Source organism: Pogoniulus pusillus, chromosome 19 (genome assembly GCF_015220805.1).
Source record: "Pogoniulus pusillus isolate bPogPus1 chromosome 19, bPogPus1.pri, whole genome shotgun sequence".
In the NCBI taxonomy this organism is placed as follows: Eukaryota; Metazoa; Chordata; class Aves; order Piciformes; family Lybiidae; genus Pogoniulus; species Pogoniulus pusillus.
The window spans coordinates 14,364,268-14,505,102 of NC_087282.1; the positions used below are offsets into that span (position 1 = coordinate 14,364,268).

The 140,835-nt window shown below is 45.6% G+C and overlaps 5 protein-coding genes and 3 long non-coding RNA genes across 14 annotated transcripts in view; 1 reads left to right on the forward strand and 7 right to left on the reverse strand.

Annotated features, from left to right (window-relative positions):
• The first annotated feature begins 415 nt into the window (after positions 1–415).
• On the forward strand, positions 416–68,262 carry CAPN6 (calpain 6). Of its 4 annotated transcripts, none has more exons than XM_064159411.1 (15): positions 416–524; positions 11,031–11,205; positions 37,126–37,257; positions 38,129–38,337; positions 38,676–38,868; positions 43,366–43,559; positions 45,716–45,793; positions 47,026–47,221; positions 47,561–47,683; positions 49,136–49,338; positions 49,993–50,114; positions 56,945–57,081; positions 57,611–57,743; positions 58,735–58,914; positions 67,295–68,262. In XM_064159411.1, exons 2-15 carry the CDS (start codon positions 11,041–11,043, stop codon positions 67,435–67,437), a joined length of 2,208 nt encoding a protein of 735 aa, XP_064015481.1. In that variant the 5' UTR covers positions 416–524; positions 11,031–11,040; the 3' UTR covers positions 67,438–68,262. The 4 variants fall into 4 exon arrangements, with proteins under 4 accessions (XP_064015481.1, XP_064015483.1, XP_064015484.1 ...); XM_064159413.1 differs by lacking the exon at positions 67,295–68,262 and adding an exon at positions 65,321–65,352 and having other exon boundaries at positions 417–524; XM_064159412.1 differs by lacking the exon at positions 416–524 and adding an exon at positions 2,549–2,596.
• Positions 62,540–64,525, reverse strand: LOC135183692 (uncharacterized). 2 transcript variants are annotated; one of them, XR_010305657.1, is made up of 3 exons: positions 64,059–64,525; positions 63,235–63,387; positions 62,540–62,747 (listed from the first exon to the last, which is right to left on the reverse strand). It is a non-coding gene; the product is annotated as an uncharacterized LOC135183692 (long non-coding RNA). The 2 variants fall into 2 exon arrangements; XR_010305658.1 differs by lacking the exon at positions 64,059–64,525 and adding an exon at positions 63,529–63,547.
• Positions 68,263–74,263: 6,001 nt separating the features above from the next.
• LOC135184148 (uncharacterized) lies at positions 74,264–76,216 on the reverse strand. The gene is made up of 2 exons (XM_064159740.1): positions 75,801–76,216; positions 74,264–75,584 (listed from the first exon to the last, which is right to left on the reverse strand). The coding sequence occupies exons 1-2, from the start codon at positions 76,214–76,216 to the stop codon at positions 74,264–74,266; spliced, it is 1,737 nt and encodes a 578-aa protein (XP_064015810.1).
• A 4,057-nt stretch (positions 76,217–80,273) lies between these two features.
• Positions 80,274–81,986, reverse strand: LOC135183693 (uncharacterized). 2 transcript variants are annotated; one of them, XR_010305659.1, is made up of 3 exons: positions 81,790–81,986; positions 80,964–81,116; positions 80,274–80,476 (listed from the first exon to the last, which is right to left on the reverse strand). It is a non-coding gene; the product is annotated as an uncharacterized LOC135183693 (long non-coding RNA). The 2 variants fall into 2 exon arrangements; XR_010305660.1 differs by lacking the exon at positions 81,790–81,986 and adding an exon at positions 81,259–81,570.
• A 1,034-nt stretch (positions 81,987–83,020) lies between these two features.
• LOC135184149 (serine/threonine-protein kinase PAK 3-like) lies at positions 83,021–87,970 on the reverse strand. The gene is made up of 10 exons (XM_064159741.1): positions 87,842–87,970; positions 87,024–87,180; positions 86,662–86,725; positions 86,202–86,250; positions 85,567–85,676; positions 85,354–85,471; positions 85,157–85,256; positions 84,539–84,735; positions 83,618–83,755; positions 83,021–83,116 (listed from the first exon to the last, which is right to left on the reverse strand). Exons 1-10 carry the CDS (start codon positions 87,968–87,970, stop codon positions 83,021–83,023), a joined length of 1,158 nt encoding a protein of 385 aa, XP_064015811.1.
• An 11,594-nt stretch (positions 87,971–99,564) lies between these two features.
• LOC135184150 (serine/threonine-protein kinase PAK 3-like) lies at positions 99,565–104,340 on the reverse strand. Its single transcript, XM_064159742.1, is given in 8 exon segments — positions 99,565–99,687; positions 102,283–102,312; positions 102,314–102,480; positions 102,903–103,002; positions 103,099–103,219; positions 103,316–103,359; positions 103,361–103,423; positions 104,329–104,340. Coding segments are annotated over 8 exon segments (660 nt in total).
• A 29,374-nt stretch (positions 104,341–133,714) lies between these two features.
• Positions 133,715–134,419, reverse strand: LOC135183694 (uncharacterized). Of its 2 annotated transcripts, none has more exons than XR_010305662.1 (2): positions 134,405–134,419; positions 133,715–133,917 (listed from the first exon to the last, which is right to left on the reverse strand). It is a non-coding gene; the product is annotated as an uncharacterized LOC135183694 (long non-coding RNA). The 2 variants fall into 2 exon arrangements; XR_010305661.1 differs by lacking the exon at positions 134,405–134,419 and adding an exon at positions 134,114–134,373.
• An 860-nt stretch (positions 134,420–135,279) lies between these two features.
• Positions 135,280–140,835, reverse strand: part of LOC135184151 (serine/threonine-protein kinase PAK 1-like) — a 52,241-nt gene continuing 46,685 nt past the window's right edge. Inside the window, exons 4-10 of the mRNA XM_064159744.1 lie at positions 139,646–139,694; positions 139,011–139,120; positions 138,798–138,915; positions 138,601–138,700; positions 137,983–138,179; positions 137,062–137,199; positions 135,280–135,402 (exon numbers count right to left, since the gene is read on the reverse strand). Coding sequence (XP_064015814.1) covers positions 135,280–135,402; positions 137,062–137,199; positions 137,983–138,179; positions 138,601–138,700; positions 138,798–138,915; positions 139,011–139,120; positions 139,646–139,694 — 835 coding nt within the window. The remainder of the gene's footprint in view (positions 135,403–137,061; positions 137,200–137,982; positions 138,180–138,600; positions 138,701–138,797; positions 138,916–139,010; positions 139,121–139,645; positions 139,695–140,835) is intronic.

A 140,835-nucleotide genomic window follows, 5' to 3' on the forward strand; every position in this document is an offset into this window, starting at 1 on the left:
CCTCCGCAGGTGCAGGCGATCCCGTGTTAGGCACAGCTGACAGCACCCAGCGGCACCACGTGCGGCAGGAACGTGAGGGCTGCTTTCTGGGGGGCGCGCAGAGTCGCAGAAGCGCAGAGTCGTTAAGGTTGGAAAAGGCAAGGTGTCCCCTTGCGTGGGGAGGGCATGTGTTTATGGAGATATGGATGTGTTCTGAGGATAGGTGCAAGTTTTGTTGTTTATTTGTGCCGTGTCTTTATGCAAAGGGCCATCTCTGGGCTTCCATTTGCCTGCTGTGGGTGCAGGCACAAGTCAGGTTTGGAAAACAGCAAGTCTAGAGCAGAGGAGAATGTGGTGGGTGGGGCATGCTCTGGGCGTGTTAGCAGGTTGTGCAGCAGTGAGAAAATTGGAGACACCTGGATAAAATTTGAGACACCCGGAGGTGCAACGCAGTAATGGACGTACGCCAGCCTGAAGGAGTGTGTGCTGCTGCTCCTGCTGAGGACAACAGGACGGGTAAAGGCTACTGGATCTATGGATGTCAGGTATGATGTTGGAAAGTTAACTATCCGTTGTAAGTGAGGCCTCTTTCCAGGCCACAGCGATGTATGTGAGCATGTCTCTTTGAATGCTTTGGCGTTTCCCAGTGAGTTACAAGCTTTTTCTGTCGTGGCTCTGCAGAGGGACTAGAGCTGACTGATTGTCCTTGGTTGCTGCTAATGTGGCTCATTTTGCCTGTCTAAAGGAATTCCTGTTTGCTTCTAGCAAGAGCTTTTCCTCAGCTGAGATAAATCACATGAAATTTTGGGATTATGCTGTCAGATTTAATATTTGTATGAAAAGTTGTCAAGGTTTTGAAAAGTTGTCGAGGTTTTGTTCCATGCTGGATCAAAGGCAGCTACTGTGAGTAGATGTCTATATAAGCTGTGAATATTTATTATCAGCTCACATAAAGTAGAATTTTGTTGTTCTCCCGTGGATTTTTCATGTTCTTTCCTCAGCTATGCAAATGAATCACAGTGTGTGTATATAGGCAAGTTTTGGATTGTTATTATGATTTAAACTCTGGTTTGCTTTCTCAGTCATGAATTGAAAACACATGGCTTTAGTATGCAGGGCTCCTTTACTCATTAAATGTTAAAACTTCCAGGGACTTTCTGTCCAAATTTCAGCATGCATTCAAAAGGAAGTTGGGTAAATGCTTTATAAGAGAGCAAATATTCCTGCAGCAAACCTTGCAGTACAAAAAAATTATGAGACTACTTAACATTTAATCTTCAAAGTATTTTCTGCGTGTAACTCCTTCCCCGAGATCTAAATTCCTTTAGGCAAGTAGGAGAGTTGCTGTATAGCAAAGTTGCAGACAAGGAATGTGTAAACTTAGACCAGTTATGGTAAAATAAAGAGTCCACTTAAAACTACTGGTACAAATGAGATTTTGTAACTTGTTCTGAAATTGTGCTTGTTCAAAAATTGGGCTGTGTTTAATACATAAAAGTTGTAGAATGGTAAAACAAAAGTATTATAGTCTTCAAAAGAGAAAGAATTCATGTCAAATGAATCCAAATGCTTAGGATTTATGCATAATGAGTCTGGGGCTGAGCAGAGCATGGTTTGGTTTTACCAAAACCATTTCTTAGTGGGAGTTTCTTTTTGTCCTGCTCTTCATTTCACTGTAGACAGACAAATGCATTACTTTCAGAGTTCTAAATTCCATTGTTATCCTCATGAAGTGATATATTCTCCTTTACTATCAAGGGAGAAAGGAGCAAGGTGGGATGAGTGCTTGCATGAGGATGGGCATGTTCATGAAGGCTCAGAGATGAGGACAGATGAATTGCAGTGGTGCAGAGCCCATGAGCAGTTCAGCTTCCTTGGGGCTGAGCCTCTTGTGTGGCTTTCCCATACAGGGTTTCTTCCTCATTCAGGTTGTTTCCCTGCCCACAAGTGAAATGGGAATAGTGCAATTAGGCAGTTCTAGACCACGAACAGTCCATGCAGGAGAAAGACCCCAGCAGCAAATGTGAGCTGTTCCTGAGGCTGCTCTAAGCTCACCATGGTGCTCAGAGTAAAGGGCACAAAGCCAGCCACTGGGTTTGGCTGCCTCCGCTAACCTCACCCACCTGCGAGTCTCACAGAAGCTGTCTGTGGCTCTCTGCAGCCTCAACAGGCTGTTACTGGAAGGTGCATGCAGGGACATTGATGATGGCTTTATGCAAGTGAGGGAGAGCGTGCAGACTAATAAGGAGCGTGATTTTTCATGATGCACATCAATCTGCCCTGTTTTCCACACACAAAAATTGCCAGCAACTCTTGCCAAACAGCCTCGCCTCATCTCCGTCTTTAAGAGTTCACTTACAGTTGCTGCCCCAGTCGCTGCTAATGAACAGCTTAGTTTACCGGGAGTAAACAAGGCTCTGCATTTTGGGTCGGCTCAGAAAGTTTCCCGATGTCCTTGTGACTCATCACTGGAAGGGTCATTCCAAAACACACCCCTCTGGTGATGTGATCTTGGTACAGTCCAAAGAGTTCCAGGTTAAGAAGCCGAAGGGATCTTTGTGTGCAGGAATCATTTTGGAGTTTGATGTGCCTAAGAGCAGGGACAGACCGCAGCCAGGTAAGTACCAGAGGTAGCCTGTAAACCGGTGTTTGCATGGTCTGCCCCTTTATCACCTGGGTGAAAACTCTGTTACTCATAATCAGCAGTTCAGCCAGCACAGTGAGAAAGTGCTTCTGTCTACTGCAGTAGTGTCCATTTCTTTCAGAAAGTCACATCTCAACTGTGTGCTAACCCTGAGCCATGCATTCGTGGTGGTTTATTGCAGGGCATGGGTGCTCTCATTTCTTCTGCAATAGCCAGTCTAAAGCTAGTCTTCTCTAGGCAGGCATTGTTAACATTTTTACTTAGTAAGGGGACTGGGCTGATTAAGTGTGATTTGATCTTGGTGCTCATATAATTCCATTCTCCATTCTGTCTCTGAGCTTCCAAAACACTGTCAGCTCTCTGTGGATTCTTTCATTGTGAAATTCAAGTGGATATTTCTTGTAAAGAAGAGAGTTTATACTGTATCTAAAGAAATAGATAAGTGGATATATAAAATAATGGAGTGGCCTGGTGGGGAGTTACCCATTAGTCTGCAATCATGGTCTTATTTTAAACTGACTCCTATGAAAAGGCAGAATGGAGAAATGCTGGAATTCTGATGAAAGTTGTGTCCTGTGGTTCTGGCAGAAAAGTTGGGCTTAAATCAACAGACGTTGCTCTTATGGTTTTCTTCACAGCTTGTTATTGATCTCTTGATTTAGATTAACGATTTGCATCTGCTGTACTCACAGGCACTCTCTTGTTAGCTGCCAGTCTGTCTGGTTTTGAAGCTGTAGTGGAAGCTGCTGGAGGTGAAGTTTTTTGAAGTGTGCAGGCACCTGTGCACTTGGGAAACTCCTGCAGACCCTTGTAAATGTCTTCCATAGCCACTCTGTGGCCTCGCTAAAGAAAGAGATGCATTTTCTTAGCTAAAAGATGACGTTGCAATATACATAGCCCAAGCCAGTGCTCCTTTCAGTGAGGAAACAAAGCAGCAGTATAAAATGAGCAAGTAGTAATTGCTATCCTGAAATACAACTGTCCACCCTAAGTACTTGCTTCAGAGACCTACTGAAAGGTAGCACATGCTCACAGGGCTGTTTAGGAGAGCATTTTGATCTTGAATGTCAACTGCAGACAAATATGAATATGTTGATCTGTTCCATATATTCATCCTTGCACTGTAACCCGAGGTGCTCCTGGAGTCAGAGACCCTCAGGATCCTGATATGTGGAGAGTTTTGGATTTCTGAAATTGAGCAAGGAACTTGAGCATCTGCAGTGGGGACAAACAAAACTTTGGGGCATTAGGGCTAAGATGTAGTCTAAAATAAACTGATTCAAGCTACTGTGTAATGCCTAAACTGTTAAGTGCCAAATATGCCTATAGCTTGTGGACTTTGTGTGCCTTTAACTTAGCACAGGCTCAGTACCACAGAGCTGCTTAATACACCATAGAGTCCCAGGTGTGCTGTCAAACAAATTGTTCCTCTGGCTGAGCCCCTTGGATTCTTGGTGCAGGAGGCCTTACAGCAGTTTGTTTGTTGTGTGTGAACAGGACCAAAAGCCACACAATGCCTGTTTATCTAGTCTGGTTGGAGGCAGTAGGGCAGCATGTGCTGCCTTGTGGTAGCAGTAGCCTCTGCCTTCTCTCTGAGAAGTGCTTCTCTGTTGGGAGTGAGCAGCCAGGCTGTTGGACTCCCCTTGAGGGACCCACCTTGGCACCCTTCCTGCTGCAGCTGTGCATGCCATCTCAGGGAGTTTGGGCCCTGGCAGCCTGGTCCTTGCAATATTTAGTGGAATTGAGGGAAAGGAGCCCTGGCGTTGTGTTTGTGTACACAATGCCCTTTAAGCATTTTAGCCATTGAAGGTTTCACCTGGAAACTGATCAGGTGGAGGCAAAAGTCTGCTCTGCTGCTGACTCTTTTCCTTTTTAAAAAGGGAAGACAAAAGGAGAGACAAAAATGGTTAAAAGCTATTTCACTGACAACTACTGTAGGATTAAACTCTCAGAAAAGGTGAGGAGAGAGGAAGTAAAGCCAGTGTTTACCTTCTCTGAGTGTGTTCTGCCAGGATTTTGAGTAGGTTTGACAATGAAATCAGCATTGTACTGGTGAGTAACCTCATGAAGGCATACAGGCTGCCTTTACTTTTCAAGCTGAGAAGATCATGCACACTTCTCGCCAGCAGCACTACACATTTAGCTACTTTGCTCATGCTGGATGAACTCCTTCCCCCTTGGCCATAGGCAATTTTAAGTGTAGGTTTTTTTCATCTTCACCCTCAGTTTGTGCTCCTGAACTCTGGAGCAGCTGTGGAATGGGGCTGCAGCATGCATTAGCCAGCACCTTGCTTTCCAAAGGGCTGCAGAGTGTTCACAGGCTGTGAGCCCTGGCTGCAGCAGTCCCTTCCTGAAGGGTCAGAACAGGCTTGCCTTTATCTCACCAGGAATTGACTAGAAAATGAGATAGGAGAGAGAACAAACTGTGAAAATCAATATCAGGGTACCTGGCAGAGCTCCTGCTCAGCTCCTGACTGTATGGGAGCAGGAGACTTGGTCCTGACTCCGTACCCACCTTCTTGAGCTGTCTTGCTTGGACACAGGCTTTGCAGTACAAGCTGCATTCTGGCTCACAGATAAAGTGCTATAGAAAGTCTCTCTGTCCCAGTGAGACCAGAAAGAAAAGCCTGCTTAAGCACTATGATGTTGCAGTGCAACTGTTGTGATTAGTTTTAGTAGTTGTAGTAAAGCTTTGGTTTGTAGCCAGATGTCTCTGCCAGTCCTTGATGCTGGCCATGAAAGCAAACAGGTTGTAGCCAATCCTGTTGTGGTGTCTAACAAGTCTCCTCTGCATTTCTGCTCAGAGGTGATAAGATATGGCAGATATTGTAAGACAAAAATACATGTTTTCCTCTCGCAGTTTTAATGCTGTGTGGCACAATGTTGGCACCTTCCCACTTCTCTGAGAAGACAAATGCTTGTGTCCCCTCTCAGCCGATTGTTGAACTGAAGCAGACAGAGAAACCTTTATATGCCTATACAAAGGCCATAAATAGTAAAATTAACTCTATTTCATTGAAAAATCCAAAAAGTCAGTGAAAGGAGGGCTAGGGTCACAATCATGGTATCTCCAGAGCATGCAATAAAACTTGGCATTCCATGCAGGCAGGGAGTGCCTTGCCATTCAAAATGACTGAGACTAAAAGCACTGAGGCCACAGTCATTCATACTGGACTAGGTGCTATTAAATTATCTTATGCTGCAAATCTCATCCAAATTGAATATGCTCTTACTAATGAAATAGCACAACCTCACCGTATGGATTTAGTGACTTGATACTTTTATATTGGCTTATGTGTAAGAGAAGTTGCCCAATCCAGCATAAAGGCTCCCAAGGCAGTCAATGTGGTTTAACTTTTTAAAGACTTTGAAAGAGTAAATCGTACCAGTAAAGATACTCTGTGTTATGGGCAGTGGTGCTTTTAATCCACCAGTGCAGTGGAACAGCCAAGATCATAAAACTGCAGCATATGTAAAGTGGAAGCTTGTCAGCAGCTTTAAGTTCTCCTGCCTCTGAATACAAATTTGTGAAGTTACTGCTTCATAAGGACCTGTGATTCTTCTGTCCAGGAAGAGAAGGCAATAACTTTTTCCAGCTGGAGCCCTGGAAATGCCTTTAGTTTAAAACAAAACAGGAATTTGAAGCTTTTGGCTGCAGGGCTCCTTTTTTGGGAAGCACTTGGTGATCTAATTGCTCTGAGTTTGGAAAAAGATGTTTGGGAACACTCTAAGCAATGTTTGCAAATAGTGACATACCTGAGTCCCTGTTTTGCTGTCGAGGTTTGGTGCTAAGTGACTATTGAAACAACATCGTTGGGAGGGGTTTTTTTTTGTACATTGTCAAGACAGGAGTCCAACTGCAGCTGTGAAGGAGCAACCCAAGAACCAGATGTTGTCTCTTAGTGCTAAGGCTGCTGTTTCCATGAACCAAAAGCAAGCCTGGTACCTGCAAGTGGATGACAATCTCAAAACCACAGCACAGCATATGCTGTGTGTATTCTTTCTGGCATCCCTCTGTGATCTTCCTAGACCTCCTGGAACAGCAGGCATGTGGTTCTGAGGCTGGGGTGTGAGTGAGCTTGGGCAGTTTCATCTCAGGATCTACTTGCTGGAAGGAGCAGCTTCATGTTGTAAGCTGTTTAACTGTGGTGTTAAATGCCGTCTGGAAATGCACTTTGCTCTTTTAGTCTTGGTGCTCTGCAGGGAAATTCCTTTGAGTCCTGCAACTGGAACAGCAAAGCAGGGTGACTGATAAAATGTCTGTGTTACAATACACCAAGTCTTTTCCTGAAAGGGGAGTTTCATCGAGGGTGGAGGTACACTGCAGCTGCTTGGCGGTGTTTGCCTCGGGAGTTCTGCTGTCTCTGTGTCCTTGCAACTCCTCCTGCAGGGATGGGAGTGGGAGGGATGCTTCCACATGCGATCCAGCTTCCTGCTCAGGGGTGCAGTTGGCCTAGCAGCTGCAGTAACTTCTCTGACATTATAGCCTGTGTACTGCCTAGTTACTCCGTGTAACTCTGTGTTAGTCCATGTAACTAAGCTCAGACATGAGCTGAGATTACGTCTGTTAGTTTTTGTGTGCTCATTGCATTAATTTAATGGTAGCAAGGGTGTAATTTTCTCTCCCGCGCCCATCTGGAGAGTTAGTCAGTCTTGTTTGTTGGGGATATTCTGTAGCAGCTGGGGGGGGAAGTTTAAATCAGGACAATGTGGGTGTAAACAAATACTAACAGATAGTGGAAATACTACTTGAACTCCATCTTAATACTCCTGTGAAGAACTGGATTTCAAGTGAATGCCAGGAGTTAGTATTTGCCACTATGCTGAATGTGATTTAGCTCTACTCTTGCTGGCTCTGAGAGTGGGAACCATCTCTGAGATTATGTAAAATTGAAATGCTCAGGCTGAGGAGAGGACTCTACACGCAGAGCTCAGTTTCAAAGGGGACCTGCACTTGCTCATCTTCACTGTTCTGCTTAAAATCCTTTTTCCAATCAAAATAGGGATCTTGCCAGAAGAAGAGTCTGAGGAAGACTTGAAAGCTCAGCGGTTGAAAGCTGTGAGATGTGGGACCTCCTGTACTCCTGTTATCAAGGGGGATTATTCCCATGGTTCTATAGAACCCTTGGGGTCAGCTGTGGGGCTGTTCACAACAGAAGGATGAAGTGCTGGGGATCTCAGAGGGTGGAAAAGACACAAAGTTTTGTTTTTTTTATTTTTCTGTGGTTAAATGAATAAAACCACAAGAATGACTGACCTGTAGAGCTGGTTGGGATTTTTTATTCCCTCCTTTTCTCTCTCTTCTATTGCTTTTTAGAGTGCTCCTTGCTCTCTACAGCACAAAAGTGGGTCTGTGAACCATGGCATGGTATTTTTAGGACCATGCTTCTTAGCCCCTGTTGTGCTGTGCACAGCATCACATGACAGTGCAGGGAGTCCAGGAAAGAGCAGCTGCCAAGCCCTGCTTGCTGTTTGCTCAGCCCAGCTGGACTTTACAAGTGTCAGCCAAACCAGAGGGGAATCTGTCGGGTACAGAGTAGGGGAGGCTCTGCTACAGTGTGTTGTGACCCGAAGAAAAGAAGAGGGAGTGAGAGTCTTAGTTTATAAGGTCCACTGTTCAACTGAGGGTCAAAAAGTGGGAGCTGTTTAAACCTTGGAGTGGGAGCCAGCTGCCTGCTGTCTCAGCCAGGTTAGGCCATGTCCAGGTAGGTGAACACCCCAGAAGAGAAGAGGCTCAGCTGTGGGCCTCCATCCTCAATGCTCCAAACACTAGGCTGTTGTATAGAAGCTACATTTGCATTCTTTGTTGTGGACTTTGCAACGTGAAAAAGAGGCTTCTGTTGTGTTTCAGAAGGGTGGTTTGGGTTCCTACCACTTCACCAGATGGTGGTGGGACTTCAGCTCAGCTCCAGAGCTCAGCATGCCCTGAGCAGACAGGAAGCAGCTAGCAGCCAGGTTGGAGCAGCCCTGGGAGTCTGAGGCTCTAAGCCATGGAGTTGGTTGTTGGACGGCAGAGAGAGATGGAGATGGGCAGGTCAGCGTCTTAGCAGAAGAGGCCTGTGCCTGTGTAGTGTTCCCCTTGGCGAGTGCTGCCCCGTGGAGCCCAGGGTGAGGCAGGCAGCAGCTTGATTTCATGTGCTGTGCTCTGGCCGCATTCTGTGCATTGCTACGAGACTGGCTGTTGTGCAACGGGGTGTTAATCCTGGAAGGACTCAAGCCTGTCTGGCAGATAGAAGGGGAGAAAGGGTGGGGGGATGAAGTCATTAAAGCCCTATCTTGATGAATTGGGCAGTGACAGCTGAAAACCTTATCTCCCAGGGGCTGTCTTGAAAACAAGCAGATCTTGTGAACAGGCTCAGGTTAGAATGTTAGTGAGCTTGTGGGGAATTTTTAAACAAGCAAGACTGGCACTTTTCATGGTATCATCTATATCCCACACACCTTAGCCAAACTTCTTTTTTCTATTGTCCCTGAGCTGTATAAATGACAAATTGTTCTGCACTTGCATTTGAGGAGCTGTTGTATGGGAGGAAGCAAGTGTATTTGCCTTGCCCAGTGAGATGCTTTGTGGCTTTTTCTTCTTTCAAGGGAGACAGTTAACAAGAAATTAGCCCTTTAGAAAAAGGGAGCTGCCAAAACGGACACGGTATCAGTGAGCCATTTTGGTTTGGAGCAGTTAATTTCAGCATAGTTTGGTTTATTGAAGCTGGATGACACAGTCACTAAGGGACTCCAGATCCCAGTTCTGGAAGTGGGGAGAGCTTTGGTGGGGCTGAAGGCCCGGGAATTTTTCTGTGCCTACCTGCAGCATTAGGATTTGACACAAAGTTGCTGCAGTCCAGATGTATGCAGAATTTATTGCTGGAATTTTGCTCTGGGGAAAAGTGAAGAATGAGCTGACATTTGAAGATTTGTCTGGTCAAAATAACAAGGATAAAATGGTTCTGTGTCTTCTTGCTTTGTCATGTGAAATTTTGATGGTAAAAATCAGGTGATACTTCCACTTACTGGTAGATTACTGAGTATAGATAAGAGGCCTTGAATGGATACAAAATGGCAAGAAGAGAGGAGAGCACTCCTGAATACTCTCCTCACTCCCATGAGCAGAGGCATTAGAGGAGCATTTCTCATCCTTGAAGGGCCATCTAATTTATTTTGAGATGTGGAGGAGTGAGAGGAGGGACAGACATAAAAGAATCTTAAAACTAGCATTAGATTATTGCGGCCACAGAAGGTTTCACTGACAAGAAAAATGACGCAGATGAATTTGCCATTTCCACATGTTGTTCATTACTCTGCAGCATTTCTCCCGTTGTGCTCACTTGCATGCCTTGTATGGCTTGTGCCCAGCTTGGTTTAGTTTTCTCCAAACTCCTGGAATCTTATCCAGCTTGTTCTGCAAGTGGCTCGTGCACTGAAATCACTGCGAGAGGACACAATAAGAAGGGTGCTAGGACAATGTGAGTGCATGCATGTTGTTTAATTCTTATGCTCTGACATCAGGACAGCCTGCATGTGTCTTTATTGCTGTAGGTCATTCGAGGAAGGGGAGATGCATCTCTAACCTGTGGGGAGAGAGGAGAGGTCTCTAACTTGTGGGGAGAAAGGAGAGGGATTGATGCACAAGAGCTTTCCAAATAGGAAGTTCGGATCCCCTCTTCACAGACTCTCCTTAAACAGAGGCAGGATTCCTCATGTCTCTCAGACTTCAGACTATCCTGAATGATTTCTGTAGTTGATTTATAGACTTTTAGAAGCAATTGATTTGAGCTGTGGCTGTGACCGCAGACTTGCCAAGTTAGTCACAGTTCTGGGAACTAAAGCCTGAGAGCAAGTTGCTTGGGTTTGGAGTTTTCTTGTTGTGAGATTTTATTTTTATGTTTAAGTTCTCATCAGTTATTGCAAATCTTTGCCACTCTAGAGATTCAGTTCCTGGAAATGTAATCGAAAGTTCAAAGATAGTAGTACCAGCCAAAGTATTGTCACTTAATTTAAGATGGAGAACTGTAGAAATCTGGTTTTGATTTTCTTTAGGCGTTAAGTGGAACGAAGGATGATCCATCCCTTCAGACAGGGTACAGACTGAGAGCCAAGCCCTCTCTGTTACCTTTCCAATCAGTTAGACAAAGCAAAATGCTGGGTTTGTGCCTGATCTGGACTCATCTAATGTTTCACCTGGTTTAAGAATTCTCTTCAGCTAAAATTACCATCCTAATATATAAGGTCTTCTTAGTGTTTTCTGGGTTTGTAGCCTGCTAATCTAACTTGTGTTTTTTACCAGAAATAAGTAATTAGTCTTGTTTAGAACAAGTTATAATGCTCTGTTGTAAAAGACCAGTCAGTGGAATCATCTGTGGACTTTAAAGGGCCTTCATAACTTATACGTGCCAATGTTCTCCTTATCTAGATAGGAAGAGATGTCTTCATCAGTGCAGCTCTTCAGAGATCAGAAGTACCATGAGCTGAAAGAGCAGTGCATCCAGCAGAAACAGCTCTTTGAAGATCCTGAGTTCCCAGCCTCAGATGAGTCCCTTTTCTACCAGTCTGCACCACCAAGGAAAGTTGAATGGAAGCGCCCAAAGGTAATTGCTGTTTTCCTTGAGTAGAGGTGGTGTTCTTATTGTTCCACTTCTGTTACCTTCCCTGTGCTAAAACAGAGCTATTTGAGTATATTCTCCTTTCCTTTCCCCATTTGATTCCTGTCACTGTGTGATTCAGACAGCAGCCCCTCTGTATCACACTGCTGTCCAAAATCAAAACCATACCTTACCATAAAGTCCAAAATGAAGCCTTTTGTGTAGCATAATCATGCTTTTTGCAGTGCATGGCTAATAATAAGCAACAGTGTGATGTGACTTTGGCCACAGTGATCAGCTTTCTATTTAATTAAGAACACCAGTAATTAAGAATATCAGTAACAGAGTGGTTACTTGGTTTCCTGCATCAGTCTGTGGATATGTGCCTGTCAAAATTGCGGTGTTGACAAAAGTGTTTTTTAAGGTAAATGAAATTTCTCTTCAGCTTCTGGTCACTTCTGAGGGCCTGGTGTGTACACATAGTAATTGTAAAAAAAATAAAAATCTGAGCTTTATTTGATCTACTGTCCCCTTGAGCTGTCTCTTGTGCTTAGTTTTTAAAGTTAGATATAAACTTTGCGAGAAAAAAAAAATCAAAAATATAGAAAATTAGGTTTTATTTGCTGAATAGACAATATCTTCCTGTCTGGTGCAACCCAGTTCCCTGTCTGCCACCATCTACATAGGTGGTGGATAGCATCTCCAGATGCTGGCACTCGTGCACACAGAGCTGGGAGTGCTGCTGCAGTTGCTGTTGGTGGTGTCTGAACAAGTACCTTTGGAATCTCAAGCTTTTCTAAGGAGAGGTGAAAGCTGATATTTTAGTTTCATTGCACAAATACGTTCCTGCTTGGTTCACTTATCCTAGATGCTTGGTGGTGGTCAGACACAGTAAATGCTTAGGAAGAGTATTTGTATGGCCCAAAGGGTTTTTATTCTGCTGTAATGGGAAAAAGGGCTGTGAGAAAGAAAAGAGAAGGAGGGGTGAAGGGGTTGTCTTACTTGTTTTTTGTCCTTAGATCTGCACCTGCAATGGTAAATATGTTCTCTTTGCCCATTCCAGTCAGGCTCACAGTGATAGATCATTAACAATCTGACATTAATTACTTGGTTTGTGCCTTTAAAGTCTCTGTGGGAAAGAGAACAAAGACAGGGTAGTGTTACTTCTGTGGCACCCCAGTATTAAGAAACTGGTGAACACAAAAGGCCCTGTGTCATTCCTGGGCAGTCTCCCTAGGACACTGTGACTTCTCAAGGAGAAATCTTGTTACAGAAAGATCATCCAACAAATAAGAGCACTGTGCACTGCTTATGTGAAGTACTGGGTCTTGATTTCTCTGGGTGCAGTGTGGCACAGTGTGCAGTTGGCAGTCCACAGGCTAGAAGGTTTTGGCTGTACACAGGAGCTGATAACACTGTACTTCAGTACCGGGTAGTAAATGTACTCAGAAGGACTGACACCGCCTGAAATGAGCTGGCTGAAATATGGAATTGGCGAGTTGTATCACTCTGAATTCTGTATTTTATTCTAAGCAGGAAAGAAGTCTGAGTGTGTCAGAAGATTTGTCTAAAAATGAGCTTGGGTCTTGCTTTGCTTTGCTTCCCTATTGCATTTGTTTGTGACGTTCCACACCAGTGATGGATTATGAGAAGTAAAAACAGTGTAAAAATGCCAAAATGTTTTTCACGTCTGGAAGTGCCAAACTTGATTTCACAGACAAAATCACCTTTGTCAGACAGACATTTTCTGACAAAATTATTGACAGATGACCCTCTTGTCAGGCTGCTGGCTGTGATTTCCCTGACAGTCAATGTCTTGTCCCCTCCTCTTCTGGCCTGCTGAAGCCCAGGGGAGGACTTGTTCCTGCCAGCCCTTTGGTTGCTCAGCCCAAGGCAGTTTATGGGCCTGCCTTGCCCAGGATTAGATATTCATAATGTCTGATGGATGCAGGCAGTCATTACCAGCTCCCAGTACCAGGCAGTGGAGAGGAATTAATGTATTTAGGGTGTGATTTAAGTGATAGACCTGAGATGTTTGCTTCAGGCTAAGATGACTCGTACCCCGCAAGTGCCTGGTCTCTGCCAACCAGAAGTTCAGAGGGTGAATTCAGGTGTTGATGCGAACATTTGCTAGCTGTAGCAATCCTTTGCTGCTGATTCAAGACATTGGGTTCTGTTAATATCTCACCTCTTCTGTAAAATAATGACTGAGCTGAGAAAGATAATTTCAAAGGCTCAGCATCTTCCAGAGCCCCTCAGTGTGCAGGAAGCCTCCTTGCTGTAACATATATTTATACAGCTTACTCCCCTCCTTTGTTCCTGACACCCAGGGAGGTGTTCCCACTGTTTCTGGCCTTTTCTGAGCTGCCACTCGGGGAGAGTGGGGTCAGTATATCTCCGCCTTCCTGTTGCAGCACCTGCACTTGACCCACCCTCTTGCATCACATCAGAATGGAGTATATCCTTCCCTCTCCCTTCTGTTTGCTCTGCACCATTACAGAGGGACAATCTGTCTGCCTCTGGTGGTGGAAGTCACACAGGGGCTGCTCAGACAGAAGGGATTAGCCTGTGAATGAGGATTTATAAATTGGATTTTCAAGAATGCAGAGATGAGGACTCTCCCTTTTTAGACCCACCCAGCATTTAGAGCAAAAGAATAATGTAAGACCTAAAACGCCTGACATTTTCTGTGGGGAAGACCTGCTGTTTTCTTAAAAGAAGAAAGACTCCTCCCCACTGATGGGCATGTTTTCTGCCCATTGATATTAGCATCAAAGCCCATCCTGCTCTTTTCCTGTCATTTTCCTGGAGTATTCATTCCCTCTGCCAGGCTGAAGTGGGTCTAGGGGCAGCTGTGTCCTGCCAAGAGGTAGGAGAATCCTCTCTACCCCCTGCTATCTCTACTGGCCTTGGGATGTCCTCTGCCACCTGTCCTAGTTAACACCTCACTGAGGACAAACACTGCCTCTGTGTGGTAGTCTTGGCCAGCATTAGCTTTTAGAATCACAATCATATTTTATTGGCAAGCAGCACTAGTGAATATACCCAGGAACAACAGTCATGGTGCTGAAAGGATATTTTGTCTATCTTATTTTTAACTCGACATTGAGTTTCTCTCAGTTTTATCACTGAGAGCTGACTTTACAAGACGTATCAAATCCCAAGGACAACTTTGTCAGTGCTGAGCAAACAGCAGAGATTCCCCAACCAGGGCAGGCATCTGTGTGGTGAAAGAGTGGATAAGCTTTCTTCAAAGATAAGGCATGTTCTTTAGTTATTCACAAAAGCAAATCACAGTCTGATTCTACAGAGTGAGAGTAGTACCTCAGGTTTCCCTGCTTGACCCTCTGTTTTATAAGCTCTGTTCTTTTGCTGTCATCTGCATCTTCCTTTTATGAAAGGACTGTGATTGTACCTTTATGTTCTGGAAAGACCAAGCTGGTTCTTATTCAGTAAGGCAGCAGACAAAGACACTGACAGTACTGCTGAACTGCTTCTCAAGAAACTCCTGTTGTGTCCCAGGCCACAGGAAGGACTGCTGCTGTGTTTGCTGAAGTGGCCAGTGCCAAAGGTCAGGCATTTGACTGGAAGTGGAGAATTGCATGCTTACGTTTCTAGAAACACTGCATGCCAGCAGCCTTATTGTCCACTCTGCACTAGTTTTCTATTGCTTTCAGGTGTGGTTATCACCATGCAAGTGAAGCAGCTCAGGAAATAAGGCACTTTGTTCTGGAATGATGTGCTGATGGGAGCAAACAGAACAAATGTCACTTCCAAATGGGAGAGTGTGAGAGAAGGAGGTTGGTGACTTAGCAGCATGAGGGACTGAGGTGCCAAAATAGTCAGCAACTCCAGTTTCTGGTGGCACTGGCTGTTGTTTGCTTCTAACTGATGGAAAATGATAAATTGTCTCGGGAACTAAAACACCTTTGTATTTGCAAATGCTAATTGAAGCTGGAAAGCTTTCTCACCTCTATACCAATCTTAGAAGATTTTGTTCTCCTTTGGAAGGCAGAGGAGGCTCATGGCCTGCCTGCCTGGACACTTCAGCTGCATTAGTTTTGCCTATTGTGCATGAATGTTCCTTATTCTGTGTATGTTCTCAGTGACAGGAGTTGTGGTCACAGTAGACAGTCCTCCAGAGTGTTTAGCAGGATCCCAGTGCTCATAAATGTTGGCTGTCAGGTGCAGGCACGCCTGGGTTAGATGCCCCACAAAGGCAGTATATGACTGCACCACTTGATTCTTTTTTCCTATTCTGGGACTGCAAGGCTGGAATCTAACCTTGTTGTTCCATTTTCACTGTGAACAAGACCAGAGACATCTGCTTATGTTTCAGACTAGATGTTAAGACTCCAGTAATGTCTGCAAGAGAGGCACTGGAGAGGGAGGTGTCCTTATGCTGTGTCCAGATTTGAGTAGTTGCCCAACAGCAAGAAGAGTTTCAGGGCATGTAGTGAAGTGACTGCTCAGGCACTCTGGGTCATGTGCCAAATTGAGGCCTGGGGGCAATCCAAAGGAGGAGGTCAGTGGAGTTTAAAGGAGAGTATCATAAACTGTCATGGCACAGTGATGCGAACACTTAGTGGCACAGAGTAATTACATTGCTGCCTTCTGCGTGACAAACTGGTTTGATTGCAACAGCCTCTGTGAATAGTGACACTTTCAGCTTTGCCAGGTTCCCTCCCTGTGTCCCCAGCTCCCTTCTGGAGTATATTTCTTGACGATAATTTTTTTCAGAGCTGAATGTGACTTATCTTAGTTCATCCTCCTCTTTCCAGTTTAAAATGTGAGGCAACACTATTGCTCTTAGTCAGAATAGAGGTCCCTCGCCCCCACCGCCCTTCTCTTTCCTTGCCCCTAAAGCTTTGTGAAAACATGGCTTGTTCTGCAAAAGCTGCTGACATCCTGAAGCAGTCAAAGTTTGGGGGTTTGGCTTTCCCTGTCTACACAGAGAAGTGTCCAGGTCTGTTGTGGTGGCTGACTCTTTCTAAAGTACAGATGAACGCAAGTTGCAAAGCCCTGCGTGCTGGGACATCTGTGTTTGTACTTGAAATACTGCCGTTTGTGCCAAGTGCCTGAATCTGAGAGGGCAGGAAATGTGTTTCAAAGCATGATGGTGAGCCTCTGCTGAGCTTTGAGGGACCTCATGAACCCTTTAATACGCCTCAAACGTATGTAGGCATTAATGGGAATACAAAGGTGGTTTCAGGTTGCAGGATATGTGAGCCACACACCAGTGTCTTGTAGCTTGTTTATTTGTTGTGTTTCTCTCCAGTATCTTTGTAGGAGAAAAGGACTCTGAAAAGCTCAACTTTGCACTAACATGAAATAAACATTAGCTGGCTTTTCCTTTTGCATCTGTCACATCCTAGGTGGTAACACCACGGATGTTGTTCTCCGCTGACAGACCAAGTGAGTCTGAGTTGCCTACTATGACCTTCAGTGGGTGACTTTCAGGCACAGCTCCATGTAGGGCTTCCCAAGGAACACAGGGCTTCCTAGATTACACTACAGTTTCAGCAGGACATCTGTAAGCTGTAATTAGCTGTGATTATGCCAGTGAGTAGCAGGGAGGCCTTTTGCCATTGTTGCAAATAGCTTTACTTGCTGTTAAAAGCAGAATTGGCATGGGATCTGGAGCACCAGCTTGCTTGGCTGTGGAAGAGATTAAGGTAGTTGTTTCTTTGCTAAACATACATATGTGCATATGTAAAAGGGCAGGTTGGAGTGCACCTTAATCTTGCAGAAGAGCATAAGCCTTGCAGGATCAAATTAGGTGTAAAAGGTCATAGGCAAACCTGAGTTTAAACCCATTCTGTAGGATGAAGAGCTATATTCTGGGAAGCAGTCTGCCCTGAAAAAATCAGAGAGGTTGATGTGCAGAGGTTTCTGTACACAGTCATTGTGTTTTCTGGGTTAAAATGGTGGAGGTAGAAAGAAGACTCTATAGTCCTCTAGATATGATGCAACCTTCTGTTAGTACTGAGTGGATGGGTAAGGGGGCAGCAACAGGTAGTCAGGAAACCAGCAGAAAATTGTTTTTAAATAATGGTAAACTATCTCTTTCCTCATTAGCTCTGTACATGATGAACTGTGTACTCCATAACCTCCTGCAAATGGAGCCTAGCACTGCTGAATATTTGATTTGATAAAGCATTACAGCATCCTTGGTGCTTGATTATGCTGAGCTTGGCTGCAGCTATCTGTTATTCTGAGGCAGGTGTCAATCTGCAGAGAAGTAGCTGCTCACCAAAGCTTGGCTGCTGTAGCCCCACCCTTGAGGCAACGGCAGGCTGCTTCTGGGGAGGAAGATGTTAAATCCATTCCAGCTGTGCGAGCTCAGATGCTGGCACAGCTCCTGGAGATGCATGTGGCAACACAAAAGAGTGCCCTTCATACCCGTTGCCTTAGCAACTGCACATTCAGATGGCAATTGGATCCTGCAGAAGATGATGCAGTTGCAATTAAGTCAAACTGTCTTCAGGTTGTTAATTTTGAGCTAGAGAAGATGGGGTGGGGAGATGTGTGATACAAAAAATGAAGCGCCACCCATCTGAGATCCTGGTGTAGAGAGGACTCCATCATGCTGTGCACTTTAAGGGCAAAATGAGTACTGGCACTTCTGAACCTTGTTCTTTTGTTGGAGAGATTGCAAAATCTGCTTAAGGAGCTTTCTTAGATTAGCGAGGATGGATTTAGCAGAGTTAGCAGTCTTCTGTACATCTCAACTACTTCTGTTCTTGCATCCTGGTCATCCACAGACTGGAACTGCAGGGCTTATAAAGGTGCTGTGGAATTAGACTACTAGAAGGTGGTGTCCAAAAGTGGAGGGAAAGGTCTTTGAAATCTAGGCCAATTCCTTACTGTATGGCTGTAATTTTAGACCAGCTGGATTCAGAATCTGTTTTCTTCTTGCCTTATTTAGTGAAATTGGTTCATTTGGATCCTTTTCACCAGCAGTGGGAAATGTAATGTTGTAATGCTCAAGTGGAGTGCTTGTCACTTTGTTTTGCCCTGGAGTGCTGAGACAGGGGTGGTCAGCTATGAATTGATGTGAGAGGTACATGTGAATCCACTGAAAATCAAGCCATAAAGCACTTAGCAGCACCCAGGCATGTCTTCAGTCCACTGAGACTAATGTTTCTAAAGCCCAGCAACACTTAATCAAATGCAAGAACACGTAAACAACCATTGCTTAAAATGGTTCATGTAACTGGCTTTATTCACTGTCAGTTGTAAGGTCCTGATCTGGTCTCTAGTTACACTTCAGAAATAGTTTTCAGGCCATCTGGCTGTTCATAACCAGTCTAGGCAGTAAAGCATTCTATTTGTGGAATTGATGTGAACAACCAGGTAAATGTGGGGTGCCAAACATGTCAGAGAAATGGCATCAGGAGTTACTGTCTTGGGTGTTTTTTCTGCTCCTGGAAAACAAGCATAAATACCAAACCACATACCTGTGTTTTGAATGGGATAGTGAAATCTAAATGTTACAGAAAAAAATAAGTATGAAGGTCCAGCCTTTAGCATCTGATTCAGGTATTAACAATTTCATTTGCTGCTTTGTCCATTAAAGGAATTTCAGTTTATGCATGTGAGAATAATATTTGTCTGCTAAAGTACAGGTACCTTGTGAGCACAAGACAGACTCAGTGAAATGCACATTGGTGTGCTTCTGTGTATATTCTCCTCCTTAAGTGAGCATAAGTGCTCCTGTGGAGGATAATCACAGAAGAACATTGTCATTACTATTGCTACCCTAGCAATAGTTGAAATCATTGTAAATTTGCTAATAGTCCTGACTGTCCCATGGAATAGGTCTGTTTGAGCAGCAAGCTCCTTTTGAGAAAAAAAAGGGGAGGAATGGGTTTTATTTGGGGGAACACTCAGTTGTAATAATATTTTTTTTAATGTTGCAACTTAATCCCCCCCCCCCAAAAAAAAAAAAAACAAAACAACCCAACCAACAGCAACAAAAGTCCACTAATGAAAGTAAAGTAAATATTTATTGATTTGCCCCCCCACCTTGGAGGCAAGGAAAATTTTTACAGCTGTGAAGGGGCATCCCCTGCTGCTCTAAGGTACGTGGAACAGCATGTTTTGGTGGTATCTAGCCAAGTACTTCCCTGAAAACATCACAGGCTTCATTTTGTTTGTTTCTTTCTCCCATTATTATTTTACTCTGGGTTTTTGAGGTGTTTTTTTGCTCTCTGAACCTGTTCTGGAAAGAAAATTACTTTTCCCTTTGCAAGAAACGCACTTTCACATGTTCTTCCTCTCCCTGTGTGCTCTTTATCACTGCTCTTCTGTCCTCCTCCTAGTATGATATTTCTTTGGTTATGTTATTTGTAGAAATAAGAGAAGTAAACTGTCCAGGCTAGTCACCCAAACTGCTGCTATTTGTTGTGATGATCTGGACACTCTGAGGAGAGTCATGCTGGGATCTTCCAGCCTTTTTCTTCTAGTCTGCTTCAGGAACCATTTTTTGGACTTGATCAGCATAATTGCCTTGCACAGTAAACAGGTCTGATGTGGTGAGGGTACCAGAGCGTGCACTGTTTGTGTTTCTAGCTCTGATTATGGTGATTTGCTTTGAGTTTGAGGAAGAGGGAAAGGAGGAGGAAGGAGGTAAAAGATCAAATAGGGGTCACCCTTTTCAGGCAGAAGAATATTTATGACTTGCATCAAGATGCAGTTGCTTGTGTATCTGGGATAAGAGCTGTGTCCTGCTGCCTCAGAGCTCAGGCAGGTGGAGCTGGTAGCCCAAAAGAGAAAAGAGCAGGAGAGACCAGAACCAGTGTGATGCCTGTTAGCAGTGTCCTGGCAAAGGAAGGTAGTGAGCTCCAGGCAGTTGTTTCACACAGTCCATTGCCTTCACTTGGCTGAGAAAGAGCAAAGGTGGGACTTTTGTGGGATGTGCTTGTGTTTCACAACTGGGAGGAGCTGGCTAGAAAAAAGAAACAAATACGACCAAGTTTCTTGCATGAGACACATAAAACATGGTCGACAGCTTAGAATATCTGAAAGCAGCCTGGGGAAACAGGGAGACTGCAGAAGACATGCTGAGACGCTCACAGTTTAGTCTCCTGTTTAACGTTATTGTTCATCTGTTCTTGTTAGCCTATCTCTCAGAGAGTCAGGTCCTGTAGAGTGAAGGGCCTTTGTTGCCAGAGCAGAAGAGACAGCTGCCACGAGATATCCCTTCTCACATACTTGAGGTCTCATTATGTTGATCACAGTAAAAGGGAAGTACCCTGGCTGGGAAACTGTCCTGGATCGAAGTGTGCAAGCCGTGGCTGCTGTGCTAGTTTGTGTTCAGCATGGCACTGCTCCTTTCACAGTGGCTGTGACATGCTCTGCTGCAAGTCCTGTCTCATCTTCCAGCAGGCAGTCTAATTAGAGATTGTTGTCAGAGATTTGGGCTGGAAAACGTATGTTGACTTTGCAGATTTGGCCTGTTATTTTAAAATAACACCAAAATGTCAAATTAATAATTAATAGGTTTGTCTCTGGAGGTTTGCTGTGCATTGAACTCTGCAGGAATTCTGTTAACAGCAAATATTTTGTATTCAGTTGCCTTTTGCTAGAGAGAGAATGTTAAAGCTGAAACAGTATAATGTCACAGTTATACATTTTTCATCAATATAAGCCCCCAACAACCTGAAATCTTGGTTCACTCACAATAGCATTTCCATCTGTGGTGTAAATATGAAGCCTGTATGAAGGGCTGTGGGTCTCAAAGTCACACTGCATTAAGAATTTTTGTATCTGGTCCCCGCAACTGCTAATAACTGCAAACACTTCACACTCATAGGTCCCTACCCAGAGCAGGCAGGCATGGATGTACAGATGTGGATATCTGACAGCAGCTTGGGAAGCAGAATGGTGCAGTGGGACAAAGGATGAAGCAGTGCTTTGGATTTGCATTAACACCCCGGGGCAAATCTGTGGCATTTTGAAGGCAGACAGAGACAGAAGCAGTACTATTGTATCTGAGTGGTGTTAGGGGCATTTAAAAATGTTTTCTTCTCACTGAGGTGAGTCAATGTTTGTATGAGCTAAGAGTAGTAATGGGAAAACATTAATATTCCAGATGGACAGTGCAGCCATCTGCTTGCCTAGAAGATGGGTCCAAGAAGTATGGCGAAGCTATTGGCCAGAGCAGTCACCAGAAGCAATGGGCTATTGCAGATGTGTTGTTAAATGTTCTCTTTCCCAATTGTTTTGTTCCAGTAGTGAGGAGACAGCAGAGCTGTGTGTGGTGCCCTGAGGACTCCTCTCACACAGCCAAACAAACAAGGAGGGATCTCTTAACTGCCTTAATCCATCCCAGCAGTTATTGCTGGCAGTGGCCACTATTCAAGTCTTGGAGGGCGTACGTGCAGCTGTGTGACCCCTGTCCATGTCCCATTTTCCTAGACCAGAAGCTGTAGTTCAAATCAAGGCTGAGGTGTCTGGGGAAGTTGAGAGTGCTCTAAATAAGAACCCCAAAAACTTCATGGAATGTCATTTGAATGAGTTCCATTTCTGTGTTTGAGAAGGTTCACCAAAAATCATAGAATCATTTAGGTGGGACAAGATCTTTGAAATCAAGTCCGAACACTAACCTAACACTGCTAAGATCACTGCTAAACTATGTACCTCAGCAGCATGTTTACATCATCTAAATGCTTCTAAGGAATGATGGCTTGACCACTGGCCTGGGCAGCCTGTTCCAGGGCCTGATAACCCTTTCAGTGAAGAAATTTTCCCTAGTGTCCAAGGAACTCTGTATTGTTCTATGTTTTTGTGTTTCTCCTTGCCTTTCTGTAGCAGCCTAGTGATGCCCAACTCTGGCAGGATGCTTAGCCCTGGAGAGACCTTGCTTGTGCTTCTGGGTGTTAATCAATTTGAAGAAATAAAATGTGGGAGAACTTCGTGCTCCAGAACATGGGAGGGGAGGTCCTCACTTTTTTTTGAGGCATTTAACTTAAGAAGTGCTCTTGGAATTGAAACAGATACTGATGTATTTTCCTAAGGATGCTGTTTTAGAAAGCAGCTTTTTCTAAATAACAGGAATTTATGAACTTAACTGGCTCTTATTCTCAACAATGCTATAAGGTGCTGCACCTCAATATCAAAACGTGTTTCAGAGAGGTGAAACCTTGGCCATTTTGAAATCCTTGAAGTGTTTCCTTTTTCCCTATGTGCTGAGTATTGGAGGCATCATGAAGACATTGTCGCATTTCCTTCTTGGTTTCTGACTGAATAAACTGTTCCTCCCAGAATGTTTTGTCCTTAATGTTTTCATCTGGGGAAGTTGTGACGTGTTTCTGCTGGAATTGCCAGAATTATCCCAGAATGGAGCTGTGGCTCACTCTTATTTTTATTTTAAGAAGAGATGAGCAAGGAACTGTAAAGCTATCAGCAAATAGCCTATGCCTAAGCTCTCTGTTGCAGTCTGAGTGGACTCTCTCTGACACGAACCTGATGGCCCAATCCTATTTCTGGTGTCACTTCAGAAGACCCATTGTTCTTAGTTGTGCCATTCTGTTGGCTGTGACAGCAACCTACCCTCCCTCCTCCATAAAGCTTGCCACAGAGGTGGGAGTTCAGTGGATGTCCTACTACACAGCTATATCCTTCATGCCCCACGTCTCACTGGCCCCAGGGCAGTGTGAGGCGTGGGTTATATCCTTAGATGCAGCCACCCATAAGTGGTGACTTTATGGTGTAGAGACAGCATTATTAAAGAGGCATATTTCTCAGCAGTCTTATCCACTCCAGTCTTCCAGGGATATAATTATGAGGAAACATTTACAAATGGCATACATGCTTGCCAAGCAGACAGCTCTCCAGATGCCAGTATTTTGTTACATTCTCTCTTGGCAGTTTTTCCAGTTTACATTTCCCTCCTTCAGATTGGATGGAGGCTTTCTTATGTTGCTGTGGTTGTTTTCCTCTAAAGAAAAAAATACTAAATGACCTTAGGGTCACGTCTACAACATAAACAGCACAATTCCAAGAGTCTGGATGTTTCCTTACAGATTAAGATGTCAGGTTTTGTTTAGTTGGTTCAGCTGTCATTAGATGGAAATTGGTTTCTCAGAGTCAGCTTCTGTTTGTCCTGAGGCAATGCAATGATGTTAGAAGTGACACAGTAAAAATTATTTTGAGCTCATAGAACAAAAAGCCAAGGATCAAGTCTTCTTACAGTAATTGTTAGTTCATTGATTTGGGCATCCTAAAGAGGTAATGTCTGGCTTCTCTGAAGGAAAAATTACAGCCTAAACATGCTGGTTACAAAGGAAATTAAGGCACTGTTCTGTCAACACTCTTCTACAAGAGTGCAAAGCATCTACATCCAAAAGGTGCTTTGTATGTTAAGAGCTTTATGCTTCTCTTATTGTATTTCCATATTTAAAGGCATATTTGGGATGAGTAAAGTCCTAGAATTTTGCAAATATTATCTTAATTTTGTGAAAGAATTCGTTTGAATTTGCTTCTCCCCTCTGATTTTTCTTCAAGATTAATTCTGTTTAAAAGTTAAAGATGTGTGTTTTCCTGGCTGAAAAGAAGCTTTAAAAAAATCTTTCAGAGCTGAAATTGTTTCTAACTTAGACTTTATGATTAGTTAGAAATAATGTTAAAACATTTTGATTTTGCATCTTTTCAGGTTTGCAGGAAATAAAATGCTCTGTCTCAGGAAAATACAGTCTTTGTTAAGAGCAAATGTTACTGTTTTCTATACTGTAGACCTTAGCCAGAAGCCATCTTGACCTACTCATGTGCATCAAGAAGTGGAATCTCTGTCCTTGGAGATACTCAGAAGCCATCTGGGCATTGTCCTGTGCAACCTGCTCTAGGTGACCCCTCCTGAGCAGTGACTTCCAGAGGTCCCAGAAAACCCCAAATCCTCTCTAGTGAACATAGTGGCTGCATTTTAATTCAGCTGTATGGCAAGAAAAAGCAACATTTGCAGACCACTATTAGAAACAGGCCCTACTCCTTGTCTTAGAGTTATGCTTCCTTAGGTTTTCCACTAACTTTACTTTGACCATTAGAGCCTGACTGAATAAAATAATGTGATTGATAGTGTGAAGTTGAGGTTAGGAGGTGACTCATGATTTTTCTCTTGGAAGTGGTCTGTATGTAGAGCTTGAGCAGAGAGGTTACTGGAGACACAAATGATCCAGAAAGATTTCAGTGTCCCTAATGGGACTTAGAGTTCCAGCTGGCTGAAATTAAACCTGGCAGGAGAAGAGCAGTGCTGAAACTGGAGGGGTTCTGCAGCACTGGAGGTGGAGCACTGTGCTTTAAGACTAGCTGGAATTTGATGTCTAGTCAAGTTCATGTTTGAGTTATCAACATCTCTCAAAGTTCTTTTCTTGGAAGACAAGCAGACGGTTTAACATAACAGAAGACTTTGGGATGTTTCTGTCTTCCCAGGTGATGGGAAGCAAGAAGTTCTGACAGTGATTCCTAAATATTCACTGAAAATCTCCATCTTTAAAGGAAATTTTATGGTGGTTTGAACACACTGTAAAAGGAACCATAGGCCCAGATTCCTTCTGTTTTATCCAGAATGTAACTTCAAATCCATAACTGCAAAACAAACAGTTTGTGTTCTCTGGGAAAGTGCTGGTTTAGGGGATGCTCTGTGATCTGCAAGGCTGATTTAGTATTGATGGAGAACACAGAGGCTCTTGTTCCTCTTGGCCTTTTTGTGAGGAAGCACAATTATAGTTAATGTTGTCTGCTACTGTGTGTCTGTCTGTTCCCCTCTTCCCCCAGCCCTGCCTGGAAAATAAGTAGATGTCTTGGAGAAACTCCCCATGCCATGAAAACAGGCAGTTGAGTGGGAGCAGGGTGCTCTGGGAAAGTGCTTTGCCTTTATTAGGTATCAGAGTCCACAAGAGAAGTGCATACTGGAACGCAAGTTTCCTAAAGGGATCTGTGAGACATGAATGTAGTTTTCTTACTGATTTCTATTGAAATAGGATGAGTTTGTAACAGAATGTGGAGAAGAAAAGCAAGCGTGAGAACACAAAGAAAGTCAGAACTAGAAAGGAGGTTGCCTGGTTAACTGTGAATGAAAGTGAATTGGTGGATGTAGAAGCAGTTGGTCATCGTTTGGTGTAATCAGCTGCCGAACAGCATCTTAGTCACACAGTTATTCTTAACAACTTTTCAGCTCTTATTATGGTTCCTTAAATTTCAAAATCTTCCCAAAGTTTTGATGTAATTAGAAGGAAAGTGGCTTATAAAAAAAAGTTTTATTCATTTCAGTCCTCTAACCATGATCTGTCCTAGATAAAATAAGAGCTAATCTACATGGAGGGAAAAGCATGTGCCAGACTGCCACCAGATATGACAACTGTGACTTCTTTTAGGCATCTGACTTTGGAAATCCTTGTTGCAAGTTTTTATCTTTTTCATCATTCAAAACTGAAGAAACTTAGCTCATGTGCTGATAACTTTATTGCTAAATGAAAGCATTTCTAAGATAGGACTGTAAAAGGTGACACGGAAACGGAAGCTGCTGTCTGTTTTCAAGATGTGCATATAAAATCCTTTCTGGTAGTTTCCATAAAGTAGGAGAGATGATCTGCTGATTTGTCTGAGTCATGAAAGTGCTTTCAGTGTTCAAAGTAAAAGTTGTATTTTTGCTGCAACTTTTTTTATAGCTCAGAATTTGAACTCTTAGGCAAGCAGAGAAATTCCTTAAAACGAGAAGGTGGCTGATTATTCAGGCTGTCAAGCAGGCATCACATATTCTGGGTTCTCTCTCCCCACTGATCTGTTGTTTTGTTCCTTAGCAACATTTTCTGTGTTACTCTTTCAGCTGTAATTGGCAACTCCTTTGACCTTTCTGACCGCTCTGATGGGTGCTGTGTTTATCTTTGTTTGGTAACACTTTGCTGCCCTGACATTTGCTAGCACCTGGTCAGCACTAGATGCTGGTGCCAGTCTCCTGGTTGCAGCTGCCCAGTCTAGGCAGTGAAGGGAAGGAGTGAGCTGTACAAGTGATCTGATAAAGTCCTTGTGGTGTGAAAGCACCAATGTATTGGACATGTATATCTGTGTTAGGAAAAAGCAAATGCTCTCTGTTTTACATGATGAAGGCTAACCTTTGCCAGAAAAGATGTCCAGACTCATAGATTGATCTATGTCTTGTTGTAACTGAGGGGCACCATTATTTCTGACTTACACAGGCTCAGAAAAGTTAAGTTGTGCTTTCTAGTACAAAATTTCTATTTAAAAAGCCTAGTTAATGCAAAATTTTACATATTTCAAGTAATCTTGAAGCTTCTGTTGTATGATTAGGAGTTTATATACGAGCTTACAGTTCCTCTTTTTATGTTACGAAGCAAACATCTAATCTGGAATGGTGTGGCATATATCATAGCCCCAGAAGTGTACCTGGGAGGCTACACTGACTACACCACACACTGTTATCCCAGGCATTATTTGCTTTTTTTTTTTTTTCCTCTAAGCAACTAAGTGGAGGAGAACACCTTAAGATGCTGTCTGAAAAAGATGATGAGACTGGGAGAAGAATATATAGTGTTTTTTATCTTCAAGAAAGTGTCTGAGATAAATACCACTATTAGTAGACAGTGAAATCTAAGCTGAAACCAAACCTTGCTGGAAAAGGGATGGGGAAAGGTACAACTTCTTGCTTAAAAAGGTTTCTGCTTTTTAATCATAGAATCAACCAGGTTAGAAGAGACCTCCAAGATCATCCAGTCCAACCTAGCACCCAGCCCTATCCAGTCAACCAGACCATGGCACTAAATGCCTCATCCAGGCTTTTCTTGAACACCTTCAGGGACGGTGCCTCCACCACCTCCCTGGGCTGCCCATTCCAATGCCAATCACTCTCTCTGTGAAGAACTTCCTCCTAACATCCAGCCTATACTTCCCTCAGCACAACTTGAGACTGTGTCCCCTTGTTCTGTTGCTGGTTGTCTGGGAGAAGAGACCAACCCCGACCTGGCTACAACCTCCCTTCAGGTAGTTGTAGACAGCAATGAGGTCACCCCTGAGCCTCCTCCCGGCTAATGGTGTAGTTTAGATTTATGCTTTTTAACCCTTTTAAAGTCTGTATTGCTATTGGTCAAGGAAGAAACATCTCCTTTCAAATGAAATAAATCATCTCTACCTTAATGTGTATTTTCACTCCAGACAGTGTTTCTTAGATGACCTGGTTTTGACACACAGTTCTAGATGTGATAAACCCAAAACATCCACAATGTAACAACAACAAGAAAAGACTGACTTTGTGGAAATCTACCTAATACTTTTTTGTAAACAGCATATTCCCTTCCTCTTAAAAGGCAGGGGTGAAGAATTCAGTCTACATCATTTACCAGCCCCTTGAGTCACAGCATAAGGTCAGACTGGACAAGTCTAGAAAGGTCATAGCCACTGAGCCAAAATGATGCTAATGATCAGGCAAAGCAAACAGCTGCATCCCCAGTTAGGGATGAGCAGGCAGGCATGCAGACCTGGGAACTGTTTGTTCCGCGCTGGCCCAGAGCTGCGTAGTTCAGTGTTGTGAGAAATTGTGTGTGACGTTTTTCAACCTCTTTTGCTTATTGTTTTTATTTCCCATCTTAGAAAACCAGCTCAAGAACTTGATTGAAAAATATGTTTTGAGTAAACTGTAAAAAAATGTAGCTAAATGGTGGGTGGCTTTCAGTCTGATGAACTGCGAGTGGACTTATGGCCCACGTCTGACCTCTGCTACATTAGTGTGTGCCTGGAAGTGATGTTGGTGAGCTGCTCTAAACTGTCTTGTCTTTGAACTTGGCCACCCCTCTGTTACTTGCAGTTAATTCAGAGATATTTCCACTGCTTTGGTAGATTGCTCTTTGCAGAAATAGATTCACAGAGTGGTCTGGGCTGGAAGGGACCTCCAGAAGTCATTTAGTCCAACCCCCTCTCCAGTAAGCAGGGGTATTCTCAACTAAATAGGATTAGGTTAAGCTGGCTTATTCCACCTATTTCTCAAAAAAATTGTACATTCCTTGAGCAGTTTTTTTCTTGAAAATTCCCTCAATTACTTTCCTTTCCACTGGAGAAAAAGGGTCAGTCAGTCTGAGGTCCCTGGTCTGTTGGCAGCCCCTTTGGAGCGGTTACAAATTGCTGAGTAGCCTTCCCAAATCAATGGTTACAGCATCCATATGGACTAACTGTATCTCATGTGCTGTGACTTGTCTGGGGTCCTTCCCCATATGCTATGTATCCCCTTGCTGTAATACACATTGTAATCTATAATTTTTTGGAGCTCATTTGTTAAGTACTAAGGACCAGATTTATAATGTCCTTGTTTCTGATGGTGGGCAACTCATCCAAAAAAAGATCTCTTGATGTCTCTGCTCACAGCAGTAAGTGCTGAATATTGTCAGGCCTTAAGTAATATATCCACTATGTAGACCTGTTTCCCATGGAACATCACTGTCACAAAATCACAGTAAATTTCTGTGAAAGCATTTTGCAAGAAAACATTGGGTTAATGGCCCAGATATTGTCTTTCTGATAGAAAACAATTGCCTTTTTCTCCCCAGAATTGAAGTATGTAATACTTTAGCCAAGTGAAATTGTGTTCTGGGCACTGGGGAGTTTAGATACCTGGCTAAGAGAAGGTGACTGTTTCCTGGAGTGAATCTAGTCCTAGGGATAGCATCTCTGATTGTTGCTCATGAAGAAATATAGCACAAACTCTAGTACTGAGTTTCGAGAAGGAGCTAGGTCCTAGGGAAAGGAGGCGAAAGGGAAAGGCTGTTGGTTGGCAAGTTCATGTCTGCAAGTTCAGTGAAAAAAAACTACTATCTTTAAACAAGGCAATTTTTCTCTAAAAATAAAGTATTATAAATGTACTGCACTTCTGTGAAATATTGATATGGAGCAGCACAGAGTAAGTGCTGCAAGAGGTGGCCTGATATACCTCTAATAGGGTCCTGGGAGAACAGTAAGTCTTTCATCATTGCCTTGAGTGATTTCTGGTATGAAATGGCAGAGGATTGTTAAGAGCTGCAGTGAACACTTTGTTACTGAGGTTGAGGAAGAGGTCAGCCCTAGGGCACATCATCTGTACCCTTTCCAGCAACTGTCAGCATGCTGGATGGGAGCAGCTCTAGCTCTCCAAGGGTCAGGTGAAATCTAGAGCCAGCCAAGATACACACCATGTTGCCCAATGTTTGGGTTTTTTTCCTTCCAAAATGTTGATTTAGATCCTCCCCAAATACCACCTCCCATAGGCAGGGTAAGGCTGAACCCTCCGGCCTTCAATGACCATTAGTCACCACTAGTACCAAACTGGAAATGGAACAAAAGAATGCTATAAACATGTCTGTGATGCATTTGGTTTTGCAACAGGATTTATTAGAGAGGGAGGAGAAAAAGAAGCATTTCTCAGTCTCTAAATGAGTTGCCTTTTACACGAGGCTGGGGCAAACTGGCACACTCTTCCCCTTGCATATGTATGGTTTCTTTTTGCATATAGGTTTCTTTTCAAAGCAGTATTGATCATTGTCTTGCTCTCAGGAACTAATGTTGCTGGACAATGGGCATGAAGTTTACAGAGGAATTACATATCCTGATCTCAGAGCCTACAGACAGAAACTTGAGGGCTAAATCTTTCTTTTGTTGATTACATGGCATAGAAGCACTGATGATAAAAACACTTCATGATCTCAGCAAGGGCTGTTTTAGTCAGGGTCGTATTTGATCCTGGTTTTCTTTTGATGGAGATTTCTCTGCAAACTGTCCTCGTGAGGAGTTAGAGCCATGCTACAGAGCATGGCTGTAACTTAGAACTTTTTCACTCCATAGGCAGAGTTTTTCCAGGCACAACAGGGTTGCAAAAGGCATTTTACATGCCTGGAAGTATCTAGCACAACTGGACTCAGTTAATTTTCTTTTTGAAGCTTACTGCAGTCACCTGGGTAAACAGCCTGATCTGGAGAGGGTTTATACAAGCATATCAGCACAGCTGGGATTTATTACAGGATAAACAATCTATTCTACCTCTTCAGCTACGCAACCTTGAAATAAGTGCTGCCTTCCTTTAGAGGAGCTTGGGTTGTAGTTAGCTGTAGCCACAGCCAAATGCCTGCATCTGTATTCAGCAAGAATTGCTTTACCCCTTGCTTCCCCACACTGACCTCCATCTCTACAGGAACTTAGTATTCATCTAAGGATAGGAGAAGAGGAAAAAAAATGAAAGAATACTCGTCTTTGATATAATTCACACTGCTTCAAAATGTTAAGGGAATGGTGTGCTGGGCTTAAGACCAGTCTCACAGAATCAAGCCTGTTTCCATAGGTCTTGAATGCAAGGAAAGGTAGATTGATTTTTTTTTTAATAGCTGAACTGTTTCTTTAAAAACTGTTGAAGAAAGTAAGCTCTAAATGCTGCTGAATCATTAAAATATCTTAGTTGCAAGCATCATTATTGTGTGCTTTTCATTCTTCCCTTTCCCCAGGTCTCATTTTTCTGTCTGAGCCAATTGACAGACACTAAACCAGTGGAAAATAATCCTTCCCTTTTCTCAGACTTCAGAGTTCTCTTATGGTGTTTTACAGTGGAGATTCGGTTAATGTCTGTGAAGACACGTAACAAGTCAACCCTTTGAATGTCTTTCCCTCTGTTTAGAACCACTATTGCTTATTTTTTAGTTAATGATATTGGTAAAATTTGTGCTGAGAAATGTACCTTTAGAGCTAAAGGAAAAAGTTGCCTTTATCTGTTTGACTCTAAGATTCAAAGTAGCCACATCAACTTGATGTATGCAGTTATCTCCTCTACTTTTTTTGTGGGGCTTCTGGTCTAAAGTAAAATCCATTCTTTTTGTTTCTTTGCTTTTAGGGAACTGTTACAGAGCAATGTACAAACTGTTTCATAGCTCCAGTGAAATCGATGTCTGTTGTCTCTCATGGTTCGTGTTGCTTTGAAATTTCCTAAGGAAGATATGTCCTAGTAAAGAGAAGTTACATGGCTTCCTTTCATAATTGTCCTACAGTCCAAACATTTTTGTATCTCAGTGGAATTCCTAGCTGCAGTTTCAGATCGAGGTAGATAACTGTGAGTCTGGTATAGATTGTATTACAAAAGAGTGTTGTGTCAGATACAGTAAGATGTACCAGCTTGATTTCCTTCCAGCATATGGTGGGACAGCTCTTGTGACTAAGAATTTGCTATAGTTTGACTTTCACAAGACTTTTGAAATATGTGATATATCTCTCCAAAGTAGGAAAATGTGGATTCATTCAAGCTTCTATAATGAGGGTGTGGAGTTGAATGAAATATGACTTGGGGAACTCTCACCTGGCATTATATCAATGGAGTCCTTCAGAAATCTCCCTTAGTCTGTTACTATTCAGAATTTTCATTATTTCTTGGATGAAAGGCTAGAAAGGCACATATGACAATGTTGTAGGATGCACTGGATAGAATTGCAGGGCAGTTGACAGGGTTGAAAAGTCAAACGTGGGAAAATAGTATGGAACAAATAGGATGGAACTCGGCATCACTTCATCAAGACGATCAAGTACACTGCTTCGTTATTAAGTGACTATAGCTCAGTTAGGAAGAATGGTGAGGCAGCAAGTCCACAGAATTGGATTAGAGGGTGGATCACAATCTGAACACAAGTTAAATATGTGAAAGTCAAGTCGAAAAGAGAAAAATGGCATCTCGGGCTCAGTAAGCAAGAGCACTGAGCATTGGTCAGCACTGCTGAAGTCTCAGTTGGAGCACAGTACCTGGATTTGGGCACCACACTTCACCAAGTGATATAAAATAATGAAGAAGAGAGACTTGTTAGGGGTTATGTGAGGGACTGCTGTACAAAAGGAAAGGTACTGACTGTTTTCAAAGAATTTTTGGGCTTGTAGAGCAGCTCAGCATTGTGCTTCTTTGCTGACCAGTGGAAGAAGCGTATGGACTTAAATGCTGATTAGGGAAGCTTCAGTCACAAGTAGGTCAGGGATAGCCAATTTGGACACTAGGTAAGTATTGGTATTTACTAACCTGTCAAAGTTAAATAACAATCTCACACTGTTATATTCTGTGATCCCAAACTAAGTTCCTTATCTCCAGACTGCTCATTATTCTCCCGGTCTGCTCATTAAACAGTTCATTTACTTGCTCTATTAGAAAGAGATGAAGCAATTAAAACCAGAAGAGGTGTTTGTGAGCCACTTTATTTCTCACACCATCAGTAGCTGAGTTACACTAAATGTTAGATATTTTGAGCCTAAAGAGTTCAGCAAGGATAGGAGATGACACAAATAGATTTCTGTCATGCAAATGATAAATCTGGTATGAAAATAAGAGCTTTGGGGGTTTTCAGCAGAACCATAGGCCCCTGTAACCTCTTAGCTCACTCTCAGACTCTGCACAGCCTAATTATAGTCCTGCAGATGGTGTTTATTTTACTATGCATGTGTGTAAGGGGAGAGCTCTGTCTTGGCTGGTAGAATGCTCCCTGTGGGCATAAACAATGATAGAACTGCTTTTATTAGCTGTGTTGTGTCAGAAATAGTGTGACTATTATATGTCAATGATAGCCAGTAACATCCTTTAAACTTTCTTGCAAAGATCTTTCCCCATTTTACAATACAGATGATGCAGGCTGACCCTGAGAAAAGGGACTGGGGTTAAACCACTTTGTTTGCAAAGAAGATACTTCTGGAGGCACACAGAGCCTAAGTACTTAGGTTCTTTAACTGCAAGGGAGAAGGCATCAGATCTCCTAAAAGCCTTGGCCATACATCAGTTTGTCCTGTAATTTCTCTGCTAGTGGTAGGCTTGGTCCTCAACTGTCCTAAGTTATCACTGCATTATTGGAAAAGTAATTGGGTTTTTCAGCTTTAATTTTTTTAAACCTGTTTGAGACAACAAAAATGCCTAAATATCCTCCCGAGGACTGCAGAATCGTGTATTTAGCACGTTTCTAACAGTGTTGGTAGAATTGTGGCTTAAGTAGATTCCTTGGAATTTGCTATGCTGCATAAGTGGTGAAAAGCAGAATGCTCAGAAGAGAGCATATGGCTGCAATTAGCTATAGCCTACTCCTGAGTATTACTGTGCAGCGCCTCTGAGCTGTGCCGTGACAGTCATCCTAGAAACTATTGTAATGGCTATAATTAGTGACAAGAGAAAGAGAGCTAATGTCATTTTCTTGAGTTATTCTTTTGTCTCACAAGTCCAGGGCTCCTACCAGGCAGTCCAGGGCAGTTTAATATAAAGGGTTTATCAAGCAGGATCCTGAAGAATTTCACAACTGTGGTCCAAACAGGGAGGTGCTCGCATGTTCTGCTGTTCCACGTTTGCTTTGGACCCCAGTGGTCAGCAAATGCTAGTCTGTATGTCTGGCTGTTGACACATGCTGCTCTCTGGTTTTCCTCTGGTGAGTGTGTGAGATACGAGACACACTTCACTTGAAAAGGATAGGTTAATGTGGCTATTTTTTTTATCAAAGCAAAACAAATAGGAGATGATATTTGTAATACGTGGTAGTGCTTAATTTATTCCAAAACCAGTGACAGTTTTGGCTTCCTCTAATGACAGAAAGGTTGGACAGTTTCAACCTGGAAGGTTTATCTTATCTGTTGTTGATTAACAAAATAACATTTTGAAAGGAAAAACAGACTAGTAATTATTACTTCCAGAGATGCCTGGAAGCATGATATGAAACTTGAGTCCATCAAAGCTGGGTTTGGAATGTGTACTACTATTAAGGCCAAGTAGTCACCAGATGTCAACCCCTGAAACAAGTAACTGGGTTGATTGACACCAGCTGAAGTTCCTGCTGCCGTTCTGTACCAGACCATCCCAGCAGATTGAGTGACCATATCCCTGATGCAGATGAGTATCCTGTATGTGGTCAGTTTTCCTTGTAGGCACCATTTTGTTATTCAGAATGTTATTAAGATCTGTAAAGAAGCTTTGAAATTTCATTAAATGAAGACACATGTAAGAAATACTGATACAGTGTCATGCAATGATCAGATACTCGTTTCCCAAGAGGCACTTAAAACTTCTACCAGTTATTATTTAATGAGAAAAGCCTCATGCCAAAAATATTATTTTCCTAAAGAAAACACCACGAGCAGCTCCATGCATTCCATACTGTGAGCTGACTTCAGGCTCCTGTCTGCTAAACCAGTCCAGGAAAACAGGCTTTCAGCCCAGCACTGAGGTGGTTCTTTTCTCTGAAAGTATGATCAGCTGGCACTGATTTGTTACAGTCTCATCAAAGGGAAGATTGAGAGGTTTTGTGGTGTGTAGCCAGGCTTGGATTGCAGTCTTGGTGTTTTGGGACCATTATCTATAATTATCAAAAGGCAGTGAGAATCAAAGAGGTGAGGAGCACGGCTCCTTATGCTTCTGCTGATAGCAAACTGTAAAGACTGCAGTAAACCTGCAGTCTCCTGCCACTTTGAGGTGAGAGGGAGTTAGTTATTCTGCATTTCAAATGTGTGGATAGAAGATAATTTTCCTCCCACGGTGTTGAAAATTGGGATTATTCTTATCCTGTGAAAGAGCATAATCTATTACCACTATCTGCTCCTCTGTCCTCTCAATCAGTCGGGAAAGGCAACAAGTCATATGAAAGTCTCATGAGCAGTCACTGGGTCAAAGCCAACAGGTTCCATGTCGGTTACAGGGCAGACTATTTCCTGCAGTGTTGCTTGAAAGGTTCTCTCTGGGATTGAGAGTCCATTCAGCACAACACTGTGCTGCGGATTTCTTGGTAACAAATGCAATACTGCTGCAAAGTGTACCCCTGTGGCTTTCTTATGCTCAGTGATACTTAGAGGTGCTTGTTTATAGCCTTCAGCCCCAAGCTGAAGGCTAAAAAGACACAGCATGGAGCAATCTAGTGGAGAAGAGCAGGACACATCACAGGAAGAGCCAAGTATTCTTTGGTGGTAATCTGCATGTAAATAGAGTTGGAGCCAGGAAAGCAATGGGAGAGGAGGAATGAGTGGTTCTAAAAAGAAACAATAAATGAGAAAGACAAGACCTAGAGATTGAGAGGCATATATCACAGACCTGTGTTTTTTTGCCTTCCTTGCTGCTGGGTAGCAGGGTCATTGCAATAACTGATGGTGTTGATGGAGGAGGCTTTACACCACATCAGTGAAAGGAGTGGTGATGATGGAAGAAAAGCATAGAGATCTGGTGTCAACAACATAATTTCCCAATGCTTTTCTTAATGGTTTGAGATTTGGTTTATTGTGGGGTTGTAATACTTCCTTCTCCTTTCACTTGTTTCAGTTCATTAACTGCCACAATGCCACATAAGTCTTCTAAATATTGAATTCAATTCTACACTTCCATGAACACTTTCAGCTGAAGGCAGAACTAGGAACTCTGGCAAAAAATAGGTAAATCACAGGATGTCAGGATTGGAGGAGACACTGTCGAGTCCAAATCCCTTGCCACAGCAGGACCATACAATCTAGCTCAGGTCACAGAGGAACACATCCAGACAGGCCTTGAAAGTCTCCAGAGAAGGAAACTCCACAGCATCTCTGGGGAGCCTGTTCCAGTGCTCTGGGACCCTTACAGTAAAGAAGTTCACCCTTGTGGTGAGGTGGAACCTCCTGTGCTGCAACTTATGTCCATTGCTCCTTGTCCTATCACAGGGAGCAAGTGAGCAGAGCCTGTCCCCCGCTTCTGACCCCCAGCCCTCAGATATTTATAGACATTTATTAAACCCCATCTCAGTCTTCTCTTCTCCAGACTAAACAGCCCCAGGTCCCTCAGCCTCTCCTCATGATGCAGTGCTTCAGTCCCCTAATCATCCTTTAGCCCTACACTGGACCCTCTCCAGCAGGTCCCTGTCCCAGTTAAACTGGGGAGCCCAAAACTGAACACAGCATTCAAGTTGAGGTCTCATCAGGGCAGAGTAGAGGGGGAGGAGAACCTCCCTTGATCTGCTGGACACACTCTTCCTAACACATCCCAGGATCCCATTGGCCTTCCTGGCCACAAGGGCACATTGCTGTGCTGTGGTTAACTTGTTATCCACCAGGACCCCTAGGTCTCTGTCCACAGGACTGCTTTCCAGCAGATCCCCTCACAGCCTGGACTCCTCAGGTGCAGGACTCTGCACTTGTCCTTGTTGAACTTCATCTGGTTCCTCTGTGCCCAGCTCTCCAGTCTGTCCAGGTCTCTCTGGGTGGCCACACAGCCTTCAGCTGTATCAGCCAAGCCTTCGAGCTTGGTGTCATCAGCAAACTTGCTGAGCAGACTCTGTGCCCTTATCAGTGTCATTGAAGATGTTGAACAGTGCCAGACCCAGCACTGATCCCTGGGGGACTCTGCTAGTTACAGCTCTCCAGCTGGACCTGGCACCATTGATCACCACTCTATGAACTCTGTCTTGTGACCAGTTCCTAATCCACCTCACTGCCTGCTCTTCCATGCCACATTTCCTGAGCTTCCTCACTAGGATGTCATGAGAGATGGTGTCAAAGGCCTTGCCAAGGTCACAATAGACTACATCCTCTGGTCTCCTTGAATCTACTCTTTCAGTTATGTCATCACAGAATGCTATCAGGTTAGTCAAGCATGATTTCCCCTTGGTAAATCCATGCTGACTATTCCTGATAACCTACTTCCCTTCCAAGTGCTTTGAGGTGCCCTCCAGAAGGAGCTGCTCCATCATTTTTCCAGGGATGGAGGTGAGGCTGACCTGGTGTTTAGCTAAGGTGATGCAATCTACTTGTACGAATTTAATCCTGTATACCTGGGCTTTCAAATGTGCTCAGTGTCAGAGGGCTTTTGAAATTCTTGGTACAGAAGCTCCATGCTTCAATGGAACATGATGCAGAACAGGTGTGAAGAAGAGGAATATCTGGAAGGATGCTGTGATCATTTCTGGAGTGTAGTCTCTAATAATCTCTGGTTGGCTTTGTTAGGACCTCTGTGAAGACCCCCACCTGTTTGTGAATGGAATCAGCTCCCACGACTTACATCAAGGCACCCTGGGGAACTGCTGGTTTGTGGCTGCATGCTCTTGCTTGGCTCTGAGGAAAACCCTCTGGCAGCAGGTAAGGTGATCAATGTGTTTGGTGCATGAAATAAAGATAAGAAACATTGTTTTTTTTCCCAACTCATAAAGTTGTTTTAATTGGGAAAAGTTTAGGATCATAGAGTCCAACTGTTAACCTAGCACTGCCAAGTCTATTACTGAACCATGTCCCTCAGCACCACAGATACAGAGCTTTTAAATACTTCCAGGGATGGGGACTCCACCACTTCCTTAGGCAGCCTATTTCAGAGCTTGACAGCCCTTTCAGGGAAGAAATTTTTCCTAATGTTGACTCAAACCTCCCCTGGCACAACTTGAGGCCATTTTATCATGTCTCGTTGCTTGTTACTTGGGAGTGCAGACCAAGACCTACCTCACTTCAGCTGCAGAAAGGAAGTTGGTCTTCCCTGAGCCTCCTTTTGTCCAGGCTAATCAACCCTAGTTCCTTCAGCCATTCCTCACAAGATTTGGCATTCAGACCTGTTACTAGCCAATGGGTTTGTCTCTCTAACTAGTGTGCCTCTTATGGGTGGTGAATTTCGGCAGATTAAATCCTCCCTTTCTTTAGAATTTTTCTTGTTACAAAATCTCCCCACTACACAGTCCCACTAAGCACCAAAGAAGAGATACAGTAAAGCCAGAGAGTGCAATGGGTTCTGTTTGTCTTTGCAGGTGACTCTTAATTTTACTTTCCTAAAGACTCATTGAAGTGGGACTATATTTGACTTTGTATCTAATTCACTCTTCTTTTTTTCCCACTGCTTCATCAGTTTAAGGTCAGCTTCTCATAAGGCTGAACACCTGCATAGTGCATGCTGCAAAATACTCTGCCCTCTGAATAAATCTTAACATCATGTGTTTGGTGAACTTTCCCTTTCATGGTTTCTCAGGTGATTCCAGACTTTAATGAACAAGAATGGGACCCTAAAAAGCCAGAGAAATATGCTGGGATTTTCCGTTTTCGTTTCTGGTGCTTCGGAAAATGGACAGAGGTGGTGGTTGATGATCTGCTGCCAACAATGGATGGGAAGTTGATCTACTGCCATTCCAATATGAAAAATGAATTCTGGAGTGCATTGGTGGAAAAAGCTTATGCAAAGTATGAGCTAGTTCATCGTCCTCTTAGTCTTCAGTGCTGTCCTTTCTGTCCGTCTGTTTGTTTTGTCTTCCGACTCCATTGTACTTTCCATAGCTTTAGGTTTCCTAAACCTAAAAAAGATTGAAAACTCCTCTTTTAATTTGCATGGGGGAGTTGAATCATAAAAGTCTGTGGTGCACTTCAGCAGCCCTTTTCTAGAAACTCAGCAGATTTATCTGCAGTCTTCCATTTTGTTTTTTTTGTCTTGGTGAGACACAAATATTTTACCTTCATTCAAGCCAAATTACAGCACTTCCAACCACCACTTGGTGTCTGAGAACGTTCTGTGTTACCCCCAGGCTGGCTGGATCTTATGAGGCCCTAGATGGAGGCAGTGCTGCAGATGCAATTGTGGATTTCACAGGAGCCGTGGCAGAATCTGTTGACTTGGTACAGGGCAAATATGGCGAGGTAATTTCTGAGCAGATGAAGCTGTTTGAAGACTTGCTGAAAGTACATAAGCGAGGCGGGCTGATCAGCTGCTACATTGCGGTACGTATGGAGAGCTGCATCTCAAGAGTGCACTTCAGTGAAAAACATGGAAAAAAAGTACCATTATGAGTGTATTGAGTACTTCCTTCATTTGTATACTTTGGAATAGCTTTGTGTGTAGAAAGCTAGCAAGTTGGCAGTGCTGTCAGCCAAGTACAACTCCATGAGCTGCTGAATGCAGTCACAAAAACACGAAGCCCTTTAGTGCTGCTCCCTCATTGTGGATCTGACATGGATTCTTTCTGAATGGTCACGGTTCCGTATTGACCCAAGGTTAATCCTCCTGCCCTAATTTACAGGCCAGATGGCAGCTTTCAATTTCTTTGGGAAATTGTTTACAGAAAACAATTCTGGTGGCCTGAGCTGCTTAGATTTCTGGACTTTGGGTTTTGCGATGCAGTCATCTGGTCAGCATAGCATAGAGCTGAGCTGAAAGGCTGAGCTCACTTGGTCATTCAGATGGTGCTGTTTGACAGTAAGACTCTTCATTAAAATTAATCAGCAGAACTTGCCTTTGCTGGCCAGTGTCAGGCATCTAACTCAGAAGCTAACATTAGGAAGCCATCAAGCTCCCTTAGTCAAAAGGGGATGACGTCCCCAGGGGTGGTATAGGATTGCCTTCTGTGGAAGCTTAACCTCTTTCCATTCTCTTGAGGTGCTAGAAGGTGCTAGAAGGTAGATGAGTAGCAGCTCCCAAATGGTGCAGCATACCTCACAAAGCACAGATAGACAAGGGTCTCTCACAGCCCCTTGCTATAGAAGGGGAACCAGTGACAGGTAGGCTTAACTTGCCTTCTGTGGACGTCTGAAATGTCAGGCTGTGGCTGGTAGCAATGACATTCTCACCTTGTCTAAAGCTGTTACAAGATGTGAAGGGCCATGGCACATGAAGATTTCCTAAAAGATCACTTTTAAATGACCTTATAGCAGCCTTCCAGTATTTGAAGGGGGGGCCTACAAGAGAGTGGGAGAGGGACTTTTTACAAAGGCAATGGCTTCAAACTGGAAGAAGGTAGATTTAGAGTAGACATTAGAAATTCACCACTATGAGGCACTGAAACAGCTTGTCCAGAGAAGTTGTGGAGACTCCAGAGCTGAAAGTTTTCAAAGCCAGGTTGGATGGAGCCTTGAGCAAGATGGTCTAATAGGAGGTGTCCCTGCCCATGGAAGGGGTGATTTGAACTAGATGATCTCCAAAGTTCCTTCCAACTTAAGCTTATGATTCTCTGCAAGTTGCTGGGTTGGTATTTAGGTACATTTTTGTATCTAACTGCCATGCCCTCTGCTTCCAGTTTAAGTCTTTAGCTAAGGCTAATCTTACATGAACTTAGTTAACTCACTTAAATGCTTTGTTTTAATTTCCCTGTCTGTGAAATGAAGATCATATTACTATAGCACTTAACTATTTCATGCCTGTAGTGTAAACTGGTATAGCCACAAGTGTTGGTTCATTCACAAATTCTGACAAGTATCATGGTAGTTGTGCAATTGTCTGGAACAATAGAAAGTCAGTTCTGTTGGGAGATGCTGTATAGCTGTCCCTGGATATGCACTGCCCCGTGCCAGTGCCATGGCACCTTCTGGCAGGTAAATTTGAACCTAAGAACTCAGCTGGCATAGCACAGGAGTCCTGACCTATTCCTCCCAGCAACATCAGACAACTCAAAGAAATTCTTCTAGATCTTTGGTGTTTGTTTTAACTTTTTCACAAGATACCATTTAGAAAGCGTTTCATCTGGTTTGCTCAGACCAGGCTGACAGATGAGACTCCCTAGTGGGAGTTGGTGTAAAGACTATTTCTGAGGTGACAGGTAGCTCCCAAATGCCAGTGCAGCTCAGTTTCTTAATGTGGATCTTATGAGGAGATGGAATAGGCACAGGGAGCTACATCTGAAAAGGCAATTAATTAGTTGTAACACCTTAACTTCTTCCACGTCAAAATAAACACAGATTTTTCTAGACACTGGTTACAGGGAGGCCATTCCTCTTGGCTTTGTCTGACTCAGCTGCATTTATCACTTTTTTGTAGGTGTTTTATGCACACAACAAAGTTTGCTAGGTATAGAATATTTAATACTCAAGTGGTTTCACTGCTGACTTACAAACATGTTATCATTTTGCTTGGATTACAAAATAGCCCCAAGCTTTACCATTTAGACATTTGAACAGACAGTAGATGTTAAGTAAATAAATAAATGTCTTCAGAATGAGGTGGGAAAGACAGCCCAGCAGTGAGAAAAGCCTGGGGGATAATAAAAGTAGCAGGAGAGGTTACAGACTCCTTTGCTGTCAAGGGCTCTTGTTCGCTTTGACTTGTGAAAAATAGCAGTGAAAGTGTTACACTGGAGAAAGCCCAGACCCACTGGAAATGTCAGCCACTCCTGGTGTAACACAGGGGCTGATTCTCTAGAAGCCACTGCTGGTAAAATGCAAAGGGGCCTTGGCAAGAGTCTCACAGTTGCCAGCCCATCTGTCAGATCCAATCTGATTCTTAATTTTTTTTTTCAGCTTCTGATTTTTTATCTTTGGGGACTGAACTTTGTTGCATCAGTGCAACAGCTGCCTAAGGAAAAAAACCCTGTCTGTTTAGACCAGAGACATTTTGAAATGGGTAAAAATACCCGAGAAAGTACTACATGAGTTTCATAACTGTAAGAAATCCATCTCTCTCCACCAGAGCAAAGGCTTGTGTGATCATTGAGATCTTAAGTGTTACAAATTTATATGCAGGGATCTGCACTGAGTCAGATCTTCCTTCCTGGCTGTCCAAAGGAGTGAGCGTCTTAAGGCCAAATGAGTTATAGCCCAATACAGGCAAGAGAGACTCTGGATATGGCTCAGTGCAAAGATCTCCACTAGCTACAGTGAGCATGTGATGAATCCAGAGGCACAACCATTTGGCTTGGCTCAGAAAAAGGTTGATAGCACTAGCACAGCTTTGCTTTTTCCACTGTCCTGGTTGGCATGAGCTGCTCAGAAGCAGTGTTGTGCTGACTTTCTAAAGGGCCAATCATCCAAAGCAACTCCAGCACATGACACTGCTTTTCTGTGTTTAGATCTACTTAAGAGATTCTGATCTGGGTGCATTACATGAAACTGTGATGTTTTTTCAGAGCCTGACAGTTTTAACATATTCTTAGGTCAGCATCTGATCAGGCCTAGGTCATCCTGCAGGATAGTTTACTGCCTGATTGCTGCTGGAAGTTTATACGATGTCTGTATGAGGCTTCTTATGTGAGGTCTATGAGGCAAACCCAGTTCCTAAGAAAGCTTGTAGGTCTGCCTGTTGCCATCTAAGAGAGGCAGCTCATGAGTGAGGTACAGGACAAGTTTGACTAATGGCTGCAAAGCTTTCTTGCTTGTGCCTTCTTTTTACCTTGCCACTAGTTCTTCCTGGATATCAAATTTACCCCAATGAAGAAATGGGCATTGGACTAATCAGGTAAATCCTTAGGCCCTGCCAAGTCTCCAGTTGAGGACACCTAGACAATGCTATGTCTGAGCACAGTCTCAGTCTGATGGTTTGGGAGCTACCTGCCTCCCCCCGACAAATTCACCAGACTAGACTTGATTGGCTGAAAGTTAAAGAAGCTATATTTACAGCTTAGCACAATTTACAAGCATATATATATATATATATATAGTATATGCAAATATTTACAGTTATAGACAAGTTAAAAGTAATACAGAAACACAAAATCCCTCCCAAAACAGACTGCCAGGAGGCTCCTGGCCCAAATCTCTTCCCCCTTTCCCCCTCTTTCCCTCCCTTCAGAAATAACCAGATCAATCCCTGTATATCTCACATGATAAATCTGGAGACATCTGAGGAGAGGTGACAAAAAGACAAGAAGGTCAGAGGGGGAAAAATAAAAGGTTAGGTTGGATTGAAGAGTTAAAGCAGATGCAACCACACAGACTGCCAGAGAGAAAGGAGAACAAGTGAGAACTAACTGAGAAGTGTGTGAGAAGTGAGTGTCTTACATTTTGACTACTGGTGTTTCTCAGCAGAAGCATGAGTGATAGAGGTCACTGCTGGTTTTTTTTCCTTTCTTCTCACAGCTAAGGATTTAATTTCTCTCAGTAAAATATTCCTATTAGCATCAAACCAGCACAGCCATCAATATCTGGAAGAGTCATTTTGTAAAGATGACAAGGTTTTGGAAGGGCTGATAAAGGTTGACTATCAGCCCAGTATTTAACTCTGAGGCTGGGAGGAGACAAAATGGCTGTTGCAGGCAGTGTTCTCCTATGTCCTGAGCTTCTGTCTTCTAGGGCTTGTATGACACTGTCGTGCAAAAGACCAGACTGGTGAGCCACTAGTTTTAAGCCCCAGTGCTGTTGTTTTTCTTCATTGTCAAGTCATTTGGGAAAACCTTGTACAACTCTGTGAAAGAAAACAAGCTTTCCCCATCCTGCCCCTTGAAGATGTAGCTGTCTGATCCTTCAGCGATGTAAATATTGTGGGTTTTTTAATTGTTATTCTTGGTGCTAAAGGCTTCCTCTAGCAGTACCAAAGAAGCAGAGACAGAGATGGGTCTTGTCATCGGCCATGCCTACTCGGTGACTGCGATTCGGAAGCTGCGCCTTGGAGAAAGGGCCATATTCTCTTTGAATGCAGAAAAGCTGTTCATGATCAGGCTGAGGAATCCCTGGGGAAAAAGAGAGTGGAATGGTGCCTGGAGTGACAAGTAAGTGCTGAATATCCAGTGTCCAAGGAACAAAACTGTGATTAAGGCCACTGGACACCACATGCATGAGACACATTTGTCAGTGATGGATAAACCTTTGTGCCATCTCTGCCTAAGTAGTGTTCTCTGAGCAAATGAACACATCCTGGAGAAGCCTAGAGGTTATATCTTCCTGGACCTTACTTTACTGTATACATTATTGTTCTGGCACACTGGAGCAGGAAAACAGTCTACAGTTAAGGTGATGAATCAAAAATATGAGGTTTCTTCCCAACTTCACCACTGAATTTTGTCTTGTGGCTCAAATTATTTAGTAAGAGACTTGTGCCATCCCCAGCAGCTAGTAATTGCAGATGAGAAATTGAGTAACTGTTGGAAAATGCTGTAAAATTGCCACATTTGTGATTTCTTGAATTCTTTTCTAATGAATTTTAATGTGGGCCGTGAGCTTAGCAGGCACCCCTAGAGAGACAGAAATGATTGCTGGAGGGGATGTATTCCATCACTGGCAATTTACACATGAAAAACATTTAACTGGAATGCTTCAGTTGAGCACTGTGCTTCTCAGCCACTGTTAGCATTCAATAATGCAGTGTTCTTAACAACAGCACATCAAATTCTTACTTTCCATACTTTAGCTGCCAGAAATCTATTGCTTGCAAAGAGTTTGTTTCAGGTGAAACGCAAAGAATGCTCAGAAAAGCTACCGTGTCTTGGTTCCCCGCTAGCTTTTGTCGTGGCATAGCTGTCACTCGTTCCAGCAGAACTGACAACTCTGAGCATGGCCCCTGGCTTTTGGCCTTACAAATTTAAATTGAGAATTTTCCAAATAGATAACGAAAGTTTGTGGTGGTACAGTTCTCCTCCACTCTCGGGCCACTGCATGGTGCAGCTCTCCCTCCCTGGGTCAGAGCAATCCATTTGAAAGTCAGGTATGGATTATGAAAAGCTGGGGACTAGACTATTGAGACATCTCCTTGACATGCCTGGCATCAACTCTACTCTTTGTTGCCTGAGAACAATAATCATAATCATCCTTTTGACAGCCTCTTCTATCTGCCTCCCTACCTGTGTGTGTGATTATACAAACTCATGAGTGTGGGCACATTAGATACAAATATTTTTTGTCTGTGTGTGCTTGCATGTTTTATGCTTATATATGCACAAGACACACTTTGGATTAGGATTCCCTGTACTAAGGTAGTGTGAATCTTGAATCTGTCATCAAATCAGATGTTGTTTGATTACAACATTTTATTGAATCACTTGTTAATCTTTAAGTTGGTTAGTCAGTTATTGCTGCTATAATTCAACCTTTTGGTTTATCTTATTAGTAAATTTTTATTTGCTGCTAAATTGTAATTGCATCAAATGGATTCATCCATGGCACTGTTATGACAAACAACCTCCTTTTCCTCCTGTAACCACTTTCAACTTTATTCTCCAAGTACTTTTGTAAAGGGAGTGAGGAAGTGTGGCTGTGCTGGCCTGCTGCAACACATTAGGGAAGGGGCTCATGCTTTCTTTGATGATGTTGTCTGGTTTCAGCATCAAACTACTTGCATTCAGGAACATGTGCTCTCCTGCAGACAGTGAACAGAGGCAGGTACCTCCAAGGGACAATATAGAACATTTAAGTGATATGCTACTGCAGGCAATGTTACACTCTAGTGTTACTCTGCAAACTGGATACTAGGCTACAACAGTTTCTTCTCAAGTGCGCTTTGGGGAAATCTCAGACTTCAGGCCTATTTTCTTTAAGGAGATAGAAAGATAAAGGGAATACTGTCATCTAAGTGAAGTGTTCAGTAAGCTCCTGAGGAGGAAAACCAGGCTTCTTTTGAAGGGCCATCAGGGAATGGAGTCCATCTCATATGACATTCCAAGCTATCTGCTGAAGTGTCCTAAGGGAGGGTGCAAAAAAGGAAATCAGTAAGGTTCTGCTCTGTGCCAATCAGTTTCCCATTTTTCCAACTCCTCCTGTAAGCCCCACTCTTTCTTCCTGAATATCACCTGTCTTTTCGCTACTCAGATGTTACCTTTATAACAAGAGACCATGAAAGAATTGTACTTGCAACTTTATTTTTCCCAAGTGAGAGTACTGAAGTTATTAATCATCTTTGTTGTTTTTTTTTTCCATTCTTCTTTCCATGTAGTTCTGAGGAGTGGAAGAAAGTCAGCAATTCGGAACGGAAGAGCCTGGGACTCACTCTTGAAAATGACGGAGAGTTCTGGTGAGTGGGAGTCATGTGAAAGGTTTGGAGATACTGGCTACAATGAGTAATTGCCATTCATTCTGCCACTTAATAGCTTTAAAACCAACTTCCTCAAATACATCAATTACATTTTATATTTAATAAATCCTATATTTCTAAGATTATTCAGTCTAGGTGCAAGGTCTGTTTCTTGTAAACTCTCAGGAGATGACAGGAAATAACAGAAAAAATGGATTAAACAGTAATGAAACAGAATTAGTAGCTCCTAATAAATAAAAGTTTCAACCACCCTCGGTCTTTTATCTATATTTAGGACATTCAGTCAGAATCCAAGACAGTGCATGTTGGTTTATATGACAGAATGACAAATATTGAACACATTGTCAATCCTGTTTACTGACAACTGTGCTTATCTGTAGCATTTCTAGGTCAGCCATGGCTGAATTATCTGTAAATACAATTGTAGCCAACAAAGTTGGATATTTGCTGGCATTTTCCAGCGTAAGAACTGTCCATTCTCTATGGAATCTCTGAAATTCTGATAGTTCTAACTCTGCTTAGAGCTTAGATATGCTGAGGCAGTCCGGCAACTTCAGTAGATCATCAGTATTGCATCAAGTGTAATAGTAGGACTCAGTATGAAATATTTAGTGTGTGTTTGGCTTTGCCAGAAGTAGCAACTGGAAGTCAGATGTAGGGTTTGGTTCTGGGCCATTAATAAGCCAGGACATAATGGCAGTTCAGAGATACTAAGCTGTAAGAGAAGGTGAGTGTGTCTTAACTGCTCTGCAACCCAGTCTGTCACTTTAGCAGATACAGGTTATGGCTAAATGAAAGCTATGCCCAGAGTAGAGAGGTTTGAGTCATGATCAGGACCATAATAATGAGGAGTGGATAGTGCTTTGTTTGCAAATAATTTCTTTTGCTTTTGCAAAATAGAAGTTATCAAATCTAACCTGGTAGAAACAACCTATCCCTTAGGCTTAAGCGCTTCAAAAGAATGAATCCAGAGCTGACCAAATACACTGAGGTGGTATTTCTCTAAATTAAGTTCTAAGACAGGATGGTTGTGGCTTCACAAGTATTTCCATATGGAGAGCTTTCCAGTGAATCAGTTTGTCCCCTGGACAGCTGAGAAATGCCTCTTCGTAAATTACTGGAAGATTTTGCCTGTTAGTTTGTCTGTCTTTGCGTAAGTGCCCCTGTTGCTTTGAAATGAACCATGACTTTGCTGGTGTCCCATGAAATAGGATGACGTTTGAAGACTGGTGTAAGAATTTCACTGATGTGGACATCTGCCGGATTGTCAATACCTCCTACTTCAGCATCCACAAGACCTGGGAGAAGAAAATGATGTGTGGAGCTTGGGCAAAGAGTTCAGAGCCCCTGCTAAATCGCTCTGGTGGATGCTTTGATAATAAAGAGACCTTCCTCCAGAATCCCCAGGTGGGAGTCCCTGTATTTTGTGAGGTTTTGAAGTGTATCCATGTTAGCTAGGGCTTCTGAAGTAATCACCCTATTTAGGCATGAGCAGTGACTACTTAACAGAAATCTTACTGCCAGTGTCTGTTCTCTGGGGCTATGCTGGTTCACAGCATATTTCAGTGTCTCTGATACTTTGGGTTTAAAGATGCTTATTATTCTAAAAGTGTCTGTTATACACAGAACTCTCACCCCGAATGTATTTAATTTGCCTCCTTTGTATGCACATATTTCCTTGGTGATGGCTTTACCCCAGTATCCTAGGGCATTTCTAACAGCTTACTACCTTCTTTCCTCCACCAGTACATCTTTGATGTTAAGAAGACTGAGGACAAAGTGTTGGTCTCATTACAACAGGAGGATCGCCGCAAATACAAGAAAGAAGGGAAAGGAGACAGCATTCCAATTGGCTTTGAAATATTCAAGGTAGGCAGCCATCTGCACTCCTGGTTCACAGTTTGTCCAGCAGTTCTGCTTCAGCCTGGCAATGAAATCTTTGGCATATAGAAGAATGACTATTGTGTCAGGGTCTGGCTTTCCTATCACAAGAGCTTCCTGTGTGTACTGCAGTCAGGCACCAGAGCTGACATTTGACAGACCATTTGAACTAAACTGAATTTAGTTCAGCTGAAACTCTATTTGAACTAAAGGAACACATGTAATTTTTCCCTATTGCAAAAGAATTTTAAGTGCTTTTCCTACCCTAAGCTTTGAAGAGAAAGAAAAAATGTTAGTACTAGAAACATGGAGTGTTTCTTTTCTGCTTCTCACTGGAGGCTCCTGCTTCCATTTAATCAGCAAATACAGCCAAGTCAATGAGTTTGAAAAGTCTGCAGTTTTCCTTTTGCCACTTGGGAAAAAGAGTCAGGAATGGTTTTAAATAGGAAATGAGCATATGTAAAAAGGAAGCAAAGGGATCCCAAACAGTAATTTAATTGCGTTCCGAGGGCAAATTGAAAACATGGGAACTGAAAGAAGGAGAAAAGCAAGAAACAGCTCTGCAGCTCCTTTTTCACTGAGGATTGGGATTATCTCATTATGTGTTGCTATAACCAGTTGGAACTACACTTACACCAGGGCCTTACCCTGAAGAACAGGTAGAGCTGCTGACATTGGTATCACACGTATTTACTGGACAGTCACCTGCTACCATAAATGCTGAAAAGTGGCATTACAGAAAGCAGCATAATTTACCTTGCCTCCTTCTTGCCTGTATATCTAATTTGGAAAGGCTTGGAAAAGCAACTCAACACCTTCAGAAAAGTATCAGTGCTCTATCTTTATTTCCATCAACGTTGTTTTATTTCAGAAGTGTTCTAACCCACCAGACTCGTTATCATGACTAAAGGCCTCTGGAAAACCATGATCTAAATTATCTGAAGATAAAAGAGACCTACTAGAGGAGTGCAGGGCTCTCTGTGCCTCCAGGAACTGCTTAAGAAATACATTTCTTATTTTCTGTGGCAAATATCAGTATGCTCTCTCACCATGCTGAAGGAGGCAGACTAATCTCAGCCTTATGTAAGATGGCAGCCTAGCTCAGCACATCCTTGGAGTGTGTATGTATCTCTCAAAGTGTTCAAACCTTTGCAGCAGCATTATGTCTCTGTTAGGGGATGCATGTCTTTGCTGGTCCCAGCCTTTCACCTTCACTTAGGGGTATACATATGTATACTGACACAGTGAATCACAGAACAGCACTGCCTGGAAGCCCATCAGGACTATCTTTGCCACAGCTCCAGTGGGGCAAAAAACATTTGCCTTTATTGCCCTTTGTCTTTTCTGCTCGTGAAAGGCAGTGTGATGTGCAGGGATACTCGTGCCTGTTAGCTCTGATATCCACCTCTGCATTAATCCCATATTGCTCCGTGGCTGCAGGTGGAGGATAACAGAAGCTATCGACTGCACAAGCTCACTGTACAGGAGAGAACAGCCACGTCTCCCTACATCAACACACGCACTGTGTTCTTGAGGAGGGTCCTTAAGCAAGGCCGCTACGTCCTCATCCCAACTACCTATCATCCTGGCATCGTTACAAAGTTTATCCTGAGACTCTTCACAGATGTGCCATCAAAACTCAGGTACGTTGCACTTAGAGCTATGTGAGATTCTCTGTTGGCCCACACTGGCTGCACCTCCTTGGAAATAGTTGTCTGGTTGCCTTCAAACATGACTAGCTCCAGATCTAGGCCCTTGAGATGATCAAAGTCACCTCCAAAAATTTTCAGATGGCTCCCTGGGACTTGGTCAGGACATTTTTACTTAGAAATCTTTTGGGCAAATACAGTTCTGGTCATTTGACCACTTAGTTTGGCTTCTGTAGATGCTTTCAGTTCTAGGTCAGAAACCTGAGCACTGGTGCTTGTAGCTGCAGTTGATACTGTTTACCTCTTTGGCTGCCTCCCTTGAAACCAGTGGTTATTTGCAAAGGGGCAGAACTAGTAGTAAGTGAAATCAGACCCACTGAATTTTTGTCTTTGCTTTGGTATTACTTTGCAGGATTTGAAGTGGGCTATTTTCACCACTTTTGCTGCCATGTCAAAGATGTCACAGATTTGGGTTGCAGATGTGGGTTGCCTTGCTCTGTTTATTTCTTAAGTCTGTTATTTCCCAACTTCCAAACTGATAGATGAAGAAAGAGTATAAATCTCATGTTCTGAAAATGCCAAATTTCCACAGCCATTGACTGCTTCTTGACATTTGTTGCTTCCATTGCTTTTCCCACGATCTTTCAGAGAGCTGAAGGCAGATAAACCTAAAATTACATGTTGGAGTCTTCTTTGTGGCTACCCACGCAGAGTCACCCAAGTCAAAATTCACTCTGCAGAGGGCTTACAGAAGCAAGACAGATCAGGTGGTAAGTATAAAGTGAGCTTGAAAGAGTGGAAGGGGTGTCTTCAGTCTTCTAAAAATGATCTGAGGTGACAGATAAGCAGTGGCAAGTTACCCTAAAAACTGATTTGGTTTTTTTAGCAGTAGATTCTGCTCAACAGAAGACATCAGATGAGTAAGATGATGCAAAACAGCAAGAGCTTTGTGTCATCTATGCTGGTCCAGATGGGCAGTAGTAGCCGGATCCTCTTGAGAAGCCTTTTGTTTGGTTTCAGAGTTATGTGTTTCCTAAACGGAAAACACCCAGGGAGACAGCTGAATCACAGACTTGTGTAATGTATTGCACTTACCTCCGCAGTGACATTCAGGGCCTTCAAAGCACTTTGTTATTCATTACCACAAGCTTAATAGCACTTCAGGGAGGAACTTACGGTTTTCAAACAACTATTTTCAGCTGGTTTAAACTAGCACAGAGAAGGGTGAAAAGACTTCTACAGGGCTGGATATCTACCTGTCAAAGAGAGTGTCCTGAGGGACACAAAAATGCCTTCTGGTACCTGATGTTGGCAGCTAATTAAGAGACTTGTCCAGTTGTCATTTGCTTTCTTACTTTATACTCTCACTCTCCATTTGTTGGCCTTCATAGTGGAAAAGAAAAAGGTAGATACACTGAGTGGTTGGTAATGAGAAAGCAAAGGAGATACCATGGTGAACATGAAATGGGAAATTAAAGAGGTTCCTAAAACATGTGTTCTGTTTGCTCCAGGTAACTCTCCATCTTCGCTTTAAGATGTGGAGCTTAGCTGCACTAACTCCTTGTGGCAGAGAAGACAGTAGACTAAGACCTGTAGTACAGCTTCTCTACAGTCTTACTAAGTAGCTGCGAATTTATCCCACCAGCTGGCTACAATTTTATTCCAGACCCCTCTTTATAGTTATTCCTGGCACCCACAGAGTCGTGAGTGAATGTGCTTTGCACTGTGAAAGCTGCTTTCTGTTAAGTCTGGCTGTCTCTTCAGCAGACAGGAATGCTGCAGGGAAGAGATACAGAAAATGGATTCAGTTAATTTTTCTTGGTGCTTTTCTTGAAAAACAGGAGGCGCAAACACCTCAGTCAGCCAAGTAGTATGGCTTCATGTTCTCAGCAAGGCAGGGCAGGTGGGTCAGACTGAAGGGGCTGTATGTGGCAAGAACAGCAAAGCAGTGCATTGAAAAGAGGCAGCATGTACTGGTTCTTGGTCCGTGAAGGACATTTTCATTTAAGAGTGTGTTGGAGTGTTTTTTTGCTTTTAAAAGTCCTTAAATATTTTTCTCTGAACATTCCTTGCGAGTAAAGCCAATTCTCCACCCCTAACATGTTGAAATCCTTAGGACAATTAGAGTCTTGACAAGATCATTAAAAACAGTTGCCTGCAGCTGTCAAAGACCAGGGTTGAGCTCACAGAGCATTGTGGGATTTGATGCATTTTGACACAGGCTCTCAGGAATATACAAACAGGACTTAGAACCAATGTGTAATGAATACTCTAAGTACAGCAAAACCTTTAGGACCCAGTACTACTACCACACATGGTCAGGTTGAGTTGAAGCATTTTCTTCTATTTTGATTTCAGCATCCAGTGTTGGGCCAATGATCACCCTGACAGAACTGAAAACTACTGTAGGAAGTATTGTGGGTAGAAGTGTCTGTAGGAAATGGACTCACTGATTTTCTGTTTAAACCTAAGCCAAACTTCTACTTCTTTATCTGCTGAAAATAATGTATAATTGGGTCAGATGATGCTATTTGTGAATTAGTACTAAATTAATCAAGGGGCTGAAAAAAAATCCATCATTGTCATTTTTTTTCTGAAGTGTTGTTTTCCCCACTTGAAAGAGGATACCATTTGTGAATTCATCAAAATCACAGGGGGTTTTGAACAGAAAACCCAATATACTGCTTGTCTTTGAATAAATCTTCACTGATAAAATGTTAAAATATCTTCCTTTTGTATCAACACAAAGCTTTCAGGAAAGAGCCTTTGTCTCTTTTCAGCCTCTAGTTCCTCGTGTTATCCATTCAGGGAGCACTGATAGAGAGACCTGAGTTACTTTCACTTCACTAGCTTCCCCAGGAAGCTGCTGTGAAATCCCTGTTTGTATTTTTCTTCCCCCCTCCTCCTTCTAAGTACCTGCAGCTGACAGAGTTCTCATTCATAGATAGCATTCTTCAAGATAATATCTTATAGCAGCTTCAGATGAACGAAGCAGAGAGTGTGTATAAATGAAACCACCATGAAGCCAACCATACAGTGCTGACATTTGTGCTGCACAATAAAATCAAGCTGGGTAACATGCATTGACCAGGATAACACCCAGAACTGCCATCTGTCTGCCTTCTAAAGGCACCTTCCTGGGAAATATGGCAAAGCTCCTGCTTGACACTAGAGTCCACTTTTGGTAACATAACAACCTGCATGTTGTACATGTTTCTACATTTGGAGGTTTGGGATATTTTGTAGTTTAGAAGAGTGGATGTAAAAGTTCCTTGAAGTATACTGTCTGGTTGGATTGTAAAGTTGCACTAGAAAGTGAAGTGTCCAAGGACATTAAATAACCCATGTTCTACTATCACTTCCTAATACTGCCACAAAATAATGCAACTCCTTATTTCTGGTGTCCTCTCTGGCTTCTCTGGATCCACATCTGTACTTTCTCCTATGCCACTCTCAAGAAAAAATAGCAGCCAGGCACTAGAAAAAGGTCAGCGTTCTCAGAAGTGAGCTCAGACCTCGAAGTCACACAGGCAGTCACTGGAATAGCAGTTTTACCTGATGCTCCTGGAGCATTTCCTGACGTGACCTAGATTTAAAAGCCGACAGCAGCCTCCTGTCTAATCAATACTGTGAGATGAGAGAAGAGGCCATGCAGCAACTGTTATTGGGACTGACAAGTAAGAGTTTCCTTTTGGAGTAGGCACAGCAAATATGTTTATTCATGCAGAAAATAGGTAGATTAAGTGGTTGTGTTTGCCTGCTGCTAAGTGGACCTCACACAAAGGTTATTCATATTCTGGTGAGAAGGTTGTTGGCATCTTGTTTCTGTGTGAGCTGCTGTGTCTACTTAGGAAACCTCTGTGAAGTGTAGCAGGGCTGACTACTTCACATTCTCATCTGCAGCATCTCAGCTCTCAAGATGCTGCTTTTCTTATGCTCAGTCTGTCGTCCATCAGCTGTATTCTTCCTTGTCCAGTCACTTGCCTGGTTTGTCACAATCATCCCTTAACATACAGAAAAGAAAGAAATTGGTAAAGGAGATTATGATTCATTCCAAAGTGTCTGAGAAATGCAAACCTGGCCTGGCTAGCAAGCAGGTTGTTGTCAGAATCCTGCCAGAGGAAGGTTAAGTGTTTATTGGAATGTTCCCCACTGATGCTGTTTGATCCATTTTCCTGTCTGGAAAAAAATAATGGATGTTTTGCTATTGTCAAGAACAGTGAATGAATCTAGCTGCCCATACTCAATCCTGAATTCATATAGGCTGCTCTTGGAAGTACCTCTGTCCAAGTTAGCTTGTTCTGAAGTTGCTCCAACTATCTGAGTCAAGCACAGTGGCAGGTTTGCAAGAAGATGAGGGATCACTGTGTGCTTGGAAATTTTGTTTCTTGTTCCCAAGTTTGTTTTTTCAAAATTGCTCTCACTACTGTCTGCTACACTCTCAAGAGCTTATCTCTGAGAACAAACCACCTTCTGTGGTTTTAAGTCACTGCATTTCCATGTTGAGTCTGCAGGCTTAATTGCCTTTCACCATGTCTGTTCTAAACTAAGTATTGTGATCCCAGGTATGTGGCATAGCTGGTAAGCAGAGTACCTGCTGCCTTTAATGGCAGCTGCCCTGGGAGCAGGCTGAGAAACAGAAGGAAGAAGGCAGCAAAAAAGCAGCTGGTAAATATCCAGTCACAGCGTGAGAAGGGGAGCAGAGGTCAGGGGAGGATTTACTGATGCCAGTGGAAAGACTCACTTTAATTGTCTGTATTGCAGAAGAAATTAAGAAGTATCAACTGCAAAAGGCAAAACAACCTGGTTTAGTTCCTGAGGAAGTTCTTGTGTCTCAGAACTGCTCGCTCTGTTTGGCCCATGCCTTTTTCCAGCGAATGGGTTTGTTTTAAGAGTGGTTGAGCTGGAGAAGAGTGGCAAGGTCCCTGAGAATGTTTTCTGAAGACCATTTTCTAGGAAGTCTTTTGTGTTTGGTACAGTGCTGAATGCTGTATACGCAGTCCAGCGTTCGGGACATAGCCTGAGTCATGTGTGTGCTTGAGAACTGAGCTCAGTCCTCCTGCAACTACCAGAACAGCAGCTCCAGTTGTTTCAGATCTCAGCTCATGATGCTGCTGCTTTCCCACGTTCATAGCCCTTTCTGCATTGCCTTTGTACTGGAAATAAACCAGGCTCAGAGCTGCAAAGAACTGGGGCAGCTGTAGCTGAGGTGATCCCTTGTCTCATCCATGCCGTGTGTGCAACTCTGATTTCTTTCCTTACTTCTGAACTGGATCGGGTTCTCCTGTCATAACTGACCACTCACTGCCATCGTGAGGTCGTGCTGTGCAGGTGCCTTTCGTGTTTTCTTCTCCCTCCCTCTTTTTTCTTGGCTCTTTCTGAGAATCTGAATTTGTTTCTTTTAAGTTTCCTTTTCACTCAGCAAGTCCCTTCATTAACAGTCTCCTCACCCAGTAGACAGGCCTGTCACCTCTTAAGTTCTGTGTCCTTTTCTTACCTCCTCTTATGTCCTTTATCACTTAATTGCTGTTAACGATGAGATGTCCCTTTGCTCTTTCCCTTTAGCCAAAGTAGTTGACACCGTAGGATACATGTCCTGTTTTATTCAGATCCATTTTCCAAAGCTCTTTGAAGGAGGGGGAGGGGGGCTTTTCCATCAGCGACCACACAGCCCCATGTCCCAGAGCTAAATGCACACGCTCAGTGACACAAAGGAATCCTCCCTCAGAAAAGAGGATAGGTCTCTACCTGCTCCGGGAAGTAGCAGGGTAACAGGCCTGTCACATCTCTGGGCAGGTGTGCTTGGAGTGCAGCACATGGGAAACTCTGTCTCTTTCTCAGAAGTGGAATTACCTCCTGTTTTACACATTTTATTTACATGAGATTTTGGTATCCAGTCCTGCAAATGAGCAATGCGTTTGAGAAAAATCATCCATCCTGGGTATGAATTGGTAAAAAAACTACAGCTGCCTTAAAATTACCTTATGGCTGTCATTACAGTGATGCCATTTTCAAGTAGATGGTGACAAGAAGTGTGTAAGGAACAGTCGCGAGTCTGGCTTAGCTACACACATCTGGGGGGTTCATTAAAAACCTGTATCTAAAATGTAGCAAAGTTTGGCAAAACAGTTATGCTATCACTGACTGCAGGAATGGAAAGAAATAGTTGTGCTGAAATAGAAAAGAAAAAAAGATAGTGTCTGTGGTTTTAATTAAAAGTTAATGAGGAAGTGGAATGGTCTGTTCTCTTTGAGGATAAAGAAAGGTGTTTCCAAATGGGTTCTTGCACCCTACTGGAATGGGAAAAATACCAATGTTAATGATAAAGTAAAATGTTCAGTGTAAAAACAGCAAAGCATTTTGAGAATGGTGATAATCTCAGTGGGTTATGTATGGTTAAAGTGCAATTTAAAACATAACTAGGACACAAGCACAGACATTGTCTCAGGTTCATGTGAATGAAATGAGGAACTGGGGAGGATTTCTCTTGACACTTTCCCACAGAAAACTTTGTTGAAGCCTGCACACCCCTTCAAAATATTTTTTTACATGTTGACAATATTTTACTTTCTGGAAGAAAAAGTGCTTCATGAAAACCACCTTCTAACACTGTTGAGTTGGCCTCTCTTCTAGGCCGTGCGGGCGAGGGAGAGACACCAGGCTTACACCAATGTGCTGCATAACAGTCAATCTGTTTATTGAAGCTAAGCATGATACCTATCTAGTGGAGTTCTGTACAGGGGCGTGTACTTTGATAGACTTACGTAGGCAGAAATGGGCTGTCCACACGCACAGAGGCAGACCTGAACAACTACCCCCCCTTAATCCCCTTTTGCAGCAGCTTAGCCACAACACTGCTTGTTCCCAGGGCTGACCGGCCTGCCCTCCTCACACAGCTCAGCTACAGATAGCAGCTTCTCTGCTAGCCTCCCAAGGCCACTTTCCTGCAGCTGTGCCTCCTTATCAGTTCAGTTACTCAATCCTGCTTACTCTCCTTATTTTCTCAGACTATTCAGTTCTGGCCAACTCTGCTCAATCCTGTTCAAGCACTAATATCTGTATCAGAATACAGCAGACAGCACTTTCAAGCTAGGTGGTTCAAAGGTGGGCACTAAGATTGCATTCAGTGATGTAAAAGCAGTTCTGTGCAGTTCCTGTCTTTACTTTTCCTCCACAGGAACTGTGGACAGACAACAGTTCTTTACTCTACCTTTTGGGCCAGGGGCCCAGAACTACTTGTCAGATGCACAGATGTGTTTTGGCTCTCACAGTCAAAGTCAGGAAGTCTACAGAGTTTCACTTTGAAGACTTTCTGCTAGATGAACCAGGAGGATGTGCAGCAAAGGAATGGGAACGATCACAATCCCAGTCCAGGATTAAGCTGGTTTCACAGCAAAGAGTGCTTGGTTTCCAGCTCTGAGCATCCAGTTGTTATAAGATTGAGCTCTTTCACCTCTGCTGGTGTTGGGCAGCTAGCAGTGGATGTGATGTGCATTGGTGCCCTGTGTATGTGCTCAGTAGCAGTGGTGCTGCCAGACATGCAAGATAATTGCTTCTGATGGGTTTCTAGGTGTCAGTTGCCATTGTGATTGTCTTTCAGGAGCAGATCCTTATGTTCTTATCAAGTGTGAGAACCAAACCATGCGCTCCCCTGTGCAACGTGATACAACCAGTGCCGTCTTCAACACACAAGTGGTTTTCTACAGAAAGAACACCGACAGTCCTATCATCATCCAGGTGAGATAAGCTATGCAGGATGAGCTGCTAAGGTAGGGGAGCACAACAGCACCACTGGGCTTGGTGTGTGCTGATTCTTCCTTCGTACATCTGATACCCAAGGCATATGAAGGAGGAATGAGAACCTCTGCTCCCCTTACTGGAGAGGTGCTAACAGAGTCAGGGGAAAAGCACATGAAGACCCTGCAGAGTTCAGCCCAAGGAGGCAGTGGGGCACAGACAGGCTGACTATATATATAGATGATAAGCTCAAACAGGTGATTTTTATTAATTTTCTAGACAAGATGTGACCTAGAAAGCAGAAAGCTGCATTTAGATTCTTACTTGCATAGTGTATGTAAATGAGCATGCAAATCTAGAATCTCCCACATGCTCTCTAGACAATTAGCTAAATTCAGATGTAGGCCTCTTCTTCACTGTGTTTTTAAGGGGTTAATGGGGATGACCTTTCTCCAGCACAACCCTTTCATGTGGGGTGTGAAAGGAGCAATGCTTTAGCTGGTTTTATTTATATTTTCTCATCTCTTAGGTCTGGAACAGCAATGTCTTGTGTGACCAGTTCCTTGGGCAGGCAGTGCTGGCAGCTTCACCCAGTGACCCCAGAGAACAACAGACTCTGCAACTCCGAGGGAGAGGCAGCCGAGAAGCTGCCGAGATGCCAGGTCACATCACCATCAAGGTTTTTTCCAGTGATGACCTCGTGGAGCTATGAATGCCAAAGCCCCACAGAGCCAGACAGAGCTGTCACCTCGCAGCAAGGGGGCTTGTCTGTGTTCTCTGTGTGAATGACTCGGGAGCAAAGGTTGCACATCATCATAATGGCTTTAGACAGAAAAAGCCCTCTGACTCTCCCCATTATCACAGCTAATGGGAAGAGAGGCTTTTAAAGAGGGAGAAAAACCCCCGCATTTATACATATATATATTCATGATACAATAAATACAGAAGAGGGGTCAAACTGACATTGACAGACAAGCTCACTGATATGACCATCTTCCCCAGCAGCACCTTTCAGGAGCTCTTGGCACATATCTGGAAGCACACAGTGACTGTTCTCACACATTCCCAGCACACGGTCATCTGTTCTCAGCAGCAGGAGGGGATGCAGGCAGCAATGGCTGCATCCCCATGGTCACATACCAGCATGCTGGGGGCAGGGTGGGGGGTGGCAAGTACATAGTGGATTCACATGGTTTAGTCCTTGCTCAGTGCCACAGTATATTTGGGAGGGTTTTTTTAAAAAGCTTTTATTGGAATTCTTTCCACATATAGGCATATGTAGTTATTGATGAATCTCATTCCTATTGCTACAGGTCACACGTTTCAGTTCTTTGGCAAAAATTCAGTGTAGCCTTGAGACCAGGCGTGCCGGGGCAATGCTATAATAGAATGACAGGTCTTGCAATGCCTATTAGAACATCACAGCAAATAAGATCTTTGCCTGCATAAAGGCTCTCATACTGGCTTTTGTATTCTTTTTTTTCCACCTCAAGCAGATAACTCACAAGTTGCTATCTCTGGGCAAGAGAAGAGCACCATATGATTCACAGAATCATTTTGGTTAGAAAAGACCTTTAAGATCATTGAGTCCAGCCATTTACCAAGCCTGGTGCTAAACCACAGGCCTCAGCAACAAATCTCTGCATCTTTTAGATACTTCCAGGGATGGGGATTCAACCACCTCCCCGAGGAGCCTGTTCCTGTGTTTGAGAACCCTTTCACCGAAGAAGTTTCTTCTAATACTCCTCGTAAGACCTGTTCTCCAGACACTTCACCAGTCTTGTTGCCTTTCTTGGGACCTGCTCCAGCACCTCAACATCTGCGGAATGCAAGGTAGAGGCTTTGTTTAATCTACATGATGCTAAAAATGGAAACATATTCCTTTTGCTTTATTAGAAGTGGTGAGTAGCACCACAGTGAAAGAGAACAAAATTTGCTCATGACAAGAATGAGTTTTTAAACAAAGATGCTGTGCTCTGGCAGGTATCAAGTTTCACTCAAAATTCTGCATTGGTTTATTGCTGACAGAGCTGATGTCTTTCAAATTTAACTTGGGTATAGGGGAGGAAAATATTGTTTCGTGTTTCCTTCAAGGCAGGGTGTGACATTAAGGTTTCCTCACAGCAGACATATCTGTATTGTCCAGCTATGTGTCCAGAGGCTCACTGTTAGGCTCCTTTGGTATGAGAAAAATCAAGTAGTGCTGGTAGAGGGTGTTACAGAACAGATGCACATTTTCAGAGTGTGCAGAAATGTTTGTTTATAGTAATCAGTTGATATTATGCAAACCTGAACAGTGGCTACCATAGAAGTGTCTGCAGTTACTTGTTGGAGATCTGTGATATGTAATCTAGTAAAGGTCCGGGCCTGCAGTGACTAAGGAAAGCAGGAAGGAGATAAAGGAGAAGCAGAAATATCCTGACATCAGTCATAAAGAAGGGTCTGCTGACCACAGATGAAAAGACCCTGTGAGGAAGACTGTGTTGGTGCTTATCTCAGATACCCACCCCAGTGGTCTTGAATGGTTTGGAACTGGGGTGGAGAATGGAAAAAATACCTATGCTAATGAACACCAAGAAATAATTGTAATAACCCTACCTCTTGCTATGAATATGTATGCTCTCATAACATAAACTGTGGCTTGGGCCAACACGGGGTGTGCAGGATTGATGGAGCGATTGCCATCCTACCTTTGGTACAGAGAGGAAATTGGGGCTTCTTTGTACCTTGTAACTTTGCTCAAGTTATATGGTCTATAAAATGGCCCCCGGTAACATTTTCACAAAAGCCTCTTCAGGGCTCTAAAGGGATCACCGCTGGGGTAGGAAAATGTTTTCTTTCTCTGGTATATTAGAAATGGAAGGTAAGGCTGCGAATGAGAATTGTACTGCCCTCAGCTTTGTTGTGGATATCAGGTACCTAAATCCAGCTTTTTCAAAAACTTGGGCTGAGGCCCTTTTGCATGCAGACCATTTCTCAGATGTGAACTAGATGCTGCCGACAGCCCCACAGGCAAGTATAGTTCTTCTCTGTAAACCCATCGCTCAGAGTTGCTTGCTCAGGTATGTTTCTACACTGCTATATTTCTAAAACAAGCATAAACTTTGTCATAGAGACCAGAGCTCTGACAAGCTGCACTGGGTACTGCAGCTCAGACTGGGCTGTCCTAGCCCTGCACTATGACCTGGTTGCTTTGCTATTCCTCGCAGCTTATCACAGAATCATAGGATATTAGAGGTTGGAAGGGACCTAAGGAGATCATTGAGTCCAACCCCCCTGCCACAGCAGGACAATACTATCTAACACAGATCACAGAGGAATACATCCAGACAGACCTTGAAAGTCTCCAGAGAAGGAGACCCCACAACTTCTCTGGGGAGCCTGTTCCAGTGCTCTGTGACCCCTTACAGTAAAGAAGTTCACCCTTGTGTTGAGGTGGAACCTCCTGTGCTGCAATTTACACCCGTTGCTTCTTGTCCTGTCCCAGGAAGCAAGTGAGCAGAGCCTGTTCCCCCCCCTCATGGCCAGCCTTCAGATACTTCTAAACATTTATCAAATGCCCGCTAAGTCTTCTCTTCTCCAGACTAAACAGCCCCAGGTCCCTCAGCCTCTCCTCATAAGCCATGCCCTCCAGTTCCCTAATCGTCCTCATAGCCCTCCACTGGACCCTCTCCAGCAGGTCCCTGTCCCTCTTAAACTGGGGAGCCCAAACCTGAACACAGCATTCAAGTTGAGGTCTCATCAGGGCAGAGTAGAGGGGGAGGAGAACCTCCCTTGATCTGCTGGACACACTCTTCCTAACACATCCCAGGATCCCATTGGCCTTCCTGGCCACAAGGGCACATTGCTGTGCTGTGGTTAACTTGTTATCCACCAGGACCCCTAGGTCCCTCTCCACAGGGCTGCTCTCCAGCAGATCCCCTCCCAGCCTGGACTGGTGCAGTTTATTATTCCTCTCCAGGTGCAGGACCCTGCACTTGTCCTTGTCGAACTTCATCTGGTTCCTCTGTGCCCAGCTCTCCAGTCAGTCCAGGTCTCTCTGGATAGCTGCACAGCCTTCAGCTGTATTGGCCAAGCCTCCCAGCTTGGTGTCATCAGCAAGCTTGCTGAGCAGACACTCTGTGCCCTCCTGTGCCAGCATGCAAACCTACAGCTGTTGGGCTGCGGGGAGTGCCGGAGGGCAGAAAAAACAATACCTATGTGAGATGTCATCAGGGAAACAGGACCTGCTGAGCCTGGTGGCAGAGCTGAGAGCGGAGCTGGGAAGGCTAAGGAGTGTGTGTGTGGGGGAGCGTGACAGGGAGACAAAGGCAACAGGTGGAAGCTTCAGGAGAAGCAGAGGATCTGCTGCTCTCTTGTCACAGGGCAGAAGTGAGGAGCAGGAATGGAAGCAGGTCCCCACTCAGGGCAGCAGGCGAGTCCCCTCCAGGCCTCCCTCACCTTCCCAGTTGCCTCTACACAACAGATCTGGGGCTCACAAAAAAGGCAAGAGAGGATATAGGTGAAGGTCCACCCAGGGGGTTGCCTAGAGCAAGTCAGTCAGTCTCACACATTACAGCTGCCTCTGCTAAGGAGAAAGAGTACTTGTGGCAGAGAAGAATACTGAAAGGTACAGGGGAACACACCAAATTAACACACGGCTCAGAGGCTGGTGCCATCAGTTGAATTTTGTGGGATTTGATCACAGGGAGGTTTATATGACACCAGGCCTGCTGGTGGCAGATGGAGTCTAGCTCTCTCAAAGGGGAAAACAGATTCTTGCCCATCATCAAGAGGACTTTAACCTAGGGTCAAGAGGGGAAGGATCAGTGGGCTGAGGTCAGTTATACACAGTATAATGAGGCCAGATGCCAGGATTCTACACTTGGATCATAAAAGTGCCATGAATGCTCTAGACCTGGGGGCAGAGTGTCTGGAATCTCTGTTAGGGCTGACTTCTTTCCCATTATCCCATGTCTTCTTCCATGGGACTGCTTGTAAAAAGGGAGCCTCCACCTTTTTGTAGCCTCCCTTTTAACTACTGGAGGTGATCAAAACCTGTTCTTTCAGGGTTTCCTCATACGGCAACTTCCCAGTTCTTGGATCATATTACTGTGCTCCTCTGTGTATCCTCTGCAGGCCAACCACATCTGTTTTGCAGAGCAGTGACTAAAAGTGAACACAGTACTCCAGCTGTGGCCGGGGACAGCTTTGAGTAGAGTGAAGATGGCCCATTACCTGTCTCTCTTAGCCCCTTTTCATGTTAAAGGAACTAGAAAGCAATAGGAATGATAATAGAAATGATTGTATTTTCCCTTTCCATCTGAAAAATAAAGGAAAGCAGTAGGAATGATAACAGAAATGATCATATTTTCCCTTTCCATCTGAAAAAAAGGAACTAGAAAGCAGTAGAATGATAACAGAAATGATCATATTTTCCCTTTTCATCTGAAAAATAAAGGAACTAGAAAGCAGTAGGAATGATAATAGAAATGATTGTATTTTATTAATAGCAAAAATAACAACAACAATAATACTACAGACGCAGGTCGGAGTTGCTCCCCCTCTTAGCCCCCAGGAGTATGACCACTGGTTTCTTTGCCCCTCCATCTGTCCTGCAGCACATGGGTTGAGGGTTTTCTTCTCAGTCCTGCTCTGAGCTGCTGATGTAGTTGGGAGCTAACTGGCTGAGGTAGGAATTATAAAAAGAGAATTATTTTTACTTTCCCCAAAAGCCCCACCCCTGAACAATACACAGAACTAGTTAAGGTTTATTTACAGGTTCTAAGTCAGTCAGGAAATCTTCACAAGGATGCTTTGGGCAAGTTTAGTAATTTAGGAAAGTCAGAAAATGGAAAAGGCTAAGCTACAAGACAGCTTTACCCTGCTTAAAAGTCAGGCTGAGCAGAAAACCTAGGTGTTGTAGTTTCTTGTGCGAGAGCAGGGCAGCCTGAGATTATTTCACGTTACTCTCTTTCTATTGGAGATGAAAATACAGAAAGGTTGTGTTTAAAGATGTGCAGGGTCATGGGAGTGAATAGCATAATAACGATATCTGGAGGGGGCCAGTTTGTCCCCTGGGATGGAACTTGGTCTTTGTAGTTTTCTTAGGGACTCTGGAATAACGCGGAGCCCCTCAAACCATGACGCTAGGGAGCAGCAGATTGTACTCACAGAGGTGAAGCAGGACTTTAGCAGTGATCCCTGCTGAATTTCTCTGCGGCAGCCTCTGAAACTGCAAGCAATATCCCGTTGTGGATCCACGCGGCATTAAGTCAGACGCGAACGAAACCCGCCGAAGTCCAAAGTGCCTGTAGACACAGCTGCCTGTGAGGCAAAGATCATGGAGAGGCACTGTTTTAGCAGCGCAGGCAAAAAATCAAACTGCTGGCAGCTCTCTCTCTAGTAGACCTTAAGGACTTGGGAAACTTGCAGACATGCCGGGGAGCGAGCGGTACTAGAGCGGACCTGCACAGAACGGTGCGAGCGCAGGAACCGCGTGCTTTTTTCCTCACTCTCTTTATAAGCTTCCTAGGCTTTGTGTCTGCTGCCATATGTACAATGGGCCTGCAGAATCCAGCCAATCGCCAGCCGATCCCAGCGTGGGCTTTCCCACGAGTCAGTACCCATGCGGAAAAGGGCACCTTTTGCTGTTCTCCCTTCAAGTCTGCAAGGCAGGGGAAGCAGTTTTGCACCTTCTTCTTCTCCCATTCACACCTCCCGAGACGGAGGGTGGGGAAGAAGGCATTTGGAGTGCCCCACAACAGTCCACCCCGGTAGCAATAGACAGATGTGTCTAGGAATTCAGAGGGATGGGTGATAAGTCCTTGCAGCTCAGTGAGGGCTGTGTGCTGTCTATAGGTTAGCCCTCCTGCATGCAATACCAACAGTATTTAACAATAGCCCAAACACTGGTTAACAGCAGTGCACAGTTAAATAAGCAATTGATTGCTCTGTCCCTGGCAGAGCAATAGTAAAGTTCACAGTAGAGACTTAGCTGCTTTGAGTCCATGGCTGGAGGTCATGCTTTCCAAGTCCTGACACCATCATCCACTGGCCACATCGGTGTGATGTGCCTCCATCTCCTGTGTAGATGGTCCTTCCTCCCCCAGGTGCTGGTCAGGTACTGGTCCATGTCCCGGAATCTGGTCCTCGGCCTGGCCTCTGTCCTGCAAAGAGAGAAACTTGCCTCGGCACGTAGTAGCCGGGCTTAGCAATTAATAGCTGGGGACAACTCACCGCACACTGATGCAGTGGGTCCTCCCATTAGCATCCAGGGCTTCCCAGGCATATAAGCCCCTGGGCTTAGCCAGTATCATGAGCACAACCCCACTAGAGAGCAGATTAACCAGCACAGGTTGGCCCACTTGAATTTGGGACAAGGAATTATCCTTGGTCCCTCCTGGCACGTGCTCAGTGACCACTGTTGGCTCAGCTAGGCAGAAGGTCTCAATTCTGGGGCTGCTGTAGCTCCCCCAATGATTGTTGACCGTAAGAACTGCCTGAGCCACTGCTGCCACAACTTAGTGTTTTGCCTCCTGCCTAGGAGGCGAGAAAAGGTTAACTCCCTGTATAGGGTTAACACTCCAGGGGTAGTAACCCTGAACCTGACCCTAGGGGTCTTGGCCCCTCCCCAGGGGTGGGCCACACTCCAGGTGATGGTTAGCCCACTCCCCCCCCACTTCCTGACCTACAAAGGAGACGGGCTTCCTGCTCTCTCTCTCTCTGCTCTTGGCTTCTTTGCTCCCTCTCGCCACACACACACTACACCCAGCTCTGCCTGCATACCAGCACACCACGTATTTTGCTGTTTTCCCTTCCCTATCCTTTGTAAACTTCCCTACCTCAAATACCTTTCTAAGTGATTGCTAAACTTTTCCTTTTAACTTCCAAATCAAGTGAGATTGATTTATTTGGGTGTGCTTACCTCTCTCTCTCCCTATATCTATTCCCTACCTTTGGGAAAGGAGGGGGAAGAGGGGAGGGCACTCTATATATTGTTACTGGGTCTATCAAATTTGTTAGAGTCTCTGGGAACTTGCACTAGAATCCAAGACACTCCCCTTCCTGGACAAGCAGAAGCCTCTCCGGGAGGTGGGAAGTGCTGGGGAAAACAGCTTCCTGCCTTCTTCTTCCCCCATTCATACTTCCAGGGACAGAGCCGGGGGGAGCACTCCAAATCCCTTCTTCCCCCACAGCAGGTGCCACAGCAGAACGTTGGCCACAAGCGCTAGTGTCTCCTCCTCCTCTTCTCATTCAGTTGCTTTGCCGCCATGATGAGAGGAGTCAGACTGGAGAGCGGCTTGGCTGATTGTAAAAATGGATGCTGTTGGAGGAAGAAAAAGAGAGGAACCATAGCTTCCCAAAGCCAGCTACTCACAGGCTCATGCAGTAGTGTTCCTCGGGTTACCAGGAAATGCACAAACAGCACTGTGGGGACCACCTGCACCTTCATGCCCAGCACCTTGCTACCACAGGCAGACACAGCTCATCATCACATTAATCCCTGAGGGGCATAAGCCATTGCGCTGGGAAGCCCAGTACGTCTAGGAAGTGTTATCCCAGTAGCGTCTAGGCCCACATGCTCCTCTGAAGACCACTGCAGGACTGCTCTGGTTGAAGAGGTGCCTGCTTTCTGCAAGGGAGGGTGGACTAGATGTCCTTCAAAGGTGCCTTCCAACCCAAACCAGTCTGTGATTCTTGTCATTTGAAAAGCACTGTGACTAGAGAGCACTAAGTGGGGGGTCCGTAGATGCCTTCAGGCCGTAGCTGATGAGAAGGCCATCCATAGTGCAGCTGTTTCGCTTGCAGCTGCTTTGGGCTTTACCTCCAGAAGCTGCTCAGCTGACCATCGCCTGTTCTCATCCACCTCCAGGCAGCAGTTCAGAAAGTCACACAACAGCAGGGAATGTTGCCCGGGGTTCTTCAGCTGTGGTGTTCCGTTCTGGGCTATCAGTTTTATCGCCTACAGAGAAAGGGAACGTGACACTCCACCTGCTTGTTTCATATCCACAAGTGCTTACACTAGACCCCAATCTGATTCTCAAGGTCCAGTCTCCAGCAGCAGTTTCTTCCCTGGCAGAGGGTTAGAGGTGATGTTTCTATTCCAACAAATAAGTCTCCCAATTGTTTCGGGAGGCCACAGCTCTTCCAACATCTAAAAGACCTTGCCTTGGACAGGCGAATGCACTGGCTCGCCCAGTTAGCTTGAAACTACACCACCAAAAGCAGATTTACTTTCATAGGGGTAGTCCAAATTCTTTTGCTCTGTTCTGCATAGAAAATGGTAACCAACCGCATAAACTAATCTGGTTATCTTTCTCCAAAGACTAAGATATAGAACCACTGCAGACTGCACAGGAAACAGGGGAATCTCATGTTCTCTGACCGCCCAGAAAAAGGAGGAGACCTATGAGATGGGGGGAAATGGAAGCTGCCCACTCCCCAGAGAGGCAAGCAAGTGCCCTTGCAATTTCCTTCCTCTTTCCAGCTCTAGCAGCGGAGGACTGTGTGAACGAGGATGGAGATGGAAGTCCATCCACACAGTTGCCCAGAGTGTATCTGCCAGTCCCACGGCTTAGGACTAGGGCTAGCCAGAAAAAAGAAAGGTGATACTAGTAGGGGACTCCCTTCTCAAGGGAGGCCTTGAGAGAACTAGTTCACACTGATGTGACTTGAGATTCTGGCTCGTGGGAGCCAAACCATGGTACAGATTGGAAAGACAGTGGTATCTATTTATCTGCCCCTTACCTCGTAAGGACGTTGGTCAAAGTAAGGAGGTTCTCCTTCCACCATTTCTATTGCCGTGATGCCAAGTGACCAGATGTCCACTTTAGGGCCGTATGGTTCTTCTCTTGCCACTTCCGGTGCTATCCAGTGAGGAGTCCCGACCATTGATCTCCTCCTACTCTTCTTAGGGGTGGTGTGAGTAGACAAGCCAAAATCAGCTGAGAAGAAAAACAAGTATTGTTAAAGCCAGCTAGAGGGATGAAACCGAGCAGAAGCAATGCCCACTACGGTTGATTCTATCTGGAACAGCAGCCATGAGCTGGTTACTTAGTGCTGTAGCCAGTGAAATACTGGACTGGTCCCTTAAAGAACATCCCTCAAGTTGCATGCAGTGCCTTTTACGCACTTGGAGCTTTAGAATGTCACTGCCTCACGCTGGAAGGCACCTACCCAAACCAAAGCCACTCTTTATGCCTTTCCACTTCCTGTCCTTCTCTGCACACAGGATCTGCTCTCAGCCTGCACCAGTGGCCAGTGCACGACCACGGGCATCACCTTGGGGTAACTGGCAGTCACTCATCCAAATTGGTAGCCCCACACCCCATCCTGGGAATGCTGGTCCTGACCAAGAGTACCTACCCAGCTTGACAGATCCATCCATTCCAAGGAGGATATTGTCACTTTTGATGTCTCTGTGGATCACTTGGTTTGAGTGAAGGAAAGCCAGGCCTTGCAGGCACTGACAAGACAAAAGAGAAACGAGAGGGTAAAATTTACCACTTGTTGAGAAGTCCCACCCTGTCCAGGTAATCAGAAGCACACAGAGGATCCCTTACCTCCCTGCAGACAGCTGCTATCTGTCTTTCATGCATACGCATATTGCGAACGAGGCCAGCCAGAGAGCCTCCAGACATGTATTCCATCACCACCCAGAGGTGAGAATTGACTCTGTAGCTGAAAAGACAACGATGTCAAAGAGATCAGTTTTCTGCTAGTGAATCTTTGGCTTGCAGTATGAACACAGGCGTGATACGAACATAAGTACGTACCTCTCTAAATAGTTCACAATGTTGGGATGCTTATTCTCCTTCGGGATCAGGATTTCTCTTAGTAAACGTTTTACTGGCGTGGTTAGGAATTTCAATTGCTTTATGGCCACCTGAAATGACATTGAAAACCATACACTTGAGCAGTCTGTTGCACGAGGCCTGAGTGAGCACGCCGTGAGTGTCTGTGGATGTCGCTGCCGAGCTGTGCCAAAGTGTCTTGTTAGGCACAGGAGCTCAGCGCCTTGCGTTACAACAGCCTCTTTCCCTGCCGCCTTGCGTGCTAGCTACAGGACAGGTGGAGATGTGCTCGCTGGTATTTAAAGTCTGCCTTTTGGCCCTCCCTACACATTTGGCCAGTCGCCTCTCGCCTCCCCTGTCTAGTCTTGCTCTTGACGTGGCAAGAAGAGACAGGGACGCCCCTTTGCTCTCTCTCAATTCTGTTTTTCTATGGTGAGATTTTGGGGCAGGGCTTGCATAGATTCAAAACTTCTGTCTTGAGAAAGGAAGTGAATGTTAAGGTGCAGAGGGGAAGCCTTTGCAGTAAAAGTCTACTGCTGACTGCAAGCTCCATCCCCAGTTCACACCCAAGGGGAAAGACAAAGACCTGCAGAATCTGCTGGACTGATGGCACTGACCTCTCGTCCTGTGTAAGATTCACGTGCACGATAAACTCTTCCAGATGCCCTAGAAATGAAACAGCAGCAAAGGAATGAGAAGATGTTTAGTCCCGATGAAAGATGTTTAGTCCCAATGAATGAAAGCAAGCCCAGGCGGGAGACAGCTCTCTGCTGCTTGTAGTGGTTCTAAGCCACCTTTGTGCAGCCACTCCTTCAGCCAGCAGCACACAGTGCAGGAGCCCACCAGCCCCGTATCCAAGATAAAACCTAATTCCAACATGAAGGGCTGGTGCAGCAGTCCAGTTCCTCCTGATCATCCTCTTTGATTGCCTTTGTGGCTGGTTGATTCTATGATCTTTCTGGAGGATCTTTCCCCATTACTCTAAACTGACCTGCTGCAGCATCACAGTCACGAGCTGGCTATGGCAGCATGCTCGCTCTTGTGCGTTTCTGTGTTAGTAACTGTGCCTGGACTTACCCTTGACCAATTTCTGCCAACAGCATGTATTTCTGCTTAGGATCTCCCACGCTCAAAAGGCTGCCTAAAAGAAACAAAAGCAAAGATGCTTGCTTCAGAGGGGAGCAGATCCGGTCACAGTCTTCTGCACTGTCTTTGCCTTTGGTGTAGGAGGAAGCTCAGGCAAACCCCAGCCCACTCACAGCTGCCCTCACAGGCAGAAGGGCTATCCAGAGTGCCCTTTACTTCCTCCAAGCACAAGCACAACTTGTGCAAGGGAATTGTTAAGTGCCTCTTGACACTCAACTGAGGATGAACATTTGCATGTCCCAAGACACGCAGACCATGCACTGGTTGGGCAGACCCCATACACAGAATACGTACGCAGTTTCTCTAGGAGGAGCTCTGTTTTTGTCTCCTTGGGTTTCTTCCTCTGCCCGTCTGACTTGCTGCATGAAGTCTTTTTCTTTGCGGCTTCAGGCTGAGGAGTGGCTGCTGGTGCTGATGCAGTGTTAGGTTTGATTGCAGAGCCTGGGCAGATCTGTGACAAGGAATGGTTCTGGGTCAGAAAGGTGGCTTGTAGAGATGCCCCAGAGGTGACATTTCAAATGCAAGCCCTTAGGAAGGCGCCGTTTGCCACATCCAGGGCTCTTAAAACGCTTGCGTTTGGTGTTCTCGTCTCAAACTGAAGAGGCAAAGCTGAAAGGCTAGTTTTACACAGGGCCATGGCTGGCTTCACGTTCAGTTTGCACTCGTTTTCTGAGAGATGATGGAAACCAGGAGCGTGCCTTGAGGCAAGGATACAGATACAGATCTCTCCTGGGACCCACAGCCTTGCTGCTACGTAAGTGAGCAGAAGCAGGGAGCATCCCTCCTTTCTGATCAGAACTGTTGAACTGACTTCTCACCAGCACTGCAAGCTCTAGGGAGTGGTCATCAGGACTGCACTCCAGTCCTTCAGAGACCTTCCTTCTCTCTACAATGCAGAGCTCTGTAGGATTCTTCTCACCAAACTTCACTCATGGAAGAGTTAGGGCTGTGGTCTCAGCTGTTCATTTAGCTACTTAGGCTGTGAAGAGGGACAGGCACCTCCAGGGGGCAGTTTCTTCCACGGGTCCTGCAACTTTGTGATCTACACCTGACAACTGCTCTTTCCACTGATGGCAAAGAGCCTACACAGATAACTCTGGACTGGGACTTACCCCTTTTCCATTTTTGGGACATGCTGCCCTAACAGATGGAGAATCATTATTATCTTTCTCGTTGTTATCTTCATTCTCCTTCTCATCATACTCTTCACTTTTTTCACGGGAACAGTCTGCTGCTGCCATGTTTGGATTCCAACGCAGCAGTCAAGGAAAAGAGCCTAAACCGGCGCGCTCTTCCTGGAAAGAGCTGGTGTCCGAGGCTGCTGCACACACGCAGAGTGCTCTGAACACTACTGGAGACTGCTGGGAACGGACGCCTTATGTAGTGGTACCCCATTGTTACATCACAAATAGTTGCTCGACCAAGCCCCTGATGTGGGGACTCGGCCTGTCCCTGGCTGCACAACAGCAGCGTCTCAGATTCTACAGTGCAGTTCAGACCCACTCACCAACCTTCAAATAACAGTGCTATTTGTGTTCCTTACTGAGAATGTTATGTTAGTGAAGGCAGGTTTTTGACCTCATTGCTGTGTTCCCATTGCCTTTCCCTCTTCCCACTAGGACAAGCTATCTTTAAAAATCACCACACAGTAACTGGCGGCCCGTACGGGGAACGAGATGGTTGCTGGTTTGCATAGTTTGAATTGGAAAAAATACAGCATTAAAGCTTAGGGAAAATGGTGCCTCTTAGTGAAGCTGGCATGGAGAATTGAAAGCTTGCAGAGGTGAGCGGCGGACGGGCGAGAAGGGAGCTGCAGGAAGCGCCTTGAGGCGTTAGAGGCGGTTGAAGGTGAAGCGGCCGAGCCCCGCGGCTGACCGACAGCACGGAGCCGAGCGGCCAGCACGGGGCGAGCTGGAGGCGTGGGGTAGAGCGGAGCAGGCAGACCCGGGCGTGTTTTCCCCTCCGGATCGGAATCCGCGGGCTGCGGAAACGCAGGCGGCTCCGGCCGTGCCGGCAGCCTTCCCTGGACTCGTAGGCGCAGGCAATGCTTCAAAGACGGCGGCCGTCGGAAGCAGCGCCGTCCTGTTTGGCGAGCTGACTGCCGTTGGCGCCATCTTCTTGCTGGGCGCAGCCGCTCCCAGTTCACGGGCTGAGCTGGTGACTCCAGAATAAACCGCCCGGCCCTGCACTATCACCTGGTTCTCAGGATCACAGGATGTGAAGGGGTTGGAAGGTGTTAAAATTGAGCCACCAAAAACTTAGAGATAAGTTTAAGGAGTTTGGCTTTTGGTAACAGAAAGAAGGCTGGTTGTATTATTCCAATAGTACAAACCCCCCTCCATTTTCTTGGCAATTCTGTATAGGCCCTTTTTCCACAAATCCAGAATAACCCATCTGGTGCTTGCCATGCAGAATCACTTTTTTGGGGATTTTCCCAAAAATCTTTTAATCCATCTATCTCCATAAAAGGGTTACTGTTATTTTGCAAATGATAACACACAGTTTCATTAGTGCAATTCTTACTCCAATATCCTTCAGGGCTTTGTGGCCACCAGTGTGAGGCAGAACTGCCATTAGTAGTTAACAGGTTCCTACAACCCAATTCTCCTACTCTTTTTTGGAATTCCTCTCCTTTCCGCTTAATACAGTAATGCCCAATTACCTCATTGTGTAAAATCCACCCCTCGGGTCGTATTATTCGCGTGACCTCGGTCCGGTTCCACTCGAGCAGCTGGGCTGGGGTTAACGATTCTCCTTTCCATGGCCATTGCTCCGTCATTTGGGTTCCCCCGCAGATCCAGCACAAGGTTACATTTAATCCTTTTGCTATTTCTTCCATTAAATTTATAAACAGACTAGCCCTGCCAGAATGGTCCTTGACCTCTCCTAAAATTTTCTTTACACTTTCATAGAGCCTATTTTGACCTGTTCTAGGGTTCGGTAGTTTCTTCAAAGTTTTTGTCCTATTTCTAACTAATTCTTCTTTGTAGTGATCCTGGACTCCTCCTCCATCACTAAGACCCCACATCCCTTCCTTAGTAAAGCATAGTATTTTCTCCCCCCTGGGACAAGTCTGACCATTACGTATGCCCCCTATTGCTAGGTTATGACCTACCCAAAAGCTGCGTCCTCCTATAGTGCAAGTTTCTAATTGTTGCTTGTTATAACAAGCTGCATTAATATGGGTGTGGGAGGTAAAAGCTACAAGAGTTTGTCTTCCATGTTTCACCGTTTGGTGACATTTTAAGCAGGGATCTGTAATCCCAAACTTGAGGAGGCCAAACATTAGTCCAACCATTCCCCACACTTTTACCCCTCTGTCTCCTCCGTCTACTCGGTTGCTTCGAGCAACGGGGTATATCATCTTCTCGACAGCAAGGGTATTCTACAGGGGATTTAGAGGCTCTCCTCTCCGTGTGTATTCTTCACTCTTAGCTTGCACAATACCTCCACACTCTTGCTCTTCTATCTGTAATTCTTCACTACCCTAGGTATCTAGATGATATTATTCTTATCTCTTCAAATTGTCCAGTGTGCTATCAGTTAATTCCTCTTTTAATTTTACTTAAACTTCAGTACCCTTGTGGGAGGCGGTTATGCCTACAGTGGTGCCACCAATTTTCATTACAACTTACACATATATAGAGATCTTACATGTTTGGCATACAAAAAAAAAAACCCCAAACCACTAATTGCACCCCTTTTTCTGTGGGATCAGTGAGTTGGGGATGTCTTTTTCCTCAGGAGGTTTGTGTCCACCTTTTCTCAGCCGTCCAGATGATGATTTCTGTGATAGGTGAAACAAGAAATGGCTTCCCCAACATGGAGTTAAAGAAATTTTCAGGTTATTTTAAAGTTTCTCCTCTGCTCTTAAATTTCTCTAACTGCTTTTTATGCTTGCAAACTCCTCCCTTCCTTCAGGAGTTTATCTTTAGGTTCCCATCAGTGTCTTACACGCAATCTATACCATATATATCGCTATTCAATCTAGTGTTCACAATGCTTACATAGTTTTTGTTCTATTTCAGATTAAAATTTGGTTTTAGGTTTTCTCCCCTCCTTAACCATCTTTGTGGATTTCGATAAAGATCTTCAAGATCTTCCACACCCATGAATCCTTAATATTTTCCTCAGGAGGGGTTGAAGTTTTCTTGGCAGTCTTTCATAACTTATTCAGTCTTCCTCTTTAATTTAATGGTTGTCTCCCCCGGTGTCGAAGTTACCTGCCACCCATAACTAGATTTACTCTTTTTGACCCGGGAGATATGTGTCCATCCCTTTTCTGCAGTTCTTACTGCTGTGTCAGTGGTTAGCAAGACTTCAAAAGGTCCTTCCCATTGTGGGACTAGTGGTTCAGTTTTCCAAGTTTTTATCAGCCCCTTTTCTCCCGGTTTAATGTCGTGCACTGGGAAACCTAAGGGTGGTGTTTGATTTAAAACACCAATATCTCTGAGCTCCTTTATTCTTTCTGCCAAGGCTTTGACATATTTAGAGATATTAAAGTCTCCAACTAGCTTTTCATTCATAGGCATCCCTTGAGTATATGGCATTCCAAACATCATCTCATATGCTGACAATCCCGTCTCACTTTGGGGCTGTGTTTGTACATTTAGTAATGCTAAGGGAAGGCACTTGACCCAAGAAAGCTGAGTTTCTATCATCAGTTTGGTTAACTGCTGTTTCAGAGTTTGATTCATTCTTTCAACTTTGCCTGAACTCTGAGGATGCCAAGGTGTATGGTATTCCCATTGGATCCCCAGCGCGTCACTTAGAAGTCTAATTACTCTGGAAGTAAAATGTGAACCTTGGTCTGAATCTATTACTTGTATTACTCCATATCTGGGAATCACTTGTTCCAGCAGGAACTTTGCTACCACTGCTGCAGTTGCCCGTGCTGATGGGAAGGCTTCTACCCATCCTGTCAGCTGGTCTACTATGACCAACAGATATTTGATTCTTCCTACCTTTGGTAATTCAGTAAAATCAACTTGAACCTTCTCGAAGGGTTGATATGCGATCGTCCTTCCCTCTCGTGCCACCTGCCTAGAATGTTTATGATTGATTTTCCTGCAGATTAGGCACCTGTCTGTGACTTGTCTTGCTATTTCAAAAATCCACACACACCCATATCGTTTAAGTATGTGGTCTCCCAAGGCCTTTGCACCCCAATGTGTTTTTTCATGAATTCTCTCTAAAATCTGCCGGGCTAAGGCCTTTGGAATCACTTCTCGTCCATCTGGTATCTTCCATCTTCCTCCTTCTCAAGTGCCAATAGTTTCTATCTTCTTTAATTCTTCCTTAGTAAATTTTAATTCTTCCGTGTTTTCTACCTCTGTTTCCAATAGACTGATCATAGTGTGTGATTCTCCTAAGGAGGCCTGTTTTGCTGCCTCATCAGCTAAATTATTTCCTCGAATTTGGTAACTAGTTCCTTTTTGGTGTCCCTTAACACGGACCACAGCAATCTCTAAGGGCTTCCTTAAGGCTTTCAACACCCTCGTTACCAGTTCTTGATGGATTAGCCCTTTTCCTTGTGTGTTAACCAGTCCCCTTTCTTCCCAGATTTTTCCAAAGGTATGTACTACTCCAAAGGCATATTTGGAGTCTGTGTATATTGTTCCCACTTTTCCTTCTAGAAGTTCCAATGCTCTACATAAAGCATATAATTCACAAGCCTGAGCTGACCACCCAGGGCTCAGGGGTCCTGATTCCTTAACCTCTAAGTCTGTTCCCACAATCGCATACCCTGACTTTCGTTGTCCTCCTATCACTCTTGAAGATCCATCTATAAATAATTTCTCCCCTTCTCTGAGCTCATAATCCTTTAAATCAGACCTCACCTTCACCTCCAGTTCTATCACTTTAAGACAATCATGCTCTAACTTTGAGCTGGGTTCCCCGAATAAAAACTGAGCTGGGTTTTGGGCCCCCGTAACTCCTAATTCTAATTGAGGGGAATCTATGAGTATTGCCTCATATTTAAGCATCCTGCTATCTGTTAACCACTTTTCCGCTTTTTGTTGTAGAATTCCCCTTACATTATGTGGGGTAAATACCTTGAGAGGAGAATTAAAAGTTATCTTTCTAGCCTCTTCTACTAATAAAGCTGTGGCCACTATGGATTGTACACAAGCAGGCCATCCTCTGCTGACAGGGTCTAATAATTTGGAACAGTATGCCACAGGTTTCTTCATTCCAGCCCAGTCCTGGACTAACACTCCATATGCTGTTTGTTCACTTACATTTACAAATAGGAGGAAAGGTTTCTCCAGATCTGGTAAACTAAGCACTGGTGCCTGGATTAGCAAAGTCTTCATTTTCTCTAGCCTTTGTTCATCTTCTTTCTTCCAAGTTACTTTTTCTCCCAGTAGCTTTTCATAGAGAAATTTAACTTTCTCCGAGTATCCTTCAATCCATTGTCTGCAATAACCCAACAAGCCTAGCAGTTGTCTTACTTCCTTCTTGGATCGAGGACGTTTAAGACCCAGGATCCCTGCCACTCTTTCTGAGTCTAACCTCTTTTCTCCTTTCGTCAGCCAGTGTCCCAAGTATTTCACTTCCTGTTCTGCATACTGGAGTTTTCTTTTAGATACTTTGAGTCCATTTTGGGCCAAGAAGTTCAACAGTTTAATTGTGTTTTCTTTTACTATTGATTCATATTTTCCAGCAAGCAACAAGTCATCCACATATTGCAATAATTTTACCTCTGGATGTAAATCTACCTTTTCTAATATCTTTTCCAGAGCTTGTCCAAGTAAGTTAGGTGACTCTGTGAACCCTTGGGGTGGCACAGTCTACCTCAGCTGCTGCTTCCTCCCAGTCTCTGGATCCTCCCATTCAAAAGCAAAATAATCTCGGGATGCTTCATCTAATGGGCAGGCCCAAAAAGCATCCTTCAAATCTATGACACTATACCACTGGTATTCCGGAGATAAGCGGCTCACCAGGGTATATGGATTAGGGACTACAGGGAACTTCGTCTGTGTTCTCTGGTTCACTGCTCTCAGATCCTGTACAAGCCTGTATGTTCCATCTGACTTTTTTACAGGTAAAATGGGGGTATTATGGGGAGACATACAGGGTTCCAGTAAGCCCTGTTTCAGGAGCCTGTCTATCACTGGCTTTAATCCCTTCCTGCCTTCTAAAGATATGGGATACTGCTTCACACGAACCGGGTTTTGGGGGGCTGATAACTCCACCCGGATAGGCTCCATATCTATTCGACCTGCCTCCTCTCCTTTATGCCATACTAGTAGGTTTATCATTTCCTTGTCCTCCCTTGTGAGCACATAAATCTTAATGTCCCATTCCCCTTTCTTGGTTTTTATTTCTAACCCTAGTTTTGACAGTAAGTCCCTTCCCAAAAGGTTATATTCTATTTCAGGCAACCATAGCAGGTCACTGAATTCTATTCTTTTATCAGTTTCAATTACTACATTTTCTAATATGGGGACCTTAAAGGGTTCTCCTTTTGCCCCTGTTACTGTTAAAGTTTCCTTTCCTTTCTCTATTCCCTTAGGAATGCTCTTTACAGTTGTTCTTTCTGCTCCAGTGTCAATTAAAAATTCCACTTCTTCTCTCTGGGGACCTACTAATAATTTTATCAAGGGCTCTCCATGTTCTGGGGTCCCCAGGAGGTAGAGCCCCTGACGCCCCTATTCCTGGAACATCTCCTCATCCTGTTTCTTTTTTCTGCAATTCCTTTGGATGTGTCCCTTCTTGTTGCAGTGGTAGCACACAGGAGGTTTCTGCTTTCTTGTGTCTGTCCCACCGTCTTGTTGATGGCTTCTTAGGGGTTTCTCTTGTGTCCTTACATCTTTTCCTTGTCTGCTTTCTTTCACAGCAGCTACAAAAATGTTTGCCTTCGCCTTTTGTTTTTCTTCATCTCTTCTCACGTATACCTTCTGTGCTTCTCTCAAAAGATCTTCCAGACCCCTATCTTGCCAATCTTCTAGTTTCTCTAATTTCCTCCTAATACCTCCCCAGGATTTGGCCACAAATTGTGTTCTTAAAAGGGCCACTCCAGCAGGTGAATTTGGATCTATGCCAGAGTACATCTGTAAACTTTTTCTCAATCTTTCTAGCCACTCTGCAGGGGATTCCTCTTTGCCTTGTTGTTCACTAAAGGCCTTATTTATATTCTGCCCCCTAGGTACTGCCTCTTTTATTCCCTGGATTAATAAGGTTCGTAAGTCTCTCATATTCTGCTGTGCCTGTTGATGGTCCCAGTGTGGATCAACATTTGGCCATTTTTGATCACCTGGGGGGCCTGCCTGGTTTTGTCTTTCCCATATTCGCATACCCGCTTGCCTAATCATTTGTCTCTCCTCTGTAGTAAAGAGGATCCCTAAGATTGACCGTATCTCTTCCCAGGTATAAGTATTGGGTCCCAAAAACTGATCTAACCTTTCAGCCACCCCCAGGGGATCCTCCAAGAGATTCCCCATTTCTCTTTTAAATCCTATGACATCCGAGGAGTTCAATGGAACTGCTACAAAGCCTATTCCCCCTTGGTTCCCTCCTAGGGGTACTTCTCGTAGGGGATACATCCCTGCTTCGATTTCTTCTTGAATCCGTGTTTGGGTCCGGTTTGCTATTGGCTGATCTTCTCCCGATCCTGGGGGTATCTGTGGTATCGGCGGTGCACTGGGGTTTGGTAGCCGTTGTTGGTTGTGTTGCGGTCTGTATGGTGGGGGCAGATTGTCTAATGGGTCCCACTCTTCTTTCTTTTGTTTCTCTTCTCCTTTCCCCTGTTCTTTCGAGGCATAAACTTCTGTTGTTTCCTCTTTATTTTCTAGTAACCATAGGGCTGCATAACCACTTTCCTCCTGATTGAAAGGTTTCTTGAAGTTTACATGTAGCATTAGAGCTTCACAAATCCAGTCCTCAGAGGAACCGAAGATTGGCCAGTATATGTTTGGCCTTAGGGGTTCTTTTGGCCACACTTCCATACAATAGTAGACTAACTTTTCCTTTGTTTTATCTTTTTGGGACCCTTTTTTATCCCAGTTTACAGTCTTTGTCCCTAACGGACTCTCTGGGGGAATGTCTGGTAATCTCTTCTTTGAACTTATGGGTCCCTTCCTATCCTCCCGCCCCTTGGAAGCGGTTTGTCCCATGGCTGTCCAATCGCGTTTACACTCGCTTTGGTGTTTCACTGGCCAAGGCTCTCGCGAGGGATTGGAACCGCAGTATTGAAAAACCTCCGCACTCGCTTCGGAACTGCGTTCCGTCTCACTCACGCACTTTCAGACAGCCGAATCCCACCCAACCAAACAGAATACGCTTTTATACTCACACTCCAAGGCTTCTTCGTTCGGATCCACGCGCAGAATTATGGGTCTTGATGTGTCTTCTTGCCGGCGAATTCCCAATGTGGTAAATTTTTTTTTTTTTTCCTTGCTTGCCTTTCCGGGTCTAAAAGGTCACTGTCAGTTCACAGCCTAAGTGCGGTAGGAGGGTCTGCAAAAAAAAGGCAGAGGTGCACCTTTCCGTCCTAGGTACTTAGTCTGCGGAGTTCTCGTGCTCCCGGACGAGCCCCCAAATTGTTAAAATTGAGCCACCAAAAACTTAGAGATAAGGAGTTTTATTTTGGCAAGCAGGGAGCAGCGCTGGGCGCAGGGGAGTTTATCTCCACAGCTGCACACGGTACACACGCGGTTGCAGGGTTTTTATTTCCCGCTCAGATACATATTCATAAAGCAGTTTAATACATATTTTATCATTTCCCGAAACGGTTGCAGTTTTTCCTGGAACTTTTACGCATGCGTGTTAATCCTCCTGGGGGTCTCTCTGGTGGTCGTGGGGCAGAAGTTAACGAGTCTTCCTCAGGTGTCCTTCTGACTCAGCTCTTTGTGCCTTCGTGTTCGTGCGCTTTTTAGTTTCATATCTACCATGCTCATAGTGCTTTTCTGTTACCATTCGTCCCTGGCTTTGCTGCAGTTAGCCCTGGCACACCCCTGTTTTGTTTACGTCCCCCATTGACAGGTCGCTATCTCCTCACAGCGCTTTGTGTTATCACCCGAAGGTTCCAACGTCTCCAGCTTCCTTAGCTCTGATACATCCCTGTTCCCGTTTTACTCACGTCCCATATTGAAAGGGGGCTATCTTTCCGCAGTGTTTTGCGTTGTCGCTCATAGCTTTCAATATCTCCACCTTAGTTAGCTCCGACACACCCTGCTTTGCCATTCTCATGTTGTCATATTTTTATTTTCTCTTTTTTTTATATTCTGTTCTGCCTTGTCTCATATTGACACGGGTACTATTTTTCACAAAGGGACCTAAGGAGATCATAGAGTGCAAACACCATCCCCCCCTCCCCACCACCACTGGCCCCGGCCAGAGCAGGACAACACTACCTAACCCAGATCACAGAGGAACACATCCAGACAGACCTTGGAAGTCTCCAGAGAAGCCAGCCCTCTCCACAGGGCTGCTCTCCAGCAGATCCCCTCCCAGCCTGGACTGGTGCAGTTTATTATTCCTCCCCAGGTGCAGGACCCTGCACTTGCCCTTGTTGAACTTCATCTGGTTCCTCTGTGCCCAGCTCTCCAGTCAGTCCAGGTCTCTCTGGATAGCTGCACAGCCTTCAGCTGTACCGGCCAAGCCGATAAAAATGCCATGAATGCTCTAGGCCTGGGGCAGAGTGTCTGGAATCTCCGTAGGGCTGACTTCTTCCCATTATCCCATGTCTTCTTCCATGGGACTGCTTGTAAAAAGGGAGCCTCCACCTTTTTGTAGCCTCCTTTTAACTACTGGAGGTGATCAAAACCTGTTCTTTCAGGGTTTCCTCATACGGCAACTTCCCAGTTCTTGGATCATATTACTGTGCTCCTCTGTGTATCCTCTGCAGGCCAACCACATCTGTTTTGCAGAGCAGTGACTAAAAGTGAACACAGTACTCCAGCTGTGGCCGGGACAGCTTTGAGTAGAGTGAAGATGGCCATTACCTGTCTCTCTTAGCCCCTTTTCATCTTAAAGAAACTAGAAAGCAATAGGAATGATAATAGAAATGATTGTATTTTCCCTTTCCATCTGAAAAATAAAGGAACTAGAAAGCAGTAGGAATGATAATAGAAATGATCATATTTTCCCTTTCCATCTGAAAAATAAAGGAACTAGAAAGCAGTAGGAATGATAATAGAAATGATCATATTTTCCCTTTTCATCTGAAAAATAAAGGAACTAGAAAGCAGTAGGAATGACAATAGAAATGATCATATTTTCCCTTTCCATCTGAAAAATAAAGGAACTAGAAAGCAGTAGAAATGATAACAGAAATGATCGTATTTTATTAATAGCAAAAATAACAACAACAATAATACTACAGACGCAGGTCGGAGTTGCTCCCCCTCTTAGCCCCCAGGAGTATGACCACTGGTTTCTTTGCCCCTCCATCTGTCCTGCAGCACATGGGTTGAGGGTTTTCTTCTCAGTCCTGCTCTGAGCTGCTGATGTAGTTGGGAGCTAACTGGCTGAGGTAGGAATTATAAAAAGAGAATTATTTTTACTTTCCCCAAAAGCCCCACCCCTGAACAATACACAGAACTAGTTAAGGTTTATTTACAGGTTCTAAGTCAGTCAGGAAATCTTCACAAGGATGCTTTGGGCAAGTTTAGTAATTTAGGAAAGTCAGAAAATGGAAAAGGCTAAGCTACAAGACAGCTTTACCCTGCTTAAAAGTCAGGCTGAGCAGAAAACCTAGGTGTTGTAGTTTCTTGTGCGAGAGCAGGGCAGCCTGAGATTATTTCACGTTACTCTCTTTCTATTGGAGATGAAAATACAGAAAGGTTGTGTTTAAAGATGTGCAGGGTCATGGGAGTGAATAGCATAATAACGATATCTGGAGGGGGCCAGTTTGTCCCCTGGGATGGAACTTGGTCTTTGTAGTTTTCTTAGGGACTCTGGAATAACGCGGAGCCCCTCAAACCATGACGCTAGGGAGCAGCAGATTGTACTCACAGAGGTGAAGCAGGACTTTAGCAGTGATCCCTGCTGAATTTCTCTGCGGCAGCCTCTGAAACTGCAAGCAATATCCCATTGTGGATCCACGCGGCATTAAGTCAGACGCGAATGAAACCCGCCGAAGTCCAAAGTGCCTGTAGACACAGCTGCCTGTGAGGCAAAGATCATGGAGAGGCACTGTTTTAGCAGCGCAGGCAAAAAATCACACTGCTGGCAGCTCTCTCTCTAGTAGACCTTAAGGACTTGGGAAACTTGCAGACATGCCGGGGAGCGAGCGGGTACTAGAGCGGACCTGCACAGAACGGTGCGAGCGCAGGAACCGCGTGCTTTTTTCCTCACTCTGTTTATAAGCTTCCTAGGCTTTGTGTCTGCTGCCATATGTACAATGGGCCTGCAGAATCCAGCCAATCGCCAGCCGATCCCAGCGTGGGCTTTCCCACGAGTCAGTACCCATGCGGAAAAGGGCACCTTTTGCTGTTCTCCCTTCAAGTCTGCAAGGCAGGGGGAAGCAGTTTTGCACCTTCTTCTTCTCCCATTCACACCTCCCGAGACGGAGGGTGGGGAAGAAGGCATTTGGAGTGCCCCACAACAGTCCACCCCGGTAGCAATAGACAGATGTGTCTAGGAATTCAGAGGGATGGGTGATAAGTCCTTGCAGCTCAGTGAGGGCTGTGTGCTGTCTATAGGTTAGCCCTCCTGCATGCAATACCAACAGTATTTAACAATAGCCCAAACACTGGTTAACAGCAGTGCACAGTTAAATAAGCAATTGATTGCTCTGTCCCTGGCAGAGCAATAGTAAAGTTCACAGTAGAGACTTAGCTGCTTTGAGTCCATGGCTGGAGGTCATGCTTTCCAAGTCCTGACACCATCATCCACTGGCCACATCGGTGTGATGTGCCTCCATCTCCTGTGTAGATGGTCCTTCCTCCCCCAGGTGCTGGTCAGGTACTGGTCCATGTCCCGGAATCTGGTCCTCGGCCTGGCCTCTGTCCTGCAAAGAGAGAAACTTGCCTCGGCACGTAGTAGCCGGGCTTAGCGATTAATAGCTGGGGACAACTCACCGCACACTGATGCAGTGGGTCCTCCCATTAGCATCCAGGGCTTCCCAGGCATATAAGCCCCTGGGCTTAGCCAGTATCATGAGCACAACCCCACTAGAGAGCAGATTAACCAGCACAGGTTGGCCCACTTGAATTTGGGACAAGGAATTATCCTTGGTCCCTCCTGGCACGTGCTCAGTGACCACTGTTGGCTCAGCTAGGCAGAAGGTCTCAATTCTGGGGCTGCTGTAGCTCCCCCAATGATTGTTGACCGTAAGAACTGCCTGAGCCACTGCTGCCACAACTTAGTGTTTTGCCTCCTGCCTAGGAGGCGAGAAAAGGTTAACTCCCTGTATAGGGTTAACACTCCAGGGGTAGTAACCCTGAACCTGACCCTAGGGGTCTTGGCCCCTCCCCAGGGGTGGGCCACACTCCAGGTGATGGTTAGCCCACTCCCCCCCACTTCCTGACCTACAAAGGAGACGGGCTTCCTGCTCTCTCTCTCTCTGCTCTTGGCTTCTTTGCTCCCTCTCGCCACACACACACTACACCCAGCTCTGCCTGCATACCAGCACACCACGTATTTTGCTGTTTTCCCTTCCCTATCCTTTGTAAACTTCCCTACCTCAAATACCTTTCTAAGTGATTGCTAAACTTTTCCTTTTAACTTCCAAATCAAGTGAGATTGATTTATTTGGGTGTGCTTACCTCTCTCTCTCCCTATATCTATTCCCTACCTTTGGGAAAGGAGGGGGAAGAGGGGAGGGCACTCTATATATTGTTACTGGGTCTATCAAATTTGTTAGAGTCTCTGGGAACTTGCACTAGAATCCAAGACACTCCCCTTCCTGGACAAGCAGAAGCCTCTCCGGGAGGTGGGAAGTGCTGGGAAAACAGCTTCCTGCCTTCTTCTTCCCCCATTCATACTTCCAGGGACAGAGCCGGGGGGAGCACTCCAAATCCCTTCTTCCCCCCACAGCAGGTGCCACAGCAGAACGTTGGCCACAAGCGCTAGTGTCTCCTCCTCCTCTTCTCATTCAGTTGCTTTGCCGCCATGATGAGAGGAGTCAGACTGGAGAGCGGCTTGGCTGATTGTAAAAATGGATGCTGTTGGAGGAAGAAAAAGAGAGGAACCATAGCTTCCCAAAGCCAGCTACTCACAGGCTCATGCAGTAGTGTTCCTCGGGTTACCAGGAAATGCACAAACAGCACTGTGGGGACCACCTGCACCTTCATGCCCAGCACCTTGCTACCACAGGCAGACACAGCTCATCATCACATTAATCCCTGAGGGGCATAAGCCATTGCGCTGGGAAGCCCAGTACGTCTAGGAAGTGTTATCCCAGTAGCGTCTAGGCCCACATGCTCCTCTGAAGACCACTGCAGGACTGCTCTGGTTGAAGAGGTGCCTGCTTTCTGCAAGGGAGGGTGGACTAGATGTCCTTCAAAGGTGCCTTCCAACCCAAACCAGTCTGTGATTCTTGTCATTTGAAAAGCACTGTGACTAGAGAGCACTAAGTGGGGGGTCCGTAGATGCCTTCAGGCCGTAGCTGATGAGAAGGCCATCCATAGTGCAGCTGTTTCGCTTGCAGCTGCTTTGGGCTTTACCTCCAGAAGCTGCTCAGCTGACCATCGCCTGTTCTCATCCACCTCCAGGCAGCAGTTCAGAAAGTCACACAACAGCAGGGAATGTTGCCCGGGGTTCTTCAGCTGTGGTGTTCCGTTCTGGGCTATCAGTTTTATCGCCTACAGAGAAAGGGAACGTGACACTCCACCTGCTTGTTTCATATCCACAAGTGCTTATACTAGACCCCAATCTGATTCTCAAGGTCCAGTCTCCAGCAGCAGTTTCTTCCCTGGCAGAGGGTTAGAGGTGATGTTTCTATTCCAACAAATAAGTCTCCCAATTGTTTCGGGAGGCCACAGCTCTTCCAACATCTAAAAGACCTTGCCTTGACAGGCGAATGCACTGGCTCGCCCAGTTAGCTTGAACTACACCACCAAAAGCAGATTTACTTTCATAGGGGTAGTCCAAATTCTTTTGCTCTGTTCTGCATAGAAAATGGTAACCAACCGCATAAACTAATCTGGTTATCTTTCTCCAAAGACTAAGATATAGAACCACTGCAGACTGCACAGGAAACAGGGGAATCTCATGTTCTCTGACCGCCCAGAAAAAGGAGGAGACCTATGAGATGGGGGGAAATGGAAGCTGCCCACTCCCCAGAGAGGCAAGCAAGTGCCCTTGCAATTTCCTTCCTCTTTCCAGCTCTAGCAGCGGAGGACTGTGTGAACGAGGATGGAGATGGAAGTCCATCCACACAGTTGCCCAGAGTGTATCTGCCAGTCCCACGGCTTAGGACTAGGGCTAGCCAGAAAAAAGAAAGGTGATACTAGTAGGGGACTCCCTTCTCAAGGGAGGCCTTGAGAGAACTAGTTCACACTGATGTGACTTGAGATTCTGGCTCGTGGGAGCCAAACCATGGTACAGATTGGAAAGACAGTGGTATCTATTTATCTGCCCCTTACCTCGTAAGGACGTTGGTCAAAGTAAGGAGGTTCTCCTTCCACCATTTCTATTGCCGTGATGCCAAGTGACCAGATGTCCACTTTAGGGCCGTATGGTTCTTCTCTTGCCACTTCCGGTGCTATCCAGTGAGGAGTCCCGACCATTGATCTCCTCCTACTCTTCTTAGGGGTGGTGTGAGTAGACAAGCCAAAATCAGCTGAGAAGAAAAACAAGTATTGTTAAAGCCAGCTAGAGGGATGAAACCGAGCAGAAGCAATGCCCACTACGGTTGATTCTATCTGGAACAGCAGCCATGAGCTGGTTACTTAGTGCTGTAGCCAGTGAAATACTGGACTGGTCCCTTAAAGAACATCCCTCAAGTTGCATGCAGTGCCTTTTACGCACTTGGAGCTTTAGAATGTCACTGCCTCACGCTGGAAGGCACCTACCCAAACCAAAGCCACTCTTTATGCCTTTCCACTTCCTGTCCTTCTCTGCACACAGGATCTGCTCTCAGCCTGCACCAGTGGCCAGTGCACGACCACGGGCATCACCTTGGGGTAACTGGCAGTCACTCATCCAAATTGGTAGCCCCACACCCCATCCTGGGAATGCTGGTCCTGACCAAGAGTACCTACCCAGCTTGACAGATCCATCCATTCCAAGGAGGATATTGTCACTTTTGATGTCTCTGTGGATCACTTGGTTTGAGTGAAGGAAAGCCAGGCCTTGCAGGCACTGACAAGACAAAAGAGAAACGAGAGGGTAAAATTTACCACTTGTTGAGAAGTCCCACCCTGTCCAGGTAATCAGAAGCACACAGAGGATCCCTTACCTCCCTGCAGACAGCTGCTATCTGTCTTTCATGCATACGCATATTGCGAACGAGGCCAGCCAGAGAGCCTCCAGACATGTATTCCATCACCACCCAGAGGTGAGAATTGACTCTGTAGCTGAAAAGACAACGATGTCAAAGAGATCAGTTTTCTGCTAGTGAATCTTTGGCTTGCAGTATGAACACAGGCGTGATACGAACATAAGTACGTACCTCTCTAAATAGTTCACAATGTTGGGATGCTTATTCTCCTTCGGGATCAGGATTTCTCTTAGTAAACGTTTTACTGGCGTGGTTAGGAATTTCAATTGCTTTATGGCCACCTGAAATGACATTGAAAACCATACACTTGAGCAGTCTGTTGCACGAGGCCTGAGTGAGCACGCCGTGAGTGTCTGTGGATGTCGCTGCCGAGCTGTGCCAAAGTGTCTTGTTAGGCACAGGAGCTCAGCGCCTTGCGTTACAACAGCCTCTTTCCCTGCCGCCTTGCGTGCTAGCTACAGGACAGGTGGAGATGTGCTCGCTGGTATTTAAAGTCTGCCTTTTGGCCCTCCCTACACATTTGGCCAGTCGCCTCTCGCCTCCCCTGTCTAGTCTTGCTCTTGACGTGGCAAGAAGAGACAGGGACGCCCCTTTGCTCTCTCTCAATTCTGTTTTTCTATGGTGAGATTTTGGGGCAGGGCTTGCATAGATTCAAAACTTCTGTCTTGAGAAAGGAAGTGAATGTTAAGGTGCAGAGGGGAAGCCTTTGCAGTAAAAGTCTACTGCTGACTGCAAGCTCCATCCCCAGTTCACACCCAAGGGGAAAGACAAAGACCTGCAGAATCTGCTGGACTGATGGCACTGACCTCTCGTCCTGTGTAAGATTCACGTGCACGATAAACTCTTCCAGATGCCCTAGAAATGAAACAGCAGCAAAGGAATGAGAAGATGTTTAGTCCCGATGAAAGATGTTTAGTCCCAGTGAATGAAAGCAAGCCCAGGCGGGAGACAGCTCTCTGCTGCTTGTAGTGGTTCTAAGCCACCTTTGTGCAGCCACTCCTTCAGCCAGCAGCACACAGTGCAGGAGCCCACCAGCCCCGTATCCAAGATAAAACCTAATTCCAACATGAAGGGCTGGTGCAGCAGTCCAGTTCCTCCTGATCATCCTCTTTGATTGCCTTTGTGGCTGGTTGATTCTATGATCTTTCTGGAGGATCTTTCCCCATTACTCTAAACTGACCTGCTGCAGCATCACAGTCACGAGCTGGCTATGGCAGCATGCTCGCTCTTGTGCGTTTCTGTGTTAGTAACTGTGCCTGGACTTACCCTTGACCAATTTCTGCCAACAGCATGTATTTCTGCTTAGGATCTCCCACGCTCAAAAGGCTGCCTAAAAGAAACAAAAGCAAAGATGCTTGCTTCAGAGGGGAGCAGATCCGGTCACAGTCTTCTGCACTGTCTTTGCCTTTGGTGTAGGAGGAAGCTCAGGCAAACCCAGCCCACTCACAGCTGCCCTCACAGGCAGAAGGGCTATCCAGAGTGCCCTTTACTTCCTCCAAGCACAAGCACAACTTGTGCAAGGGAATTGTTAAGTGCCTCTTGACACTCAACTGAGGATGAACATTTGCATGTCCCAAGACACGCAGACCATGCACTGGTTGGGCAGACCCCATACACAGAATACGTACGCAGTTTCTCTAGGAGGAGCTCTGTTTTTGTCTCCTTGGGTTTCTTCCTCTGCCCGTCTGACTTGCTGCATGAAGTCTTTTTCTTTGCGGCTTCAGGCTGAGGAGTGGCTGCTGGTGCTGATGCAGTGTTAGGTTTGATTGCAGAGCCTGGGCAGATCTGTGACAAGGAATGGTTCTGGGTCAGAAAGGTGGCTTGTAGAGATGCCCCAGAGGTGACATTTCAAATGCAAGCCCTTAGGAAGGCGCCGTTTGCCACATCCAGGGCTCTTAAAACGCTTGCGTTTGGTGTTCTCGTCTCAAACTGAAGAGGCAAAGCTGAAAGGCTAGTTTTACACAGGGCCATGGCTGGCTTCACGTTCAGTTTGCACTCGTTTTCTGAGAGATGATGGAAACCAGGAGCGTGCCTTGAGGCAAGGATACAGATACAGATCTCTCCTGGGACCCACAGCCTTGCTGCTACGTAAGTGAGCAGAAGCAGGGAGCATCCCTCCTTTCTGATCAGAACTGTTGAACTGACTTCTCACCAGCACTGCAAGCTCTAGGGAGTGGTCATCAGGACTGCACTCCAGTCCTTCAGAGACCTTCCTTCTCTCTACAATGCAGAGCTCTGTAGGATTCTTCTCACCAAACTTCACTCATGGAAGAGTTAGGGCTGTGGTCTCAGCTGTTCATTTAGCTACTTAGGCTGTGAAGAGGGACAGGCACCTCCAGGGGGCAGTTTCTTCCACGGGTCCTGCAACTTTGTGATCTACACCTGACAACTGCTCTTTCCACTGATGGCAAAGAGCCTACACAGATAACTCTGGACTGGGACTTACCCCTTTTCCATTTTTGGGACATGCTGCCCTAACAGATGGAGAATCATTATTATCTTTCTCGTTGTTATCTTCATTCTCCTTCTCATCATACTCTTCACTTTTTTCACGGGAACAGTCTGCTGCTGCCATGTTTGGATTCCAACGCAGCAGTCAAGGAAAAGAGCCTAAACCGGCGCGCTCTTCCTGGAAAGAGCTGGTGTCCGAGGCTGCTGCACACACGCAGAGTGCTCTGAACACTACTGGAGACTGCTGGGAACGGACGCCTTATGTAGTGGTACCCCATTGTTACATCACAAATAGTTGCTCGACCAAGCCCCTGATGTGGGGACTCGGCCTGTCCCTGGCTGCACAACAGCAGCGTCTCAGATTCTACAGTGCAGTTCAGACCCACTCACCAACCTTCAAATAACAGTGCTATTTGTGTTCCTTACTGAGAATGTTATGTTAGTGAAGGCAGGTTTTTGACCTCATTGCTGTGTTCCCATTGCCTTTCCCTCTTCCCACTAGGACAAGCTATCTTTAAAAATCACCACACAGTAACTGGCGGCCCGTACGGGGAACGAGATGGTTGCTGGTTTGCATAGTTTGAATTGGAAAAAATACAGCATTAAAGCTTAGGGAAAATGGTGCCTCTTAGTGAAGCTGGCATGGAGAATTGAAAGCTTGCAGAGGTGAGCGGCGGACGGGCGAGAAGGGAGCTGCAGGAAGCGCCTTGAGGCGTTAGAGGCGGTTGAAGGTGAAGCGGCCGAGCCCCGCGGCTGACCGACAGCACGGAGCCGAGCGGCCAGCACGGGGCGAGCTGGAGGCGTGGGGTAGAGCGGAGCAGGCAGACCCGGGCGTGTTTTCCCCTCCGGATCGGAATCCGCGGGCTGCGGAAACGCAGGCGGCTCCGGCCGTGCCGGCAGCCTTCCCTGGACTCGTAGGCGCAGGCAATGCTTCAAAGACGGCGGCCGTCGGAAGCAGCGCCGTCCTGTTTGGCGAGCTGACTGCCGTTGGCGCCATCTTCTTGCTGGGCGCAGCCGCTCCCAGTTCACGGGCTGAGCTGGTGACTCCAGAATAAACCCGCCCGGCCCTGCACTATCACCTGGTTCTCAGGATCACAGGATGTGAAGGGGTTGGAAGGTGTTAAATTGAGCCACCAAAAACTTAGAGATAAGTTTAAGGAGTTTGGCTTTTGGTAACAGAAAGAAGGCTGGTTGTATTATTCCAATAGTACAAACCCCCCTCCATTTTCTTGGCAATTCTGTATAGGCCCTTTTTCCACAAATCCAGAATAACCCATCTGGTGCTTGCCATGCAGAATCACTTTTTTGGGGATTTTCCCAAAAATCTTTTAATCCATCTATCTCCATAAAAGGGTTACTGTTATTTTGCAAATGATAACACACAGTTTCATTAGTGCAATTCTTACTCCAATATCCTTCAGGGCTTTGTGGCCACCAGTGTGAGGCAGAACTGCCATTAGTAGTTAACAGGTTCCTACAACCCAATTCTCCTACTCTTTTTTGGAATTCCTCTCCTTTCCGCTTAATACAGTAATGCCCAATTACCTCATTGTGTAAAATCCACCCCTCGGGTCGTATTATTCGCGTGACCTCGGTCCGGTTCCACTCGAGCAGCTGGGCTGGGTTAACGATTCTCCTTTCCATGGCCATTGCTCCGTCATTTGGGTTCCCCCGCAGATCCAGCACAAGGTTACATTTAATCCTTTTGCTATTTCTTCCATTAAATTTATAAACAGACTAGCCCTGCCAGAATGGTCCTTGACCTCTCCTAAAATTTTCTTTACACTTTCATAGAGCCTATTTTGACCTGTTCTAGGGTTCGGTAGTTTCTTCAAAGTTTTTGTCCTATTTCTAACTAATTCTTCTTTGTAGTGATCCTGGACTCCTCCTCCATCACTAAGACCCCACATCCCTTCCTTAGTAAAGCATAGTATTTTCTCCCCCCTGGGACAAGTCTGACCATTACGTATGCCCCCTATTGCTAGGTTATGACCTACCCAAAAGCTGCGTCCTCCTATAGTGCAAGTTTCTAATTGTTGCTTGTTATAACAAGCTGCATTAATATGGGTGTGGGAGGTAAAAGCTACAAGAGTTTGTCTTCCATGTTTCACCGTTTGGTGACATTTTAAGCAGGGATCTGTAATCCCAAACTTGAGGAGGCCAAACATTAGTCCAACCATTCCCCACACTTTTACCCCTCTGTCTCCTCCGTCTACTCGGTTGCTTCGAGCAACGGGGTATATCATCTTCTCGACAGCAAGGGTATTCTACAGGGGATTTAGAGGCTCTCCTCTCCGTGTGTATTCTTCACTCTTAGCTTGCACAATACCTCCACACTCTTGCTCTTCTATCTGTAATTCTTCACTACCCTAGGTATCTAGATGATATTATTCTTATCTCTTCAAATTGTCCAGTGTGCTATCAGTTAATTCCTCTTTTAATTTTACTTAAACTTCAGTACCCTTGTGGGAGGCGGTTATGCCTACAGTGGTGCCACCAATTTTCATTACAACTTACACATATATAGAGATCTTACATGTTTGGCATACAAAAAAAAAACCCCAAACCACTAATTGCACCCCTTTTTCTGTGGGATCAGTGAGTTGGGGATGTCTTTTTCCTCAGGAGGTTTGTGTCCACCTTTTCTCAGCCGTCCAGATGATGATTTCTGTGATAGGTGAAACAAGAAATGGCTTCCCCAACATGGAGTTAAAGAAATTTTCAGGTTATTTTAAAGTTTCTCCTCTGCTCTTAAATTTCTCTAACTGCTTTTTATGCTTGCAAACTCCTCCCTTCCTTCAGGAGTTTATCTTTAGGTTCCCATCAGTGTCTTACACGCAATCTATACCATATATATCGCTATTCAATCTAGTGTTCACAATGCTTACATAGTTTTTGTTCTATTTCAGATTAAAATTTGGTTTTAGGTTTTCTCCCCTCCTTAACCATCTTTGTGGATTTCGATAAAGATCTTCAAGATCTTCCACACCCATGAATCCTTAATATTTTCCTCAGGAGGGGTTGAAGTTTTCTTGGCAGTCTTTCATAACTTATTCAGTCTTCCTCTTTAATTTAATGGTTGTCTCCCCCGGTGTCGAAGTTACCTGCCACCCATAACTAGATTTACTCTTTTTGACCCGGGAGATATGTGTCCATCCCTTTTCTGCAGTTCTTACTGCTGTGTCAGTGGTTAGCAAGACTTCAAAAGGTCCTTCCCATTGTGGGACTAGTGGTTCAGTTTTCCAAGTTTTTATCAGCCCCTTTTCTCCCGGTTTAATGTCGTGCACTGGGAAACCTAAGGGTGGTGTTTGATTTAAAACACCAATATCTCTGAGCTCCTTTATTCTTTCTGCCAAGGCTTTGACATATTTAGAGATATTAAAGTCTCCAACTAGCTTTTCATTCATAGGCATCCCTTGAGTATATGGCATTCCAAACATCATCTCATATGCTGACAATCCCGTCTCACTTTGGGGCTGTGTTTGTACATTTAGTAATGCTAAGGGAAGGCACTTGACCCAAGAAAGCTGAGTTTCTATCATCAGTTTGGTTAACTGCTGTTTCAGAGTTTGATTCATTCTTTCAACTTTGCCTGAACTCTGAGGATGCCAAGGTGTATGGTATTCCCATTGGATCCCCAGCGCGTCACTTAGAAGTCTAATTACTCTGGAAGTAAAATGTGAACCTTGGTCTGAATCTATTACTTGTATTACTCCATATCTGGGAATCACTTGTTCCAGCAGGAACTTTGCTACCACTGCTGCAGTTGCCCGTGCTGATGGGAAGGCTTCTACCCATCCTGTCAGCTGGTCTACTATGACCAACAGATATTTGATTCTTCCTACCTTTGGTAATTCAGTAAAATCAACTTGAACCTTCTCGAAGGGTTGATATGCGATCGTCCTTCCCTCTCGTGCCACCTGCCTAGAATGTTTATGATTGATTTTCCTGCAGATTAGGCACCTGTCTGTGACGTGTCTTGATATTTCAAAAATCCCCACACACCCATATCGTTTAAGTATGTGGTCTCCCAAGGCCTTTGCACCCCAATGTGTTTTTTCATGAATTCTCTCTAAAATCTGCCGGGCTAAGGCCTTTGGAATCACTTCTCGTCCATCTGGTATCTTCCATCTTCCTCCTTCTCAAGTGCCAATAGTTTCTATCTTCTTTAATTCTTCCTTAGTAAATTTTAATTCTTCCGTGTTTTCTACCTCTGTTTCCAATAGACTGATCATAGTGTGTGATTCTCCTAAGGAGGCCTGTTTTGCTGCCTCATCAGCTAAATTATTTCCTCGAATTTGGTAACTAGTTCCTTTTTGGTGTCCCTTAACACGGACCACAGCAATCTCTAAGGGCTTCCTTAAGGCTTTCAACACCCTCGTTACCAGTTCTTGATGGATTAGCCCTTTTCCTTGTGTGTTAACCAGTCCCCTTTCTTCCCAGATTTTTCCAAAGGTATGTACTACTCCAAAGGCATATTTGGAGTCTGTGTATATTGTTCCCACTTTTCCTTCTAGAAGTTCCAATGCTCTACATAAAGCATATAATTCACAAGCCTGAGCTGACCACCCAGGGCTCAGGGGTCCTGATTCCTTAACCTCTAAGTCTGTTCCCACAATCGCATACCCTGACTTTCGTTGTCCTCCTATCACTCTTGAAGATCCATCTATAAATAATTTCTCCCCTTCTCTGAGCTCATAATCCTTTAAATCAGACCTCACCTTCACCTCCAGTTCTATCACTTTAAGACAATCATGCTCTAACTTTGAGCTGGGTTCCCCGAATAAAAACTGAGCTGGGTTTTGGGCCCCCGTAACTCCTAATTCTAATTGAGGGGAATCTATGAGTATTGCCTCATATTTAAGCATCCTGCTATCTGTTAACCACTTTTCCGCTTTTTGTTGTAGAATTCCCTTACATTATGTGGGGTAAATACCTTGAGAGGAGAATTAAAAGTTATCTTTCTAGCCTCTTCTACTAATAAAGCTGTGGCCACTATGGATTGTACACAAGCAGGCCATCCTCTGCTGACAGGGTCTAATAATTTGGAACAGTATGCCACAGGTTTCTTCATTCCAGCCCAGTCCTGGACTAACACTCCATATGCTGTTTGTTCACTTACATTTACAAATAGGAGGAAAGGTTTCTCCAGATCTGGTAAACTAAGCACTGGTGCCTGGATTAGCAAAGTCTTCATTTTCTCTAGCCTTTGTTCATCTTCTTTCTTCCAAGTTACTTTTTCTCCCAGTAGCTTTTCATAGAGAAATTTAACTTTCTCCGAGTATCCTTCAATCCATTGTCTGCAATAACCCAACAAGCCTAGCAGTTGTCTTACTTCCTTCTTGGATCGAGGACGTTTAAGACCCAGGATCCCTGCCACTCTTTCTGAGTCTAACCTCTTTTCTCCTTTCGTCAGCCAGTGTCCCAAGTATTTCACTTCCTGTTCTGCATACTGGAGTTTTCTTTTAGATACTTTGAGTCCATTTTGGGCCAAGAAGTTCAACAGTTTAATTGTGTTTTCTTTTACTATTGATTCATATTTTCCAGCAAGCAACAAGTCATCCACATATTGCAATAATTTTACCTCTGGATGTAAATCTACCTTTTCTAATATCTTTTCCAGAGCTTGTCCAAGTAAGTTAGGTGACTCTGTGAACCCTTGGGGTGGCACAGTCTACCTCAGCTGCTGCTTCCTCCCAGTCTCTGGATCCTCCCATTCAAAAGCAAAATAATCTCGGGATGCTTCATCTAATGGGCAGGCCCAAAAAGCATCCTTCAAATCTATGACACTATACCACTGGTATTCCGGAGATAAGCGGCTCACCAGTGGTATATGGATTAGGGACTACAGGGAACTTCGTCTGTGTTCTCTGGTTCACTGCTCTCAGATCCTGTACAAGCCTGTATGTTCCATCTGACTTTTTTACAGGTAAAATGGGGGTATTATGGGGAGACATACAGGGTTCCAGTAAGCCCTGTTTCAGGAGCCTGTCTATCACTGGCTTTAATCCCTTCCTGCCTTCTAAAGATATGGGATACTGCTTCACACGAACCGGGTTTTGGGGGGCTGATAACTCCACCCGGATAGGCTCCATATCTATTCGACCTGCCTCCTCTCCTTTATGCCATACTAGTAGGTTTATCATTTCCTTGTCCTCCCTTGTGAGCACATAAATCTTAATGTCCCATTCCCCTTTCTTGGTTTTTATTTCTAACCCTAGTTTTGACAGTAAGTCCCTTCCCAAAAGGTTATATTCTATTTCAGGCAACCATAGCAGGTCACTGAATTCTATTCTTTTATCAGTTTCAATTACTACATTTTCTAATATGGGGACCTTAAAGGGTTCTCCTTTTGCCCCTGTTACTGTTAAAGTTTCCTTTCCTTTCTCTATTCCCTTAGGAATGCTCTTTACAGTTGTTCTTTCTGCTCCAGTGTCAATTAAAAATTCCACTTCTTCTCTCTGGGGACCTACTAATAATTTTATCAAGGGCTCTCCATGTTCTGGGGTCCCCAGGAGGTAGAGCCCCTGACGCCCCTATTCCTGGAACATCTCCTCATCCTGTTTCTTTTTTCTGCAATTCCTTTGGATGTGTCCCTTCTTGTTGCAGTAGTAGCACACAGGAGGTTCCTGCTTTCTTGTGTCTGTCCCACCGTCTTGTTGATGGCTTCTTAGGGGTTTCTCTTGTGTCCTTACATCTTTTCCTTGTCTGCTTTCTTTCACAGCAGCTACAAAAATGTTTGCCTTCGCCTTTTGTTTTTCTTCATCTCTTCTCACGTATACCTTCTGTGCTTCTCTCAAAAGATCTTCCAGACCCCTATCTTGCCAATCTTCTAGTTTCTCTAATTTCCTCCTAATACCTCCCCAGGATTTGGCCACAAATTGTGTTCTTAAAAGGGCCACTCCAGCAGGTGAATTTGGATCTATGCCAGAGTACATCTGTAAACTTTTTCTCAATCTTTCTAGCCACTCTGCAGGGGATTCCTCTTTGCCTTGTTGTTCACTAAAGGCCTTATTTATATTCTGCCCCCTAGGTACTGCCTCTTTTATTCCCTGGATTAATAAGGTTCGTAAGTCTCTCATATTCTGCTGTGCCTGTTGATGGTCCCAGTGTGGATCAACATTTGGCCATTTTTGATCACCTGGGGGGCCTGCCTGGTTTTGTCTTTCCCATATTCGCATACCCGCTTGCCTAATCATTTGTCTCTCCTCTGTAGTAAAGAGGATCCCTAAGATTGACCGTATCTCTTCCCAGGTATAAGTATTGGGTCCCAAAAACTGATCTAACCTTTCAGCCACCCCCAGGGGATCCTCCAAGAGATTCCCCATTTCTCTTTTAAATCCTATGACATCCGAGGAGTTCAATGGAACTGCTACAAAGCCTATTCCCCCTTGGTTCCCTCCTAGGGGTACTTCTCGTAGGGGATACATCCCTGCTTCGATTTCTTCTTGAATCCGTGTTTGGGTCCGGTTTGCTATTGGCTGATCTTCTCCCGATCCTGGGGGTATCTGTGGTATCGGCGGTGCACTGGGGTTTGGTAGCCGTTGTTGGTTGTGTTGCGGTCTGTATGGTGGGGGCAGATTGTCTAATGGGTCCCACTCTTCTTTCTTTTGTTTCTCTTCTCCTTTCCCCTGTTCTTTCGAGGCATAAACTTCTGTTGTTTCCTCTTTATTTTCTAGTAACCATAGGGCTGCATAACCACTTTCCTCCTGATTGAAAGGTTTCTTGAAGTTTACATGTAGCATTAGAGCTTCACAAATCCAGTCCTCAGAGGAACCGAAGATTGGCCAGTATATGTTTGGCCTTAGGGGTTCTTTTGGCCACACTTCCATACAATAGTAGACTAACTTTTCCTTTGTTTTATCTTTTTGGGACCCTTTTTTATCCCAGTTTACAGTCTTTGTCCCTAACGGACTCTCTGGGGGAATGTCTGGTAATCTCTTCTTTGAACTTATGGGTCCCTTCCTATCCTCCCGCCCCTTGGAAGCGGTTTGTCCCATGGCTGTCCAATCGCGTTTTACACTCGCTTTGGTGTTTCACTGGCCAAGGCTCTCGCGAGGGATTGGAACCGCAGTATTGAAAAACCTCCGCACTCGCTTCGGAACTGCGTTCCGTCTCACTCACGCACTTTCAGACAGCCGAATCCCACCCAACCAAACAGAATACGCTTTTATACTCACACTCCAAGGCTTCTTCGTTCGGATCCACGCGCAGAATTATGGGTCTTGATGTGTCTTCTTGCCGGCGAATTCCAATGTGGTAAATTTTTTTTTTTTTTCCTTGCTTGCCTTTCCGGGTCTAAAAGGTCACTGTCAGTTCACAGCCTAAGTGCGGTAGGAGGGTCTGCAAAAAAAAGGCAGAGGTGCACCTTTCCGTCCTAGGTACTTAGTCTGCGGAGTTCTCGTGCTCCCGGACGAGCCCCCAAATTGTTAAAATTGAGCCACCAAAAACTTAGAGATAAGGAGTTTTATTTTGGCAAGCAGGGAGCAGCGCTGGGCGCAGGGGAGTTTATCTCCACAGCTGCACACGGTACACACGCGGTTGCAGGGTTTTTATTTCCCGCTCAGATACATATTCATAAAGCAGTTTAATACATATTTTATCATTTCCCGAAACGGTTGCAGTTTTTCCTGGAACTTTTACGCATGCGTGTTAATCCTCCTGGGGGTCTCTCTGGTGGTCGTGGGGCAGAAGTTAACGAGTCTTCCTCAGGTGTCCTTCTGACTCAGCTCTTTGTGCCTTCGTGTTCGTGCGCTTTTTAGTTTCATATCTACCATGCTCATAGTGCTTTTCTGTTACCATTCGTCCCTGGCTTTGCTGCAGTTAGCCCTGGCACACCCCTGTTTTGTTTACGTCCCCCATTGACAGGTCGCTATCTCCTCACAGCGCTTTGTGTTATCACCCGAAGGTTCCAACGTCTCCAGCTTCCTTAGCTCTGATACATCCCTGTTCCCGTTTTTACTCACGTCCCATATTGAAAGGGGGCTATCTTTCCGCAGTGTTTGCGTTGTCGCTCATAGCTTTCAATATCTCCACCTTAGTTAGCTCCGACACACCCTGCTTTGCCTTTCTCATGTTGTCATATTTTTATTTCTCTTTTTTTTATATTCTGTTCTGCCTTGTCTCATATTGACACGGGTACTATTTTTCACAAAGGGACCTAAGGAGATCATAGAGTGCAAACACCATCCCCCCCTCCCCACCACCCCTGGCCCCGGCCAGAGCAGGACAACACTACCTAACCCAGATCACAGAGGAACACATCCAGACAGACCTTGGAAGTCTCCAGAGAAGCCACCCTCTCCACAGGGCTGCTCTCCAGCAGATCCCCTCCCAGCCTGGACTGGTGCAGTTTATTATTCCTCCCCAGGTGCAGGACCCTGCACTTGCCCTTGTTGAACTTCATCTGGTTCCTCTGTGCCCAGCTCTCCAGTCAGTCCAGGTCTCTCTGGATAGCTGCACAGCCTTCAGCTGTAACCGGCCAAGCCGATAAAAATGCCATGAATGCTCTAGGCCTGGGGCAGAGTGTCTGGAATCTCCGTAGGGCTGACTTCTTCCCATTATCCCATGTCTTCTTCCATGGGACTGCTTGTAAAAAGGGAGCCTCCACCTTTTTGTAGCCTCCTTTTAACTACTGGAGGTGATCAAAACCTGTTCTTTCAGGGTTTCCTCATACGGCAACTTCCCAGTTCTTGGATCATATTACTGTGCTCCTCTGTGTATCCTCTGCAGGCCAACCACATCTGTTTTGCAGAGCAGTGACTAAAAGTGAACACAGTACTCCAGCTGTGGCCGGGACAGCTTTGAGTAGAGTGAAGATGGCCATTACCTGTCTCTCTTAGCCCCTTTTCATCTTAAAGAAACTAGAAAGCAATAGGAATGATAATAGAAATGATTGTATTTTCCCTTTCCATCTGAAAAATAAAGGAACTAGAAAGCAGTAGGAATGATAATAGAAATGATCATATTTTCCCTTTCCATCTGAAAAATAAAGGAACTAGAAAGCAGTAGGAATGATAATAGAAATGATCATATTTTCCCTTTTCATCTGAAAAATAAAGGAACTAGAAAGCAGTAGGAATGACAATAGAAATGATCATATTTTCCCTTTCCATCTGAAAAAATAAAGGAACTAGAAAGCAGTAGAAATGATAACAGAAATGATCGTATTTTAATAATAGCAAAAATAACAACAACAATAATACTACAGACGCAGGTCGGAGTTGCTCCCCCTCTTAGCCCCCAGGAGTATGACCACTGGTTTCTTTGCCCCTCCATCTGTCCTGCAGCACATGGGTTGAGGGTTTTCTTCTCAGTCCTGCTCTGAGCTGCTGATGTAGTGGGAGCTAACTGGCTGAGGTAGGAATTATAAAAAGAGAATTATTTTTTACTTTCCCCAAAAGCCCCACCCCTGAACAATACACAGAACTAGTTAAGGTTTATTTACAGGTTCTAAGTCAGTCAGGAAATCTTCACAAGGATGCTTTGGGCAAGTTTAGTAATTTAGGAAAGTCAGAAAATGGAAAAGGCTAAGCTACAAGACAGCTTTACCCTGCTTAAAAGTCAGGCTGAGCAGAAAACCTAGGTGTTGTAGTTTCTTGTGCGAGAGCAGGGCAGCCTGAGATTATTTCACGTTACTCTCTTTCTATTGGAGATGAAAATACAGAAAGGTTGTGTTTAAAGATGTGCAGGGTCATGGGAGTGAATAGCATAATAACGATATCTGGAGGGGGCCAGTTTGTCCCCTGGGATGGAACTTGGTCTTTGTAGTTTTCTTAGGGACTCTGGAATAACGCGGAGCCCCTCAAACCATGACGCTAGGGAGCAGCAGATTGTACTCACAGAGGGTGAAGCAGGACTTTAGCAGTGATCCCTGCTGAATTTCTCTGCGGCAGCCTCTGAAACTGCAAGCAATATCCCATTGTGGATCCACGCGGCATTAAGTCAGACGCGAATGAAACCCGCCAAAGTCCAAAGTGCCTGTAGACACAGCTGCCTGTGAGGCAAAGATCATGGAGAGGCACTGTTTTAGCAGCGCAGGCAAAAAATCACACTGCTGGCAGCTCTCTCTCTAGTAGACCTTAAGGACTTGGGAAACTTGCAGACATGCCGGGGAGCGAGCGGTACTAGAGCGGACCTGCACAGAACGGTGCGAGCGCAGGAACCGCGTGCTTTTTTCCTCACTCTGTTTATAAGCTTCCTAGGCTTTGTGTCTGCTGCCATATGTACAATGGGCCTGCAGAATCCAGCCAATCGCCAGCCCGATCCCAGCGTGGGCTTTCCCACGAGTCAGTACCCATGCGGAAAAGGGCACCTTTTGCTGTTCTCCCTTCAAGTCTGCAAGGCAGGGGGGAAGCAGTTTTGCACCTTCTTCTTCTCCCATTCACACCTCCCGAGACGGAGGGTGGGGAAGAAGGCATTTGGAGTGCCCCACAACAGTCCACCCCGGTAGCAATAGACAGATGTGTCTAGGAATTCAGAGGGATGGGTGATAAGTCCTTGCAGCTCAGTGAGGGCTGTGTGCTGTCTATAGGTTAGCCCCTCCTGCATGCAATACCAACAGTATTTAACAATAGCCCAAACACTGGTTAACAGCAGTGCACAGTTAAATAAGCAATTGATTGCTCTGTCCCTGGCAGAGCAATAGTAAAGTTCACAGTAGAGACTTAGCTGCTTTGAGTCCATGGCTGGAGGTCATGCTTCCAAGTCCTGACACCATCATCCACTGGCCACATCGGTGTGATGTGCCTCCATCTCCTGTGTAGATGGTCCTTCCTCCCCCAGGTGCTGGTCAGGTACTGGTCCATGTCCCGGAATCTGGTCCTCGGCCTGGCCTCTGTCCTGCAAAGAGAGAAACTTGCCTCGGCACGTAGTAGCCGGGCTTAGCAATTAATAGCTGGGGACAACTCACCGCACACTGATGCAGTGGGTCCTCCCATTAGCATCCAGGGCTTCCCAGGCATATAAGCCCCTGGGCTTAGCCAGTATCATGAGCACAACCCCACTAGAGAGCAGATTAACCAGCACAGGTTGGCCCACTTGAATTTGGGACAAGGAATTATCCTTGGTCCCTCCTGGCACGTGCTCAGTGACCACTGTTGGCTCAGCTAGGCAGAAGGTCTCAATTCTGGGGCTGCTGTAGCTCCCCCAATGATTGTTGTCCGTAAGAACTGCCTGAGCCACTGCTGCCAACAACTTAGTGTTTTGCCTCCTGCCTAGGAGGCGAGAAAGGGTTAACTCTCTGTATAGGATTAACACTCCAGGGGGTAGTAACCCTGAACCTGACCCTAGGGGGTCTTGGCCCCTCCCCAGGGGTGGGCCACACTCCAGGTGATGGTTAGCCCACTCCCCCCCACTTCCCTGACCTACAAAGGAGACGGGCTTCCTGCTCTCTCTCTCTCTGCTCTTGGCTTCTTTGCTCCCTCTCGCCACACACACACTACACCCCAGCTCTGCCTGCATACCAGCACACCACGTATTTTGCTGTTTTCCCTTCCCTATCCTTTGTAAACTTCCCCTACCCTCAAATACCTTTCTAAGTGATTGCTAAACTTTTCCTTTTAACTTCCAAATCAAGTGAGATTGAATTTATTTGGGTGTGCTTACCTCTCTCTCTCCTATATCTATTCCCCTACCTTTGGGAAAGGAGGGGGAAGAGGGAGGGCACACTCTTATATTGTTACTGGGTCTATCAAATTTGTTAGAGTCTCTGGGAACTTGCACTAGAATCCAAGACACTCCCTTCCTGGACAAGCAGAAGCCTCTCTGGGAGGTGGGAAGTTGCTGGGAAAACAGCTTCCTGCTTCTTCTTCCCCCATTCATACTTCCAGGGACAGAGCCGGGGGGAGCACTCCAAATCCCTTCTTCCCCCCCACAGCAGGTGCCACAGCAGAACGTTGGCCACAAGCGCTAGTGTCTCCTCTCCTCTTCTCATTCAGTTGCTTTGCCGCCATGATAGAGAGGAGTCAGACTGGAGAGCGGCTTGGCTGATTGTAAAAATGGATGCTGTTGGAGGAAGAAAAAAGAGAGGAACCATAGCTTCCCAAAGCCAGCTACTCACAGGCTCATGCAGTTAGTGTTCCTCGGGTTACCAGGAAATGCACAAACAGCACTGTGGGGACCACCTGCACCTTCATGCCCAGCACCTTGCTACCACAGGCAGACACAGCTCATCATCACATTAATCCCTGAGGGGCATAAGCCATTGCGCTGGGAAGCCAGTAACGTCTAGGAAGTGTTATCCCAGTAGCGTCTAGGCCCACATGCTCCCTCTGAAGACCACTGCAGGACTGCTCTGGTTGAAGAGGTGCCTGCTTTCTGCAAGGGAGGGTGGACTAGATGTCCTTCAAAGGTGCCTTCCAACCCAAACCAGTCTGTGATTCTTGTCATTTGAAAAGCACTGTGACTAGAGAGCACTAAGTGGGGGTCCGTAGATGCCTTCAGGCCGTAGCTGATGAGAAGGCCATCCATAGTGCAGCTGTTTCGCTTGCAGCTGCTTTGGGCTTTACCTCCAGAAGCTGCTCAGCTGACCATCGCCTGTTTCTCATCCACCTCCAGGCAGCAGTTCAGAAAGTCACACAACAGCAGGGAATGTTGCCCGGGGTTCTTCAGCTGTGGTGTTCCGTTCTGGGCTATCAGTTTTTATCGCCTACAGAGAAAGGGAACGTGACACTCCACCTGCTTGTTTCATATCCACAAGTGCTTACACTAGACCCCAATCTGATTCTCAAGGTCAGTCTCCAGCAGCAGTTTCTTCCCTGGCAGAGGGTTAGAGGTGATGTTTCTATTCCAACAAATAAGTCTCCCAATTGTTTCGGGAGGCCACAGCTCTTCCAACATCTAAAAAGACCTTGCCTTGACAGGCGAATGCACTGGCTCGCCCAGTTAGCTTGAACTACACCACCAAAAGCAGATTTACTTTCATAGGGGTAGTCCAAATTCTTTTTGCTCTGTTCTGCATAGAAAATGGTAACCAACCGCATAAACTAATCTGGTTATCTTTCTCCCAAAGACTAAGATATAGAACCACTGCAGACTGCACAGGAAACAGGGGAATCTCATGTTCTCTGACCGCCCAGAAAAAGGAGGAGACCTATGAGATGGGGGGAAATGGAAGCTGCCCACTCCCCAGAGAGGCAAGCAAGTGCCCTTGCAATTTCCTTCCTCTTTCCAGCTCTAGCAGCGGAGGACTGTGTGAACGAGGATGGAGATGGAAGTCCATCCACACAGTTGCCCAGAGTGTATCTGCCAGTCCCACGGCTTAGGACTAGGGGCTAGCCAGAAAAAAGAAAGGTGATTACTAGTAGGGGACTCCCTTCTCAAGGGAGGCCTTGAGAGAACTAGTTCACACTGATGTGACCTTGAGATTCTGGCTCGTGGGGAGCCAAACCATGGTACAGATTGGAAAGACAGTGGTATCTATTTATCTGCCCTTACCTCGTAAGGACGTTGGTCAAAGTAAGGAGGTTTCTCCTTCCACCATTTCTATTGCCGTGATGCCAAGTGACCAGATGTCCACTTTAGGGCCGTATGGTTTCTTCTCTTGCCACTTCGGTGCTATCCAGTGAGGAGTCCCGACCATTGATCTCCTCCTACTCTCTTTAGGGGTGGTGTGAGTAGACAAGCCAAAATCAGCTGAGAAGAAAAACAAGTATTGTTAAAGCCAGCTAGAGGGATGAAACCGAGCAGAAGCAATGCCCACTACGGTTGATTCTATCTGGAACAGCAGCCATGAGCTGGTTACTTAGTGCTGTAGCCAGTGAAATACTGGACTGGTCCCTTAAAGAACATCCCTCAAGTTGCATGCAGGTGCCTTTTACGCACTTGGAGCTTTAGAATGTCACTGCCTCACGCTGGAAGGCACCTACCCAAACCAAAGCCACTCTTTATGCCTTTCCACTTCCTGTCCTTCTCTGCACACAGGATCTGCTCTCAGCCTGCACCAGTGGCCAGTGCACGACCACGGGCATCACCTTGGGGTAACTGGCAGTCACTCATCCAAATTGGTAGCCCCACACCCCATCCTGGGAATGCTGGTCCTGACCAAGAGTACCTACCCAGCTTGACAGATCCATCCATTCCAAGGAGGATATTGTCACTTTTGATGTCTCTGTGGATCACTTGGTTTGAGTGAAGGAAAGCCAGGCCTTGCAGGCACTGACAAGACAAAGAGAAACGAGAGGGTAAAATTTACCACTTGTTGAGAAGTCCCACCCTGTCCAGGTAATCAGAAGCACACAGAGGATCCCTTACCTCCCTGCAGACAGCTGCTATCTGTCTTTCATGCATACGCATATTGCGAACGAGGCCAGCCAGAGAGCCTCCAGACATGTATTCCATCACCACCCAGAGGTGAGAATTGACTCTGTAGCTGAAAAGACAACGATGTCAAAGAGATCAGTTTTCTGCTAGTGAATCTTTGGCTTGCAGTATGAACACAGGCGTGATACGAACATAAGTACGTACCCTCTCTAAATAGTTCACAATGTTGGGATGCTTATTCTCCTTCGGGATTCAGGATTTCTCTTAGTAAACGTTTTACTGGCGTGGTTAGGAATTTCAATTGCTTTATGGCCACCTGAAATGACATTGAAAACATACACTTGAGCAGTCTGTTGCACGAGGCCTGAGTGAGCACGCCGGTGAGTGTCTGTGGATGTCGCTGCCGAGCTGTGCCAAAGTGTCTTGTTAGGCACAGGAGCTCAGCGCCTTGCGTTACAACAGCCTCTTTCCCTGCCGCCTTGCGTGCTAGCTACAGGACAGGTGGAGATGTGCTCGCTGGTATTTAAAGTCTGCCTTTTGGCCCTCCCTACACATTTGGCCAGTCGCCTCTCGCCTCCCCCTGTCTAGTCTTGCTCTTGACGTGGCAAGAAGAGACAGGGACGCCCCTTTGCTCTCTCTCAATTCTGTTTTTCTATGGTGAGATTTTGGGGCAGGGCTTGCATAGATTCAAAACTTCTGTCTTGAGAAAGGAAGTGAATGTTAAGGTGCAGAGGGGAAGCCTTTGCAGTAAAAGTCTACTGCTGACTGCAAGCTCCATCCCCAGTTCACACCCAAGGGGAAAGACAAAGACCTGCAGAATCTGCTGGACTGATGGCACTGACCTCTCGTCCTGTGTAAGATTCACGTGCACGATAAACTCTTCCAGATGCCCTAGGAAATGAAACAGCAGCAAAGGAATGAGAAGATGTTTAGTCCCGATGAAAGATGTTTAGTCCCCAGTGAATGAAAGCAAGCCCAGGCGGGAGACAGCTCTCTGCTGCTTGTAGTGGTTCTAAGCCACCTTTGTGCAGCCACTCCTTCAGCCAGCAGCACACAGTGCAGGAGCCCACCCAGCCCCGTATCCAAGATAAAAACCTAATTCCAACATGAAGGGCTGGTGCAGCAGTCCAGTTCCTCCTGATCATCCTCTTTGATTGCCCTTTGTGGCTGGTTGATTCTATGATCTTTCTGGAGGATCTTTCCCCATTACTCTAAACTGACCTGCTGCAGCATCACAGTCACGAGCTGGCTATGGCAGCATGCTCGCTCTTGTGCGTTTCTGTGTTAGTAACTGTGCCTGGACTTACCCTTGACCAATTTCTGCCAACAGCATGTATTTTTGCTTAGGATCTCCCACGCTCAAAAGGCTGCCTAAAAGAAACAAAAGCAAAGATGCTTGCTTCAGAGGGGAGCAGATCCGGTCACAGTCTTCTGCACTGTCTTTGCCTTTGGTGTAGGAGGGAAGCTCAGGCAAAACCCAGCCCACTCACAGCTGCCCTCACAGGCAGAAGGGCTATCCAGAGTGCCCTTTACTTCCTCCAAGCACAAACACAAACTTGTGCAAGGGAATTGTTAAGTGCCTCTTGACACTCACTGAGGATGAACATTTGCATGTCCCAAGACACGCAGACCATGCACTGGTTGGGCAGACCCCATACACAGAATACGTACGCAGTTTCTCTAGGAGGAGCTCTGTTTTTGTCTCCTTGGGTTTCTTCCTCTGCCCGTCTGACTTGCTGCATGAAGTCTTTTTCTTTGCGGCTTCAGGCTGAGGAGTGGCTGCTGGTGCTGATGCAGTGTTAGGTTTGATTGCAGAGCCTGGGCAGATCTGTGACAAGGAATGGTTCTGGGTCAGAAAGAGTGGCTTGTAGAGATGCCCCAGAGGTGACATTTCAAATGCAAGCCCTTAGGAAGGCGCCGTTTGCCACATCCAGGGCTCTTAAACGCTTGCGTTTGGTGTTCTCGTCTCAAACTGAAGAGGCAAAGCTGAAAGGCTAGTTTTACACAGGGCCATGGCTGGCTTCACGTTCAGTTTGCACTCGTTTTCTGAGAGATGATGGAAACCAGGAGCGTGCCTTGAGGCAAGGATACAGATACAGATCTCTCCTGGGACCCACAGCCTTGCTGCTACGTAAGTGAGCAGAAGCAGGGAGCAATCCCTCCTTTCTGATCAGAACTGTTGAACTGACTTCTCACCAGCACTGCAAGCTCTAGGGAGTGGTCATCAGGACTGCACTCCAGTCCTTCAGAGACCTTCCTTCTCTCTACAATGCAGAGCTCTGTAGGATTCTTCTCACCAAACTTCACTCATGGAAGAGTTAGGGCTGTGGTCTCAGCTGTTTCATTTAGCTACTTAGGCTGTGAAGAGGGACAGGCACCTCCAGGGGGCAGTTTCTTCCACGGGTCCTGCAACTTTGTGATCTACACCTGACAACTGCTCTTTCCACTGATGGCAAAGAGCCTACACAGATAACTCTGGACTGGGACTTACCCCTTTTCCATTTTTGGGACATGCTGCCCTAACAGATGGAGAATCATTATTATCTTTCTCGTTGTTATCTTCATTCTCCTTCTCATCATACTCTTCACTTTTTTCACGGGAACAGTCTGCTGCTGCGTTGGAATCCAAAGCAGCAGTCAAGGAAAAGAGCCTAAACCGGCGCGCTCTTCCAGGGAAAGAGCTGGTGTCCGAGGCTGCTGCACACACGCAGAGTGCTCTGAACACTACTGGAGACTGCTGGGAACAGACGCCTTATGTAGTGGTACCCCATTGTTACATCACAAATAGTTGCTCGACCAAGCCCCTGATGTGGGGACTCGGCCTGTCCCTGGCTGCACAACAGCAGCGTCTCAGATTCTACAGTGCAGTTCAGACCCACTCACCAACCTTCAAATAACAGTGCTATTTTGTGTTCCTTACTGAGAATGTTATGTTAGTGAAGGCAGGTTTTTTGACCTCATTGCTGTGTTCCCATTGCCTTTCCCTCTTCCCACTAGGACAAGCTATCTTTAAAAATCACCACACAGTAACTGGCGGCCCGTACGGGGAACGAGATGGTTGCTGGTTTGCATAGTTTGAATTGGAAAAAATACAGCATTAAAGCTTAGGGAAAATGGTGCCTCTTAGTGAAGCTGGCATGGAGAATTGAAAGCTTGCAGAGGTGAGCGGCGGACGGGCGAGAAGGGAGCTGCAGGAAGCGCCTTGAGGCGTTAGAGGCGGTTGAAGGTGAAGCGGCCGAGCCCCGCGGCTGACCGACAGCACGGAGCCGAGCGGCCAGCACGGGGCGAGCTGGAGGCGTGGGGTAGAGCGGAGCAGGCAGACCCGGGCGTGTTTTCCCCTCCGGATCGGAATCCGCGGGCTGCGGAAACGCAGGCGGCTCCGGCCGTGCCGGCAGCCTTCCCTGGACTCGTAGGCGCAGGCAATGCTTCAAAGACGGCGGCCGTCGGAAGCAGCGCCGTCCTGTTTGGCGAGCTGACTGCCGTTGGCGCCATCTTCTTGCTGGGCGCAGCCGCTCCCAGTTCACGGGCTGAGCTGGTGACTCCAGAATAAACCGCCCGGCCCTGCACTATCACCTGGTTCTCAGGATCACAGGATGTGAAGGGGTTGGAAGGTGTTAAAATTGAGCCACCAAAAACTTAGAGATAAGTTTAAGGAGTTTGGCTTTTGGTAACAGAAAGAAGGCTGGTTGTATTATTCCAATAGTACAAACCCCCCTCCAAATTTCTTGGCAATTCTGTATAGGCCCTTTTTCCACAATCCAGAATAACCCATCTGGTGCTTGCCATGCAGAATCACTTTTTTGGGGATTTTCCCAAAAATCTTTTAATCCATCTATCTCCATAAAAGGGTTACTGTTATTTTGCAAATGATAACACACAGTTTCATTAGTGCAATTCTTACTCCAATATCCTTCAGGGCTTTGTGGCCACCAGTGTGAGGCAGAACTGCCATTAGTAGTTAACAGGTTCCTACAACCCAATTCTCCTACTCTTTTTTGGAATTCCTCTCCTTTCCGCTTAATACAGTAATGCCCAATTACCTCATTGTGTAAAATCCACCCCTCGGGTCGTATTATTTCGCGTGACCTCGGTCCGGTTCCACTCGAGCAGCTGGCTGGGGTTAACGATTCTCCTTTCCATGGCCATTGCTCCGTCATTTGGGTTCCCCCGCAGATCCAGCACAAGGTTACATTTAATCCTTTTGCTATTTCTTCCATTAAATTTATAAACAGACTAGCCCTGCCAGAATGGTCCTTGACCTCCTCCTAAAATTTTCTTTACACTTTCATAGAAGCTAATTTGAACCTGTTCTAGGGTTCGGTAGTTTCTTCAAAGTTTTTGTCCTATTTCTAACTAATTCTTCTTTGTAGTGATCCTGGACTCCTCCTCCATCACTAAGACCCCACATCCCTTCCTTAGTAAAGCATAGTATTTTCTCCCCCCTGGGACAAGTCTGACCATTACGTATGCCCCCTATTTGCTAGGTTATGACCTACCCAAAAGCTGCGTCCTCCTATAGTGCAAGTTTCCTAATTGTTGCTTGTTATAACAAGCTGCATTAATATGGGTGTGGGAGGGTAAAAGCTACAAGAGTTTGTCTTCCATGGTTTCACCGTTTGGTGACATTTTAAGCAGGGATCTGTAATCCCAAACTTGAGGAGGCCAAACATTAGTCCAACCATTCCCCACACTTTTACCCCTCTGTCTCCTCCGTCTACTCGGTTTGCATCGAGCAACGGGGTATATCATCTTCTCGACAGCAAGTGTATTCTACAGGGGATTTAGAGGCTCTCCTCTCCGTTGTGTATTCTTCACTCTTAGCTTGCACAATACCTCCACACTCTTGCTCTTCTATCTGTAATTCTTCACTACCCTAGGTATCTAGATGATATTATTCTTATCTCTTCAAATTGTCCAGTGTGCTATCAGTTAATTCCTCTTTTAATTTTACTTAAACTTTCAGTACCCTTGTGGGAGGCGGTTATGCTACAGTGGTGTGCCCCAATTTTCATTACAACTTACACATATATAGAGATCTTAACATGTTTGGCATACAAAAAAAAAAAAACCCCAAACCACTAATTGCACCCCTTTTTCTGTGGGGATCAGTGAGTTGGGGATGTCTTTTTTCCTCAGGAGGTTTGTGTCCACCTTTTCTAGCCGTCCAGATGATGAATTTCTGCTGATAGGTGAAACAAGAAATGGCTTCCCCAACATGGAGTTAAAGAAATTTCAGGTTATTTTAAAGTTTCCTCCTCTGCTCTTAAATTTTCTCTAACTGCTTTTTATGCTTGCAAACTCCTCCCTTCCTTCAGGAGTTTATCTTTAGGTTCCCATCAGTGTCTTACACGCAATCTATACCATATATATCGCTATTCAATCTAGTGTTCACAATGCTTACATAGTTTTTGTTCTATTTCAGATTAAAATTTGGTTTTAGGTTTTCTCCCCTCCTTAACCATCTTTGTGGATTTCGATAAAGAACTTCAAGATCTTCCACACCCATGAATCCTTAATATTTTCCTCAGGATGGGGTTGAAGTTTTCTTGGCAGTCTTTCATAACTTATTCAGTCTTCCTCTTTAATTTAATGGTTGTCTCCCCCGGTGTCGAAAGTTACCTGCCACCCATAACTAGATTTACTCTTTTTGACCCGGGAGATATGTGTCCATCCCTTTTCTGCAGTTCTTACTGCTGTGTCAGTGGTTAGCAAGACTTCAAAAGGTCTTCCCATTGTGGAACTAGTGTTCAGTTTTCCAAGTTTTTATCAGCCCCTTTTCTCCCCGTTTAATGTCGTGCACTGGGAAACCTAAGGGTGGTGGTTTGATTTAAAACACCAATATCTCTGAGCTCCTTTATTCTTTCTGCCAAGGCTTTGACATATTTAGAGATATTAAAGTCTCCAACTAGCTTTTCATTCATAGGCACCCCTTGAGTATATGGCATTCCAAACATCATCTCATATGCTGACAATCCCGGTCTCACTTTGGGGCTGTGTTTTGTACATTTAGTAATGCTAAGGAAGGCACTTGACCCAAGATAGCTAGTATTTTCTATCATCAGTTTGGTTAACTGCTGTTTCAGAGTTTGATTCATTCTTTCAACTTTGCCGTGACTCTGAGGATGCCAAGGTGTATGGTATTCCCATTGGATCCCCAGCGCGTCACTTAGAAGTCTAAATTACTCTGGAAGTAAAATAGTGAACCTGGTCTGAATCTATTACTTGTATACCTCCATATCTGGGAATCACCTTGTTCCAGCAGGAACTTTGCTACCACTGCTGCAGTTGCCCGTGCTGATGGGAAGGCTTCTACCCATCCTGTCAGCTGGTCTACTATGACCAAACAGATATTTGATTCTTCCTACCTTTGGTAATTCAGTAAAATCAACTTGAACCTTCTCCGAAAGGGTTGATATGCGATCGTCCTTCCCTCTCGTCGCCACCTGCCTAGAATGTTTATGATTGATTTTCCTGCAGATTAGGCACCTGTCTGTGACTTGTTCTTGCTATTTCAAAAATCCACACACACCCATATCGTTTTAAGTATGTGGTCTCTCCAAGGCCTTTGCACCCCAATGTGTTTTTTCATGAATTCTCTCTAAATCTGCCGGGCTAAGGCCTTTGGAATCACTTCTCGGTCATCTGGTATCTTCCATCTTCCTCCTTCTCAAGTGCCAATAGTTTCTATCTTCTTTAATTCTTCCTTAGTAAATTTTAACTTCTTCGTGTTTTCTACCTCGTTTCCAATAGACTGATCATAGTGTGTGATTCTCCTAAGGAGGCCTGTTTTGCTGCCTCATCATCTAAATTAATTCCTCGAATTTGGTAACTAGTTCCTTTTTGGTGTCCCTTAACACGACCACAGCAATCTCTAAGGGCTTCCTTAAGGCTTTCAACACCCTCGGTACCAGTTCTTGATGGATTAGCCCTTTTCCTTGTGTGTTAACCAGTCCCCCTTTCTTCCCAGATTTTTCCAAAGGTATGTACTACTCCAAAGGCATATTTGGAGTCTGTGTATATTGTTCCCACTTTTTCCTTCTAGAAGTTCCAATGCTCTACATAAAGCATATAATTCACAAGCCTGAGCTGACCACCCAGGGCTCAGGGGTCCTGATTCCTTAACCTCTAAGTCTGTTCCCACAATCGCATACCCTGACTTTCGTTGTCCTCCTATCACTCTTGAAGATCCATCTATAAATAATTTCTCCCCTTCTCTGAGCTCATAATCCTTTAAATCAGACCTCACCTTCACCTCCAGTTCTATCACTTTAAGACAATCATGCTCTAACTTTGAGCTGGGGTTCCCCCGAATAAAAACTGAGCTGGGTTTTGGGCCCCCCGTAACTCCTATTCTAATTGAGGGGAATCTATGAGTATTGCCTCATATTTAAGCATCCTGCTATCTGTTAACCACTTTTCCGCTTTTTGTTGTAGAATTCCCCTTACATTATGTGGGGTAAATACCTTGAGAGGAGAATTAAAAGTTATCTTTCTAGCCTCTTCTACTAATAAAGCTGTGGCCACTATGGATTGTACACAAGCAGGCCATCCTCTGCTGACAGGGGCTAATAATTGGAACAGTATGCCACAGTTTTCTTCATCCAGCCCAGTCCTGGACTAACACTCATATGCTGTTTGTTCACCATACATTTACAAATAGGAGGAAAGGTTTCTCCAGGATCTGGTAAACTAAGCACTGGTGCCTGGATTCGCAAAGTCTTCATTTTCTCTAGCCTTTGTTCATCTTCTTTCTTCCAAGTTACTTTTCTCCCAGTAGCTTTTCATAGAGAAATTTAACTTTCTCCGAGTATCCTTCAATCCATTGTCTGCAATAACCCAACAAGCCTAGCAGTTGTCTTACTTCCTTCGTGGATCGCAGGACGTTTAAGACCCAGGGATCCCTGCCACTCTTTCTGAGTCTAACCTCTTTTCTCCTTTCGTCAGCCGATGTTCCCCAAGTATTCACTTCCTGTTCTGCATACTGGAGTTTTTCTTTAGATACTTTGAGTCCCATTTTGGGCCAAGGAAGTTCAACAGTTTAATTGTGTTTTCTTTACTATTGATTCATATTTCCAGCAAGCAACAAGTCATCCACATATTGCAATAATTTTAACCTCTGGATGTAAATCTAACCTTTTCTAATATCTTTCCAGAGCTTGTCCAAGTAAGTTAGGTGACTCTGTGAACCCTTGGGGTGCACAGTCTACCTCAGCTGCTGCTTCCTCCCAGTCTCTGGATCCTCCCATTCAAAAGCAAATAATCTCGGATGCTTCATCTAATGGGCAGGCCACAAAGCATCCTTCAAATCTATGACACTATACCCACTGGTACTTCCGGAGATAAGCGGGCTCACCAGGGTATATGGATTAGGGACTACAGGGAGACTTTCGTCTGTGTTCTCTGGTTCACTGCTCTCAGATCCTTGTACAAGCCTGTATGTTCCATCTGACTTTTTTTACAGGTAAAATGGGGGTATTATGGGGAGACATACAGGGTTCCAGTAAGCCCTGTTTCAGTGCCTGTCCTATCACTTGGCTTTAAATCCCTTCCTGCCTTCTAAAGATATGGGATACTGCTTCACACGAACCGGGTTTTGGGGGGCTGAAAACTCCACCGGATAGGCTCCAAATCTATTCGACCTGCCTCCTCCCTTTATGCCATACTAGTAGGGTTATCATTTCCTTGTCCTCCCTTGTGAGCACATAAATCTTAATGTCCCATTCCCCTTTCTTGGTTTTTATTTCTAACCCTAGTTTTGACAGTAAGTCCCTTCCAAAAGGGTTATATTCAATTTCAGGCAACCATAGCAGGTCACTGAATTCTATTCTTTTATCAGTTTTCAATTACTACATTTTCAAATATGGGACCTTAAAGGGTTCTCCTTTTGCCCCTGTTACTGTTTAAAGTTTCCTTTCCTTTCTCTATTCGCCCTTAGGAAAGCTCTTTATCAGTTGTTCTTTCTGCTCCAGTGTCAATTAAAAATTCCACTTCTTCTCTCTGGGGACCTACTAATAATTTATCAAGGGCTCTCCATGTTCTGGGGTCCCCAGGAGGTAGAGCCCCTGACGCCCCTAGTTCCTGGAACATCTCCTCATCCTTTTCTTTTTCCTCAATTCCTTTGGATGTGTCCCTTCTTGTTGCAGTGTAGCACACACAGGAGGTTCTGCTTTCTTGTGTCTGTCCCACCGTCTTGTTGATGGCTTCTTAGGGGTTTCTCTTGTGTCCTTACATCTTTCCTTGTCTGCTTTTCTTTCACAGCAGCTACAAAAATGTTTGGCCTTCGCCTTTTGTTTTTCTTCATCTCTTCTCACGTATACCTTCTGTGCTTCTCTCAAAGATCTTCCAGACCCCTATCTTGCCAATCTTCTAGTTTCTCTAATTTCCTCCTAATACCTCCCCAGGATTTGGCCACAAATTGTGTTCTTAAAAGGGCCACTCAGCAGGTGAATTTGGGGATCTATGCCAGAGTACATCTGTAAACTTTTTCTCAATCTTTCTAGCCACTCTGCAGGTGATTTCTGCTTTGCCTTGTTGTTCGCTAAAGGCCTTATTATATTCTGCTGCCCCCTAGGTACTGCCTCTTTTATTCCCTGGATAATATAAGGTTCGTAAGTCTCTCATATTCTGCTGTGCCTGTTGATGGTCCCAGTGTGGATCAACATTTGGCCATTTTTGATCACCTGGGGGGCCTTGCCCTGGTTTTGTCTTTCCCATATTCTCATACCCGCTTTGCCTAATCATTTGTCTCTCCTCTGTAGTAAAGGAGGATCCCTAAGATTGACCGTATCTCTTCCCTGGTATAAGTATTGGGTCCCAAAAACTGATCTAACCTTTCAGCCACCCCCAGGGGATCCTCCAAGAGGATACCCCATTTCTCTTTTAAATCCTATGACATCCGAGGAGTTCAATGGAACTGCTACAAATCCTATTCCCCCTTGGTTCCCTCCTAGGGGTACTTCTCGTAGGGGATACATCCCTGCTTCGATTTCTTCTTGAATCCAGTAGTGGGTCCGGTTTGCTATTGGCTGACTTCTCCCGATCCTGGGGGTATCGTGTGGTATCGGCCCGGTGCACTGGGGTTTGGTAGGCCGTTGTTGGTTGTGGTTGCGGTCTGTATGGTGGGGGCAAGATTGGTCTAATGGGTCCCCACCTCTTCTTTCTTTTGTTTCTCTTCTCCTTTCCCCCTGTTTCTTTCAAGGCATAAACTTCTGTTGTTTCCTCTTTATTTTCTAGTAAACCATAGGGCTGCAGTAATCACTTTCCTCTGATTGAAAGGTTTCTTGAAGTTTACATGTAGCATTAGAGCTTCACAAATCAGTCCTCAGAGGAACCGAAGATTGGCCAGTATATGTTTTGGCTTAGGGGTTCTTTTGGCCACACTTCCATACAATAGTAGACTAACTTTTCCTTTGTTTTATCTTTTTGGGACCCTTTTTTATCCCAGTTTACAGTCTTTGTCCCTAACGACCTCTCTGGGGGAATGTCTGGTAATCTCTTCTTTGAACTTATAGGGTCCCTTCCAATCCTCCCGCCCCTTGGAAGCGGTTTGTCCTTGGCTGTCCAATCGCGTTTACACTCGCTTTGGTGTTTCATGGCCAAGGCTCTCGCGAGGGATAGGAACCGCAGTATTGAAAAAACCTCCGCACTCACTTCGGAACTGCGTTCCGTCTCACTCACGCACTTTCAGACAGCCGAATCCCACCCAACCAAACAGAATACCGTTTTATACTCACACTCCAAGGGCTTCTTCTTTCGGATTCCACGCTGCAGAATTTGGGTCTTGATGTGTCTTCTTGCCGGCGAATTCCCAATGTGGTAAATTTTTTTTATTTTTTCCTTGCTTGCCCTTTCCGGGGTCTAAAAGGTCACCTGTCAGTTCACAGCCTAAGTGCGGTAGGAGGGTCTGCCAAAAAAAAAAGGCAGAGGTGCACCTTTCCGTCCTAGGTACTTAGTCTGCGGGAGGTTCTCGTGCCTCCCGGTGACCGAGCCCCCCAAATTGTTAAAATTGAGCCACCCAAAAACTTAGAGATAAGGAGGTTTTATTTTGGCAAGCAGGGAGCAGCGCTGGGCGCAGGGGAGTTTAATCTCCACAGCTGCACACGGTACACACGCGGTTTGCAGGGTTTTTTATTTCCCCGCTCAGATACATATTCATAAAGCAGTTTAATACATATTTTATCATTTCCCGAAACGGTTGCAGTTTTTCCTGGAACTTTTACGCATGCGTGTTAATCCTCCTGGGGGTTCTCTCTGGTGAGGGTCGTGGGGCAGAAGTTAACGAGTTCTTCCCTCATGGTGTCCTTCTGACTCAGCTCTTTGTGCCCTTCGTGTTCGTGCGCTTTTTAGTTTCATATCTACCATGCTCATAGTGCTTTTTCTGTTACCATTCGTCCCTGGCTTTGCTGCAGTTAGCCCTGGCACAACCCCTGTTTTGTTTACGTCCCCCATTGACAGGTCGCTATCTCCTCACAGCGCTTTGTGTTATCACCCGAAGGTTCCAACGTCTCCAGCTTCCTTAGGCTCTGATACATCCCTGTTCCCGTTTTACTCACGTCCCATATTGAAAGGGGGCTATCTTTCGCAGTGTTTTGCGTTGTCGCTCATAGCTTTCAATATCTCCACCTTAGTTAGCTCCGACACACCCTGCTTTGCCTTCTCATGTTGTCATATTTTTATTTTCTCTTTTTTTTATATTCTGTTTCTGCCTTGTCTCATATTGACACGGGTACTATTTTTCACAAAGGGACCTAAGGAGATCATAGAGTGCAAACACCATCCCCCCTCCCCCACCACCCTGGCCCCGGCCAGAGCAGGACAACACTACTAACCCAGATCACAGAGGGAACACATCCAGACAGACCTTGGAAGTCTCCAGAGAAGCCACCCCTCTCCACAGGGCTGCTCTCCAGCAGATCCCCTCCCAGTCCGGGACGGGTGCAGTTTATTTATTCCTCCCCAGGTGCAGGGACCCTGCACTTGCCCTTGTTGAACTTCATCTGGTTCCTCGGTGTCCCAGCTCTCCAGTCATTCCAGGGTCTCTCTGGATAGCTGCACAGCCTTCAGCTGTACCGGCCAAGCCGATAAAATGCATGAATGCTCTAGGCCTGGGGGGCAGAGTGTCTGGAATCTCCGTAGGGCTGACTTGTCTCCCATTAACCCATGTCTTCTCTTCCATGGGACTGCTTGTAAAAAGGGAGGCCTCCACCTTTTTGTAGCCTCCGTTTAACTACTGGAGGGGTGATCAAAACCTGTTCTTTCAGGGTTTCCTCATACGGCAACTTCCCAGTTCTTGGATCATATTACTGTGCTCCTCTGTGTATCCTCTGCAGGCCAACCACATCTGTTTTGCAGAGCAGTGACTAAAAGTGAACACAGTACTCCAGCTGTGGGCCTGGACAGCTTTGAGCTAGAAGTGAAGATGGCCATTACCTGTCTCTCTTAGCCCCTTTTCATCTTAAAGAAACTAGAAAGCAATAGGAATGATAATAGAAATGCTTGTATTTTCCCTTTCCATCTGAAAAATAAAGGAACTAGAAAGCAGTAGGAATGATAATAGAAATGATCATATTTCCTTTCCATCTGAAAAATAAAGGAACTAGAAAGCAGTAGGAATGAGATAATAGAAATGATCATATTTTCCCTTTTCATCTGAAAAATAAAGGAACTAGAAAGCAGTAGGAATGATCAACAGAAATGATCATATTTTCCCTTTCCATCTGAAAAATAAAGGGAACTAGAAAAGCAGTAGAAATGATAACAGAAATGATCGTATTTTATTAATAGCAAAAATAACAACAACAATAATACTACAGACGCATGTTGGCGAGTTGCTCCCCCTCCTAGCCCCCAGGAGTATGACACTGGTATCTTTGCCCTCTCCATCTGTCCTGCAGCACATGGGTTGAGGGTTATCTTCTCAGTCCCTGCTCTGAGCTGCTGGATGTAGTTGGGAGCGAAACAGGCTTGAGGTAGGGGGAAATTATAAAAAGAGAAATATTATTACTTACCCTCAAAAAAAAGGACCCCCACCCCTGAACAATACACGAACTAGTTATGGTTTAATTATACAGGTTTTCTGAAGTCAGGTCAGGAATCTTCCACAAGGATGCATTGGGCAAGTTTAGTAGTAATTAAGGAAAGCAGAAAATGGAAATAGGCTAAAGCTACAAGGGACAGCTTACCCTGCTTAAAAGTCCAGGCTGAGCAGAAAAACCTAGGGGTTGTAGGTATGTTTTTTCTTTTTGGGTGCTAGAGCGAGTGTGCAAGCCTGAGATTATTTCACGTTTACTCTCATATCTATTGGAGTAATGAAAATACAGAAAGGATTTGTTGTTTAAAGATGTGCAAGGGTCATGGGAGTGAATAGCATAATAACGATATCTGGAGGGGGCCAGTTTGTCCCCTGGGATGGAACTTGGTCTTTGTAGTTTTCTTAGGGGACTCTGGATAACGCGGAGCCCCTCAAACCATGACGCTAGGGAGCAGCGAGATTGTACCACAGAGGTGAAGCAGGACTTTAGCAGTGATCCCTGCTGAATTTCTCTGCGGCAGCCTCTGAAACTGCAAGCAATATCCCATTGTGGATCCACGCGGCATTAAGTCAGACGCGAATGAAACCCGCCGAAGTCCAAAGTGCCTGTAGACACAGCTGCCTGTGAGGCAAAGATCATGGAGGAGGCACTGTTTTAGCAGCGCAGGCAAAAAATCAAACTGCTGGCAGAGCTCTCTCTCTAGTAGACCTTAAGGGACTTGGGAAACTTGCAGACATGCCGGGGAGCGAGCGGGGTACTAGAGCGGACCTGCACAGAACGGTTGCGAGCGCAGGAACAGGCGTGCTTTTTTTCCTCACTCTGTTTATAAGCTTCCTAGGCTTTGTGTCTGCTGCCATATGTACAATGGGCCTGCAGAATCCAGCCAATCGCCAGCCGATCCCCAGCGTGGGCTTTCCCACGAGTCATACCCATGCGGAAAAGGGCACCTTTTGCTGTTCTCCCTTCAAGTCTGCAAGGCAGGGGGAAGGCAGTTTTGCACCTTCTTCTTCTCCCATTCACACCTCCCGAGACGGAAGGGTGGGGAAGAAGGCATTTGGAGTGCCCCACAACAGGTCCACCCCGGTAGCAATAGACAGATGTGTCTAGGAATCAGAGGGATGGGTGATAAGTCCTTGCAGCTCAGTGAGGGCTGTGTGCTGTCTATTAGGGTTAGGCCCTCCTGCATTGCAATACCAACAGGTATTTAACCAATAGCCCAAATCACTGGGTTAACAGCAGTGCACAGTAAAATAAGCAATTGATTGTCTGTCCCTTGCAGAGCACTAGTAAAGTTCACAGTAGAGACTATAGCTGCTTTGAGTCCATGGGAGAGGTCATGCTTTCCAAGTCCTGACACCATCATCCACTGGCCACATCGGTGTGATGTGCCTCCATCTCCTGTGTAGATGGTCCTTCCTCCCCCAGGTGCTGGTCAGGTACTGGTCCATGTCCCGGAATCTGGTCCTCGGCCTGGCCTCTGTCCTGCAAAGAGAGAAACTTGCCTCGGCACGTAGTAGCCGGGCTTAGCAATTAATAGCTGGGGACAACTCACCGCACACTGATGCAGTGGGTCCTCCCATTAGCATCCAGGGCTTCCCAGGCATATAAGCCCCTGGGCTTAGCCAGTATCATGAGCACAACCCCACTAGAGAGCAGATTAACCAGCACAGGTTGGCCCACTTGAATTTGGGACAAGGAATTATCCTTGGTCCCTCCTGGCACGTGCTCAGTGACCACTGTTGGCTCAGCTAGGCAGAAGGTCTCAATTCTGGGGCTGCTGTAGCTCCCCCAATGATTGTTGACCGTAAGAACTGCCTGAGCCCACTGCTGCCACAACTTAGTGTTTTGCCTCCTGCCTAGGAGGCGAGAAAAAGGGTAACTCCCTGTATAGGGTTAACACTCCAGGGGTAGTAACCCTGAACCTGACCCTAGGGGTCTTGGCCCCTCCCCAGGGGTGGGCCACACTCCAGGTGATGGTTAGCCCACTCCCCCCCACTTCCTGACCTACAAAGGAGACGGCTTCCTGCTCTCTCTCTCTCTGCTCTTGGCTTCTTGCTCCTCTCGCCACACACACACTACAACCCAGCTCTGCCTGCATACCAGCACACCACGTATTTTGCTGTTTTCCCTTCCCTATCCTTTGTAAACTTCCCTACCTCAAATACCTTTCTAAGTGATTGCTAAACTTTTCCTTTTAACTTCCAAATCAAGTGAGATTGATTTATTTGGGTGTGCTTACCTCTCTCTCTCCCTGATATCTATTCCCTACCTTTGGGAAAGGAGGGGGGAAGAGGGGGAGGGCACTCTATATATTGTTACTGGGTCTATCAAATTTGTTAGAGTCTCGGGGAACTTGCACTAGAATCCAAGACACTCCCCTTCCTGGACAAGCAGAAGCCTCTCCGGGGAGGTGGGAAGTGCTGGGAAAACAGCTTCCTGCCTTCTTCTTCCCCCATTCATACTTCCAGGGACAGAGCCGGGGGGAGCACTCCAAATCCCTTCTTCCCCCCACAGCAGGTGCCACAGCAGAACGTTGGCCACAAGCGCTAGTGTCTCCTCCTCCTCTTCTCATTCAGTTGCTTTGCCGCCATGATGAGAGGAGTCAGACTGGAGAGCGGCTTGGCTGATTGTAAAATGGATGCTGTTGGAGGAAGAAAAAGAGAGGAACCATAGCTTCCCAAAGCCAAGCTTACTCACAGGCTCATGCAGTAGTGTTCCTCGGGTTACCAGGAAATGCACAAACAGCACTGTGGGGACCACCTGCACCCTTCATGCCCAGCACCTTGCTACCACAGGCAGACACAGCTCATCATCACATTAATCCCTGAGGGGCATAAGCCATTGCGCTGGGGAAGCCCAGTACGTCTAGGAAGTGTTATCCCAGTTAGCGTCTAGGCCCACATGCTCCTCTGAAGACCACTGCAGGACTGCTCTGGTTGAAGAGGTGCCCTGCTTTCTGCAAGGGAGGGTGGACTAGATGTCCTTCAAAGGTGCCTTCCAACCCAAACCAGTCTGTGATTCTTGTCATTTGAAAAGCACTGTGACTAGAGAGCACTAAGTGGGGGGGTCCGGTAGATGCCTTCAGGCCGTAGCTGATGAGAAGGCCATCCATAGTGCAGCTGTTTCGCTTGCAGCTGCTTTTGGGCTTTACCTCCAGAAGCTGCTCAGCTGACCATCGCCTGTTCTCATCCACCTCCAGGCAGCAGTTCAGAAAGTCACACAACAGCAGGGAATGTTGCCCGGGGTTCTTCAGCTGTGGTGTTCCGTTCTGGGCTATCAGTTTTATCGCCTACAGAGAAAGGGAACGTGACACTCCACCTGCTTGTTTCATATCCACAAGTGCTTATACTAGAACCCCAATCTGATTCTCAAGGTCCAGTCTCCAGCAGCAGTTTCTTCCCTGGCAGAGGGTTAGAGGTGATGTTTCTATTCCAACAAATAAGTCTCCCAATTGTTTCGGGAGGCCACAGCTCTTCCAACATCTAAAAGACCTTGCCTTGACAGGCGAATGCACTGGCTCGCCCAGTTAGCTTGAACTACACCACCAAAAGCAGATTTACTTTCATAGGGGTAGTCCAAATTCTTTTGCTCTGTTCTGCATAGAAAATGGTAACCAACCGCATAAACTAATCTGGTTATCTTTCTCCAAAGACTAAGATATAGAACCACTGCAGACTGCACAGGAAACAGGGGAATCTCATGTTCTCTGACCGCCCAGAAAAAGGAGGAGACCTATGAGATTGGGGGGGAAATGGAAGCTGCCCACTCCCCAGAGAGGCAAGCAAGTGCCCTTGCAATTTCCTTCCTCTTTCCAGCTCTAGCAGCGGAGGACTGTGTGAACGAGGATGGAGATGGAAGTCCATCCACACAGTTGCCCAGAGTGTATCTGCCAGTCCCACGGCTTAGGACTAGGGCTAGCCAGAAAAAAGAAAGGTGATACTAGTAGGGGACTCCCTTCTCAAGGGAGGCCTTGAGAGAACTAGTTCACACTGATGTGACTTGAGATTCTGGCTCGTGGGAGCCAAACCATGGTACAGATTGGAAAGACAGTGGTATCTATTTATCTGCCCCTTACCTCGTAAGGACGTTGGTCAAAGTTAAGGAGGTTCTCCTTCCACCATTTCTATTGCCGTGATGCCAAGTAGACCAGATGTCCACTTTAGGGGCCGTATGGTTCTTCTCTTGCCACTTTCCGTGCTATCCAGTGAGGAGTCCCGACCATTGATCTCCTCCTACTCTTCTTAGGGGGTGGTGTGAGTAGACAAGCCAAAATCAGCTGAGAAGGAAAAAACAAGTATTGTTAAAGCCAGCTAGAGGGATGAAACCGAGCAGAAGCAATGCCCACTACGGTTGATTCTATCTGGAACAGCAGCCATGAGCTGGTTACTTAGTGCTGTAGCCAGTGAAATACTGGACTGGTCCCTTAAAGAACATCCCTCAAGTTGCATGCAGTGCCTTTTACGCACTTGGAGCTTTAGAATGTCACTGCCTCACGCTGGAAGGCACCTACCCAAACCAAAGCCACTCTTTATGCCTTTCCACTTCCTGTCCTTCTCTGCACACAGGATCTGCTCTCAGCCTGCACCAGTGGCCAGTGCACGACCACGGGCATCACCTTGGGGTAACTGGCAGTCACTCATCCAAATTGGTAGCCCCACACCCCATCCTGGGAATGCTGGGTCCTGACCAAGAGTACCTACCCAGCTTGACAGATCCATCCATTCCAAGGAGGATATTGTCACTTTTGATGTCTCTGTGGATCACTTGGTTGAGTGAAGGAAAGCCAGGCCTTGCAGGCACTGACAAGACAAAAGAGAAACGAGAGGGTAAAATTTACCACTTGTTGAGAAGTCCCACCCTGTCCAGGTAATCAGAAGCACACAGAGGATCCCTTACCTCCCTGCAGACAGCTGCTATCTGTCTTTCATGCATACGCATATTGCGAACGAGGCCAGCCAAGAGCCTCCAGACATGTATTCCATCACCACCCAGAGGTGAGAATTGACTCTGTAGCTGAAAAGACAACGATGTCAAAGAGATCAGTTTTCTGCTAGTGAATCTTTGGGCTTGCAGTATGAACACAGGCGTGATACGAACATAAGTACGTACCTCTCTAAATAGTTTCACAATGTTGGGATGCTTATTCTCCTTCGGGATCAGGATTTCTCTTAGTAAACGTTTTTACTGGCGTGGTTAGGAATTTCAATTGCCTTTATGGCCACCTGAAATGACATTGAAAACCATACACTTGAGCAGTCTGTTGCACGAGGGCCTGAGTGAGCACGCCGTGAGTGTCTGTGGATGTCGGCTGCCGATGCTGTGCCAAAGTGTCTTGTTAGGCACAGGAGCTCAGCGCCTTGCGTTACAACAGCCTCTTTCCCTGCCGCCTTGCGTGCTAGCTACAGGACAGGTGGAGATGTGCTCGCTGGTATTTAAAGTCTGCCTTTTGGCCCTCCCTACACATTTGGCCAGTCGCCTCTCGCCTCCCCTGTCTAGTCTTGCTCTTGACGTGGCAAGAAGAGACAGGGACGCCCCTTTGCTCTCTCTCAATTCTGTTTTCTATGGTGAGATTTTGGGGCAGGGCTTGCATAGATTCAAAACTTCTGTCTTGAGAAAGGAAGTGAATGTTAAGGTGCAGAGGGGAAGCCTTTGCAGTAAAAGTCTACTGCTGACTGCAAGCTCCATCCCCAGTTCACACCCAAGGGGAAAGACAAAGACCTGCAGAATCTGCTGGACTGATGGCACTGACCTCTCGTCCTGTGTAAGATTCACGTGCACGATAAACTCTTCCAGATGCCCTAGAAATGAAACAGCAGCAAAGGAATGAGAAGATGTTTAGTCCCGATGAAAGATGTTTAGGTCCCAGTGAATGAAAGCAAGCCCAGGCGGAGACAGCTCTCTGCTGCTTGTAGTGGTTCTAAGCCACCTTTGTGCAGCCACTCCTTCAGCCAGCAGCACACAGTGCAGGAGCCCACCAGCCCCGTATCCAAGATAAAACCTAATTCCAACATGAAGGCTGGTGCAGCAGTCCAGTTCCTCCTGATCATCCTCTTTGATTGCCTTTGTGGGCTGGTTGATTCTATGATCTTTCTGGAGGATCTTTCCCCATTACTCTAAACTGACCTGCTGCAGCATCACAGTCACGAGCTGGCTATGGCAGCATGCTCGCTCTTGTGCGTTTCTGTGTTAGTAACTGTGCCTGGACTTACCCTTGACCAATTTCTGCCAACAGCATGTATTTCTGCTTAGGATCTCCCACGCTCAAAAGGCTGCCTAAAAGAAACAAAAGCAAAGATGCTTGCTTCAGAGGGGGAGCAGATCCGGTCACAGTCTTCTGCACTGTCTTTGCCTTTGGTGTAGGAGGAAGCTCAGCAAACCCAGCCCACTCACAGCTGCCCTCACAGGCAGAAGGGCTATCCAGAGTGCCCTTTACTTCCTCCAAGCACAAGCACAACTTGTGCAAGGGAATTTGTTAAGTGCCTCTTGACACTCAACTGAGGATGAACATTTGCATGTCCCAAGACACGCAGACCATGCACTGGTTGGGCAGACCCCATACACAGAATACGTACGCAGTTTTCTCTAGGAGGAGCTCTGTTTTTGTCTCCTTGGGTTCTTCCTCTGCCCGTCTGACTTGCTGCATGAAGTCTTTTTCTTTGCGGCTTCAGGCTGAGGAGTGGGCTGCTGGTGCTGATGCAGTGTTAGGTTTGATTGCAGAGCCTGGGCAGATCTGTGACAAGGAATGGTTCTGGGTCAGAAAGGTGGCTGTAGAGATGCCCCAGAGGTGACATTTCAAATGCAAGCCCTTAGGAAGCGCCGTTTGCCACATCCAGGGCTCTTAAAACGCTTGCGTTGGTGTTCTCGTCTCAAACTGAAGAGGCAAAGCTGAAAGGCTAGTTTTACACAGGGCCATGGCTGGCTTCACGTTCAGTTTGCACTCGTTTTCTGAGAGATTGATGGAAACCAGAGCGTGCCTTGAGGCAAGGATACAGATACAGATCTCTCCTGGGACCCACAGCCTTGCTGCTACGTAAGTGAGCAGAAGCAGGGGAGCATCCCTCCTTCTGATCAGAACTGTTGAACTGACTTCTCACCAGCACTGCAAGCTCTAGGGAGTGGTCATCAGGACTGCACTCCAGTCCTTCAGAGACCTTCCTTCTCTCTACAATGCAGAGCTCTGTAGGATTCTTCTCACCAAACTTCACTCATGGAAGAGTTAGGGCTGTGGTCTCAGCTGTTCATGTAGCTACTTAGGCTGTGAAGAGGGACAGGCACCTCCAGGGGGGCAGTTTCTTCCACGGGTCCTGCAACTTTGTGATCTACACCTGACAACTGCTCTTCCACTGATGGCAAAGAGCCTACACAGATAACTCTGGACTGGGACTTACCCCTTTTCCATTTTTGGGACATGCTGCCCTAACAGATGGAGAATCATTATTATCTTTCTCGTTGTTATCTTCATTCTCCTTCTCATCATACTCTTCACTTTTTTCACGGGAACAGTCCTGCTGCTGCCATGTTTGATTCCAACGCAGCAGTCAAGGAAAAGAGCCTAAACCGGCGCGCTCTTCCTGAAAGAGCTGGTGTCCGAGGCTGCTGCACACACGCAGAGTGCTCTGAACACTACTGGAGGACTGCTGGGAACGGACGCCTTATGTAGTGGGTACCCCATTGTTACATCACAAATAGTTGCTCGACCAAGCCCCTGATGTGGGGACTCGGCCTGTCCCTGGCTGCACAACAGCAGCGTCTCAGATTCTTACAGTGCAGTTCAGACCCACTCACCAACCTTCAAATAACAGTGCTATTTGTGTTCCTTACTGAGAATGTTATGTTAGTGAAGGCAGGTTTTTGACCTCATTGCTGTGTTCCCATTGCCTTTCCCTCTTCCCACTAGGACAAGCTATCTTTAAAATCACCACACAGTAACTGGCGGCCCGTACGGGGAACGAGATGGTTGCTGGTTTGCATAGTTTTGAATTGGAAAAAATACAGCATTAAAGCTTAGGGAAAATGGTGCCTCTTAGTGAAGCTGGCATGGAGAATTGAAAGCTTGCAGAGGTGAGCGGCGGACGGGCGAGAAGGGAGCTGCAGGAAGCGCCTTGAGGCGTTAGAGGGCGGTTGAAGGTGAAGCGCCGAGCCCCGCGGCTGACCGACAGCACGGAGCCGAGCGGCCAGCACGGGGCGAGCTGGAGGCGTGGGGTAGAGCGGAGCAGGGCAGACCCGGGCGTGTTTTCCCCTCCGATCGGATCCGCGGGCTGCGGAAACGCAGGGCGGCTCCGGCCGTGCCGGCAGCCTTCCCTGGACTCGTAGGGCGCAGGCAATGCTTCAAAGACGGCGGGCCGTCGGAAGCAGCGCCGTCCTGTTTGCGAGCTGACTGCCGTTGGCGCCATCTTCTTGCTGGGCGCAGCCGCTCCCAGTTCACGGGCTGAGCTGGTGACTCCAGAAATAAACCGCCCGGCCCTGCACTATCACCTGGTTCTCAGGATCACAGGATGTGAGGGGTTGGAAGGTGTTAAAATTGAGCCACCAAAAACTTAGAGATAATTTAAGGAGTTGGCTTTTGGTAACAGAAAGAAGGCTGGTTGTTATTATTCCAATAGTACAAACCCCCCTCCATTTTCTTGGCAATTCTGTATAGGCCCTTTTTCCACAAATCCAGAATAACCCATCTGTGTGCTTGCCATGCAGAATCACTTTTTTGGGATTTTCCCAAAAATCTTTTAATCCATCTATCTCCATAAAAGGGGTTTACTGTTATTTTGCAAATGATAACACACAGTTTCATTAGTGCAATTCTTACTTCCAATATCCTTCAGGGCTTTGTGGCCACCAGTGTGAGGCAGAACTGCCATTAGTAGTTAACAGGGTTCCTACAACCCAATTCTCCTACTCTTTTTGGAATTCCTCTCCTTTCCGCTTAATACAGTAATGCCCAATGTACCTCATTGTGTAAAATCCACCCCTCGGGTCGTATTATTCGCGTGACCTCGGTCGGTTCCACTCGAGCAGCTGGGCTGGGGTTAACGATTCTCCTTTCCATGGCCATTGCTCCTGTCATTTGGGTTCCCCCGCAGATCCAGGCACAAGGTTACATTTAATCCTTTTGCTATTTTCTTCCATTAAATTTATAAACAGACTAGCCCTGCCAGAATGGTCCTTGACCTCTCCTAAAATTTCTTTACACTTTCATAGAGCCTATTTTGACCTGTTCTAGGGTTCGGTAGTTTCTTCAAAGTTTTTTGTCCTATTTCTAACTAATTCTTCTTGTAGTGATCCTGGACTCCTCCTCCATCACTAAGACCCCACATCCCTTCCTTAGTAAAGCATAGTATTTCTCCCCCCTGGGGACAAGTCTGACCATTACGTATGCCCCCTATTGCTAGGTTAGTGACCTACCCAAAAGCTGCGTCCTCCTATAGTGCAAGTTTCTAATTGTTGCTTGTTATAACAAGCTGCATTAATATGGGTGTGGGAGGTAAAAGCTACAAGAGTTTGTCTTCCATGTTTCAGTCCGTTTGGGTGACATTTTAAGCAGGGATCTGTAATCCCAACTTGAGGAGGCCAAACATTAGTCCAACCATTCCCCACACTTTACCCCTCTGTCTCCTCCGTCTACTCGTTGCTTCGAGCAACGGGTATATCATCTTCTCGACAGCAAGGGTATTCTACAGGGGATTTAGAGGCTCTCCTCTCCGTGTGTATTCTTCACTCTTAGCTTGCACAATACCTCCACACTCTTGCTCTTCTATCTGTAATTCTTCACTACCCTAGGTATCTAGATGATATTATTCTTATCTCTTCAAATTGTCCATGTGCTATCAGTTAATTCCTCTTTTAATTTTACTTAAACTTCAGTACCCTTGTGGGAGGCGGTTATGCCTACAGTGGTGCCACCAATTTTCATTACAACTTACACATATATAGAGATCTTACATGTTTGGCATACAAAAAAAAAAACCCCAAACCACTAATTGCACCCCTTTTTCTGTGGGATCAGTGAGTTGGGGGATGTCTTTTTCCTCAGGGAGGTTTGTGTCCACCTTTTCTCAGCCGTCCAGATGATGATTTCTGTGATAGGTGAAACAAGAAATGGCTTCCCCAACATGGAGTTTAAAGAAATTTTCAGGTTATTTTAAAGTTTCTCCTCTGCTCTTAAATTCTCTAACTGCTTTTATGCTTGCAAACTCCTCCCTTCCTTCAGGAGTTTTATCTTTAGGTTCCCATCAGTGTCTTACACGCAATCTATACCATATATATCGCTATTCAATCTAGTGTTCACAATGCTTACATAGTTTTTGGTTTCTATTTCAGATTAAAATTTGGTTTTAGGTTTTCTCCCCTCCTTAACCATCTTTGTGGATTTCGATAAAGATCTTCAGATCTTCCACACCCATGAATCCTTAATATTTTCCTCAGGAGGGGTTGAAGTTTCTTGGCAGTCTTTCATAACTTATTCAGTCTTCCTCTTTAATTAATGGTTGTCTCCCCCGGTGTCGAAGTTACCTGCCACCCATAACTAGATTTACTCTTTTTGACCCGGGAGATATGTTGTCCATCCCTTTTCTGCAGTTCTTACTGCTGTGTCAGTGGTTAGCAAGACTTCAAAAGGGTCCTTCCCATTGTGGGACTAGTGGTTCAGTTTTCCAAGTTTTTATCAGCCCCTTTCTCCCGGTTTAATGTCGTGCACTGGGAAACCTAAGGGTGGTGTTTGATTTAAAACACCATATCTCTGAGCTCCTTTATTCTTTCTGCCAAGGCTTTGACATATTTAGAGATATTAAAGTCTCCAACTAGCTTTTCATTCATAGGCCATCCCTTGAGTATATGGCATTCCAAACATCATCTCATATCTGACAATCCCGTCTCACTTTGGGGGCTGTGTTTGTACATTTAGTAATGCTAAGGGAAGGCACTTGACCCAATGAAAGGCTGAGTGATTTCTATCATCAGTTTGGTTAACTGCTGTTTCAGAGTTTGATTCATTCTTTCAACTTTGCCTGAACTCTGAGGATGCCAAGGTGTATGGTATTCCCATTGGATCCCCAGCGCGTCACTAGAAGTCTAATTACTCTGGAAGTAAAATGGTGAACCTTGGTCTGAATCTATTACTTGTATTACTCCATATCTGGGAATCACTTGTTCCAGCAGGGAACTTTGCTACCACTGCTGCAGTTGCCCGTGCTGATGGGAAGGCTTCTACCCATCCTGTCAGCTGTCTACTATGACCAACAGATATTTGATTCTTCCTACCTTTGGTAATTCAGTAAAATCAACTTGAACCTTCTCGAAGGGTTGATATGCGATCGTCCTTTCCCTCTCGTGCCACCTGCCTAGAATGTTATGATTGATTTTCCTGCAGATTAGCACATGTCTGTGACTTGTCTTGCTATTTCAAAAATCCACACACACCCATATCGTTTAAGTATGTGGTCTCCCAAGGGCCTTTGCACCCCAATGTGTTTTTTCATGATTCTCTCTAAAATCTGCCGGGCTAAGGCCTTTGGAATCACTTCTCGTCCATCTGGTATCTTCCATCTTCCTCCTTCTCAAGTGCCAATAGTTTCTATCTTCTTTAATTCTTCCTTAGTAAATTTTAATTTCTTCCGTGTTTTCTACCTCTGTTTCCAATAGACTGATCATAGTGTGGTGATTCTCCTAAGAGGCCTGTTTTGCTGCCTCATCAGCTAAATTATTTCCTCGAATTTGGTAACTAGTTCCTTTTTGGTGTCCCTTAACACGGACCACAGCAATCTCTAAGGGCTTCCTTAAGGCTTTCAACACCCTCGTTACCAGTTCTTGATGGATTAGCCCTTTTCCTTGTGTGTTAACCAGTCCCCTTTCTTCCCAGATTTTTCCAAAGGTATGTACTACTCCAAAGGCATATTTGGAGTCTGTGTATATTGTTCCCACTTTTCCTTCTAGAAGTTCCAATGCTCTACATAAAGCATATAATTCACAAGCCTGAGCTGACCACCCAGGGCTCAGGGGTCCTGATTTCCTTAACCTCTAAGTCTGTTCCCACAATCGCATACCCTGACTTTCGTTGTCCTCCTATCACTCTTGGAAGATCCATTCTATAAATAATTTCTCCCCTTCTCTGAGCTCATAATCCTTTAAATCAGACCTCACCTTCACCTCCAGTTCTATCACTTTAAGACAATCATGCTCTAACTTTGAGCTGGGTTCCCCGATTAAAAACTGAGCTGGGTTTTGGGCCCCCGTAACTCCTAATTCTAATTGAGGGGAATCTATGAGTATTGCCTCATATTTAAGCATCCTGCTATCTGTTAACCACTTTTCCGCTTTTTGTTGTAGAATTCCCCTTACATTATGTGGGGGTAAATACCTTGAGAGGAGAATTAAAAGTTATCTTTCTAGCCTCTTCTACTAATAAAGCTGTGGCCCACTATGGATTGTACACAAGCAGGCCATCCTCTGCTGACAGGGTCTAATAATTTGAACAGTATGCCACAGGTTTCTTCATTCCAGCCCAGTCCTGGACTAACACTCCATATGCTGTTTGTTCACTTACATTTACAAATAGGAGGAAAGGTTTCTCCAGATCTGGTAAAGCTAAGCACTGGTGCCTGGATTAGCAAAGTCTTCATTTCTCTAGCCTTTGTTCATCTTCTTTCTTCCAAGTTACTTTTTCTCCCAGTAGCTTTTCATAGAGAAATTTAACTTTCTCTCCGAGTATCCTTCAATCCATTGTCTGCAATAACCCACAAGCCTAGCAGTTTGTCTTACTTCCTTCCTTGGATCGTGACGTTTAAGACCCAGGATCCCTGCCACTCTTTCTGAGTCTAACCTCTTTTCTCCTTTCGTCAGCCAGTGTCCCAAGTATTTCACTTCCTGTTCTGCATACTGGAGTTTTCTTTTAGATACTTTGAGTCCCATTTTGGGCCAAGAAGTTCAACAGTTTAATTGTGTTTTCTTTTACTATTGATTCATAGTTTCCAGCAAGCAACAAGTCATCCACATATTGCAATAATTTTTACCTCTGGATGTAAATCTACCTTTTCTAAATATCTTTTCCAGAGCTTGTCCAAGTAAGTTAGGTGACTCTGTGAACCCTTGGGGTGGCACAGTCTACCTCAGCTGCTGCTTCCTCCCAGTCTCTGGATCCTCCCATTCAAAAGCAAAATAATCTCGGGATGCTTCATCTAATGGGGCAGGCCCAAAAAGCATCCTTCAAATCTATGACACTATACCACTGGTATTCCGGAGATAAGCGGCTCACCAGGGTATATGGATTAGGGGACTACAGGGAACTTCGTCTGTGTTCTCTGGTTCACTGCTCTCAGATCCTGTACAAGCCTGTATGTTCCATCTGACTTTTTTACAGGTAAAATGGGGGTATTATGGGGAGACATACAGGGTTCCAGTAAGCCCTGTTTCAGGAGCCTGTCTATCACTGGCTTTAATCCCTTCCTGCCTTCTAAAGATATGGATACTGCTTCACACGAACCCGGGGTTTTGGGGGGGCTGATAACTCCACCCGGATAGGCTCCATATCTATTCGACCTGCCTCCTCTCCTTTATGCCATACTAGTAGGTTTATCATTTCCTTGTCCTCCCTTGTGAGCACATAAATCTTAATGTCCCATTCCCCTTTCTTGGTTTTTATTTCTAACCCTAGTTTTGGACAGTAAGTCCCTTCCCAAAAGGTTATATTCTATTTCAGGCAACCATAGCAGGTCACTGAATTCTATTCTTTTATCAGTTTCAATTACTACATTTTCTAATATGGGGACCTTAAAGGGTTCTCCTTTTGCCCCTGTTACTGTTAAAGTTTCCTTTCCTTTCTCTATTCCCTTAGGAATGCTCTTTACAGTTGTTCTTTCTGCTCCAGTGTCAATTAAAAATTCCACTTCTTCTCTCTGGGACCTACTATAATTTTATCAAGGGCTCTCCAGTGTTTCTGGGGTCCCCAGGAGGTAGAGCCCCTGACGCCCCTATTCCTGGACATCTCCTCATCCTGTTTCTTTTTTCTGCAATTCCTTTGGATGTGTCCCTTCTTGTTGCAGTAGTAGCACACAGAGGTTCCTGCTTTCTTGTGTCTGTCCCACCGTCTTGTTGATGGCTTCTTAGGGGTGTTCCTCTTGTGTCCTTACATCTTTTCCTTGTCTGCTTTCTTCACAGCAGCTACAAAAATGTTTGCCTTCGCCTTTGTTTTCTTCAATCTCTTCTCACGTATACCTTCTGTGCTTCTCTCAAAAGATCTTCCAGACCCCTATCTTGCCAATCTTTCTAGTTTCTCTAATTTCCTCCTAATACCTCCCCAGATTTGGCCACAAATTGTGTTCTTAAAAGGGCCACTCCAGCAGGTGAATTTGGATCTATGCCAGAGTACATCTGTAAACTTTTTCTCAATCTTTCTAGCCACTCTGCAGGGGATTCCTCTTTGCCTTGTTGTTCACTAAAGGCCTTATTTATATTCCTGCCCCCTAGGTACTGCCTCTTTTATTCCCTGGATTAATAAGGTTCGTAGTCTCTCATATTCTGCTGTGCCTGTTGATGGTCCCAGTGTGGATCAACATTTGGCCATTTTTGATCACCTGGGGGGGCCTGCCTGGTTTTGTCTTTCCCATATTCGCATACCCGCTTGCCTAATCATTTGTCTCTCCTCTGTATTAAAGAGGATCCCTAAGATTGACCGTATCTCTTCCCAGGTATAAGTATTGGGTCCCAAAAACTGATCTAACCTTTCAGCCACCCCCAGGGGATCCTCCAAGAGATTCCCCATTTCTCTTTTAAATCCTATGACATCCGAGGAGTTCAATGGAACTGCTACAAAGCCTATTCCCCCTTGGTTCCCTCCTAGGGGTACTTCTCGTAGGGGATACATCCCTGCTTCGATTTCTTCTTGAATCCGTGTTTGGGTCCGGTTTGCTATTGGCTGATCTTCTCCCGATCCTGGGGGTATCTGTGGTATCGGCGGTGCACTGGGGTTTGGTAGCCGTTGTTGGTTGTGTTGCGGTCTGTATGGTGGGGGCAGATTGTCCTAATGGGTCCCACTCTTCTTTCTTTTGTTTCTCTTCTCCTTTCCCCTGTTCTTTCGAGGCATAAACTTCTGTTGTTTCCTCTTTATTTTCTAGTAACCATAGGGCTGCATAACCACTTTCCTCCTGATTGAAAGGTTTCTTGAAGTTTACATGTAGCATTAGAGCTTCACAAATCCAGTCCTCAGAGGAACCGAAGATTGGCCAGTATATGTTTGGCCTTAGGGTTCTTTTGGCCACACTTCCATACAATAGTAGACTAACTTTTCCTTTGTTTTATCTTTTGGGGACCCTTTTTTATCCCTGTTTACAGTCTTTGTCCCCTAACGGACTCTCTGGGGGAATGTCTGGTATCTCTTCTTTGAACTTATGGGTCCCTTCCTATCCTCCCGCCCCTTGGAAGCGGTTTGTCCCTTGGCTGTCCAATCGCGTTTACACTCGCTTTGGTGTTTCACTGGCCAAGGCTCTCGCGAGGGATTGGAACCGCAGTATTGAAAAACCTCCGCACTCGCTTCGGAACTGCGTTCCGTCTCACTCACGCACTTTCAGACAGCCGAATCCCACCCAACCCAAACAGAATACGCTTTTATACTCACACTCCAAGGCTTCTTCGTTCGGATCCACGCGCAGAATTATGGGTCTTGATGTGTCTTCTTGCCGGCGAATTCCCAATGTGTAAATTTTTTTTTTTTTCCTTGCTTGCCTTTCCGGGTCTAAAAGGTCACTGTCAGTTCACAGCCTAAGTGCGGTAGGAGGGTCTGCAAAAAAAAGGCAGAGGTGCACCTTTCCGTCCTAGGTACTTAGTCTGCGGAGTTCTCGTGCTCCCGGACGAGCCCCCAAATTGTTTAAAATTGAGCCACCAAAAACTTAGAGATAAGGAGTTTTATTTTGGCAAGCAGGGAGCAGCGCTGGGCGCAGGGGGAGTTTATCTCCACAGCTTGCACACGGTACACACGCGGTTGCAGGGTTTTTATTTCCCGCTCAGATACATATTCATAAAGCAGTTTAATACATATTTTATCATTTCCCGAAACGGTTGCAGTTTTTCCTGGAACTTTTACGCATGCGTGTTAATCCTCCTGGGGGTCTCTCTGGTGGTCGTGGGGCAGAAGTTAACGAGTCTTCCTCAGGTGTCCTTCTGACTCAGCTCTTTGTGCCTTCGTGTTCGTGCGCTTTTTAGTTTCATATCTACCATGCTCATAGTGCTTTTCTGTTACCATTCGTCCCTGGCTTTGCTGCAGTTAGCCCTGGCACACCCCTGTTTTGTTTACGTCCCCCATTGACAGGTCGCTATCTCCTCACAGCGCTTTGTGTTATCACCCGAAGGTTCCAACGTCTCCAGCTTCCTTAGCTCTGATACATCCCTGTTCCCGTTTTACTCACGTCCCATATTGAAAGGGGGGCTATCTTTCCGCAGTGTTTTGCGTTGTCGCTCATTAGCTTTCAATATCTCCACCTTAGTTAGCTCCGACACACCCTGCTTTGCCATTCTCATGTTGTCATATTTTTATTTTCTCTTTTTTTATATTCTGTTCTGCCTTGTCTCATATTGACACGGTACTATTTTTCACAAAGGGACCTAAGGAGATCATAGAGTGCAAACACCATCCCCCCCTCCCCACCACCCCTGGCCCCCGGCCAGAGCAGGACAACACTACCTAACCCAGATCACAGAGGAACACATCCAGACAGACCTTGGAAGTCTCCAGAGAAGCCACCCCTCTCCACAGGGCTGCTCTCCAGCAGATCCCCTCCCAGCCTGGACTGGTGCAGTTTATTATTCCTCCCCAGGTGCAGGACCCTGCACTTGCCCTTGTTGAACTTCATCTGGTTCCTCTGTGCCCAGCTCTCCAGTCAGTCCAGGTCTCTCTGGATAGCTGCACAGCCTTCAGCTGTACCGGCCAAGCCGATAAAAATGCCATGAATGCTCTAGGCCTGGGGCAGAGTGTCTGGAATCTCCGTAGGGCTGACTTCTTCCCATTATCCCATGTCTTCTTCCATGGGACTGCTTGTAAAAAGGGAGCCTCCACCTTTTTGTAGCCTCCTTTTAACTACTGGAGGTGATCAAAACCTGTTCTTTCAGGGTTTCCTCATACGGCAACTTCCCAGTTCTTGGATCATATTACTGTGCTCCTCTGTGTATCCTCTGCAGGCCAACCACATCTGTTTTGCAGAGCAGTGACTAAAAGTGAACACAGTACTCCAGCTGTGGCCGGGACAGCTTTGAGTAGAGTGAAGATGGCCATTACCTGTCTCTCTTAGCCCCTTTTCATCTTAAAGAAACTAGAAAGCAATAGGAATGATAATAGAAATGATTGTATTTTCCCTTTCCATCTGAAAAATAAAGGAACTAGAAAGCAGTAGGAATGATAATAGAAATGATCATATTTTCCCTTTCCATCTGAAAAATAAAGGAACTAGAAAGCAGTAGGAATGATAATAGAAATGATCATATTTTCCCTTTTCATCTGAAAAATAAAGGAACTAGAAAGCAGTAGGAATGACAATAGAAATGATCATATTTTCCCTTTCCATCTGAAAAATAAAGGAACTAGAAAGCAGTAGAAATGATAACAGAAATGATCGTATTTTATTAATAGCAAAAATAACAACAACAATAATACTACAGACGCAGGTCGGAGTTGCTCCCCCTCTTAGCCCCCAGGAGTATGACCACTGGTTTCTTTGCCCCTCCATCTGTCCTGCAGCACATGGGTTGAGGGTTTTCTTCTCAGTCCTGCTCTGAGCTGCTGATGTAGTTGGGAGCTAACTGGCTGAGGTAGGAATTATAAAAAGAGAATTATTTTTACTTTCCCCAAAAGCCCCACCCCTGAACAATACACAGAACTAGTTAAGGTTTATTTACAGGTTCTAAGTCAGTCAGGAAATCTTCACAAGGATGCTTTGGGCAAGTTTAGTAATTTAGGAAAGTCAGAAAATGGAAAAGGCTAAGCTACAAGACAGCTTTACCCTGCTTAAAAGTCAGGCTGAGCAGAAAACCTAGGTGTTGTAGTTTCTTGTGCGAGAGCAGGGCAGCCTGAGATTATTTCACGTTACTCTCTTTCTATTGGAGATGAAAATACAGAAAGGTTGTGTTTAAAGATGTGCAGGGTCATGGGAGTGAATAGCATAATAACGATATCTGGAGGGGGCCAGTTTGTCCCCTGGGATGGAACTTGGTCTTTGTAGTTTTCTTAGGGACTCTGGAATAACGCGGAGCCCCTCAAACCATGACGCTAGGGAGCAGCAGATTGTACTCACAGAGGTGAAGCAGGGACTTTAGCAGTGATCCCTGCTGAATTTCTCTGCGGCAGCCTCTGAAACTGCAAGCAATATCCCATTGTGGATCCACGCGGCATTAAGTCAGACGCGAATGAAACCCGCCAAAGTCCAAAGTGCCTGTAGACACAGCTGCCTGTGAGGCAAAGATCATGGAGAGGCACTGTTTTAGCAGCGCAGGCAAAAAATCACACTGCTGGCAGCTCTCTCTCTAGTAGACCTTAAGGACTTGGGAAACTTGCAGACATGCCGGGGAGCGAGCGGTACTAGAGCGGACCTGCACAGAACGGTGCGAGCGCAGGAACCGCGTGCTTTTTTCCTCACTCTGTTTATAAGCTTCCTAGGCTTTGTGTCTGCTGCCATATGTACAATGGGCCTGCAGAATCCAGCCAATCGCCAGCCGATCCCAGCGTGGGCTTTCCCACGAGTCAGTACCCATGCGGAAAAGGGCACCTTTTGCTGTTCTCCCTTCAAGTCTGCAAGGCAGGGGGAAGCAGTTTTGCACCTTCTTCTTCTCCCATTCACACCTCCCGAGACGGAGGGTGGGGAAGAAGGCATTTGGAGTGCCCCACAACAGTCCACCCCGGTAGCAATAGACAGATGTGTCTAGGAAATTCAGAGGGATGGGTGATAAGTCCTTGCAGCTCAGTGAGGGCTGTGTGCTGTCTATAGGTTAGCCCTCCTGCATGCAATACCAACAGTATTTAACAATAGCCCAAACACTGGTTAACAGCAGTGCACAGTTAAATAAGCAATTGATTGCTCTGTCCCTGGCAGAGCAATAGTAAAGTTCACAGTAGAGACTTAGCTGCTTTGAGTCCATGGCTGGAGGTCATGCTTTCCAAGTCCTGACACCATCATCCACTGGCCACATCGGTGTGATGTGCCTCCATCTCCTGTGTAGATGGTCCTTCCTCCCCCAGGTGCTGGTCAGGTACTGGTCCATGTCCCGGAATCTGGTCCTCGGCCTGGCCTCTGTCCTGCAAAGAGAGAAACTTTGCCTCGGCACGTAGTAGCCGGGCTTAGCAATTAATAGCTGGGGACAACTCACCGCACACTGATGCAGTGGGTCCTCCCATTAGCATCCAGGGCTTCCCAGGCATATAAGCCCCTGGGCTTAGCCAGTATCATGAGCACAACCCCACTAGAGAGCAGATTAACCAGCACAGGTTGGCCCACTTGAATTTGGGACAAGGAATTATCCTTGGTCCCTCCTGGCACGTGCTCAGTGACCACTGTTGGCTCAGCTAGGCAGAAGGTCTCAATTCTGGGGCTGCTGTAGCTCCCCCAATGATTGTTGTCCGTAAGAACTGCCTGAGCCACTGCTGCCACAACTTAGTGTTTTGCCTCCTGCCTAGGAGGCGAGAAAGGGTTAACTCTCTGTATAGGATTAACACTCCAGGGGTAGTAACCCTGAACCTGACCCTAGGGGTCTTGGCCCCTCCCCAGGGGTGGGCCACACTCCAGGTGATGGTTAGCCCACTCCCCCCCACTTCCTGACCTACAAAGGAGACGGGCTTCCTGCTCTCTCTCTCTCTGCTCTTGGCTTCTTTGCTCCCTCTCGCCACACACACACTACACCCAGCTCTGCCTGCATACCAGCACACCACGTATTTTGCTGTTTTCCCTTCCCTATCCTTTGTAAACTTCCCTACCTCAAATACCTTTCTAAGTGATTGCTAAACTTTTCCTTTTAACTTCCAAATCAAGTGAGATTGATTTATTTGGGTGTGCTTACCTCTCTCTCTCCCTATATCTATTCCCTACCTTTGGGAAAGGAGGGGGGAAGAGGGGAGGGCACTCTATATATTGTTACTGGGTCTATCAAATTTGTTAGAGTCTCTGGGAACTTGCACTAGAATCCAAGACACTCCCCTTCCTGGACAAGCAGAAGCCTCTCTGGGAGGTGGGAAGTGCTGGGAAAACAGCTTCCTGCCTTCTTCTTCCCCCATTCATACTTCCAGGGACAGAGCCGGGGGGAGCACTCCAAATCCCTTCTTCCCCCCACAGCAGGTGCCACAGCAGAACGTTGGCCACAAGCGCTAGTGTCTCCTCCTCCTCTTCTCATTCAGTTGCTTTGCCGCCATGATGAGAGGAGTCAGACTGGAGAGCGGCTTGGCTGATTGTAAAAATGGATGCTGTTGGAGGAAGAAAAAGAGAGGAACCATAGCTTCCCAAAGCCAGCTACTCACAGGCTCATGCAGTAGTGTTCCTCGGGTTACCAGGAAATGCACAAACAGCACTGTGGGGACCACCTGCACCTTCATGCCCAGCACCTTGCTACCACAGGCAGACACAGCTCATCATCACATTAATCCCTGAGGGGCATAAGCCATTGCGCTGGGAAGCCCAGTACGTCTAGGAAGTGTTATCCCAGTAGCGTCTAGGCCCACATGCTCCTCTGAAGACCACTGCAGGACTGCTCTGGTTGAAGAGGTGCCTGCTTTCTGCAAGGGAGGGTGGACTAGATGTCCTTCAAAGGTGCCTTCCAACCCAAACCAGTCTGTGATTCTTGTCATTTGAAAAGCACTGTGACTAGAGAGCACTAAGTGGGGGGTCCGTAGATGCCTTCAGGCCGTAGCTGATGAGAAGGCCATCCATAGTGCAGCTGTTTCGCTTGCAGCTGCTTTGGGCTTTACCTCCAGAAGCTGCTCAGCTGACCATCGCCTGTTCTCATCCACCTCCAGGCAGCAGTTCAGAAAGTCACACAACAGCAGGGAATGTTGCCCGGGGTTCTTCAGCTGTGGTGTTCCGTTCTGGGCTATCAGTTTTATCGCCTACAGAGAAAGGGAACGTGACACTCCACCTGCTTGTTTCATATCCACAAGTGCTTACACTAGACCCCAATCTGATTCTCAAGGTCCAGTCTCCAGCAGCAGTTTCTTCCCTGGCAGAGGGTTAGAGGTGATGTTTCTATTCCAACAAATAAGTCTCCCAATTGTTTCGGGAGGCCACAGCTCTTCCAACATCTAAAAGACCTTGCCTTGACAGGCGAATGCACTGGCTCGCCCAGTTAGCTTGAACTACACCACCAAAAGCAGATTTACTTTCATAGGGGTAGTCCAAATTCTTTTGCTCTGTTCTGCATAGAAAATGGTAACCAACCGCATAAACTAATCTGGTTATCTTTCTCCAAAGACTAAGATATAGAACCACTGCAGACTGCACAGGAAACAGGGGAATCTCATGTTCTCTGACCGCCCAGAAAAAGGAGGAGACCTATGAGATGGGGGGAAATGGAAGCTGCCCACTCCCCAGAGAGGCAAGCAAGTGCCCTTGCAATTTCCTTCCTCTTTCCAGCTCTAGCAGCGGAGGACTGTGTGAACGAGGATGGAGATGGAAGTCCATCCACACAGTTGCCCAGAGTGTATCTGCCAGTCCCACGGCTTAGGACTAGGGCTAGCCAGAAAAAAGAAAGGTGATACTAGTAGGGGACTCCCTTCTCAAGGGAGGCCTTGAGAGAACTAGTTCACACTGATGTGACTTGAGATTCTGGCTCGTGGGAGCCAAACCATGGTACAGATTGGAAAGACAGTGGTATCTATTTATCTGCCCCTTACCTCGTAAGGACGTTGGTCAAAGTAAGGAGGTTCTCCTTCCACCATTTCTATTGCCGTGATGCCAAGTGACCAGATGTCCACTTTAGGGCCGTATGGTTCTTCTCTTGCCACTTCCGGTGCTATCCAGTGAGGAGTCCCGACCATTGATCTCCTCCTACTCTTCTTAGGGGTGGTGTGAGTAGACAAGCCAAAATCAGCTGAGAAGAAAAACAAGTATTGTTAAAGCCAGCTAGAGGGATGAAACCGAGCAGAAGCAATGCCCACTACGGTTGATTCTATCTGGAACAGCAGCCATGAGCTGGTTACTTAGTGCTGTAGCCAGTGAAATACTGGACTGGTCCCTTAAAGAACATCCCTCAAGTTGCATGCAGTGCCTTTTACGCACTTGGAGCTTTAGAATGTCACTGCCTCACGCTGGAAGGCACCTACCCAAACCAAAGCCACTCTTTATGCCTTTCCACTTCCTGTCCTTCTCTGCACACAGGATCTGCTCTCAGCCTGCACCAGTGGCCAGTGCACGACCACGGGCATCACCTTGGGGTAACTGGCAGTCACTCATCCAAATTGGTAGCCCCACACCCCATCCTGGGAATGCTGGTCCTGACCAAGAGTACCTACCCAGCTTGACAGATCCATCCATTCCAAGGAGGATATTGTCACTTTTGATGTCTCTGTGGATCACTTGGTTTGAGTGAAGGAAAGCCAGGCCTTGCAGGCACTGACAAGACAAAAGAGAAACGAGAGGGTAAAATTTACCACTTGTTGAGAAGTCCCACCCTGTCCAGGTAATCAGAAGCACACAGAGGATCCCTTACCTCCCTGCAGACAGCTGCTATCTGTCTTTCATGCATACGCATATTGCGAACGAGGCCAGCCAGAGAGCCTCCAGACATGTATTCCATCACCACCCAGAGGTGAGAATTGACTCTGTAGCTGAAAAGACAACGATGTCAAAGAGATCAGTTTTCTGCTAGTGAATCTTTGGCTTGCAGTATGAACACAGGCGTGATACGAACATAAGTACGTACCTCTCTAAATAGTTCACAATGTTGGGATGCTTATTCTCCTTCGGGATCAGGATTTCTCTTAGTAAACGTTTTACTGGCGTGGTTAGGAATTTCAATTGCTTTATGGCCACCTGAAATGACATTGAAAACCATACACTTGAGCAGTCTGTTGCACGAGGCCTGAGTGAGCACGCCGTGAGTGTCTGTGGATGTCGCTGCCGAGCTGTGCCAAAGTGTCTTGTTAGGCACAGGAGCTCAGCGCCTTGCGTTACAACAGCCTCTTTCCCTGCCGCCTTGCGTGCTAGCTACAGGACAGGTGGAGATGTGCTCGCTGGTATTTAAAGTCTGCCTTTTGGCCCTCCCTACACATTTGGCCAGTCGCCTCTCGCCTCCCCTGTCTAGTCTTGCTCTTGACGTGGCAAGAAGAGACAGGGACGCCCCTTTGCTCTCTCTCAATTCTGTTTTTCTATGGTGAGATTTTGGGGCAGGGCTTGCATAGATTCAAAACTTCTGTCTTGAGAAAGGAAGTGAATGTTAAGGTGCAGAGGGGAAGCCTTTGCAGTAAAAGTCTACTGCTGACTGCAAGCTCCATCCCCAGTTCACACCCAAGGGGAAAGACAAAGACCTGCAGAATCTGCTGGACTGATGGCACTGACCTCTCGTCCTGTGTAAGATTCACGTGCACGATAAACTCTTCCAGATGCCCTAGAAATGAAACAGCAGCAAAGGAATGAGAAGATGTTTAGTCCCGATGAAAGATGTTTAGTCCCAGTGAATGAAAGCAAGCCCAGGCGGGAGACAGCTCTCTGCTGCTTGTAGTGGTTCTAAGCCACCTTTGTGCAGCCACTCCTTCAGCCAGCAGCACACAGTGCAGGAGCCCACCAGCCCCGTATCCAAGATAAAACCTAATTCCAACATGAAGGGCTGGTGCAGCAGTCCAGTTCCTCCTGATCATCCTCTTTGATTGCCTTTGTGGCTGGTTGATTCTATGATCTTTCTGGAGGATCTTTCCCCATTACTCTAAACTGACCTGCTGCAGCATCACAGTCACGAGCTGGCTATGGCAGCATGCTCGCTCTTGTGCGTTTCTGTGTTAGTAACTGTGCCTGGACTTACCCTTGACCAATTTCTGCCAACAGCATGTATTTTTGCTTAGGATCTCCCACGCTCAAAAGGCTGCCTAAAAGAAACAAAAGCAAAGATGCTTGCTTCAGAGGGGAGCAGATCCGGTCACAGTCTTCTGCACTGTCTTTGCCTTTGGTGTAGGAGGAAGCTCAGGCAAACCCAGCCCACTCACAGCTGCCCTCACAGGCAGAAGGGCTATCCAGAGTGCCCTTTACTTCCTCCAAGCACAAAGCACAACTTGTGCAAGGGAATTGTTAAGTGCCTCTTGACACTCAACTGAGGATGAACATTTGCATGTCCCAAGACACGCAGACCATGCACTGGTTGGGCAGACCCCATACACAGAATACGTACGCAGTTTCTCTAGGAGGAGCTCTGTTTTTGTCTCCTTGGGTTTCTTCCTCTGCCCGTCTGACTTGCTGCATGAAGTCTTTTTCTTTGCGGCTTCAGGCTGAGGAGTGGCTGCTGGTGCTGATGCAGTGTTAGGTTTGATTGCAGAGCCTGGGCAGATCTGTGACAAGGAATGGTTCTGGGTCAGAAAGGTGGCTTGTAGAGATGCCCCAGAGGTGACATTTCAAATGCAAGCCCTTAGGAAGGCGCCGTTTGCCACATCCAGGGCTCTTAAAACGCTTGCGTTTGGTGTTCTCGTCTCAAACTGAAGAGGCAAAGCTGAAAGGCTAGTTTTACACAGGGCCATGGCTGGCTTCACGTTCAGTTTGCA

Bases quoted from the DNA above. Each gene is read 5' to 3' on its own strand.
- LOC135184149 (XM_064159741.1), bottom strand. From the start codon at position 87,970: ATGGCAGCAGCAGACTGTTCCCGTGAAAAAAGTGAAGAGTATGATGAG. The intron at 87,181-87,841 runs GTAAGTCCCAGT...TCCTTGTCACAG, and splicing joins GTCCCAAAAATGGAAAAGGG to ATCTGCCCAGGCTCTGCAAT. The intron at 85,257-85,353 runs GTAAGGGATCCT...TTGTCTTGTCAG, and splicing joins TAGCAGCTGTCTGCAGGGAG to TGCCTGCAAGGCCTGGCTTT.
- LOC135184148 (XM_064159740.1), bottom strand. From the start codon at position 76,216: ATGGAGCCTATCCGGGTGGAGTTATCAGCCCCCCAAAACCCGGTTCGT. The intron at 75,585-75,800 runs GTAGACTGTGCC...AGTATCTAAAAG, and splicing joins GGGAGGAAGCAGCAGCTGAG to AAAACTCCAGTATGCAGAAC.
- CAPN6 (XM_064159411.1), top strand. From the start codon at position 11,041: ATGTCTTCATCAGTGCAGCTCTTCAGAGATCAGAAGTACCATGAGCTG. The intron at 45,794-47,025 runs GTGAGTGGGAGT...CCCATGAAATAG, and splicing joins GAAAATGACGGAGAGTTCTG to GATGACGTTTGAAGACTGGT. The intron at 47,222-47,560 runs GTGGGAGTCCCT...TTCCTCCACCAG, and splicing joins CCTTCCTCCAGAATCCCCAG to TACATCTTTGATGTTAAGAA.